The 110524-nt window shown below is 45.0% G+C and overlaps 2 protein-coding genes across 5 annotated transcripts; both read left to right on the top strand.

The window, feature by feature from the left end:
* The first annotated feature begins 21342 nt into the window (after nucleotides 1-21342).
* Nucleotides 21343-26392, top strand: LOC117367727 (olfactory receptor 6N1-like). Its single transcript, XM_033960589.1, has 2 exons — nucleotides 21343-22251; nucleotides 25837-26392. The coding sequence occupies exons 1-2, from the start codon at nucleotides 21343-21345 to the stop codon at nucleotides 25942-25944; spliced, it is 1017 nt and encodes a 338-aa protein (XP_033816480.1). The 3' UTR covers nucleotides 25945-26392.
* A 5012-nt stretch (nucleotides 26393-31404) lies between these two features.
* Nucleotides 31405-109624, top strand: LOC117367726 (zinc finger protein 90-like). 4 transcript variants are annotated; one of them, XM_033960586.1, is made up of 14 exons: nucleotides 31405-31614; nucleotides 51354-51480; nucleotides 62663-62776; nucleotides 68375-68488; nucleotides 74771-74872; nucleotides 75993-76103; nucleotides 81936-82046; nucleotides 84117-84200; nucleotides 85305-85418; nucleotides 88052-88165; nucleotides 92307-92915; nucleotides 97196-97303; nucleotides 104945-105058; nucleotides 108381-109624. In XM_033960586.1, the coding sequence occupies exons 1-14, from the start codon at nucleotides 31603-31605 to the stop codon at nucleotides 108956-108958; spliced, it is 2412 nt and encodes an 803-aa protein (XP_033816477.1). In that variant the 5' UTR covers nucleotides 31405-31602; the 3' UTR covers nucleotides 108959-109624. The 4 variants fall into 4 exon arrangements, with proteins under 4 accessions (XP_033816477.1, XP_033816476.1, XP_033816478.1 ...); XM_033960585.1 differs by having other exon boundaries at nucleotides 108378-109624; XM_033960587.1 differs by lacking the exon at nucleotides 68375-68488 and having other exon boundaries at nucleotides 108378-109624.
* The last annotated feature ends 900 nt before the right edge of the window (nucleotides 109625-110524 follow it).

Genomic DNA, 110524 nt, shown 5'->3' with positions numbered 1-110524 from the left:
CAAATTGAACAGTGGCAAATTGCCTGGACTGGATGGTATATATCCCAGAGTGCTGATAGAATTGAAAAATGAACATGCAGAGCTATTGTTAATAATTATGACTAAAATATTTTCAATAAATGTTCTTGTGTGGTAATTACACGATTAATCACTATTAAACATTTTAACCAAAACGCAACCCTTGTCTAAAGTACAGTTTTAATAACTAACCCTACCATAATCTAAGAGTTATCTGAAGAGTGGAAGGTGTAGGTATACCCTCATTACAGAACTCCAAATAAAGCAGTTAGTTCCACACTGTCCTGCAAAATACTTTACCACCATATTTTTATTTCTTATAGGATGATAGATAGTAGTGCTGCCCGATTCACGATTCGAATCGGTTCACTGATTCACTTTGGGTAAATCGATTCGAATCAGTTCAAAACAAAAAAAAAATCAGCTTCCTGATTCACCTGACTCTCCCCCTCACCCCCCTCACCCCACTTTCGCTGATGGAGAAAAGCAGGCCCATTTCAAAATTATTTTACAGTCACAAAATTCCATCCACACCAAGGTTCTTCAAAATCCCCCTTAAAGGTAAATCATCAATAAAAACAAGAGAAAAAAGAAGCCGATATGGTTCTCCAACCTAGTGGCTGAGAAAATAAAGGCGAAAGAGTTGGCGTTCATGAAATATAAAAAAAACCCAAGAAGAGGAGAGCAGAAAGGACTACAGGGTGAAACTGAAAGAAGCCAAGAGAGAGATACGTTTGGCGAAGGCACAGGCGGAAGAACAAATGGCTAAAAATGTAAAAAAGGGAGATAAAATTTTTTTTCAGATATATTAGTGAAAGGAGGAAGATAAAAAATGGAATTGCTAGGCTAAAAGATGCTGGGAACAAATATGTGGAGAGTGATGAGGAGAAAGCAAATGTGCTAAACAAATACTCCTGTTCTGTGTTCACAGAAGAAAATCCTGGAGAAGGACCGAGATTGTCTGGCAAAGTTACACGAGAAAATGGAGTAGATTCTGCGCCGTTCACGGAGGAGGGTGTTTATGAGCAACTTGAAAAACTGAAGGTGGACAAAGCGATGGGACCAGACGGGATCCATCCCAGGATACTAAGGGAGCTCAGAGAGGTTCTGGCGAGTCCTATTAAAGACTTGTTCAACAAATCTCTGGAGACGGGAGTGATTCCTGGGGATTGGAGGAGAGCGGATGTGGTCCCTATCCATAAAAGTGGTCACAGGGATGAAGCAGGAAACTACAGGCCGGTGAGCCTCACTTCAGTTGTTGGAAAAATAATGGAAGTGTTGCTAAAAGAAAGGATAGTGTACTTCCTTGAATCTAATGGGTTACAGGATCCGAGGCAACATGGCTTTACAAAAGGTAAATCGTGCCAAACGAACCTGATTGAATTTTTTGATTGGGTGACCAGAGAGCTGGATCGAGGACATATGCTAGATGTAATTTACTTGGATTTCAGCAAAACCTTTGATACAGTTCCTCATAGGAGGCTGTTGAACAAACTTGAAGGGCTGAAGTTAGGACCCAAAGTGGTGAACTGGGTCAGAAACTGGCTGTCGGACAGACGCCAGAGGGTGGTGGTTAATGGAAGTCGCTCAAAGGAAGGAAAGGTGACTAGTGGAGTCCCTCAGGGTTCGGTGCTGGGGCCAATCCTGTTCAATATGTATGTGAGTGACATTGCTGAAGGGTTAGAAGGAAAAGTGTGCCTTTTTGCAGATGATACCAAGATTTGTAATAGAGTAGACACCGAAGAGGGAGTGGAAAACATGAAAAAGGATCTGTAAAAGTTAGAGGAATGGTCTAATGCCTGGCAACTAAAATTCAATGCAAAGAAATGCAGAGTAATGCATTTGGGGATTAATAATAGGAAGGAACCGTATATGCTGGGAGGAGAGAAGCTGATATGCACGGACGGGGAGAGGGACCTTGGGGTGATAGTGTCCGAAGATCTAAAGGCGAAAAAACAGTGTGACAAGGCAGTGGCTGCTGCCAGAAGGATGCTGGGCTGTATAAAGAGAGGCGTAGTCAGTAGAAGGAAGAAGGTGTTGATGCCCCTGTACAGGTCATTGGTGAGGCCCCACTTGGAGTATTGTGTTCAGTTTTGGAGACTGTATCTGGCGAAAGACGTAAGAAGACTTGAGGCGGTCCAGAGGAGGGCGACGAAAATGATAGGAGGCTTGCGCCAGAAGACGTATGAGGAGAGACTGGAAGCCCTGAATATGTATACCCTAGAGGAAAGGAGAGACAGGGGAGATATGATTCAGACGTTCAAATACTTGAAGGGTATTAACGTAGAACAAAATCTTTTCCAGAGAAAGGAAAATGGTAAAACCAGAGGACATAATTTGAGGTTGAGGGGTGGTAGATTCAGGGGCAATGTTAGGAAATTCTACTTTACGGAGAGGGTGGTGGATGCCTGGAATGCGCTCCCGAGAGAGGTGGTGGAGAGTAAAACTGTGACTGAGTTCAAAGAAGCGTGGGATGAACACAGAAGATTTGAATCAGAAAATATTATTAAATATTGAACTAGGCCAGTTACTGGGCAGACTTGCATGGTCTGTGTCTGTGCATGGCCGTTTGGTGGAGGATGGGCAGGGGAGGGCTTCAATGGCTGGGAGGGTGTAGATGGGCTGGAGTAAGTCTTAACAGAGATTTTGGCAGTTGGAACCCAAGCACAGTACCGGGTAAAGCTTTGGATTCTTGCCCAGAAATAGCTAAGAAGAAAAAATTAAAAAAAAAAAAAAAAATTTAAATTGAATCAGGTTGGGCAGACTGGATGGACCATTCGGGTCTTTATCTGCCGTCATCTACTATGTTACTATGTTACTATGAGAGGAAAAAAAAAAAGGCAGCAGAGTTCGCCGGCAGACATTCAGTTTCTCAAGTCATCTTTTTTTAAAACAGAAGGTGGTGTTTTATTGGGGGTGGGGAATCGTCCCTCCAGCAGCAAAACCCCCTCGTGATGCTAAGAAGTGAGAGGAACGTGCAGAGCGGGTGAGCAGCCGGCGTTACTATCCCTTTAAGAAAGTTTTTGCAGCTCCTGTGACCGCTGCAGCCACCGCTTCACTCCGTCTCCTTCTCCCTCAATCCATCGGGTCCCTCCGGGGGTGGGGGTGGGGTTCAGGGAAACTGAGGTCCGCACACCGGCGAGCCGCTAGGAGAAACGGAACAGAATCCAGGGGTGAGGAGGAGGTGGGAGGGACCGTTGCACGTGAGCTCCCACCTCCTCCTCCCCAACCCCTTCCCAGGTCACCGCCAGTCAATAAAGGGATGCTGCGCCTTGGAGGCCAAGCGCGTGCGGCGGGGCCGTGGCAGGAGCCGTTGGAATTGTCAGTTTGCAGTTGGGCGGGAGGCCATTCTCGCACTCCATCCACCGTGCGCACAGGCTGCCTCTGCCCTCAGGGACGCTCAGCAGTGATGACTTCTCCCTCGGCGCCGGGTCTGGCAGTGGCGCTCTCTCCTCAGCACGGCTGCACCTTGCGGCGAATTGGTTGGGGAAATGCCAGAGGTTTGACGGAGTGAAGCCTGCCCGGCTCGTTCCCTGTCATCCAGCCGCTGGGCCCGTGCCTCAGCCCGGCTGCTGGATAGCCCTCGCAGGACAGGTGGCGCGGGGTGGGGGTGGGGAGGGGCAGTGTGTGTGTAACATTTTCATTGTTTCAAGGAGAAAAGATAACGCACACATGCACACAAAATTAGTGCAGTGAGAGCCAATGACGAGCCCCCCCCTCCCCGGCTACTGCAAATCGCTTTCACTAGCAATGGACTTGTGCCACATTCACTTTCACATTGCCTTAAGAGAGAGGTGTGAAACGCCCCTGTCTTCACTTTCCTGTCACTGCTTTGGGGAATTGCGGGTTTATGGTCTTTTAATCTACTCTGGTATATGTGCATCGCATTATATGCCTACAAGGGTTCAAGGTGACTTACAGTAAGAAAAGGAAAACAGTTTAGTACATTATGGACTACCTAAGATAAACATTACAATACAAGGATGTACTAGAGGTGAATTAAGACATTTGGGATTTCTCCAGGTAGAGACTGCCATATCTGCTTTTGCTGCCTGCAGTTTCTCCTTCTTCCCGTGTCTCAAAGCACGTTTCCCTAATCTTTATGTCTACTAAATGCATGGTGGAGGGAAGGAAGGGGGGGGGGGGTTCAAAGAGATGTGCATATGCCGGACTTTGGGGAGGAAGAAATGGGTCTGAAAATAGAAGAGAAGGAGAGAAATGATGGACAATGGGATTTAGGGAGGGAAAGAACAGAAAGGGAGAGAAGTTGGACACAAGGGATGGTGTGGAGGGGGGATAGAGATACTGGATAGGAGGGTAGTTGGGAAAAGAAAGAGAGAGATGGTGGACCCTGGGGTGGTGGGGAAGGAGGGAGAGATGCTGGATGAAAGGGTAGTTGAGAAAAGGTGGATCTGTGGAGGGAGATGAAAAAAAGGAAAGATGCCAGACCTCCAGGGGAGGGAAGGGAAGGACTGAGATAGAAGACTGATGGTTAGCATGGAGAAAGAAGAAAAGAAGGAGACACCGGCAAGCAAGTTATCAGAAGACAACCAGAGCCTGGGACCAACAAAATCTGAATAATGACCAGACAACAAGAGGTAGAAAAACTAATTTTATTTTCTGATTACAATATGTCAGATTTGAAACATATATCCTGCTAGAGCTGGTGTTAGACTGCAAACGTGAGCTAGGATTTAACAGAGAGAGGAAAAGTCTTTTTTGTTGGTTTATTTTGTTTACACCACAGCGCCAGTGTGGTTAGGAGAAGGCAAAGGGGGTGAAGAGGCTATAAAATATACCCACCAGGATATTTGAAAAAAAAAACACCCAATTGGGCAGGAAAATCGAATTGAATTGAATCGAAAAACCAATTCAATAGGCTGAATCGAATTGAATCAAATTTTTTTTCCTGAATCGGGCAGCACTAGTGGATAGAATATTCTAGAACAGGGGTAGGCAATTTCGGTCCTCAAGAGCCAAAGGCAGGTCAGGTTTTCAGGATATGCACAATGAATATGTATGAGATGGATTTGTATGCACTGCCTCCTTGAGATGCAAATCTATCTCATGCATATTTATTATGGATATCCTGAAAACCTGACCTGCCTGTGGCTCTTGAGGACCGAAATTGCCTACCCCTGCTCTAGAAAAAGGAGGAGGTATTTTCAAAAAATATTCAATATATAATGCTTGACTATCTCTTGCACTGTAATAGCCGGTATCTGTGGGAAATTAATAAGATGAAGGCTTCTTCTATGGATAATATTTTCAAAATTCTCACAGTTCACCTCCAAGTTACCATTACCCTTCATCAACAAAGTAGGCAAACTTCTCCATGGATTTGCAGCCAGTTTCCAACGCTTCAACTGAGTTCTGAGCTACAGTCAAGTGAGACTTTTGCAAATACAAACGCTGCTCAATTTTATTTCAGCCTGTTATGATCTGCAGTCATCTGTGTGGTTAATGATTGACCCAGCGCAACCATTGTCTTCCAAATCTCTTCAATCATGAAAACATCAGGTGTTACTGGAGAAAAGATAACAGAAGATACTCAGGGCTGGATTCATTAAGCCCACCGATCGTGTTTGCGATCATGTACCGATCCGATTTTCCTCCGACCCAATTCACTAACCTTGGTGCCGATCAACCTCTGATTAGATTCGATCCGCGCATGCAAATGAGGGGAAATGGCATGCAAATGTAGCGATTCACTAAACATTTTTAGGCACACTAAACTAGGCTGGCCAATCCAAAAACAAGCGACTGAAGAGGACCAGTCATTTGTGCAAAAACCCTGCTCTTGTCGCCCTGCTCTCTGTCCTGACTTTCCTGCTTTTGCCACCCTGACTCCTTGGTTTTAACCCGTGGGTTAAAGCGGGGCTGTACTAAGTTCCAGAACACGCCACAGTGCAGCCCCACTTTAAGCCTGCGGGTTAAAATCATGGCGAGTAGAAAAGTTTTTTTTAAAAATTGCACCGAGAGAAAAAAAAAGCACGGAGAGAAAGTGCATGCACAGACTATCTACAGGCAAAGAAGATGGTCTGCCTATGCGTCAGGATCGCTCTTCAGCGATCTGTGTGGTCGGTTTGGGGCGTGCCTCCGATTAGCCTAATTTGCATGTGGACGCATTGCGAATCGGGCGCCCGGCCACCTCACGGATCGGATTGCCCTCGGATCGGATCCGTGAGGTTAGTGAATCTAGGCCTTAATAGTGTAGTAAGTGTGTGTGTGTGTGTGGTGGTGGTGGTGGGGGGGGAGGGGGGTATTGGAGTTGGAAGGTGAGCAAAATATTTTGGTTCACACGAGCATTCGTTATCTGTTAAGAACATAAGAAACGCCTTCACCGGATCAGACCGAGGTCCAGCTGGTCCGGCGATCCGCACACGCGGAGGCCCGTTTAGGTGCTCCTTGTTGGAGACCCGGATTTCCCGTATCCCTCAATATGATCTGCAAGAAGGTGTCCATCCAACTTGCGTTTGAAACCCAGCACAGTGTTTTCTGCCACCACCTCCTCCGGGAGAGCATTCCAAGCGCCCGCCACTCTTTGTGTGAAACAGAACTTCCTGACATTTGTCCTGAACCTGCTGCCATTTAGTTTTAGGCTATGACCTCTTGTCCGCGTCACATCTGAAAATGTCAGTAATGCTGCTTCCTGGTCAATTTGATCAAATCCCTTTAATATTTTAAAAGTCTCTGTTAGATCCCCACGCAGTCTTCACTTTTCGAGGGTGAACAGTCCCAGTTTTCCGAGGCATTCCTTGTAGCTTAAATTCTCCATGCCTTTGACTAGTTTCGTGGCTCGCCTCTGCACCCTTTCCAACAGAATTTTATCCCTCTTAAGGTATGGAGACCAGTGTTGGACACAGTATTCCAAGTGTGGTCTGACCATTGTTCTGTAAAGTGGCATTATAACATCTTCCGACCTACTCGTGATCCCCTTCTTAATCATGCCTAACATCCTATTTGCTTTCTTCGCCGCCGCCGCGCATTGAGCCGATGGCTTTAGGGTTCTGTCTATCAGCACCCCCAAATCCCTTTCTTGTTCGCATTTGGCTAATGTCACCCCCGACATCTTGTATTCATGTTTCGTTATAGAGTAAGAAGCAGCATTCATTTATTTACCCTGGAAGAAGCCGTTGATTTCGGCAAAACGGGTCCCGTTGGGATTTTGGCTGCTTTCTACTATGAGTGCTGACTGGCTAAATAAGGCCGCATAACAAGATAAGTGATTGCTTTAAGAAACAATTACACAGTTCAGTGTATCACAAAATGTATGCCCCGGAAGATTCCAGGTGTGCCTTGAGATGCCAGCAAGGAGGAGAGGCGCTCGTGCCAGATGACTGCTTACAGGATGTGCCGCTCATGCTGAGGGGCATGTCCTGTAGTTAGTCAGACGGTGCCGGCGCCTCTCCTCCTCTCTGGTGCCGCAGCTCCTTCTCCCCGCCTCTGCTGCAGCACCTCTGCCCCCCCCCCCCCCCCCCACCGGTGGTAATAAGCGCAGACATCGACATCTGAAAACCTGGCTTTTCTCCAAAATGTAAAGCTATCTATTTAAAATGTAAAGCTAGCTATCCTCTTCATTACCTCTAATTTCTTATTATGTCCTTCCCTCACTGAATTTACCTGTAAACCGTGCTGAGCTCTATCTTCATGGAGATGATGCGGTATACAAACTTAAGGTTTAGTTTAGTTTCTCTTCCTCTTTTTTTTCTCTCTCTCTTTCTCTTCCTCTCTCTTTTTTTCTCTCTCTTTGTCTCTTTTTTTTTCTCTCCTTCTCTCTCTGTCTTTTTTTTCTCTCTCTCTCCTCTTTTTTCGCTCTCTCCCTCTTTTTTTTCCTCTCTCTCTCTCTCTTCCTCTCTTTTTTCTCTCTCTCTTCCTCGTTTTTCTCTCTCGCTCTTCTTTTTTTCTCTCTCTCTTTGTCTCTCCTCTCTTTTTCTCTTTTCTTTCTTCTCTGTTCTTTTCTTTTTCTCTCTCTATCTTCTCTCCTCTCTTTTTCTCTTTCTTCTCTGTCCTTTTCTTCTTTTTTTCTCTCTCTCCTCTCTTTTTCTCTTTTCTTTCTTCTCTGTTTTTTTCTCTCTTCGCCTCTCTTTTTCTATTTTTCTGACACTACTCGTTACGCCCACATACTCAAACTATCTTTCACCTCGTTAAAAGGCGTCATGTATGCAGGTAAATTAGGGAAATCCCCTTTCTTCAAATTCACTGAGCTTTGGAATAACTTCCCTGCCCCGCTGCGGAACCTAGGCTCATTCCAATTATTCCAAAAGCATCTGAAAACCTGGCTTTTCTCCAAAACGTAAAGCTATCTATTTAAAATGTAAAGCTAGCTATCCTCTTCATAACCTCTAATTTCTTATTATGTCCTTCCCTCATTTATTGAATTTACCTGTAATCCGTGCCGAGCTCTATCTTTATGGAGATGAAGCGGTATACAAACTTAAGGTTTAGTTTAGCCGCTGCACAGCGTCAACGAGCAGGCCTGCACCATCCCGCCTACGTGGGAACAGGAAATCACTGCAGAATGAAGACTTCCGGGGCAGGCCTGCTCGTTAACGCCACGCCGCGGCTGCCCGAAGATTTAAAATTACAGTGACCGGGCAAGGTAGGTGGGGTGTAGGGAGCTGGAGAGAGAGGTCATGCTGCAGGATTCTGCTGAGGCTAGGGCGGAGCTTTGAAGCATTCCGCTGCCTATGATGTAGAATACACGCTTGCATTCCAAATTTCCACTTAAGGGCTGTCTTGTAAATAGACATGTACCTTGCACACTGCACATTTGCAAGAAGGGTTTGCGCAGGGTTAAAGTCTGTTTTATGCCTATATGTTGTGCATGTGTATTTAATGCCTTGCTGGTATTTCATTAAAGAACGTAGGCCCTTAGCACACGTGGTTACAGAATTTCCCTTTGAGTGTGCTGGATACGCACTGAGGATCCTTAATTTCCAAAAGGTGAGAGATCGGCAAGTGAACCTGGCAATACATTGGAGCATTCTTGGCACTGTCCTGGTTTGGCAGTGAATTTTGAGAGTGCCTGAATATATGACAAAGGCTGAGTATGAAATGTTAGGCCTCACAGTAATTACGCAGGTCCCCCATGTGGTCAGGTTATCTCACGGACTGAGGTGGTACAGCCAACCAGCAGCTAGGTTAAGGGCTGAGGGGACTGGAAGAAAACTCTCAACTCTTTCCTCCTCACCTAAGAATGTATGCTCTTGACAGGAAGTATTTCTCTCTTCTTTGTAAAACTTTGTAAATTTTCTCTACAGACTATCATAAACCTTGTTTATGCTAGAGATCAATTAAAGATGCCAAGGGGGGCCACAGAGCAGTTGAATTATCTCTCGGCTTAAATCACTGGGATTCTTTAGAGGGATCTGGAAACCTCAAAGGATTCTAGGACAGGTTTGTATAAAACAGTTATAGAACAGCCTGATGCTGACACGGCAAAGGAGGTTTCTGTGAATTTCTAGTTATCCATTCTAAATTTAGTCGTCTCTAACACTAGGATGTGCTCAAAATATTTGTCATTAATGCTGTGTTTCCAAAAATCTGTGAGTTCCATCACATCATATTCTGGAAACTAAAGACACCATGAACAATCTGGAATTTGTGCCTACAAGGTGAGTTAATCAAATTTTTTGTCTTACCTTGATATGTTGGGTATTGTTTTTACACATTATTCATTGTTTTTAAGGCTTGAAGTCAAAAGGTAGCTACGACATTATCTTAAGAGGCAGATGTTCAAAGGATTTCTGCTCCTACACTGGCCTCCTTCAAAATTTACTAGGGCTGAGTTTGTAAATCTTTACTCAAAATGTCACTAAGCCTGACATTTCCGAGCATAAAAAGCGGGTGGCAACAGTGGTGGGTTTAGGGTGCAAAAAAAACCAGAGCTCAGCACTGATTTTCATCCCTAGGCTCATAAATCTATGCAAATGAATGCCAGTCCTAAGTCCCCCCCCCCTTTTACTAAACCGCGATAGCAGTTATTAGAACAGAGAGCCACACTGAAAGCTCTGCGCTGCTCCCAACACTCATAGGACTCTGAGACCTCTCTCTATTGTAGTTCTTGCAACAATTTAGCCTTCCTCAATAAGACTCTGAGACTTCTCCCTATTGTAGTTCTTGCAACAACGTAGCCTTCCTCAATAAGACTCTGAGACTTCTCCATATTGCAGTTCTTGCAACAATGTATGCTGAGACCTCTCCCTATTCTTGTAACAATGTAGACTTCCTCAATAGGACTCTGAGACTTCTCCCTATTGTAGTTCTTGCAACAATTTAGCCTTCCTCAATAGGACTCTGAGACCTCTCCCTATTATAGTTCTTGCAACAATGAATGCTGAGACCTCTCCCTATTGTTCTTGCAACAATGTAACCTTCCTCAATATGACTCTGAGACTTCTCCCTATTGTAGTTCTTGCAACAATTTAGCCTTCCTCAATAGGACTCTGAGACCTCTCCCTATTATAGTTCTTGCAACAATGAATGCTGAGACCTCTCCCTATTGTTCTTGCAACAATGTAACCTTCCTCAATATGACTCTGAGACTTCTCCCTATTGTAGTTCTTGCAACAATGAATGCTGAGACCTCTCCCTATTGTTCTTGCAACAATGTAACCTTCCTCAATAGGACTCTGAGACTTCTCCCTATTGTAGTTCTTCCAACAATGTAGCCTTCCTTGATAGGACTCTGAGACTTCTCCCTATTGTAGTTCTTGCAACAATGTAGCCTTCCTCAATAAGACTTTGAGATCTCTCCCTATTGTAGTTGTTGAAACAAAGGAGTCTTCCTCAATAGGACTCTGAGACCTCTCCCTATTGTAGTTCTTGAAACAAAGGAGCGTTCCTCGATAGGACTCTGAAACCTCATCCTGTTGTAGTTCTTGAAACAATTTAGCCTTCCTCAATAGGACTCTGAGACTTCTCCCTATTGTAGTTCTTGCAACAATGTAGCCTTCCTCAATAGGACTGAGGCTTCTTTCTATTGTAGTTCTTGCAACAATTTAGCCTTCCTCAATAAGATTCAGAGACTTCTCCCTATTGTATTCTTGCAACAATGTAGCCTTCCTTAATAGAACTCTGAGACATCTCCCTATTGTATTCTTGCAAAAACGTAGTCTTCCTCAATAAGACTCTGAGACCTCTCCCTATTGTAGTTCTTGAAACAAAAGAGCGTTCCTCGATAGGACTCTGAAACCTCATCCTGTTGTAGTTCTTGAAACAATTTAGCCTTCCTCAATAGGACTCTGAGACTTCTCCCTATTGTAGTTCTTGCAACAATGTAGCCTTCCTCAATAGGACTGAGGCTTCTTTCTATTGTAGTTCTTGCAACAATTTAGCCTTCCTCAATAAGATTCTGAGACTTCTCCCTATTGTATTCTTGCAACAATGTAGCCTTCCTTAATAGAACTCTGAGACATCTCCCTATTGTATTCTTGCAAAAACGTAGTCTTCCTCAATAAGACTCTGAGACTTCTCCCTATTGTAGTTCTTGCAACAATGTAGCCTTCCTCAATAGGACTCTGAGACCTCTCCCTATTGTTCTTGTAACAATGTAACCTTCCTCAATAGGGCTCTGAGACTTCTCCCTATTGTAGTTCTTGCAACAATTTAGCCTTCCTCAATAAGACTTTGAGATTTCTCCCTATTGTAGTTCTTGCAACAATGTAGCCTTCCTTAATAGAACTCTGAGACTTCTCTCTATTGTATTCTTGCAAAAACGTAGTCTTCCTCAAAAAGACTCTGAGACTTCTCCGTATTGTAGTTCTTGCAACAATGTAGCCTTCCTCAATAGGACTCTAAGACCTCTCCCTATTGTTCTTGTAACAATGTAACCTTCCTCAATAGGGCTCTGAGACTTCTCCCTATTGTAGTTCTTGCAACAATGTAGCCTTCCTCAATAGGACTCTGAGACCTCTCCCTATTGTTCTTGTAGCAATGTAACCTTCCTCAATAGGGATCTGAGACTTCTCCCTATTGTAGTTCTTGCAACAATGTAGCCTTCCTGAACAGGACTCTAAGACTTCTCCCTATTGTAGGTCTTGCAACAATTTAACCTTCCTCAATAAGACTTTGAGACTTCTCCCTATTGTAGTTCTTGCAACAAGTTCAAGTTTCAAGTTTTATTAGTGTTTGATAAATCGCTTATTGAGTATCTAAACGATGTACAATTCAAATAAAATAGAAAGACAAATACAATGACTTTAAATAAAAACATACTTGGTTAACATACATGAGACGTGAGGATTGGGGGGGAAAGTTACAATATGTTTGTAGAAGAAAAAATACATTAAAGGGAAAATAACTCAAGGAGGGGGAAAAAAAATTGTAGGATGTCAAGTCTAGGGACAAAAAATTCTAAGTCTGGGGGTCATATATTAAAAGCATCCTTGAAAAGATAAGTTTTTAAAGTTCTTTTAAAAGAAATGAGATCCTTTATGTCTCTTATGTACTGGGGCATAGAGTTCCACAAAAGAGGGGCAATAATTGAAAACATGTCTTGTCTTCTGGTTCCAATTATTTTCAGGGATGGAACTGTTAATAGATTGTTTGAAGCTGATCGGAGGGTCCGTGAAACGTTGTATGGAATGAGCATTCTAGTAGTGAACTGGGGTTCATTATAGGTCATAGATTTGAAGACTAGCAGTAATATTTTGAACGAAATTCGATAGATAATAGGAAGCAATGAGAGAGTCTATCAGCAGAGGGGTGACGTGGTCAAATTTTTTTTGCATTATAAATTAGTTTGATTGCGGTATTTTGGATAATTTGTAACCTCCTTTTTTCTTTTTGTGGTATGTTAAAAAAAAAGGGAATTGCAGTAGTCGATTTTGGAAATGATCAACGAGTGAATCAATATGTTGATGGATTTAGGCGTAAAGAACTTGATATAGAACGTATCATACGTAATTTTTAAAAAACATGATTTAACTGTATTTCCTATGTTTTCATGAAATGAAAGCTTGTCGTCCACATAGCCTTCCTCAATAGGACTCTGAGACTTCTCCCTATTGTAGTTCTTGCAACAATGTAGCCTTCCTCAATAAGACTCTGACACTTCTTCCTATTGTATTCTTGCAACAATTTAGCCTTCCTTACTAGGACTCTGAGACTTCTACCAAGGCCACCGTGGCACAGGGCTTTTCCTGTCCTCGACAGTGGTTTTCCCACCCTCCTTCCCTTGGGTGGAGAGCAGACTCCTGGTTTGTAGGAGCACAGGGATGTCACAGCAGCGGTGGTCTTGAGCTACCCAACCTTGGGGCTCATTGGGAGATTAGCGGCTGGAGCGTAGCAAGTTCGAAAGTGGGTGCCAGGGGGGCTGGTAACCCATTCGAAGGGGCACGGAGGCACATGCCAACTGCCAGACTGTTTCTGGCATGGGCGGGCTCACGGGGCTTAAATCTGCTTATTGGGTACTGCTTGTGGTAGCTTGAGAGTCATGTTTAATGTTATGTTATTGTGCTTTTTTTCCCAATAAACAGAGCTGCGGCCTGATTTACCGTCAAAGAATGGCTTTGTGTTCATTGCGTTTACTTATGAAGAAGAATGGTATTTGGTGGGTGAGTTGAAATGATAGGGGGTGAGAAGGTGAGCAACTGGTTCAGGTCCAGATGTTTAGTACAATTATGTTCTGTTCTGTTAGTACTGTGAATGCTGTCCTAAATCTATACTATGCCATGTAATATCTTCTACGAATGCTGCAAATTCTTCTAAACTATGTCTGCCAAAAATGTCTTTCAATAATTTTGTCCTTTTATACCAGGGGTAGGGAACTCCGGTCCTCGAGAGCCGTATTCCAGTCGGGTTTTCAGGATTTCCCCAATGAAAATGCATTGAAAGCAGTGCATGCAAATAGATCTCATGCATATTCATTGGGGAAATCCTGAAAACCCGACCGGATTGCGGCCCTCGAGGAGGGACTTTGAGACCCCTGCCTTAGATCAGGGGTAGGGAACTCCGGTCCTCGAGAGCCGTATTCCAGTCGGGTTTTCAGGATTTCCCCAATGAATATGCATTGAAAGCAGTGCATGCAAATAGATCTCATGCATATTCATTGGGGAAATCCTGAAAACCCGACCGGATTGCGGCCCTCGAGGAGGGACTTTGAGACCCCTGCCTTAGATCAGGGGTAGGGAACTCCGGTCCTCGAGAGCCGTATTCCAGTAGGGTTTTCAGGATTTCCCCAATGAATATGCATTGAAAGCAGTGCATGCAAATAGATCTCATGCATATTCATTGGGGAAATCCTGAAAACCCGACCGGATTGCGGTCCTCGAGGAGGGACTTTGAGACCCCTGCCTTAGATCAGGGGTAGGGAACTCCGGTTCTCGAGAGCCGTATTCCAGTCGGGTTTTCAGGATTTCCCCAATGAAAATGCATTGAAAGCAGTGCATGCAAATAGATCTCATGCATATTCATTGGGGAAATCCTGAAAACCCGACCGGATTGCGGCCCTCGAGGAGGGACTTTGAGACCCCTGCCTTAGATCAGGGGTAGGGAACTCCGGTCCTCGAGAGCCGTATTCCAGCCGGGTTTTCAGGATTTCCCCAATGAAAATGCATTGAAAGCAGTGCATGCAAATAGATCTCATGCATATTCATTGGGGAAATCCTGAAAACCCGACCGGATTGCGACCCTCGAGGAGGGTCTTTGAGACCCCTGCCTTAGATCAGGGGTAGGGAACTCCGGTCCTCGAGAGCCGTATTCCAGTCGGGTTTTCAGGATTTCCACAATGAAAATGCATTGAAAGCAGTGCATGCAAATAGATCTCATGCATATTCATTGGGGAAATCCTGAAAACCTGACCGGATTGCGACCCTCGAGGAGGGACTTTGAGACCCCTGCCTTAGATCAGGGGTAGGGAACTCCGGTCCTCGAGAGCCGTATTCCAGTCGGGTTTTCAGGATTTCCCCAATGAATATGCATTGAAAGCAGTGCATGCAAATAGATCTCATGCATATTCATTGGGGAAATCCTGAAAACCTGACCGGATTGCGACCCTCGAGGAGGGACTTTGAGACCCCTGCCTTAGATCAGGGGTAGGGAACTCCGGTCCTCGAGAGCCGTATTCCAGTCGGGTTTTCAGGATTTCCCCAATGAATATGCATTGAAAGCAGTGCATGCAAATAGATCTCCTGCAGATTCATTGCGGAAATCCTAAAAACCCGACTGGAATACGGCTCTCGAGGACCGGAGTTCCCTACCCTTGTTCTATACTGTGAATGTACCTTTGTAACCCGTTCTGGGCTCCTTTGAGAGGACGGGCTAAATAAATGAATGAATAAATAAATAAATAAAATGTTATCAGATTTTCTTGGTCTCTGCATTAACATAAGAACGTAAGAATTGCCGCAACTGGGTCAGACCAGTGGTCTATCGTGCCCAGCAGTCCGTTCACACGGCGGCCCTCTGGTCAAAGACCAACGCTCTAACTGAGACTAGCCCTACCAGCATATGTCCTTGTTCAGCAGGAACTTGTGTAACTTTGATTTGAATCCCTGGAGGGTGTTTTCCCCTATAACAGCCTCCGGAAGAGCGTTCGAGTTTTCTACCACTCTCTGGTTGAAGAAGAACTTCCTTACATTCGTATGGAATCTATCCCCTTTCAACTTTAGAGAATTCCCTCTCGTTCTTCCTACCTTGGAGAGGGTGAACAACCTGTCCTTATCTACTAAGTCTATTCCCTTCAGTACCTTGAATGTTTCGATTATGTACCCTCTCAGTCTCCTCTGTTCGAGGGAGAAGAGGCTCAGTTTCTCTAATCTTTCGCTATACGGCAGCTCCTCCAACTCCTTAACCATCTTAGTCGCTCTTCTCTGGACCCTTTCAAGTAGTACTGTAGCCTTCTTCATGTACGGCGACCAGTGCTGTACGCAGTACTCCAGGTGAGGGCGCACAATGGCCCGCTACAGCGGCATGATAACCTTCTCCAATCTGTTCCTTGGCATTTGATATTCTGTATATCTTTCATCTATATTACACAGATTAGAAGCTCGACAATGAAACTTCTGTTACCAATGCTGATCTGGAGCTTTTCAATTTTACCACTCCGTGTTTCTAACATCAAGCATTATACCAGTCGGAATAGGAGTGTCAACAGTTAGTAGGTGAGAAGATGGTTAACTTGATATTATTAATAAGATTTTCTTTATAATAATTTTTGCTTTTATACGAGTGTCAGTTTTGTTCGTGGGCCCCACAATGTATGGTGGTAGGGGTTAAGTGCGAGGCGTACTGACAAACGCCGGTCCCAGATTCAGTTCCCTCACTGAAGATTCACCAGGAAGTAGAATCAAAAAGGCACAGCCAGAGGTGATTGCATAAAGAATATATTATAGAAATAGTCTTACAGAAAAGCAATATTCTGAAGCATTACAATGAAGCATTACAATTAAGCAGAGAGCAAAGCAGTTTCCCTGCCTTACAGAGTCCAGAAGGAAGCGTGAAGTTCCAGGGAAAGGCAGAGAGACAGAAAGGGGAATGGGGTGATGTTTCGTGTTCCATAGATAAAGAGAAGGATAGACAGAGAGATAGAGAGAGCTCAAGAGAGAACCAGAGTGCCAAGCCAAGAGCCAAGAGATAGCTAGATAGAAAGAGAGAGATGTGTGTTGCAGAGAGAAGGCTTTTATACCTTGGAATCTTATTCTGAATAGAAAACTATTGAGCTTCAATAGAAGTTAAATCTTCCCCTCCTTAGTAAACAGCCGAAGAATAGGCTATGGGCATATATGTATTTCCAGTCTATCTCTGACAATAGTTTCTGATTAAGTTATCTGTGCACCTGGACCCATTGTCCTAAGCACCCTCTTAATCAGACATTAACACTTTTTAGCTAGTCATGATTCAATCAGGGCTACTTAAAACCGTCTTCCTGCCCTCAGGGTCTATCTGCATTCCCATGCCAGAGTCAGATTGATATAATTTCCCATAGGCCTTCGCTGACATAAGTAATGCCAACTAAAAGTGCTGAATGGTAGCGATAGCTAGGCTGACAACGAGGGTAGTTTGAGAAGTTTGGTAAAAAAAAAAAGGTAAATTAAATAATATAGTCTCCATTGAAGGCTATACACTTAGGGCTCCTTTTACGAAGGCACATTAGGGCCTTAATGCATGGGACAGCGCGCGCTAAAATGCCATGCATGCTAGCCGCTACCGCCGCCAGTAGTTTTTTTGGCTAGCGCGCGTTATAGCACGCACTAATCCGTTGCGGGCGCTAAAAACGCTAGCGCGCCTTCGTAAAAGGAGCCCTTAGTCCAGCGAGTTTCCAGTTTTTTCATAAGCTATTTTTCCTGTTAGGTGCCTTCGACCCGTAATCGACTCCTAGCGATTTGATGAACATCATCAAGTTGTCGTGGCAGAATACAGAAGTAGATTGCCGGGCCTTTCTTCTGCGCAGTATAAATTCACCGTGGTTGCTGTTGTCGCATCAAACGCGATCCTTCGCCTCCGACGCTGCCCATCTGCTGCTGTCCAGATGGGTGGTGCATCGTTAGTCTGCCATCTCCGCTGAAACCTGTCCACCTTGGGATAGGGTTGTCAGAATTCATCTGTGAAAAAAAAAGAGGATGCCTGGCCCCGCCCCCGTTCTGCTCCCAGCCCCGCCTCATTCTACCTCCGGCTCCTCCCCCCCAGGCCCGCCCCCCCCACAAACCTCTCCAAGCTCGAGGGCCGCATTTGGAAGCCTTCGTGCGTGCGCGGATATTGACGCAACAACATCACACACATGTGCGCACCCATATGTCATCATGGTGATGGACGCTCATGCGCAGAGGTTTCCAGATGCAGCCTCCGAGCTCAGGATTTCCAAAACCTGGACAAACTGCCGGGTTTTGGAAATCCCTCCGGGTGCCCGGACAGTCCTCCAAAAAGAGAACACATCTGGGGTTTCCCGGACGTATGGTAACCCTACCTTGGGAGGTCCTGATAGTCGTGAAACTACCGTCGGCATAGCTTTCAGCTTCTCAGATGCTCGCAAGCCCCTGTGGCATGACATGCCCATGTACCTATGATACGAAAAAAATTGGAAACTTGATAGACTATGGGCTCCTTTTACTATGCTGTGATAGCGGTTTTAGCGCGTGCTTAGTGAACGCTAAATTGCTGCGTGCCCTAGACTCTAACGCCAGCACCGAGCTGGCCTTAGTTCTATCCACGTAGTGTGGGTTTAGCGTGCGCGGCCTTTCTACACTTGCTATAAACGCTGTCGCGGCTTAGTAAAAGGAGCCCTAAGTGTATAGCCCTCGACGGAAACTACGTTACCTTGCTTTTTTTTTTTTTAACCAAACTTTTCAAACCACCCTCGTATGTTTCATGTTATTTTATTTGCTATTATTGTATTTTTACCTATGTCCCGTCAGGTTGAATCTAATATAATAAAAGCCTAAGTGCGCATGCACACTCTTACCAGCGTGTTCCCGTTTTCCGTGCGCTGTAGGTCCCCATAGGTAGGAATGCGCATGCGCACTTCCACGCATATCTCTCTCTCTCTCAAGGCGGATGTCGGCTTCAGGTGGCGCGGAGGCTGTCGGCCGCAGCTGCTCTTGGCGTCTGCAGGCAGCTGCGGTTGTCGGCATCTGCAGGCCGCCGCGGCTGTCGGCAGAGGGCAGATGCGAGGTAAGGGGTGCTGCTGGACAGTGGAAGAGACGGGGGGAGAAAAAGGAAGGGAGGCCTACTGCTGGACGGGGGAACAGAAAAAAGGTGATGATGGACGGGGGGGGGAAGAAAAAGGAAGGGAGGCCTACTGCTGGACAGGGGGACAGGAAAGAGGTGCTGCTGGACAGGGGGGAGATAAAAAAAAGGGAGAAGGGCTGCTGCTGGCTAAGGGGAGCAGTGAAGGGGGTGGTGGTGGACACAGGGAAGGTAAAAGGAAGGGAGAATGGGTGGACAGCCTAGGAAAAAGAAAGACAGAAATACAGAAAGCGGCTAAGGAGAGAGAGAGAGAAATAAAGACAGACACACACACATATATTCTAGCACCCGTTAATGTAACGGGCTACAAGACTAGTTGTACATATTAGGATGGAATCTGCCTAGGAATTAGACAGAATGTAAATAATTGAATCAATAGATGGATTCTGTTAGGGTCACGACCTAAATTTTTCCGGCACTGCCACGTTAATATGTTCACATAGAGGTCAATATTCAGACCTAGCAGATAACTACATACCACGTTTCTATTTAACTTGGGCTGTGGCTTTTAAAATGCGTTATAACTGCTACTATTACTATTTATAATTTCTATAGCGCTGAAAGGCATACGCAGTGCTGTACATTTAACATTCAGTAGACAGTCCTTGTTGAGAAGAGCTTATGATCTAATTTGGACAGACAGACAGAACATCTCAGGGTTGGGGAGTTTCTAGCAGAAGGAATGATATGATGGGTAGAGGTAACCGACGGTGAGTGGGAGTTAAGAATTGAAAGCAGCTTCAAAAAAGTGGGCTTTCAGCTTGGATTTGAATACTACACAGGTAACTTCCTTTTCATCGATAGAAAATTAACCCTACACAAGCGTACCACATTTTCATTTCCTTCAGTTAAAGGTTGTGGGGCTCATAAGAGAAAAACGTCTAAAAACCGGCCTAAGTCAGCACTTGGACGAACATTGTCAAAATACGTCCAAGTGCTGATAATAAAAACGGTCACTTCCTTTTCATCGATAGAAAATTAACCCTACACAAGCTTACCACATTTTCATTTCCTTCAGTTAAAGGTTGTGGGGCTCATAAGAGAAAAACGTCTAAAAACCGGCCTAAGTCGGCACTTGGACGAACATTGTCAAAATACGTCCAAGTGCTGATAATAAAAACGGATTTTGGACGTATTTCTAAATGGCCCAAGCCTTCATAGTGCCGTTGAACCACCATAGCTGGCATTTCAGGAGGAATGTCGAGGGCAGGAGTTAGGCGGGACGTGGGCAGGCTTAGACTTAGTCCTACTGCATGTATAACCAAAAGTTATACAGCACAGGATCGACCGAACTTGGACGTTGTGACTTAAACCATTTAAAACATGGTCTAAGTCACAAAAACTCTACTAAAGTGACCAGACCTCCACACACTACCCCAGTGATCACTGACCCCCCCCCCATAAAAATATTAATTACAACTTGAAAATTGTGCCTCCAGAACATCATCACCTGGCAGCCTGGCATTGGAAAGCCTAGTCGTACTGCACAGAGGCGTCTTAAGTCGTTTTGGGGGGTGGGTTAGGGACCCATGGAGAGGAGGACCCATGCCCATAAGCCCCTGTACTCACTGCATTGATATTGAAACATGTGCACTCCCCTATACACCCCCAAAACTCTTTTGTACTGGCATATAAGTGGCTCCTGCAGCCATAAGGGCTATTGGGGTGGTAGATAAGTGGGTCTAGGGGATTCTGTAGGTGGTTTGGGGGGCTCACCATGAACTATAAGGGAGCTGTAGTGAGATGAAGACATGGTACCCTTTTTGCCAAGTTCACAGCAGTGCCTATTTAGGTACCATGTCTGGTTGTCTAGTCCATCACTTTGTAGACCCCTACCACATCCAAAAGGTCTGTTTCTAGGTGTTTTTGCCTTGGACAAAAAGTTGGACGAAAATGTGGTATAAAGATGGACGATTTAGCAGCTTGGACGATCAGATCAGCAGGACGTAAGACGATTTTCAAAACAGAAAATAATTTGGACGTATTTTTCGAAAATGTGTCCTAAGCTGTTTTTTACTTTGGACGACTTGCAAGTTGGACGAAAATGGACTTAGACGTTCCTTTTGATTATGCCCCTCCTTGTCTATGTGCTTTTCCCAAATAATTTTAGCCTACCAGGTTGTGTTATGGGAAAGGAATTTTGGTAAACTAATACAAGATTTTAGTTCTTATCAGGTTTTTAGAAAGGCATTGAAGACTTATTTGTTTGATAAATTTGATAAATTAGTTTATAATTTGTTATGCTTGTAAAACTTTCTTATATTTGAATTGAAAGGTACAGTGGTATATAAGTGTATTTTTATGTCATGTTATGTTCCTAAGGAAGGACTATCCTTTCATCCTCACTTTTTTCTGCTTGTGCATTTACGGCGTGGAGTACGACTTTCCTGTATCCTTTTGGTTATTAACCAGATAGTACCATAGAAATCTGCCTGGAAGGTCATTGGCACTAGCTGGTTAATGATTTTGTGCTCCTACTTGGTTAACGAGCGATGAATATCGACTCGTATTTTTATAGACAGTTTGACTGCATTCAGCATCAACAGAACATATACGTGCACCAGTATCAGAGACTCTATAGAGTACTTTCCTTGTATGTGACAATTCTTAACTGATATACTTTGTCATTCCAGTTAAATGGGAACTAGTAACAACAGCACAGTGACGGAATTTATTATCGCAGGATTCCCTGGTATTCATCACATCCGACATTTTCTCTTCGTACTCCTGCTTCTTACATACCTTCTCATCATCACTGGAAATGTGGTTGTCTTCCTGATCATCCGGCTCCAGCCTCGCCTCCACGTCCCCATGTACTTTTTCATCAGCATTCTGTCCTTTCTGGAACTCTGGTACACAGCAGTCACCATCCCCAAAATGCTTTCCAACTTGCTAGACGTAACGAGAAGCATTTCCTTCAAGGGCTGTCTTCTGCAGGTCTATTTCTTACATTCCTTGGGAATCACTGAAGCATTATTGCTCACATCAATGGCTTATGACCGATACCTGGCCATCTGCACACCTTTACATTACCCTACCATTATGACGTTCCAGTTTGGCCTCAAGTTAACAATATCCTGTTGGCTCTGTGGCTTCCTCTACCCTGTGCCCGAGATTATTCTGATTTCCCAATTGCCCTTTTGTGGGCCAAACATAATTGAACACATTTTCTGTGACTTGTCGCCCGTGATAAGCCTGGCCTGCACTGATACATCAACAAGTGTTATTCTTGACTTTGCTTTAAGCGCTTGTGTGATCTCAGGGCCTGTTTCACTCATAGTGCTCTCCTATGTTAGAATCATCCGGGTTGTGTTGAACATTCCATCCGCAGAGGGACGGAGAAAAGCCTTTTCCACCTGTGCCACTCACCTCATTGTAGTGGTGATGTTCTTCGGCAGTGTTGGCTTCATGTACATCCGGCTAACCAAGACATATTCTTTGAACTATGATAAGTCGCTGGCTGTGGTATATTCTGTCTTAACACCCCTATGCAATCCTGTGATCTACAGTCTGAGAAACAAGGAGATCAAAGATGCCATATGGAAGATACTGATAAGAAGAAAGACCATTTCCAATAAGGATAAAGTTTGCAATGTTCTTTCTCAATGAATCCAGTAAAGAAAACCAAGTAATGAATCTAGAAACTCTCGTAAACAGCATTAAACCGGCATGGTAACATGTCTATTGGTTTTAACGACTAGCATAGAAAATTAATTATATGAATAACATTTCAAGCCCCCTTTTCCCAGCATGCATATTTATTGAGCTTATTAAAATATATTCAAATGTTAAGGGCCCAAAATTGTTAGGGGGCCCGCTGAAGGAGGGCAAAGAGAGAGCCTTTTTTTTTTTTTTCAAACGGCGATGGGCGGTATCGGTATCGGCCCCTCCACCTGCGACACAACTCAAGATCGGCAATGGGCCCCACCCCAAGCACTCAAGATTGGCAACGGGCCTCCTTCTCCCCCGGCATCAACAGTACTTCAGATCGGCAACATGGTGCTCAGCCCAAAGCTTCCCCTCTGACACAGTTTCCCAGGCAATTTGAGTCAGAGGGAAGCTTTGGACTGAGCATGGCGTTGCTGATCTGAAGTGCTGTTGATGTCGGGGGGGGGGGGAGAAGGAGGCCCGTTGTTGATCTTGAGTGCTGGGGAGGGGGGGGCCGTTGCCGATCTTGAGTGTCATCGCGGGGGGGGGGGGGCGTTGCCGATCTTGTTGCCAAAATCGGAAAGAAAGGAGAGATTGAGAGAAGGGGGCAGATAGAAATGGGGAGAAGGGAGAGCAAATGCTGAATGGAAGTGGAGAAAGAGAACACATACTGGATGGAAGGAGGGATAAAGAAAAAGGACATATGCTGGATGGGGGAAGAAGATAGAGTTAGTGAGATAGTGGAGGGGTGAAGGAAAGGGGTGGCATGCTGTGGGTAGACACAGTGAAAAGAGGGAAACTGAGGACTCCATAGTAAGAAATAATTTAATTTAGACGGAGGCAGAAAATAAAGAAGGGAAACATGTTATACGGAAACATGTTATACGCATTGAAATATATGACATTGCGTAAAAATCAAATTCTATTAAACTTGAAACTTGAAGATGATGGATGCCAGACCAAATGGGGGGGGGGGTCAAGAGGAGAGATGGCAGGGGGAGACAGACAGTTTCTGGAAGGGGCAGACAGTGGATGGAAGAAAGAGAATGACAAGAAGATGAGGAAAGCAGAAACCACATGACAAAGGTAGAAAACAATTCTATTTTTTTGGAAAATCTGGGATAGGCTGAATTTTAACTTCTAGTGCCAAGTTTATAGGTTTGTGCGAATGAATTCAGAACAGATGGAACACTATAAAAAATTTAATGAGACTCGGGGGCCATTGTCGACATTTGTAAAAAATGATCACTAGTATAAGCCTTTAATTTCTAAAAGGAAGTTCTGACAATGTATTCTTAATACTAAGGTCAATAATTTCCTGAGAGTGGGCCCCCCCCTCCCTCCTAGGCTTGATTGTAGATCTGTCAGCTCTTTTCACCTGCAGTTAATATGACTTCTGGTAAGTCATCTTGACCTAGATTTATGTGGTTTGGTTTTCTTCTTGTGACCCAAGCACTTTTTTGGAAAGTCCCAGAATATCTAATGCTGTCACAGTCAGCAGGTGTTTGCTAGCTTCTAGGGCAAAGATGAAGTCCTCTTACAAAAGTATTATTTGTGCTGACAGAAAAATATGCACTTTTTGCACAGTTTATAGACCTTATGGTAGGTTTGATTAAGCAGCAGAATGCCCTTCCTGAGGGTCTCCTAAGGATCTTTTTCTCAGCGGCAAAAGGGCTGTGGCGAGACTAACACCTAGAGGTCTTAGAAGCTGTTTTGCTGCTGGAGCCAGTAGAGGCAAGCATAGACAGGATTCACTTCTGCACCAATCACCTACTGGAGCACCATGGAACTTAAGACACGCGGGGGGGGGGGGGGAGGGCAGTCCAGCAGGCCAATGCCCAGAACTGTAAGTAACAGCGCCGGAAAATACAACTGGGACGGTGCTGAGAAACATCTTCCCAATTCTCAATGCTAATAATATGCAAATCATATGTGCGTTGTTAGCACTGAGAATCGGGAAGTTAAGGGGGGGAGGAAGGTGGGTAGTGCACGTGCACAAGAATTTCGAAGTAAGAGCAACTCTTGTGTACACGCTCGGTGACGGAAACCTTTGTGAGCAAGGCAGCGGCCCAAAGCTCCCAAAACCCAGGCCAGCAGGGAAGAAGTGATCAGATAAATTCTCTTGATATCCACTTCTCATTAGAACCTGGGTTTTTATTCTCTCTCTCTCACCTCCCGCGGGGTCTGATCACTGGAGGTTATCTATAGCACTGGTTACTTATTCCCCTCCCTCTGTGCAAATGACAGGAGAGGAGAAAAAAGCAACATGGAGTGTAGGAAGTGTTGCTAAATTTGGGGACGGGGGGAAGGGCAAGATGAAAGATGAAAAACTCCTCTCCTGAGCTTTGTTGCCTGCACTAACACGCTTCCACGAACAGTGAGCGCGATTTGCGGCCGCCCATCCTGACCATACTTCCGAGAGCAGCAGCAAATTTGTGGCTCATCCTGCCGAAGGCCTGACAAAAGCCTAGAAATCCTATCCTAGCGCCAGCTCTGAGCTGGCATTAGTTTCCTTCAGTAAGGGCCGAATTTCTGAGCATTGGGAAGGAATAGCTACCACGTTTGCATCTATTTGCACTGACCTTAAGCGTCCACGCTGTTCCCTGCACTGGTGCGCTCTGAACATGTGTGCAGTCTAACACTGGTGCTAGTCTGGAGCTGTTTGCTTCAAGGGAGGGTTACCCCAGACATTTCCTCTTTTTAGAGGACTGTCCGGCTGCCCGGATGGATTTTCCAAAACCCGGCAGTTTTGTCCGGGTTTTGGAAAGCTTCGAGCTTCAGCCGCGTCTGGAGGGCCTCCAAGCATGCACAGATGACATCAAACGCATCCACGCGTGCTGGGAGTTCCTTCAGATGCGACCCAGAGGTCGTTGAAGAAGAGACGAGGCTTTATGGGAGGGGGGGGGTGTTTGTGGGTGGAACAGGGCGGATTACCAGCAGACCATGAGAGCAACAATGAAGAATAAAGTGAACCATATCTCTGAAGCATGCAGTGATGACGGGGCTATTAAAGGTGTTGACAGAATTAAGAGCTTGAGAATCCCCAAAAAGTGGAGCTAAAAGGCAAGACCTATGTACAACGGATCTAAACAATAGACATTATAATGCAGGAGGGGCTGTGCAAAGGACAGAAACGATAAGAGGATCAAGGCAAAAACCAAAAGGTGACTGGGTCAGTGATGAGTAAATGGTAAACCGAAAATTGGAAGCCAATGGAACAAATCTAAAAAAGCGAACAGAAATCCGAACTAACAAAATATCCGGCTATTGAGAAATTAGATCGAAGTATTGAAATACCTGGTTTAAAGTGTGAAAAACACTTAAAAAAAAAAAAAGAAAGAAAGAAGTGTCAATCTGGAATTAAAAATGCAAATAAAAGCCATATGTTATTACCTGAGTGGTGCGGGTAAAACGTTCTCCAAACTCATGTACCAATTATTTCCATTATTTATTCAGTACGTTTCACTATTTTAGAACAAATGTTATCTGAGATTCTATATGTTGTTTATCTCATATTTTATATGTTGTTCATTGAAAGGAAAGGATAGGTTTTCTGTCTCTGTCTATGAAAGGACACATTTTAATGGATAAGTTTTCTGTCTCTGTCCATGCTGGAAGTAATCAAATGTAGAATGTTGGGTGTTTACTCTCTTAATGGTTTGGGAAGAGGTCATTTAATTTATGTTAACGAAGTTAACTCTCAGACAATGAAGACTCGACCCCCCACTACTATGTACCGTTGAGATAGATAAAGGAAGCTTTTTACACCTTTTAGCTTTAAACAATGAAGTACATATCCTGCTCCTTTTTGATTACTTCTTTGAAGCCTATGTATCCTGTCACTAGATATGGTCTGTACTTACGTCATCTGCTAATACCACTGAAGATATATAATGAATGCAGACTAATAAAAAAACAGGCTATCCCTTTAGAACTCTGTCTGTGTATCTTTCTTTCTAAGGGGAATTGCCTCCGGACGTCTGAAATAGATGACAGAATGTTTTGCAGGACGATTTCGGGACCAAGAAACGGATCCTGTTCGTTTCATTCATCTGTGTTGTATATGTTCTTTTAGTGTCCCCTGAGGAAGGCGTTGTCTGCACACCGAAACCAGGATCCTTGTTGGGACCATTCATTTGAATAAAGACTGTTTAATTGGCTGAAAGGACGCCTCCCTTGCCTTTCTGTTGTACCGTGTTTCCCTGAAAATAAGTCAGTATCTTATGTTAATTTTAGGCCCAAAAAACATACTAGGTCTTATTTGCGGGGTATGTACTAGAGGTTTGCACGGGAACGGGGATTGTGGGAATCCCGCGGGTCCCGTGGGAATCCCCCCCTAACCCACGGGACTCCCACGGGCACCCCCCTCTGGCCCATGGGACTCCAACGGGGACCCCCCTCTAGCCAACGGGACTCCCACGGGGATGGAAGGCTTTGGAAGTAGGGTTCGTCCATATAATATAATGAACATCAGCCTTAGTAAAAGAGGGGGTTTATAAGTTAATTACCTGAACAGAAAACAAAAAAAGGGTTCCACCAAAGAGATTCCACAAGCAAAACAGCAGCGCAAACATAAAAGAAACAGTGGAATTGATGATCCTGTCAGAAGTAATTGCTGTTTTTTATGGGGACGGGCGGGGATGGAGGTAATTCCTTGCGGGAATGGGTGGGGATGGAGAGGATCCTGACGGGGACGGAGAGGATCCTGGCGGGGAGGGGTGGGGATGGAGAGGATTTCTGTCCCCACGCAACTCTCTAGTATATACATGATCATCTTCCCCTTCCTCTCCTTCACCCCAATTCTTCCTCTTTCCTTTCTCTCCCCCACATGTGCAACATCTTTTCTCCCCTCCCTCATGCAGCAGGACCCTTGCCCAGCTTCTATCCTTCCCTCCCATCCCTCGTGCAGCAGGACCCTTGCCCAGCTTCTATCCTTCCCTCCCTCCCATCCCTTATGCAGCAGGACCCTTGCCCAGCTTCCCTTCCCTCCCTCCCATCCCTTGTGCAGCAGTACCCTTGCCCAGCTTCCCTTCCCTCCCATCCCTTGTGCAGCAGAACCCTTAAGCAAGCGAGCACCCCCACCCACCGCTGAACCCCCATCCTTTCATCCTTCCATCCGAATCCAAGTGAGCCCTACATACCTCCCTAAGCAGCGTCAGGCTGGCAGGACTCTAAACAGACTGCTTTGCCCTTGTCCGCCCGTGAATTCACTCTGCTGCATTACTTGATGGGGATTCGGCTGCGCAGCAGGAGCTCGGGGGGGAGGGGGCTGTGCTCGCTTAAGGGTTCTCCTGCACAAGGGATGGGAGAGAGGGAAGGGAAACTGCCAGCGAATCCCGGGACTAGGGCTTATTTTCGGGGTAGGTCTTAATTTCGGGGAAACACGGTACTATTGATTATTTCTATACATTTTCCACCAGCTTTGGTATAACATAGCTTCTTATTTTAAAAGTTTGAGGGTTTTTATGTAACCCAGCATACTAAGCCAGAGCTGCCAAGTTGCCCATTCCAGGAAGGAGACTTTTTTGTGCCCCGGCCCCCACCGGATAGGACTGGCATTGCTGATATACAAAGGCAGTTTGAAAATGCGGGTAAAATGTCAAGTTAAATATATTTTTTAAAAAAATTGACAAAACCCATTTTTCCGACGGGATGGAAAAAACTGGACGCTCGCTGGAGTACGTGTACAATACAACTGCTTGTATCCCGGCAGTTTGCTACATGGAATCGATGCGGCTCCCAGCAAGAGGACTTTACATCAATGACTCACGGTTTCAAGCAGTGTGCCGCAAACTTTCTCGAGCCACGGCGCACTAAACGCAGTGGCCTTGGTTCGAGGCATCTGGAAGTGCACGGATGTCGCTGTGATGATGTCACGCGCATGCGCGAAGGCCCTTCAGACGGGTCCCAAGAAGCCAGTGTGTTTGTGTGTGTGCCAGCAGGGAACAGGGCCGGAGGGAAAGAGAGGCGTGTCCTGTGGGTAGTCAGCCGGTGCTGGTGCCTCTCCTCCACCCCAGTGTGCCACAGCACGCCTGAAATCTCAGGCGGCACACAGTTTGCCATACACTGGTTTAGAGATAAGCAAATTTAACATCGATGGCTCAGGTTAGCAGGGGTAGGGAACTCTGGTCCTTGAGAGCCGTATTCCAGTCGGGTTTTCAGGATTTCCCCAATGAATATGCATGAGATCTATTTGCATGCACTGCTTTCAATGCATATTCATTGGGGAAATCCTGAAAACCCGATTGGAATACTGCTCTCGAGGACCGGAGCTCCCTACCCAAGTTTCCAAGTTTATTATATAATTTGATTAATCGCCTATTCCAAATTCTAGGCGATGTACAATTTCTTAAATAATCAAATATGGGGAACAAATCGCACATACATAAATCTAAGCAAATTAAAATAACGAATACAAACATTCCTATACAAAGTTTAAATCAATCAAATTAAGTAACCTATACATACGATATCAACACAAAAGGGAAAATTATTAATGGATTACAATCAGTGTTTAATTCAATATATTTAAGGTAAAAACATTAGGAGGGGAAACAAATATAGTTTGTAATGAAGTATTAGATAAAGAGAGACAAAAACATTATATTATTCACTAAAAGCATCTTTAAAAAGGAAACTCTTAAGTTTGGTCTTGAATTTGTCCAAATTCTTTTCTCTTCTTATATATAATGGGAGGTCATTCCAGGACTGAGGAGCGGTTATTGAAAAAATAGTGTGACGCCTCGTATTAATAACTTTTAATGAAGGAATGGCCAGTAAGTGTTGGTCTTGTGATCTCAAAAGTCTTGAGGTAGAGTAAGGAATTAAATCTCTAAAAATAAAGGCAGAGGTTTTAAATAATAAGGATTTAAAAGTAAGCAAGCATAGTTTAAATTAAAATACGATGTGCAACGGGGAGCCAATGTGCCTTTTTAAGTAATGGAGAGACGTGATCAAATTGTTTGGCTTTGTAGATCATTTTAATAGAGGCGTTCTGGATAATTTGACGACGTCTGATTTCTTTTTCTGGCAGACCTTTAAACAAGGCGTTACAATAATCGATTTTAGAGATTACTAGAGATTACACAGACATGGAATTCACTCCCGCTATATTTAACAGAGGAGAAGTATCTGGAAAAATTTAAGAGCCAACTTAACAGCTTTCTTTTTAAAGATGCGTTCAATACCTAATTGAAATGTTAATCGCTCTTTCATCATTTGCTCTTTTATGTATTTTTATCTCTAAACACTTATTTGTCCTCCCATTCCTATTTTGTTTCACCTTTAGTTGTTGATTCTTTCCTATCTAAAATTGTATTTCTTCCCCTCCTGTCCTATTGTATGCTTGTTTTGTTTTAATTAGTTTGTTTTGGTGATTTTACTCCCTTGTTAACGTTATTATCTATTTTATGTACATTTTAGAAATGTATTTTATTATCTGTACATCGCTTAGTATTTGGAATAGGCGATTAATCAAATAACAAATAAACTTGAATGAATTAAGATATTCAAAGACTTTGCTGCATAAGAATTTGGCCACAGAACGAATTTGGCGAAGTTAGGACAGCCAAGGAAGGTGGAGACTTATGTTGAGAAATATAACTGGTTTGTTTGGGGTTTTTTTTTAATTTTTTTAAAGTATTTGTTTAACTTGCTTTTTTTAACCCAACTTTCCAAACAAATAAAGTACCCCACTGCCTCGTTGCCCCCCTTTGAGCAGATCCGCCCGGGGCTTGCAAAGGGAGCTCGTGCACAGCTCACCCAGTGGCGGAAGTCTGGTGCATGCTGGGGGGACAGGCTGTTTAAGGTGGCACTGAAGAGATCAGGGCAAACCCCACTTTATGTGTTTGGAAAGTTGGGTTAAAAAAAGCAAGTTAAACAAATACTTTAAAACAAAAACCCCCAAACAAACCAGTTATATTTCTCAACATAAGTCTCCACCTTCCTTGGCTGTCCTAACTTCGCCAAATTCGTTCTGTGGCCAAATTCTTATGCAGCAAAGTCTTTGAATATCTTAATTCATTCAAGTTTATTTGTTATTTGATTAATCGCCTATTCCAAATACTAAGCGATGTACAGATAATAAAATAAATTTCTAAAATGTACATAAAATAGATAATAACGTTAACAAGGGAGTAAAATCACCAAAACTATTTGGAGTAGGCGATTAATCAAATAACAAATAAACTTGAATGAATTAAGATATTCAAAGACTTTGCTGCATAGGAATTTGGCGAAGTTAGGACAGCCAAGGAAGGTGGAGACTTATGTTGAGAAATATAACTGGTTTGTTTGGGGTTTTTTTTGTTTTTTTTTAAAGTATTTGTTTAACTTGCTTTTTTTAACCCAACTTTCCAAACACATAAAGTACCCCACTGCCTCGTTGCCCCCCTTTGAGCAGATCCGCCCGGGGCTTGCAAAGGGAGCTCGTGCACAGCTCACCCAGTGGCGGAAGTCTGGTGCATGCTGGGGGGACAGGCTGTTTAAGGTGGCACTGAAGAGATCAGGGCGAACCCCACCTTATGTGTTTGGAAAGTTGGGTTAAAAAAAGCAAGTTAAACAAATACTTTAAAACAAAAAACCCCCAAACAAACCAGTTATATTTCTCAACATAAGTCTCCACCTTCCTTGGCTGTCCTAACTTCGCCAAATTCGTTCTGTGGCCAAATTCTTATGCAGTTTGTTATTTGATTAATCGCCTATTCCAAATACTAAGCGATGTACAGATAATAAAATAAATTTCTAAAATGTACATAAAATAGATAATAACGTTAACAAGGGAGTAAAATCACCAAAACTATTTGGAATAGGCGATTAATCAAATAACAAATAAACTTGAATGAATTAAGATATTCAAAGACTTTGCTGCATAGGAATTTGGCGAAGTTAGGACAGCCAAGGAAGGTGGAGACTTATGTTGAGAAATATAACTGGTTTGTTTGGGGTTTTTTTTGTTTTTTTTTAAAGTATTTGTTTAACTTGCTTTTTTTAACCCAACTTTCCAAACACATAAAGTGGGGTTTGCCCTGATCTCTTCAGTGCCACCTTAAACAGCCTGTCCCCCAGCATGCACCAGACTTCCGCCACTGGGTGAGCTGTGCACGAGCTCCCTTTGCAAGCCCCGGGCGGATCTGCTCAAAGGGGGGCAGCGAGGCAGATAGGAGCCCGGATCCTCCGGGACCAGCATTTGCAAGCCCGGATCCCTCCTCCTCCTTCGGCTGCGACGGTTTCCGAAAGGGGGGGAAAAAAATGGCTGCCCCGGTAAGCAAACTCTTGGCTGCTCCTTTTCCAGCCGGAGATTAAAAAACAAAGAGCAGTTTTTTGGGGGGTTTTTTTTCGCACCCTGCAGCTCCCAAGGTCCACTCCTGAAACCGCGGTACTGAGACGTACCTAGGGGCTGCCGCCGAACTCGTTTGGCATCAGAGCCGGCTGTACGCTCAGGTGCCGATGCTCGGCGCTGGCGCCAGCGGTAACGCGTGGTTTGGTCTTTGGGGGTTTTGCGCGCCCCGTTATTCTGCGCACAGAGCTTAAACGTATATTGGATCAACCAAGGAAGATATATTGAGAAAGAGAAAGGGGAACAGAAAGAAGCTGGGTCGGATTGGGGGGAGGGAACAGATCGGAAGTTGGATGGGACTTAAGGGGAACAGAAAGAAGCTGGGTCAGATTGGGGGGAGGGAACAGAGAAGAAGTTGGATGGGACTTAAGGGGAACAGAAAGAAGCTGGGTCGGATTGGGGGGGGGAGGGAACAGATCGGAAGCTGGATGGAACTTAAGGGGAACAGAAAGAAGCTGGGTCGGATTGGGGGGAGGGATCAGAGCAGAAGTTGGATGGGACTTAAGGGGAACAGAAAGAAGCTGGGTCGGATTGCAGGGAGGGAACTAGAGAGTTGCGCGGGGACAGAAATCCCACCCGTCCCCACCAAAGTCCCACCCGTCCCCACGAGGACTCCCACCCGTCCCCACCCGTCCCCGCGAGGAATCCCTCCGTCCCCACCCGTCCCCGCGAGGAATCCCCTCCGTCCCCACCCGTCCCCGCGAGGAATCCCCTACGTCCCCGCCTGTCCCTATAAACTACAGAAATAGTTATTTCATTTAATTATGCTACTGAATTAAAGGCTCTGGTAGAAACCCATTTAAAAATAAGCAAAAAGACTTTATTAATTTGGAAATATTAATTGGGAAGAATACATACTTTGTAAACGGGTTTCTACCAGAGCCTCTAATGTTTATAAATTTTTATCAACACAACTAATATACTACTTTATCCTTAAGCAAAAAAAAAAAATAATAATAATTTTTTTCCTACCTTTATTGCCTGGTTTCTGCTTTCTTCATGTTCTCATTCAATTCCTTCCATCCACTGCCTCTCTTCTCTCTGTGTCTTCCATTTGCTCTGTTACTGTGCCTCTCCCTTTCTCCCCCTCCCAAATTGGTCTGGCACCCATCTTTTTCACTCCGCTCCCCCCATAGTCTGGCACCTCTGTCTTCTTCCCTGCCAGCGTCTTCTCCCCATTCCCTCTTCCCCATTTCCTTTCAGTGTCCTTCTCCCCCACCATCTTTCCCATGTCCTGTCAGGCAGCATCCTTCTCCCCTCTCTGCCTTCCCCATTTCCTTTCAGCGGCCTTCTCCCCCCTCTGTCTTCCCCATGTCCTTTCAGCGGCCTTCTCCACCCCTGTTTTCCCCATGTCCTTTCAGTGGCATTCTCCACCCCTTTGTCTTCCCCAGTGCTTTCAGGGTCCTTCCCCCCCCTTCCTCCCGTTTACCCCATGTCCTTTCAGCGTTCTTTTCCACCCCTTTGTCTTCCCCAGTGCTTTCAGCGGCCTTCTCCCCCCTTAAGCGTCTTTTCTTCTCCACTCCACCTTTCCTCCCTCCCTGCCTCCACCTTTGTGGCGCTTTTGCACCCGACCGACAACAGAACAGGCCCGGTCGGACAAATCTCCCTGTCCTGTAGCCGCGAATCTAAATTACCTTCTTACAGCAGCTGGAGTAGTGAAGCTGCTGTAAGAGGTAATTTAGATTCGCGGCTACAGGGCAGGGAGATTTGTCGGCCGGGCCTGTTGTCGGTCGATCGGGGGACCTGACCGGCTGTGCACATTCTCCGGGGCGGACCGCCCCATCCCCCCTCATTCGTACGCCATTGCCTTCTTCCTACCTGCCCTGTCGCACACAGCAGACCGGAAGTCTTCCTGATGTCAGCGCTGACGTCGGAGGAAGGGAGGGCTTTGCTTAAGCCCTCCCTCCGACGTCAGCGCTGACATCGGGAAGATTTCCGTTCGGATGTGTGCTGCGACAGGGCAGGTAAGGAGAAGGAGACTACCCTCGCGGCTCGACCAACCCCGCTGCGATCCAACCCCGCAGGAACCCCGCGACCCTCGGAGGCGTCCCCACGGGATCCCCGCGACCCTAGGGGGCGTCCCCACGGGATCCCCGTGACCCAAAGGGGGAACCCGCGGGATCCCCGCGGGTCCCGCGGGATTCCCGTCATCCCCGTTCCCGTGCAGCTCTCTAGAGGGAACAGATCGGAAGCTGGATGGAATTTAAGGGGAACAGAAAGAAGCTGGGTCGGATTGCGGGGAGGGAACAGATTGGAAGCTGGATGGAACTTAAGGGGAACAGAAAGAAGCTGGGTCGGATTGGGGGTAGGGAACAGAGCAGAAGTTGGATGGGACTAAAGGGGAACAGAAAGAAGCTGGATCAGATTGGGGGGAGGGAGCAGAGCAGAAGCTGGATGGGACTTAAGGGGAACAGAAAGAAGTTAGATCAGATTGGGGGAGGGAACAGATCGGAAGCTGGATGGGAATGCCTCAGCATTCTGTCAAAAGGTGCTAACAATTTCCCTTACTTTAGAATGGCTACGTGGCATGTAAGGGGGAGAGAGGGAATGAGGAATGATTCATAATTGATTCATAATTCCTTCACAGGGCCTCATAATATCAGTGTGCTGATAAGGCCTTGTATCAGAACTGCGTTCATTCATTTGCCCTTACTTTACTATTTTTAAGGGCTTTATGGAGGTAAGGCAAATCTGCTCGGGATAATTTGCAATATGACCATGACATGGCCTTATGCATAAAGCAAACAAAGAAGGCAGGCATTGAATAAAACAATAGAGAGCAAGTAAGAGACCTGTTCCAATGAGTAGATACTGCAAAATGACTGGAACCACTGGCCAGCTGGTAACCCAGACCATAGAGCATGCCACGACTGTGGTAAGTTATCTTGTTCTTATGTAATGCTAACCCAGGTACACCAAGTAAAGAAATTGCCAATGAGACAATTTCAGCTTTTGAGAGAAAGTTAACATTACTGTCACACTGGTCAGTTAAGGCATAACTATCAGAGGGAATAGAGACAGAGCGTCTTTCTTTAGTAATCCTGGGATTAATCAATTACTTTTTATTTACCAAGGCTGCCACCAATCTACTCAGGCAGCATTGGGTATTGTGTGTTAAATGAGCAGGAACATCCTGCAGGCAGGACAAGGTGAGCAATAATATATGAAATATTTACAAAATGCGGACTGTTCCATAAAGCTAGTCCACTGTTAATGCAATTTCTAGTACAATTTTGTACCCTAGCACATGACAGAGTTTTATGATTTGCTACTATGGGGGTAGGAATGGTCATGGCATCCCAGGGTAATTTTCGGGCTACTTTTCCCCATGATGGTTTATCCCAGGACAAGCAAGCAGCATATTCTCTACATGTGGGTGATGTCATCCATGGAGCCCCGACGCGGACAGCTTTTCAAGCAAACTTGATTGAAGATCTCAAGTTTGCTAGTGCTGCACCACGCATGCGTGCCTTCCTGCTCCACTAGAGGGCGCATCCCCTCCTTGTGGTCTTCAGTTCTTAGTTTTCCGCGGAGCCAGAAAGCCCTGTCTCTCTTCTCTGAGTTCTAAGTGCCTTTCTAGCACCTCGGCTTCTTTATTTTGTTCGGGAGTCGCTGTGCAGTTTGTTGATTGATCGTGTATTTTCTTTGTACAAAAAAAAAATAAAAAATTGAATTTTTGTTGTGTTCCTGCTGGTTTTCCACTGGCAAGCCCTTCTTGGGCTTTGGCCCTGCTGCTAGGCCTCGTTTGGCTGCGGCTGTGTTTTCTTCTTCCCCTGGCCTCTCACTGGGTTCACCTCGTGAGAACAGAATGGCTGGGCCCCTTTTTCCTTCATTGGAATCGAGCTGACGTAGCCTCGATCCCCTGTGGCGTCCCGTCTGCTGTGCCTCGTGGGTTCCATCCTTGGGTAAGTCTCTTCTTTCTTTCTAGGTGCGTTACCTCGGTAATGTCGCCGGCTGAGTCTTAGGCATTCCAGGCATCGAGTACAGTCGTGCCAGCCTCTACGAGACCTTCGAAGCATGCCGCCTTTCATGGGAATACTCATTCTCGAGGTTGCCCTCTATGGAGCGCACCTTCATTACCAGTTTCATTGGTACGGTGCCATCTTCTGAACCCTCGATGGACTTCGGCTGAGCAACGTTGCCTGGGGCTTTGTGCCTTGATGTCGCCTGGGGCTTGGTGCCTCGCCGTTGACCGGGGCTTGGGGCCTTGTGCCTCGACATAGAAACATAGAAGATGATGGCAGATAAGGACCATAGCCCATCAGGTCTGCCCACTCTACTGACCCAGACTGTGGTTCTGGCTCAATTGATGAAACCTCTGTTTGAACCCATTGATAAGACTCAACTCAAGTATCTCACTTGGAAAGTAGTGTTCCTGGTTGCTCTCACATCTGCCTGCAGAGTCAGTGAGCTGCAAGCTCTGGTTACGGATCCGCCTTTTACTGTATTCCATCATGACAAGGTGGTCCTTCGTATTCATCCTAAGTTCTTGCCTAAGGTGGTTTCGGATTTCCACCTCAACCAGTCCATTGTTCTTCCGGTGTTTTTTCCGAAGCCCATTCGCATCCTGGTTAGGTGGCGCTTCACACACTTGACTGTAAGAGGGCATTGGCCTTTTACCTGCGACGCACCGAGTCTCATCGGACCGTGCCTCAACTTTTCACTCTTTTGATCCTAATCGGTTGGGCCATCCTGTTTCCAAGCGCACCTTGTCCAACTGGTTGACTGCTTATATTTCCTTTTGCTACGCTCAGGCTGGTCTCTCGCTGCAAGGTCGGGTCACGGGACATAGAGTCCAAGCTATGGTGGCGTCTATCGCTTTCCTCAGGTCCACGCCTATTGAGGAGATCTGCAAGGCTGCCACTTGGTCTTCGGTTCATACCTTCACCTCTCACTACTGTCTGGACGCCTTTTCCAGGCGCGACGGCCAGTTTGGCCAGTCGGTTTTGCGTAATCTGTTTTCCTAATTTGCCAACTTTCCCTCCGTCCCTTTTTTGGTAAGCTTGGAGGTCACCCACATGTAGAGAATATGCTGCCTGCTTGTCCTGGGATAAAGCACAGTTATTTACCATAACAGGTGTTATCCAGGAACAGCAGGCAGATATTCTCGCAACCCTCCCACCTCCCCGGGTTGGCTTCTTTGCTAGCTATCTGAACTGAAGACCATGAGGAGGGGATGCGCCCTCTAGTGGAGCAGGAAGGCACGCATGCGTGCTGCAACACTAGCAAACTTGAGATCTTCAATCAAGTTTGCTTGAAAAGCTGTCCGCGTCCGGGCTCTGTGGATGACGTCACCCACATGTAGAGAATATCTGCCTGCTGTCCCTGGATAACACCTGTTACAGTAACTAACTGTGCTATATGATACTTCATCTTCAGTCATAAAATTGGTTGGTTGGGAAATCTTTCCTATTCCCCTTAGCGCTAACGTAACCATTTCCATATAGTGCCTCTGGAAGATAAGAACATAAGCAGTGCCTCTGCTGGGTCAGACCAGAGGTCCATCATGACCAGCAGTCCGCTCACGCAGTGGCCCATCAGGTCCAGGACCTGTATAGTAATCCTCTATCCATACCCTTCTATCCCCTTTTCCTTCAGGAAATTGTTTAATCCCTTCAGAATCTAAAGTGTTGGTGGTAATGTTTTATTTTTGTATGCACATTTCAAATATAATGACACACCCACAATTCACACACCTAATCAAACACATTCTCACACACACAGTCTGGAGCTCCAAACACGTCACAAGCATATCTATCACATATTCAATAATTACAAATAAGGTGCATATATTATAATCAAAAATGTGAGTTCCTATATCTTCCTAAGCCAGACTGAGAGGTCTGGCATTAATTAGCTTTCCCTAGCAGATATATGAGGCATATCAAAAAATTCCTAAATGTCCCTAAAATAAGAGAACCTCAAGATTACTTTCCCTATACCCAGAAGTGCCGGGCATAGGAACCTAGAATTAAATGCATTAAGATGAAGAAGAAATGCCCAGTGCAAACGCTAAAAAGCCCCAATATATGCATATTATATACAGTTAACGCATGTGAAGGTGATACAAGCAATGAATACACACAAGACAGATTTTGTCGTCTTTGAGTGTGGTGCAAGGGCTGAGTTCTCAAATTAAATTTAAATTGTTAAAAGAACTTGTGATGTGTCAGTAAATAATCAAAAATGTAAATCACTGCTACATGTGGGACAGGCCTATTACCTACGACAGGTGTTACAGTACATAAAATTAGGGGATAAACAAATAGTTCTTTTCCGAGAACAATGCATGAGACAATAAAGAAAATATAACAGCTAACAAAATATCATAATGGGCCTATTAGATTACGCAATAAAGCATAATTATAATTCAGAAGTACAATTCAAAGAAGGTAAATTAAGGTATAATGGCAATAAATGTAGAGGATCCTCTGAAGATCTGCAGTGCTACTATAAATAGCTTGCATGGTGTAGGTGTATTTTTTGGCAGAAGGGTATTAAACCCTAGTGTTTCTAAACCATAGTACAGGTTTGTTAAATAAAAAAAGGAAAAGCACAACAGTTGCACACTTCAGCGAAAAATGTGAAAATCCAGATAAATTACATAACTAATATTAACCCCTAAATGAAACCTCTGGACAATAAGGCATCATAGAACATATGAAAACAAGAGACAATATAAAAACGATAAAAATGTAAAGGAAGGTGTGGACAGGCTGGTAACTCGTGCAAACTCTTCTGACAGTAGATTCACAACAGTTTCTCTGCTTCTCAAATTCTCAACCATAGGAATGAACACGATCAAAATCAGTAGTTAACCACAGTTAGTATCTTGATGTCTTGTTAAGCTTTAAAAGTAAGTGTATATCCTTTAGATTGGAGTCACAAAATGTCAGAGAAATATGACTGTCCATAGATTTCATGTATGCAGTCTGGATAGGTCCCCTGTCTGCCTGTTGCAAGCTGCAGTCCTCAGTTTCTATCATCTACAATATAATCAGAGACAAAATCACATAAATACAATTCCCAAATGACCAAAAGACAAGGGGCATTCATCTTCCAGGGATACTGTAAAATGGAGTCATAGTGATTCTAGGTAGTTAATGATCTTGTCCTATGCCTTAAGTAGTTCTGAGGAGGGCCAGCTTGGTTTACCTGGACAGGTACGGGTGAGCAAACATGAAATAATAAAAAAAATTCAGCTATTACACTTTCTCACATTGCACCAGGATTTACTAGTTAGAAAAACCTGTTGATAGATAGGGCCTAATCCAAGAGCAAGTGAGAATGTGGATTAGTAGCTATAAATGAAAATTGGATAAGCTGGAATGTAATAATCAAAAATACAAAAGTAAAAGACAGGAATTTTAAGTTAACATATTGATTTGACACATGTCTCATGTGCTTGAGGGTACAGGGCTGGCTAAGACATTTGGTGATTGATAACCTTACCCCAGATGGAAAAGGACTTCTTTGTTTTGAAGAGTGACCAGCCTGAACTAGGTCAATCCTCAGGGAAATGTAGGCAGACAGGAGTTGGCTTTTGACCTGGTATCCACATACCAGGGGGCCCTAAGTTTGCCATGGGAAAGACAGATCGAAACCATATGTGTATCACTGTATATTTTATTTTGATTTTCATATATCTGAAATCCTGAAGAGATCCTGATAAGGTTACAGCTGGTGTTTGACCTCTGACCTTGAGGAACTTTTTTCTACTCATAGAATTGATGGGAGGGGGAGATAACTGCTCCGTCCATCTTTTTTTCTATGTTCAGTCTTAGTGAGACAGAGATATTCTCAGTATAGAAAGGACACACTGAGTTTTAACAGGAAAGGTTTTAAAAGCTGTATAGCCTTTGTGAGTATATTACAATATCTGTCTATGTCAGGGGTCTGCAACCTTTAAGACATAAAGAGCCACTTGGACCCGTTTTCGAAAAGAAAAAAAAACTTGGAGCCGCAAAACCATTATAAAACAAATCTAACACTGCATATATTGTTTCTTATCTTAATGCTATATACAGGATCACTAAATTGAAAATAAAATCATTTTTCCTACCTTTGCTATTTGGTGATTTCATGAGTCTCTGGTTGCACTTTCTTCTTCTGACTGTGCATCCAATCTTTCTTCCTTTCTTTCAGCCTCCTGTATGTTTCCTCTCCTCCAGACCTCATTCTCTCCCCCAACTTTTTCTTTCTGTCTCCCTGTTCCCCCTTCTTTCTGTCTCCGTGCCCTCCCCCAAGCCACTCGGTTTGCTGCCACCGCAATCGGGAAACAGCCCCCAAGCCACCGCCGTCCCAAGCTTTCCCTGCAGAAATGTTGCGCTGACCAGCATTCCGCTCCCTGACGTCAATTCTGACGTAGGAGAGGAAGTTCCGGGCCAACAAGGCATTTCTCCTCATTCCATCCAGCCTGAGCCCCATCTCTCCTTGATCCAGCATTTCCCTTCTGTGTCTGTCAGAATTACCATTCCACCTATTTTCCAGCATCACCTTCTTTGTGTCCATCTCACCTATATCCCTATCTCACCACTTTTTCAGAATCTTCATTTGTCTCTGTCCTTATCTTTACGCCATGTTCACCATTTGCCCTTTCAATGTCTTTATCTCCCCCCCCCCCCCCCACTTTTTCAGCATTACTTCTATGTCTCTATTTCACCTCCTCTTCATGTCCCCTCTGTATCTCTATCCTTATTCAGTAGGTCCTGCTTACTCTTTCTCTTCTTTGTGTCACTATCTTCATTTTCAGCTTTCCCCCCTTTTCCTTTGTTACTGCACCCTGTAGCTAGAATCTTTCCACCCTCCCTCCACTCCGGCCCAGCCCAGTATGAAAGATTTCCTTTTGTTTCCCTCCCCTCTCTCTTTCTCTCTCTCTTCTCCTCCCTCACCCACGAGTCCTGCATCTGGCCCTCTCCCTTCTACCTGCACCTGGCAACACCCCCCTGCTCCGCGGCTCTCTTCAGCAACTCGTCAGCAGCAGTGATCAAGACAAGCTGCCGACATCGAGGCCTTCCCTCTACGAGTCCCGCCTTTGTGGAAAAAGGAAGTTGAAACAAGCGGGACTCGCAGAGGGTAGGCCCCGACGTCAGAAGCTGCTGCTGAGTTGCCGAAGAGAGCCGCGGAGCAGGGGATGTGGCCGGAAGTAGGTAGAAGGGAGAGGGAGATAGGAAGGCTGTAGATCTCCGGAGCATGACACCGACCCCGGCCAGGATGATTTCTCTTTCAGGCACCTTACAAGTCCAGCGTCGCGGCGGGAAATAGCCATGCTGAGCAGTGAGCTCAGCACTACACAGATGAAAGCCTTGCTTGCTGATTGGTCCGGCGGCACGGCGGGGCGGGGCCGCCGGACCAATCAGCAAGCAAGGCTTTCATCTGTGTATGTGCTGAGCTCACTGCTCAGCATGGCTATTTCCCGCCGCGACCCTGGACTTGTAAGGTGCATACCTGCGTGACACACTACCGGAGCCGCAGCAAAGGTGGAAAAGAGCCGCATGCGGCTCTGGAGCCGCAGGTTGCCGACCCCCGGTCTATGTATTTCTTCTTTTTATAAAATATGTAAGCATAATGTGAGAATGTAACTTTTTAGATATAAGAATGTAATTTTAGGACACGCCTATATGAAGCTAGCCTTATATGGAAACAAATAATGTGGACCAATTAGATTGCAGATGGATTGTAACGAAGGAATGTCGTCATTTAGGATATATATGGATGTGTAACTGGTAAAACGTTGGAATTTATTATGAGCAAGGCCAGCTTTTGGCTTCTGTAATAATTCTCATGATGCAAATGATAATCAATTGATAATTAATTGATAATTCTTATGATCTAATATTTATAACCAATAAATAATAAGATTTTGGATTTTATTAAAATATTTTGCATCATTATTTTTGTCATTTCATTTTACAACCCTAGAAGTACGCTTGTGTGCAATTATCCTGATCAGTAGTACAACTGGCACATATTGCTGTCTGATACTCAGACTCCAATGGCATAACGTTTTATATAAGAAGCCAACATTTTTCTTTATGAATCAGTAATTCGTTCTTCCATCAAATTACCAAAATACAATTAATATCCAAATTTTAATTTGTGCCTACTCAATGAGGAGTCTATTAATTCTTGTAACAACATGATTCAAAAATAACTTACCGTATCTGTAGTTATCTCGGAAGGCATTCCAAATCTGGGGACAGTTCATTCAATGACATTGTAATCACTTACCCACTTTTTTCTGTAATAAACTTTTCATTCACAATTAAAGACGTGAAATACCACAATTATTAAATTGCAATTTCATTAGTATCGAAAGGAGAAAAGTAAACATTCCATTTACATGAAGGTTCCTATCCTAAAGAGCTTATCTGTCAAAAAGTTCAACCTAACACTGTACTCAGTGTTAGCCCTGCAATGCAGTTAATAATTGGCTTAACCAGAGTGAGCAAAAGCTATGGAAGGCTACATCCTTCATATCTAATCTTGGACAAAGCTAGATAACATCAAAGTTATCAGTATTAAAGAATTGCAAACAAAAGACCTGTGGAGAGAAGCCTGTTACAGACTTGATAAGAAGTGCAAAGGTCGTGTAGTTTGGGAAGAAAATGACCCCAACTACAGTGACAGTGTGAACCTAGAAATTTAACAGTGACTCCAATTTAGGAAGGATAATTAACACCCCATATCTTAGTCACCAGTATTTCAACTGATTTACAAAAATATAATTTATTGTTGTTGTTATTTGCTGAACCAAATTTATGAAATAAGGGGCTGTAAAGATAAGAGGTTAAAATCCTTATCCTCTCTCTAGAGCTTTTGACCAACTCCTTCTTCGCTAATTTCTCTTCAGACCCATTTATCAGTCACACAAAACAAAAACACACATTCAGGCAGGCAGACAGTCCTGTCTTTAAATCCTCTGTTCCACTAAGCTAATTCCTGCACTTACAATGTCTCGCTGTTTCTGAGTGACCTTGGTTAGCTCAATGATATTCCTTCTTACATTGTGGACAAATACTAGGTGGTCGCCCTCTGTTCAATATGGGCCTTTTGGAGTGGAACTTTTTTGTACTGCAACTGCTAAAATGCCCATTGCTTCCTGTAACCTGTTTATAAATTCTATATAAGGCTCGGTGGCTCCCTGTTTGATGCTTGCATAACTTTTAACTGGTATTCCAGAGGCTAACTGATCTGGGGTATAAAGCCCTCCAGACTGTAAAGCTCTTTGTTGAGCCTCCCTTTGATATTCACTATCCCACATAACATATTGACCCATAGTTGATACCATGCGCATAATGTCTTTCCAATCTTGTGGTATTAAGGTATGCGCCCCAACCATGGTTTCAAATAACCTGGCTGTGAAATTACTTCTTAAACCTGTCTCTGAAATAGATTTACGAATTTCTCGCAATATTGCAAAGGATAATGGTTGATAAGTAGCTATCTGTCCTGGACCATTAGGATCTGGGGCATATGTGACTGGGTAGGCTTGAAAGTGTAGTTACTTACCTATAACGTAGGTTCTCCGTGGACAGCAGGATAGTCAGCCACATATGGGTGTTGTCCCAACAGCTCCCAATTTGCGGATAAGCTCTCCAATAGCTCAGAGAGATTTTTTTTTTTTTTCTCTGAGCACGTGCAGTGCCCGGGCCCCACTGGGCATGCCCGAGCCCTACCTATTTCCCCCTGCTTCCCCCTAATCCCCAGGATGTTCCTAGCTGTGGCCGGGTCGGCCGTATGGGGAGGCAGTTGGGTTGTGTGGCTGACTATCCTGCTGTCCACGGAGAACCTACATTACAGGTAAGTAACTACAATTTCTCCTAGGACAAGCAGGATGACTGGGTGACTCCCTAGCCGAGGGATGTACCGACTGGACCTGCGCCTTAGCGCTCTGTGCATCCCTCGCCTGGCTGTGGAGGCCGAGCAGGGCAGGGTAATCAGGCGAAGCAGGTGAAGTGGAAACAAGGTTTTTGATAAAGTGCTGTGTTAACTGAGCAATAATACTCACAGAACAGTGAGACTGGTCAATAACAATCAATGAACAGTGAGAAACCAACTGGTCAACAGTGACAATTCGTACTTGCATGTGACAATTCATACTTGCATATTCAACATTCAGTCTAGACAGGTAGTGCTGGAAGACCTAGTTAATCAATATTTATAACACCCTACTTGATCAGTGTTTGTCAAGGCTGTGCTAGTGGTTGCTGTAGTGGTTGCTGTCCCTCCCAGGAGGAAGGGCTGCTTGCAAGACTGTTCGGCCAAATGCATTTGGAGCGTGAAATGCTATGTCGAGGCAGTAGTGCTTGGTGAAGGTGTGCATGGAGGACCAAGTGGCTGCATCGCAGATGTCCCCTATTGATGTGTGGTGCAGATGAGCCGGAGTGGTGGCTATGGCTCTGAGCTGGTGGGCGTGGGCTCCCACCTGCGGTTCACGTTGCGCTCTTCTATAGGTGAAGGGGATGCAAAGGGATATCCAGCACGAGAGCCTGCATTTGGTGGCCGGCAGTCCTGGTCTATTTTGGTCGTAGGAGACGAACAGTTAAGGCTTGTCTGGTCTGTTGCATAGTTAGGGCCCGCACACAGTCCAGAAGGTGTCACTGAGGTGGCTGTATGCCTCCCTGTGGGGGGATGTAGAGTGCAGGATAGTAGACTGGTTGATGTGGCATTCTGAAGCCACCTTCGGCAAGAATCGGGAGTGGGTTCTGAGTACCACCCTGTTTTCATGGAGGAGTGTGTCAGGGGGTGATGGACCAGGGCCTGGATCTCGCCGATACATCTGGCCTTGAATGGAGTTGGCGAACTCCCATATGCGGCAAGCTTCCTTGCAAAGCGAGGCTGACCCTGTCCCTCCCTGCTTGTTGACGTAGTACATGGCCAACTTGTTTTCTGTTTGGGTGAGGACTGCCCTACCTGTCACCCATTGTTTGAAGGTTTTGAGGGCATTCCCTATGGCCCTGAGCTCCAGTAGGTTGATATGGAGTGAGGACGCCTGGGCAGACCATGTGTCCCCTGTGCGAAGATGGAGAAGGTGTGTCCCCCATCCATGTTTTTAGGCATCCATGGTGACCATAGCTGGTGCGGTGGTGGTCTGGTTTCCCTTTCGTTAAGTTATCTCGGGCCATTCGCCAGTGAAGCGTCTTGTGTATGGGTTGGCGAATGGGTATCTGGGTGGTCAGAGGTTGGGTATGCTGGTCCCAGTGATGTCTGAGATGCCCTTGCAGGGATCTCATGTGTAGTCTGGTGTGCTGGACAACAAAGACTGCAGCCGCCATGTGGTCCATGAGACGCAGGAGGGAGCGTGCTGACGATGAACTGCTGGCAGAGATGCACTGGGCCAGGGATGTCATGGCGTCGATCTGGCAGTCTGGTAGAAAGGCCTTGGTCTGTGTGGTGTCGATGACTGCCCCGATGAACAATATCCCCTGGGTGGGTATCAGGTGGGATTTTTTGTAGTTGATGAGGAACCCTAATTCTTGGAGGAGGGTTATGGTGGTTGTCAGGGCCACTATTAGCCAGTCATCGAGATAAGATAGGACGCACACCTCCTGAAGGTGAGGATGTGCCACGGCCACACACTTTGTGAACACTCTTGGAGCTGTTGAGAGTCCAAAGGGTAGGACCTTGAACTGGAAGTGTCTGTCTTGGCTTTAAAAGTGACGATGCCTCCTGTGGGCTGGGTGCATGGATACGTGAGTGTATGCATCCTGTAAGTCCAGGGATTCTAGCCAATACTCGGGCTGTAACAGGAGCAAGACTGTACCCAGAGAGTGCATCTGGAATCGTTCCTTGAGTATGCACCTGTTGAGCTTGCAATGATCCAGGATCAAGCGTTTGTCCTTATCCATGGGGATGCGGGGGTTCCTGGAGTAAAAACCCCTTGGTGATCTCCTCTGTTCGGCACCGCCTCTATTGATTCTGCCCGAAGTAGGTCCTCTCCTTGCTGCAGGAAAATTGGATCGTCAGATGAAGGGTGCCCCGCCCACTCGGGGGGGGGGGGGTGGCGGGAGTGGAGACGAATTCTGAATCCCTGCTTGATGATGCTGAGGACCCACTGGTCGATGGTGATCCTGGGCCAAGCCTTTGCAGACAATCTGATCCTTCTTCCCCTGGCCCCTGCTGGGCTGGAGGGTGGTCAAGGTTGTGTTTTTGTTTTGGGGAGAGGGCTGCCCTTGGCTGTCCCTGCCCCTCGGGCGGCGCTTTTTTGCATAGCAGTTATGTTACTGTTGCGAGCGCTGGGGCACGGACTGCTGCCAGTGTGGTGTTCTGGGGTATCACTTGGGGGCGGTGAAAGACATGCGAGGATGGTTCCTCTGGTGTCTTCATGGGTGTGCCCAGCGTTCTAAGGTTGGTGAAGTCATCTTTAGTGCCGTTGACTGTCTCCATAACCTTGTCCCCGAACAGGTTACCCTCTGTGCATGGTGCATTTGCTAGAGACTCTCATGAAGGAGTGCCAAGGCACAAGACTAGGCTAAGCTCTGGGCAGGGATGGCTGTTCCCCCCCCAGTGCGGCTGGATGTTTCAAAGAATTCAAAGGCCGTCTTGGAGGTGCGATTGCTGCATTCCTCTAAATTATGGAGGAGGAACGAAAGAGACTCCTGGACCGGCTTGGTGGTGAGCTGGAGTCCCTGTTTTATTTTATTTATTTATTTTATCTCTATGGCCTCCTGATAAAGCAGCATCTGGAACTGGAGCGCAGCAATTCGTGTGCTCAGTATTGTGCCCTCGAAGGTCTTTTTCCCTGTGGAATCCAGGGTTTTTCAGATGGGGCGTTGGAGGAGGGGGGGTCGTGCTGTCTGTTTCTCTTGAGCGCCAAGGCTACCGCAATGCCCTTGTATGGCTGTTGCGGGCCGTCGAACCCCAGGGCCGGAAAGATCTGGTACTTCACTTCCAGTCTCCTTGATGTTGGTTGCCCTGAGGAGGGAGTCTGCCAAATCTTGTCTCTACAGTCCAGGAGGTTCTTGTGGACTGGAATCGCCACCGCCTGCCTGAAGTAGTTCAGGCATTGTAGTAATCTGTCTTGGGTACTGGTGGTCCACCCACATGGATCTTGAGAAAGGCTGTGAGTTTCTGGAGGAACTTGGGGTAAGTCCTCGTTTGTGTGTGTGTGTGGGGGGGTTATACTTATTTATTTATTTTTGTGGGTGGTGACTCGGGATGTGGCTGGAGGTTGGTATGTTGCTTGTTTCTCTGTTGCTTGGGTGCATGGCATGCCGCTGGAACGCGCCATGTTGTTGTGTTTGGCTCCCTCTAAAGGGGGGCATTGGGGGGAGTGTTGCCCGCTGAGATAGGAGTTGGGTCAGCAGGAGGATTAACTGTTGCTGCTGGTCCATTCTTGGTGGTTCACAGGTTCATGTGCTGCTCCACTTGACTGGTTGGGTGGCTCCATGTACCCCACTGACATTCTCTGTCCTTCTTGAGAGGTGGGGTGAGCCTGCAGAAAGGGGGCAGGATGCTCCCCTTCATCTGTGCCAATGACCCTGGCTGCGTTTCCCGCTGTGCCTGGAGGCAGATGAAGAGGAGTGGTGATGATGCCTCCTGTGTGGCTTCTCCTGCTGTACTGCCTATTGTATATTAAACTGTACAGCGCTGCATATGCCTTTCAGCGCTATAGAAATAATAAATAGTAGCAGAGTCCCTCATGCTGGCTGTGAGCTGTGGAAAAGCACTCTGCCTAGGTTTCTGAAGTGCAGTGAACAGCTCTTTTGGCTGAGGGGTTTCAAACCCCCACCTTTGGGGAGGCGTGGTCTGACATGCTGCATCACTGATGACATCAGCACCACACTCTGAGAAGAGTTCCCCGGGACTGCCCCTGTTGCCGGGGAGGAAGGAAAAACCAATTGGTTGCCAGTGGTTTCCATCATGGCAGGAGGAGGGACACTTCTGGGATTGCTTACCAAGTGCCCTGCCCATGTCTGAGCTACGAGCTTAATGTGAAAGGCAGACTCCTCGTGCTGCAAAGGTTCTTCCCCACATGAGGGGGGAGGTGGGAGAGGTCTGCACTGCAGACTTTGCAGGTCCCCAAGAGGGAAAGAAGCATCTAGTTTCTTTTTCTTTTTCAGAATGGGAGGAGGGAGAGAGATTATCAGAAGTTTCCCAGAGCAGGCAGATAAGGCACTTACCTTGATGGCTGATGCAGGGAGTCAGGGCAGAGCCAGGGCATCCTGAAGGCTCCTTACCCCTGCCAATTTTACATACCCCATTGCTGCCTTACGATCAGGCTGTGCAGGCTGATTCTTAGGCTTCACTCCTTTCCATGGAGTTTCTCAGCTCCCTCTTCCTCAACTGGAGTGCTCATGAAAACAGGTGGGCACAGTTCCAGGAGGGCTGGCTTATGTGCGTGCGGATACAAGCAGGTACAAGTGTAAGCAGGGCTGGTTCGGCTTACGTGCGTGCGGATACAAGCAGGCACGATGTAAGCAGGGGTCAGCTTGCGTGCTCACGAAGACATGTGCGCACAATGCAAGCAACACGGAACCTTGTACGCTGGATTCAAACCGTGGACGCACAATTCTTGAAGGTCCAGTGCATTCATACTTCTCCTGCATCCCAGTCATTTCTTTTGATGATTCAGGCATCTTCAAGGTGATGAGTAGAAAAGTTGTAATGGAGAGCTGTAGAAAAACCGACCGATGGGAACAGGCGGAAACTAAAGACTGGGGATTAGGGGGAAGCAGGGGGAAATGGGTAGGGCTTGGGCATGCCCAGTGGGGCCCGGGCACTGCATGTGCTCAGAGAAAAAAAAAAAAAATCTCTCTGAGCTATTGGAGAGCTTATCCGCAAATTGGGAGCTGTTGAGACAACACCCACATGTGGCTGACTCATCCTGCTTGTCCTAGGAGAATTAAATCTTTCATGTCCTCTGTTGCTAATTGCCCTTCCTCTCTGGCTTTTTTAAAATCATTGTTTGAAACACATGTAAAAGGTGCGCTAATGTTTCTTCTTTTTTTGCACTTAAAGGAGCTGGAGGTAACTGTGCTGGAGGCATGATTTTTGGATATGTGTTCTGACTGGAATAGTCAGGGGGGAACGGTTAATAAGATGTTGCCACCTTGGAGGACGCCTCTGTTCCTACCTTCTCCAAGGAAAACTTGCACTGATGCCATAAAAGTAATATGGCTGCCGATGCCCTAGGCTCAGCATGCAATACTTTCCCGACTCTAATCCAATCTTCAAATTTCAGGGATCCCTTTTCTGGATATCGGGAGCAGTGCTCTCCTATCTCTTGTACTAAACATTTTAACTGTGAATCAGAGGCCTCTATATCTGTATGTCTCAGAATATAATTCACATGAGCACGCTGCAAATCTGACAGGGAATTTCCCATACTTACTCGAGGGGATTCCGGAGGATGAGGTGCACCTAGTTTTATCGTCAGATGGAGCAAGCAGGGCGAAGGGTCCCTGTTCAGGTGCACTTGTAGGGATGTGAATACTGCAAACACACACACACACACACACAGGATACGAGTCGGGAAGGAGGCGCTGCCAGTGGCTAGCTCAGAGTCCCTTTTATTATGCTTCTGTGCCAATGACATCATAGTAACTCCCTCGATTACATGTCTAATGATTGGTAGATAACAAAGTTACATGCTTTTACGTTGGTGGATACAAAGGTACATGCCTTTACAGCGTGGACACCTTCAGACCCTGCACGTGTGCAAGGCTGGTCAGCTGATATATTCTATGCTTGTTTCTGCACATAGGCAAGGGCCTGATTAGCACGTGGACAGAACCTGAGTCTTTGCACCTAAGCAATGCCTGTCAGCTGATGTCCTTTCCAAATAAGGGCAGCTCAAACAAGATAAGGGTTAATAGGTGACAGGGGTCTTGTGACCAGAGGGGGGAATGCCTCAGCAATTTGTCACAAGGTGCTAACATTTTCCCTTGCTTTAGAATGGCTACGTGGCATGTAAGGGGGAGCGAGGGGATGATGAATGATTCATAATTCCTTCACAGGGCCTCATAATATCAGTGTGCTGATATGGCCTTGTTTCAGAACTGCGTCCCTTCACTAGAGATATAGAGAAGGAAGGATAATGAGGGTTATAGATTTCATATACCACATTTCTCCTATTTATTTCCCCTTTTCTATTTTATCCTAACCAATTACGTTATTTTTTCCCATTTTTATGAACATAAGAATAGCCTTACTGGTCCATCTAGCTCAGTAACCCCGTTCTCACGGTGGCCAATCCAGGTCACTAGTACCTGTCAAAACCCAAAGACTAGCAACATTCCATGCTACCAATCCAGGGCAAGTAGAAGCTTCCCCCATGTCTTTCTCAATATCAGACTATGGACTTTTCCTCCAGGAACATGTCCAAATCTTTCTTAAAACCAGCTTTGCTATCCGCTCTTACCACATACAACCTCTGGCAAAGCGTTCCAGAGCTTAACTATTCTCCGAATGAAAAAGAATTTCCTCCTATTGGTTTTAAAAGTACAGTCAAACCGCGGTTTGCGAGTGTTTTGCAAGATGAGCAAAGCATTCCCACAAATCGTGCCTCGCAAACCGAGTGTTGACTCGATTTGCGAGTGCCCCCTGAGATCTGGCATCCCCCCACCCGCTCGTTTGGCCCCCTCCGCAATCCGGCATCCCCTGCCGAGCGCCCAAATACCATCCCTTACCCCGATTTGTCATCGGCATCAGCACCAATGCACAAGACATGCTGGTGCCTGAAGATCCTCAAGGCCCAGCCCAGCCAAGCGGGAGGATCAAGTTTCAAGTTTTATTGTGTTTAATTTACTGACCATCAACATGTATCTGGCCGATTTACATGTCCTGTGCGTTGGTGCCAGTGCCAAATAGGGGTAAGGGATGGTGTTTGGGTGGGTGTGGGATGCCGGATCGCGGGGGGAGAGGGGGGTGCTAAGCGAGTGGGTGGGCAGTGCCAGTTCTCGGGGGGGGGGCATTTGCTGGAGGGGGTGGGGGTGATGCCGGTTCTCGGGGGGGGGAGAAGGTGGAGCAGCGCCAGTGGCCTCGAGGGTGGGGGAGTAAGGTGAAGCTGCAACGGTGGCCTTGGGGGGGGGGGAGGAACGAATCAAGCAAGTTTCCATTCATTCCTATAGGAAAACTCAGTTTGGTTTACGAGCATGCTTCTGGAACGAATTATGCTCATAAACCAAGGTTCCACTGTATTTCCCTGTAACTTCATCGAGTGGCCCCTAGTCTTTGTAGTTTTTGATGGAATGAAAAATCGATCCACTTGCACCCGTTCTACTCCAGTCAGGATTTTGTCAACTTCAACCATATTTCCTCTCAGCCGTCTCTTCCAAGCAGGGCTGAGGTGGTCTTAATTTAGTATTTTGGAAGCGATGAAGGCTAGAGTGGACTTCGACAGTAATTCCAGTAGTTGGGACATAGGACCAGCGCAGGGCAAAGTTCTACAATCTAAACTCCAAAATTGGCAGAGAGAGACAGAGCTAAAGTACACCTGTCTTTAATCTTGAGGAAGTGGATCCTGTGCAGAGTCCCAGATTCATCTCTGGACATCTCGTTGGGTAGACTGGAAGGACCAGGCAAGTCATTATCTGCTGACATTTACAAGTACTAGTTTACTATGACATGGGATACCCCTAGCCAGGCAGATTTCCAGAATATCGGCATCTTGAAAACCAAGACTGGCTTACGAAACACTGAAATTTGTTTGCTGTTCCAGGTATCAGTCGCATTCAGTGACGTCGCTGCTTATTTCTTGGAAACGGAGTGGGACATCCTGGGAGAGTGGCAGAAGGAGCTGTACGAGAAGGTCATCCAGGAGATTCATGACCTCCTCATGTCACGAGGTAAGTTTCTCTGCCACCCTTAGCCCCTTTGTATTGCATTGATAGATCGCTGTATTCCAAAAGCCCTGTCAGGAACATAAAATGCTGTAAAATGCAGACATCTGGGGGAGAGTGTGGCACAGTGGTTAAAGCTACAGCCTCAGCACCCTGAGGTTGTGGATTCAAACCCACGCTGCTCCTTGTGACCCTGGGCAAGTCATTTAATCCCCCCATTGCCCCAGGTACGTTAGATAGATTGTGAGCCCGCCAGGACAGAGAGGGAAAACTGCTTGAGTACCCAAATAAATTCATGTAAACTTGTAGGGATGAGGCTGCACACATGAATCAAGTTGGGCGGAGACGCTCCCTTTGGAAAGTCCCGAGCCCTTTTATTGTGTTTCTTTGCTGATTATATCAAGGTAACTCCCTTGTTTACATATCTAATGATTCTAAAGGTTACAATCTCATGTGAAATCTGTGTACATTCTATAGGTTACAATGACATGCATTTACAGCGTGATCATCTTCAAACTCAGCACGTGACAGATGCCTGTCTGCTGTTGTATTTTTCCATATAAAGACTACATAAGAACATAAGCAATGCCTCTGCTGGGTCAGACCTGAGGTCCATCGTGCCCAACAGGTCCAGGACCTGTGCAGTGATCCTCTATCTATACCCCTAGCTTTAGTTTAGATTTAGCCACGGTTTCATCAAGCAGCTACAAGGTGCAAGGTGGCCCGGCCTAGCAAAAGTCCCGAGGCTGCCTGATTAAACTCCGGCTAAAGCTAAACTAAAGCTAGTGGATGTTGGACAGGGGGAGCAGGGAAGGGAGATGGGGTACTGCTGGACAGGGGGAGGTAAAAGGAAGAGAGAAGAGGTGCTACTGGACAGGGGTAGGTAAAAGGAAGGGAGAAGAGGTGCTACTGGACAGGGGGAGCAGGGAAGGGAGAAGGGGTACTGCTGGATAGGGGGGAGGTAAAAGGAAGGAAGAAGAGGTGCTGCTGGACCTTGCAGAATTGGAAGGAAAGGAAAGGTGCTACACACTGGAGGTGAGGGTGAGATGGTGCATGGGGAGAGAGCATGTTGTGTTAGGGGGTGAGAAAGGGATGCCACTGAGGGAAGAGAGAGAAAGTGTGCAGGAGGCAGAAAGTGTTGGACGTGGAGAGGGTGAGATGGATGGGGAGGGCAGAAAGGAGGGAAGGAGAAATGTATCTTGTGACCAGAGGGAGGGAATGATTCAGCATTCTGACACAAGGTTTAGTAATGTTAGTGTGCCAACATTTTCTTGCTTTAGAATGGCTTCACCACATAAACTGTTCTGAGCTCCCCTGGGAGAACTGTATAGTCAAGTGAATAAATAAAGAGTGTAAAAAGTTTCAGCCTCTGATAACCAGAGCTGGTATTGTGACATCATAATGCCTCATGTCGCCAATAAGAGCCAACCTCATCAGTGATGTCACAATGGATGGATTGCCCTACACTTGGATCACTTTCACTACATTTTGATATCTAGAGTAGCACAGTGGTTAAAGCTACAGCCTCGTCACCCAGAGGTTGTGGGCCAGTCACTTAATTCCCCCATTGCCCCAGGTACATTACATAGATTGTGAGCCCACCGGGACAGATGGGGAAAATGCTTGCGTACCCGAATAAATTCATATAAACCATTCTGAGCTCCCTTGGGAGAACGGTATAGAAAAAATGAATAAACAAATAAATCTGGTAACGTGACCAGTGAAATAGCGCGGGGCGGTGGCACCCCTCTCCTGCCCTCCTCCCTGCTATGCTCGCACGCCCCTTCTCCGTGCCTTTTTAACTTTGGCGCGAGCAACCACCAACTTGTTGCTTCGGCGCGCTCTCTGACGTCACTTCCTAGGCCGTCAGTGAGAGAGAGCGCCGAAGCTGACGCGGGCAGCAAGTTGGTGGCTGCTTGTGCCGAAGTTTAAAAAAAGTATGGGGTGAAGAAGGGGAGTGGACAGAAGGAGGGGTGCTGGTGACTTGAGCAAGATGATGCCCGGGGCAGACCGACCCTCCCCCCTTACTACGCCACTGAACGTGACTAGTGGACAGGCCTGGGCCCATGATCAATACAGCCACACAGGGGCTAAAGGGACATTTAGTCAAAGAAAGGGACATTAGATGTACAAAGTCACTTATAAGCAAAAGATTGACCCTTAATACCACAGAAAATGCAAATTCAGCGAAAACAAAAACTGGAGATGGTAATGTTCAAGATGCAGGCTTTATTTAAGAATATACAATCACATAAAATATATAATTTCCTTGTCATCAACAGCAAATGAATCCAGAGGCTCGCGGGATTATGTCCATCAACCAGCAGGGGGAGATAGAGAGCACTGAATTGACTTTGGGTATATCTTGGATGCACATCCTTTTGGCCAATCAGTATACTCTATCTCCAGCAGGTTGAGAATGAGTTTCTCACAGCTCCTGGAGTCTGCAGTGGATTTCAGCCAGGCTTGGCTACAGCTACCAGCACCAGTTTCCTAGATCTGAAAAAAATGGCTGCTGTCATTCTGGTTCCTGGTTTCGGCTCCTGAGGACAGAAGGCTATTTGCTCCTGTTGCTGCGGCTTCAGTAGAGCCTAGGGGTGTTGGCCATATTGAGCCAACTTTAGGGGCAACACCTGGGCCCACCCAGGTCCCTTCCCCACCCTCCCAGTCAGTGGAGAGAAGAAGAAGAAGCTGATGTGGTCGGAGGGTCTTTTCCCATAAGAAGAAAAGCCCGACCATGGGTGCCGGCACAGTTCCCTGTGCGCTGCAGCACTAATGCTTCTCCCTTTGCCTTCCGGTAGTGCAGGAGCACGTGAGTACTTGGCTTAGGCCTCAGTAGAGACTCATGTTCCTGTGGCTTAAGCCTCAGATGAGAAATGTTCCTGGGACTTTAGGCCTCAGTTGAGAAATGCTGCTGCGCATGTTCCTGGTGAAGTAAAAAGCTGCTTACTTTACCTCACTGGGGATTCGTCATGAAGAAAAAAAAATAAAACCCACAAGATTACATTGTATATTCCAAAGCAAATAACTTTTTATTCTAGTAATTAGTATTATAGCAACATTTGTCAAATCAGAAATAAATCGGTTTGGACATATACAACTGAGAGGAAAAAACCTCATACAAACAGTGCCAGCATATTTCTGTAAGTATGGCGCAGGTTCTCTAAAGAAAACTCTGCCAAAGCATTGGGGTTTTATACAGAAGGTGCCATAGTCTTAGACAATTCCCCTGGCTGTGAATATGTATCGCACTATTGGAGAGACCAACTGCCTATCTAACCCTCTCCTAGTCCACATCTCCATTTTTCCCTGGGGGGCCCTGGACAGGCATAGCTTCTGGAACTTTCTTCTTTTTGAAGTTTCCATTCTTCACACGGGTACATCAGTATCAGTGCCTCAGCGCATTAGCCTGGCATCACTTTATCAGTTCCCAGATGGAGTGTTCTGCTGACTTGCATTTTCTTTTAGCACTGTCAAATAGCTCATGGTCTTTCCAGCATTGGTTGGTGTCCTTGAGAAACTTCACAGCAAGAAATCTACGCACTCACATGGCACACATTAGCATCTCAGCATCTGAACTGAAACCAGTTTGTACAAGCCCGTGACTTTAGCACCTCCAGTAAAATGCAGGAATAGGTCTTGCAACATGTAAAAGTCTCCCATAGGCTCCTGTCATTTATCTCACTGGGGTTTTAGGCCTCAGTTGAGAAATGTTCCTGGGGTTTTAGGCCTCGGATGTGGAAATTTCGGTGCCTTAGGCGTCAGTTAAAAAAAAAAAAAAAAGATTCTGGTGGCTTAAGCCTAGGATGGGATATGGCCCTATGGCGTAGACCTCAGTGGAGGTTGATTTCTGGGGCTGGCCTCAGTTGAGAGCTCTTCCTGTGGCCTCAGAGGTTAAGATCTTCCTGTGGCTTTAGGCCTCAGATGGGAAATGCTCCTGTTGCTTGGCCCTCAGTTCAGCAATTTTCTTGGGGGCTCAAGCCGCAGGGGAAGGCTGATTCCTGGGAGCTCAGGCCGCAGGGGAAGGCCAATTTCTGAGGGGAAGGCTGATTCCTGAGGAGTAGGCCTCGTTTGAGCTGCGGGATATGAGCTGCACGGTGCTTACCTTTTGGGGGGGGGGGGCATCACCTGCCGACCCTAGTTGCTGCTAAACGGGTGGTGGGTTGGCCTTAGCTGGGGAGCCATTTCATTTGTGGCCTGGTGTACCTTGTTTGGTCACAGTCAGATGGCAGTTAAGCTATGGCTAGGCTGATTGCAGGCTAGTTGATAGCTCTTGCTATTTATCTTAGTTATTTTTTCCACTCCTTCTGGGTTTATTCATGTGGAGGAATGGACTGGCGGTTGAATAAGCTACCCCAGTGTCTGAGGCTATTACTGTTTCTTCTTGGGACAGGCACTTGTCACTTTATGGCCGGGTACAGAGTAGTGTCCGGTTACAAGGGGATTCCTTGCCTCCTCTGGCATTATTCTTGACTGGGGTCAACAGTGTGGCCTCCTGTGTCCTAGGGACTTGATACTGGAGAGGGCTTCAGTCAGATGGGGAATCTTCATTTGTCACGAGTCCAGGCTGGCTACCTTAGAACCTTCCAAGGGAAGTAGGTCTGGTATACGACGAGGCTCATGGGGTTTGCCATTAGCCAAGGACCGTTGCCAGACATGTTGGTTGCATTCCATAGGAGGTTATTTGAAGCCTGGTGATGGCATTAGCAGGCTGCTTTGCACTCATACTATTAATGGAGGGACACTAGCTGGGGTTTTCCGTAGCATGGTGCTCTTAGGCAAGGATTCCCGTCGTCCCCGTTCCCGTGCAGTTCTCTACTGTGGATCCAACATGGTCCGTGTTTCGATAATGCTGTCTTCCTCAGTATTGTTTTCAGTTTTTAATCCACGTGTTCTCATATCAGGACTTTTAGGGACCCCTGAGGAAGACAGCATTGTTGAAACATGGACCGTGTTGGGGGCCATATATAGTTCCTGATATATGATATATTTTATGTGGATTATCAAATTGTATATTCTTAAATAAAGCCTGCAACTTGAACATCATCATCGCCACAGGGTTTTTGTTTTCGCTGGATTTGCCAAGTCACTTATACTCAAACTCTCTCTCCTGTGGCTTACTTCTATAGGCCCATGGCACACACTTGGTCACCCCTCCACCAGGCAACCCAGCCATCTTGTAGCTTCCTGGAATTCACAGGTACTACAGACCTGCTTGCCACACCCTGATGTCTACCTGTCTGGCATGGGCAGCAAATAGCAGGGTGACGGAGACCTTTTAATGGACATTCAAAGTTATTTGTGTCTTAAAAGCAAACAAAATAAAAAAAAAAATCATATAAGGATAATGAACAAAAGATCAGGAAATAGAGAGAGAGAGGGAAAAAAAGGGAATAATAATATTCAGTTTGCAGGATAAGCAAGAACTTAGGGAAATTTAGTGTAAAAAATATTTGTAGAGGTAAAGGTTTAAAAGTTTTAAGAGTTTTTCCTTCTCTGTTCAGTAAGACAAGTCTCACTTTCCCGCCTAAAGCCTGGTCTTCTGTGGTTCTTTGTTTAAACTAGTAAGCTCAGGAAATTGTTAACAGATGGCTTTTAGTTTTGGTAGATGTAAGGAAAATTATGATTTGAGTATGAGAAATATGAATATATGTGAAATATGTAGTATAACTGCCTTGGATCCAAGGATGAAGTGTGTGGATGTGTGTAGTATTTGAACATGAAATGTTTTACAAACTTTATACTTTAAGATTTAAACCTTGAGAAATCCAGAGAAGGCACAACATATGGAGATTGACCTAGCTGACCTTTCTGTGAAATGTGGGAGGGGGGTTGGACTATTCCTCTCCTGAGTATTGTAACTTTATTTAATTTTATAATACTGTATTAGATTTTAGGAAAAACGATCCTTATTTTCTCTTCACAATAATTAAGCATAAGTAGATATTCAAGTAAAACAAAGCAGATATGGGGGAAGGGGTAAAACGCAGATCTTAACTGCACGACCTTAAAAATTTGAGGTCAGTGCCACTTTTAGCATAGTTTATGGCTCTGACAGACCTTTGACACTTTAGCTCTGATGGATCCTAATGCTTTTCCCTCCGTATGCTGAGACTAAAAGTGGCACAGACCTCAGGGCAAAGGTTTTGCCACTTTTAGTTTCAGCATAGGGAGGGAAAAGCATTAGGATCTGTCAGAGCCATAACCTAGGCTGAGACGAGTGGGTTTGAATGAGATTAAATGCAAAAATGCATCATAAAAGCAACAATAATCATTCTTCATTTCATTCCCTTGTATTTGAAGACTTGTTTTTGTTCTCAGCCGTATGCTTTAAGTCAGTGTTCTTCAACCTTTTTACACCTATGGACCATTGGAAATAAAAGAATTATTTTGTGGACCTGCAAACCACTAAGACTAAAACTTAAAAAAAACCATTTCTGTCCCGTCTTCGCGAGCTCGGTCCCCGCAAACCATTTGATCCCATCCGCACAAGCTTCAGTTATGATTTTATATTGAACGTATTTTATTAACGTATAAAAAGAAACAATATTCTGTACAATTGTCATTTTATAAATACAAATATACAGAGCAAGGACCAACAAAACCTCTGTCTCCCCTCCCTTTCACACATATCCCCTCTACTATCAAGAAAATTGAACAAGCCAAGTTATTACAAAATGCTACACAGAAATATCATGCTAACAATACTGCAGTCACACATGACAGGAATAGAGTTAGGGGAGTTCCCCCTGGTCAGAGAGAGCCCTAAGCCAGCTGGAAGCTAAAGAAGCACTGCCTGGGCTTTGCAGTCCCCAGTTATGTCTCTAGCAGGATATATATTTCAAATCTGATATATTCCAATGGCAAAATAGAAATAAAATCAAACTGCTCTACTCTTTCCCCCCCCCCCCAAAAAAAGGACCAGAAATCTTTTTGTAAAACACCCTCTTTAACTCTTTTGTAATGTGCCTTGAACCGCAAGGTAATGGCAGAATAGAAATCCTTAATATAATGTAATGTAAAATTATTTTTTCTACCTTTTGTTGTCTCTGGTTTCTGCTTTTATCTTCTTTTCACTCTCTTCCTTCCAGCATCTGCCCCTTCCATCCACTGTCTGCCCTCTACCCCTTCCATATGGTATCTGCCTTCTTTCTATGCCCCTCTCCCCTTTCCATCCAGCCTGTGCCCCCTCTCTCCTTTTTACATGATTCATTCCAGCTTCACTGCTCTCTTCATTTTTATCTCTCCCACACCAGATCTAGCATCTTTGTCACTCTCTCATTTCTCTGCTGACCCCCTTCCCATCATCAATCTCTCTACTTTCTCATTCCTGTCTCTCCCCTTCCCCTCATCTGATCTCTCCATTCCACCCTTCCCCCTTCCCCTCCTCTAATCTCCCTGCCAGCTGTTTCCTTCCTTTTTTCCTTCTCCCTTCCCGCCTCCCTCTATCCAACAGTAATTCTTCCCATCCCTTTCCTTCCTCCCCTCCCAGCAGCATCTCTTCTTCTACCTCCCTCCAGGTCCAGTAGCAGCTCTCCCTTTATCCAGCAGTTTCCCAGCCTCCACTCCTCCCCTTCCCTCCCTCTAGCTCTCAGTACTTGCCTGCAACAGCGATTCACTTAGGCAGCCTTGGTTCCTTTGCAGCCTCTGAGGAAAGAGGAAGTTGCCAAGTGAATCACTGTGCTGGCAAGTACGAGAGCTGCTGGGAGGGGGGACAGACACTGTCGAAGGCTCCCCATGATCTCGCTCACCCCTGCTCCCAAATTCCTGTGTGCCCTGCACATTCGCGAACCTCCCAGCCGTCACAAACAGTGTTGCAACGCATGTCCTGCCGCCCAAGACGAGCCGGAGGCCCCTACCCGCCGCGTAGCCAAGAGTGAGCGGCCCACCGACAGGACTGCTCAGGGCTAGCGCCGCACCACTCGTTCACCCGTGCACGATGTCAACAACCCGGCAGCAGCCAGCGAACATGGCATGACCCCGTTGCCACATGGGCTCAATCCGCTGCACCCAGACGCTTCCTCTCAACCGCCAGGTGCCTGCATGTATCCCGCAAGTGGGTGGACTCTCGCCGCACAAGCAAGCCGTTGCGGAGGGAAGGACCAGATGCTGCCGATGGCCCCAATCCACATGCCGGCCCTGCGCACCGCCTGGAGCCCGAGGCTGGGTGGAACAGCAGTCGGGGAGCCCAAGACTGGTGCCGCACTGCTATACACCCGGCAGGAAATTTAAGCGTGTTGATCTCGCTGGCCCTGCGCAGAGCGGCAGGAATTTTCTGCGGACCGGTGGTTGAAGAACACTGCTTTAAGGTCAGGGAGATAAAATCTTGCTCACATTTTAAAAGTGCTTAGACTTAACTAGAGGAAAACAATGATTTCAAAAGTGCAAAGAATTCAGATGAAAGTCTGAAGGCGCCGCTCAGCTACTAGTGTGCGGAGAGAGGGGCTTTGTAGTCGGTCGTGTTTTCTCTCACCAGCCTGAAACTTCAGAAACAGATCTGCAGATTCGCAGACCAAGTTACTGGCAGTCACAGAGACAAATCTGCAAGTCCTAGGGCAAAAACCCGGCTGCATGCGGTGTATTCTGAGGGTCAGAAGCCCACTTCCCGCAGGGAGGAACTGCATTTCAAAATGGTTGGGATGCTAAGCATGGCAGTAAATTGCTCCTTTCTGGACACTAGTGCTGTCTGATTCAGGAAAAAAAAATTTTGATTTGATTCGATTCAGCCTATTGAATTAGTTTTTCGATTCGATTCAATTTTCCTGCCCAATTGGGTGTTTTTTTTCAAACATCCTGGTGGGTTTATTTTATAGCTTCTTCACCCCCTTTGGCTTTTCCTAACACTGGCGCTGTGGTGTAAACAAAATAAACAAACAAAAATGACTTTTCCTCTCTCTGTTAAATACTAGCTCCACGTTTGCGGTCTAACACCAGCTCTGGCAGGATACACTTTTCAAATCTGACATATTGTAATCACAAAACAGAAAATAAAATAATTTTTTCTACCTTTTTGTTGTCGGGTCATTATTCAAATCTTGTCGGTCCCAGGCTCAGGTTGTCTTCTGATAACTTGCTTGCCAGGGTCTCCTTCTTTCTCTATGCTAACCATCCATCTGCCATTTCTGTTTTCCCCTTCCATTTCCCTTCCCTCCCCCGGAGGTCTGGCATCTTTCCTTTTTTTTGTCTCCATGCACAGATCCACCTTTTCACAACTACCCTTTCATCCAGCATCTCTCCCTCCTTCCCCACCATCCCAGGGTCCATCATCTCTCCCTTTCTTTTCCCAACTACCCTCCTATCCAGTATCTCTATCCCCCTTCCACACCATCCCTTGTGTCCAACTTCTCTCCCTTTCTGTTCCTTCCCTCCCTAAATCTCATTGTCCATCATCTCTCTCCCTCTCCTCTATATTTTAGACCCATTATTTCTTCCCCTCCAAATTCCGGCATATGCATGTCTCTTTGAACCCCCCCTTCCCTCCCTCCCTCCCTCCATGTACTTCTACACCAGGGCCCCCCTCCCCTGAAGGTCTGTCCCCCCTGAAGGCCTGTGCCACCATCCCTAAAGGCGTGTCCCCCCTTTGAAGGCCTGTCTTCCTCCCTTGAAGGCCTGCATCCCACCCCTGAAGACCTGCCGGCCTGTCCCCCCCCTGAAGGCCTGCCTGCCTGCCCCACCCCGAAGGACTGCTTACACCCGCCTGGAAGGCCTGCATGTTCCCCCTGGCCTCCGGCTTCCCGCTGGCCTCCCCGAACCGTTTACCTTTGAAGACCAGTCTGCAAACAAGATCACGGTTATAGCGTCGTTCCAAACTGCTTCGGAGCTGTTTCCTGACATCAGAGGAGGGACAGGACCGCTGCAGAGGAAACAGCTCTGAAGCAGTTTGGAATGATGCTATAACTGCGATCTTGTTTGCAGGCTGGTCTTCAAAGGTAAACGGTGCGGGGAGGCCAGGGGGAAATCCGGACGTCAGGGGAGAGAAATCGGATGCCGGGGGGAGGAAGCTGGACAGCAGCACTTCCCGACTGACCCTCATCCTCTAAAGCAGCTGATTTGGGAAGCCGATTTTTTTGGGTTTTGAATCGATTCACCTGAAGTGAATCTGTGAATCGATTCGAATCGGGAAGCATTACTGGACACAGTGGAGAAGCCTCTGTGTTTGAGAGCTGGCACTTTGCAAAGTTTGTGCAAAACAGAGCCTCATCCATAAAGAGATCTGTGGTCTCTATGGCCTGACAGGAAAGGGGTAAAACGTGGACCTCATTTTACCCCTTCCCCAATCTGAGGTCCATGCCACTTTTAGTCTCAGCAAAGGTTATGGTTCTGACTGACCTCTATGACACTTTAGCTCTGATGGATCCTAATGCTTTTCCCTCCCTATGCTGAGACTAAAAATGGCACGGACCTCAGATTCTTAAGATCTGTGAGGTCCGCGTTTTACCCCTTCCCGCAGGAATGCAAGAAGTCTTTATAGATTAAATTGTGTTGTTTTAAGCATCTGAGATCTCAGGCTACTTGATCTAGTAGACCACGATTAAACAACTTCAAACAATACAAAACACAGCCCTAAGACTTATCTATTCATTGAAAAAATACGACCACATCACAGAAGCATACCACGACTCACACTGGCTCCCAATACAAACCATAGTACACTTCAAATTCCACTGCCTACTATTCAAAGCTATAAACGGAGACAGCCCTACCTACTGGAACAATCGACTTACTCAATCCACCTCAACCAGGCACAGGAGAACCCACTCAATATTCACACACCCGCCAACCAAAAATGTCAAACGAAGAAAAATGTATGCTAACCTACTGGCCACCAGAGCAGCGAAACTGGACTGACAACTCATCAGTCTGCTGACTTCGACCACAGACTACAAAACCTTCAAAAAAGAAACAAAACCCTACTCTTCAAAAAAATACATAAAACCAGTATAGCACAACCAAACATGTTCCAAACACCTTCTGCAATTACCAACTACTCCTTAGCAAATTAGAAAATGCTCAAACTATTCCTTAACTACTTCTTAATATCTTAACAATATGTACCTCTTATTTTCAAAACAATTCTTATGTAATCCGCCTTGAACCGCAAGGTAAAGGCGGAATAGAAATCGCTAATGTAATGTAATATACAAGAGAGCTACCCATTTAAAATATAACTTTCTGACTTTATTGACAGGTTATTCAATTGTTAATCCTGACGTTATATTCAAGATTAAAAAAAAAGATGAGAAATATTTCACTCGACACCGTGATTTGGAGGGGAACAAGGACGTCTGCGACCCTAGTGTTGGTAAGTAAATTTGATTTCATTAAAACGTATTGCGTGCGTTTTCATCCGGCGGGGCTCACAGCTCAAATTACAATTCAGAGACAAAAAACATCAAGTGGCCTAAATGTTGAAGAGATTTCAAATATTTTGCCATTTCAGATCCTTTAATCTGGATCGTTAATGACCTGGGCCTGGTTTTATAAACCAGTGTCTCTCAAAACTTTGTGCCGTGGCACAGCGGTGTGCCACGAGAGATTCCAAAATTTCACTTTAATAAGATGTCGATAGCAATTCTCACCGCTGTTGTGATTCTAAAATGTTTTAAGAGCATGGAAAAATGCATCTTTATTATCTTTTCAGTTTTGGTGGACCTCAGTTTGACTGGAAAATATAAGGCTGCCATAATGTAAAAAGAGGCAAAAAGGCCACGTTTAAAAGGTCACCTATACAAGAATATGTGGATAATGGTTGAGCGTTTGTTGAAACACTGATCATATATATATATGTATGTATTTGTATGGATGTTGATATGGTTTTCCATTCTCTGCGTGTGGGGATGGGGGTGGTTGGGTGGGTTTGGGGATAGTTTGTTTTATGCGATTTCATTAATATCCTACGCTTAACATAGAAACAGACGGCAGATAAGGGCCACGGCAAATCTGCCCACCCCAATAACCCTCCCCTACCTTTCTCTGTGAAGAGATCCCACTGACGATCCCATCTTGTCTTAAAATCAGGCACGCTACTGGCCTCGATTACCTGTAGTGGAAGATTATTCCAGCGATCAACCACCCTTTCGGTGAAGAAGTATTTCCTGGTGTCACCGTGTAGTTTCCCGCCCCTGATTTTCCACAGATGCCCTCTTGTTGCCCTGAGGCCTTTGAAAAAGAAGATATCCTCTTCCACCTCGATACGGCCCGTGAGATATTTGAACGTCTCGATCATGTCGCCTCTCTCTCTGCGTTCCTCGAGTGAGTATAGCTGCAATTTTTCAGCCGTTCCTCATACGGGAGATCCTTGAGTCCCAAGACCATCCGGGTGGCCATTCGCTGGACTGACTCAAGTCTCAGCACATCTTTACGGTAATGCGGCCTCCAGAATTGTATACAGTATTCTAGTTGGAGTCTCACCATGGATCTATACAATGGCATAATGACTTTGGGCTTACGGCTGACGAAACTCCTATGTATACAACCTATGATTTGTCTAGCCTTAGATGAAGCTTTCTCCACTTGCTTGGCAGTCTTCATGTCCTCACTGATAATCACCCTAAGTCACGTTCTGCTACAGTCCTCGCTAGGATCTCACCATTAAGGGTGTAAGTCTTGCATGGATTTTGGCTGCCAAGGTGCATGACTTTACATTTTTCGGTATTGAAACATAGTTGCCAGGTCCTGGACCAGCGCTCCAGTAGGAGTAGGTCGTGCACCATACTGTCGGGCATTGAGTTTCCGTCCGGCACTGTGCTTTTGTCTGTTGTGTTCTTGCCTACTACGTTGCATAGTTTGGCGTCATCGGCAAATAGCACTATTTTACCTCGAAGCCCCTCGGCCAAGTCCCTTATGAAGATGTTGAATAGGATCGGGCCCAAGACCGAGCCCTGCGGTTTCGGAGGGGGTGCCGTTCACCACCACCCTCTGAAGCCTACCTCCAAGCCAGTCCCCATCCCATGCCGTCAATGTGTCTCCCAATCCTATAGAGCTCATCTTGCTCAACAACCTGCGGTGTGGTACGCTATCGAATACTTTGCTGAAGTCCAAGTATATGATGTCCAGGGTCTCCCCAACATCCAGCTTCCCCGTCACCCAGTCAAAGAAGCTGATTAGGTTGGATTGGCAGGACCTCCCCTTGGTAAATCCATGTGGGAGGTCCTGCCAATCCAACCTAATCAGCTAATCGAGACTACGACGGGAACTCCCCAAAGCCATTTCCTATTGGCAATCTACATGGGGCAGGAGTGTAGGAAGATCGCTCCTGCCCCGAAAGCCTGCTAGACCACTAGGTAAGGCCGAGATGCCGGGGGAAGGCTAAACTGTGGAGTTTTTTTTCTTTTTTTTCCCCCTCCCCAAAAAATCGCGAATAAGTGAAATTGCGATTGCCGAAACCGCGAATGGGGAGGGGGAAGTGTATATCATTTTAAATCCTGGTTCAATCTTCAATCCTTTCAATATTGGATTTTTGTAATGTTATTTATCTGGGATCATATAAAATAACTACTAGCCGACTAAAATTCATAGAAAATACAGCTATTCATTTGATTTTTAATCTGAAAAAACACAATCATATCAGTGTATATTATCAAAAGCTTCACTGGCTACCATTTGAGGCTAGAGTGCTATTTAAATTTGGATGCATTTGTTTTTAAAGTTTTATTTGGCTTAGCACCGACTTACCTTATTTCTCATTTAGTTTTTTTATTTCTAAGAAAAATATTCGTAGATCTGGTTGGTTTTATTTCCCTTCAGAGGATTAATGAATTCGCGTCTAAATCTTCTTGTTTCTCCATTTCTTACTTACTATCAATTTCGAAAAGATCTTAAAACCCACTTATTTAAACATTATTACATTATTGATTTTTATATTATCATGTATCATCGCCTAGAATTTTGAATCATCGCCTAGAATTTTGAATAGGCGATAAATCAAACTATTTAATTTAATAGTTATAATGTACTTTTTAATCTTTTTATTTTTAATCTTTTTATCTATACTTATTTTAGTTTATATTGTGTTTTCCTTATACATTAGTTTTAATGCTTGTATTAGTTATTTATAATTTTATAATGTTATTATATTGTATGCTGAGTACCTATTGTGTAAACCGCTATGAACTGCTGGTTAGGCGGTATATAAAAATTATTATTATTATAATAATAAGCCAGAGCTAAAAAGGTTTGAGAGATACTGCTATAAACAGTGCGGAAATTGGTAGGTACAGTTGGAAATGGCACCTACTACATGTCAATCAAACATACGCGCCATTTATACGGTAGAATTGCACCTAGCGGCGCCTAACTCGACTTTGCACTGGTAAGCGTCATAATTAGTGCTGCCCAATTCAAGGAAACAATTTTTGATTTGATTTGGCCTATTGAATCGATTTTTCATAAGAACGGCACTCCAACCTGACAGCGCACAACGAGTAACAAGGTGCTGATCGCTACAAATGCCTTTTGTCCTCCTCACGTCAACAGTCCAATTACAGACATTCCCTCTCCCTCTGTAGCCATTGACCTAAACTCATAGATCTGGCCTCGATGTGTAGGCCTCGGTGTGTAGGCAGATTGATAGTCTTAAGAGCGATAAATCCCCGGGACCAGATGGCATCCATCCGAGGGTCATCAAGGAACTGAAAGGGACCATAGCTGAACTGCTTCAACTAATAGCCAATCTGTCGATCAAACCGGGAAAGATTCCGGAAGCCTGGAAGGTGCAAATGTTACACTGACCGGTGTTGTTTATCAGTTCATCTTTATCTAATTATAAAGATGAATCGATAAACACCGGTTCTTAAGTTCAGATGAGGACAGTCACCACATAGGCTCTTGTGTTGAGAGTTTAAGTGTGATATACCGAGGAACTTCGGTGGAACAAATAACTATATAAGAATTTATTATTTAAAAATTTATTATTACTTATGATTACAAGACATGATGTAAACCCAATCAGGATTAAATACCATGGCTATCACCGCTACTGACCAAATATCCTTAATGCAAACCTAATACCCCCTGCCATTTGACGTATGTACCCAATGCTTTTACCTTATACTGTAAATGTCCTCTGTCCTCTCGCCTCCCAGTGGTATTCTGTGTGCGTACGATTAACCACGTACCTCTAAAACGCTATGATTGTGTTGTTTCTACCCACAATATAGAATGAACTTCTTCCCCTGCACCCCAAACACTGTGAATGTACTACTATAAACCGTTCTGAGCTCCTGGATAGGATGGGACATAAAACTTAAATAAATAAACACAAGAATAGCCTTACTGGGTCAGACCAATGGTCCATCAAGCCCATCAGCCCGTTCTTTCAGTGGCCAATCCAGGTCCCTAGTACCTGGCCAAAACCCAAGGAGTAGCAATATTCCATTCTACTGATCCAGGGCAATTGGGCATCTTTTTTATTTTATTTTTTTTTTTCCAAACGTCCTGACAGGTTTATTTTGTAGCCTCTTCACCCACCCCACCTCCCTTTGCCCTCTCCAATCCCACCCTGGTGCTCTGGTGTAAACAAAATAAACAAAAAAGACTTTTACTCTCTCTGTTGGGTCCTAGCTCATGCTAGCTGCCTAACGCCAGCTCTGGCAGGATACACATTTCAAATCTGACATATTGTAATCACAAAGTAGAAAAAAAATTATTTCTACCTTTTGTTGTCTGGTCATTTTATTATTCAAATCATGTTGGTCCCAGGCTCTGGTTTCTGTTTGTCTTCTGTTAACTCGCTCACCAGGGTCTCCTGTCTGTTTGATGTTTTCTTCTTTCTCTGTGCTCACCATCCATCTTTGAACCTTCCCTTCTATTGCCATATCCAACATTTCTTTCTCATTGTCTACCATCTTTCTCTCTCCCTGCCTTGTGCCCTGGATCAAATCTCTCTATTCCCCTCCATGCAGCATCTCTCCCTTCCTCCCCTCCATTATCATGTCCAACATTTCTTTTCCCATGCACCTTCTCTTCCTGCCCTCCATCCCATGTCCAACATTTCTCCCTCTCTCTGTTCTATGCATGTCTCCCTCCCCTTCACCGTATGTAGGATTTCTCTCTGACCCCTTTCTACCTCTTTGTTTCATCTCTCTCTTCCTCTCCTCCTCCCCAACAATTCTTCCTCTCTCTCCCCCTATGTGCAGCAGCTTTCCTCCCCTCCTACCACCCATGCTGTGCAGCAACTTTCCATTCCTCCCTCCCATCCTCCTGTGCAGCAGCACCGACCCGACCCGACCCACCGTGAGATCTGACATACATCCGGGCCTCCCACAGCAGTGGTGGCGATGGCCAGTCTTGAAGAACAGCGCTGTGAACAGGCTGACTATGGCCTGCCCCGCCAGGGCTTCCCTCTGCCACTAAATCGGTGAGTCCGATTTTTTTTTTTTTTTTTTTTCAGACAATGAATTGATTTGAATCAATTCATCAAAGTGAATCGGTGAATCGATTCAAATTGGCGAATCGGGCAGCACTAGGCATAATGTTATGCGCTGGTATGTTAGGCCAGGGTTTTCCTGAGCTAATTTACTGGCGCCTAACATGGATGCCTACCGATGCCTAGTCATTCCACGGCCAAATTCTGCTCCTAACCACACCCACTTTTTGGGCAGGTGTGGGTAGGTGGTGTTAGGCACCTTGGTGTAGGTGTCGAGTGCCGCACCGATGTCCACGCAGGACTTTTGTTTTTTAAAATGATTTTTAAATGGGCTTTTAATGGCATTTTCAATTTTCACGCCATTTAAGCCAATTTTTTTTTTTTTTTAAATGAAGTTCCATGTGGAAATTGGCTAGGCGGTACTTATAGAATCAGGGCCCAAATGTTTAAAGTTTTAAATCCATTTCCAAATATATTAATAGTTGGCCCTGTGTGAATCCTTATAGAAATACGGTATTTATTTTGTTGTACTAGACCTTCCGGTTGTGACGTCTGTGTTCTCGTTGAGCGTGATCCAAAAGGAAGATCTCGCCGTCACAGATCGACCTAAGTCCAAGACGACAGAACGGATTCACCCTCCTGGTGCAAGTAAGTGTACAATTCCACCGGGAAAACTTTATTGCCGTTAACCGAGAAGCCTTTTTTTTTTTTTTTTTAATACCGTATTTGCCGGCGTATAAGACGACTTTTCAGTACCTTAAAATCCTCCCCAAAGTCGGGGGTCGTCTTATACGCCGGGTACTGTTTACATGCCCTTACTTTACATTAGAGAGCTGCACGGGGACGCCCCTAGGGTCGCGGGGATCCCGTGGGGATGCCCCCTAGGGTCGCGGGGATCCCATGGGGACGCCTCCGAGGGTTGCGGGGCTCCTGCGGGGCTGGATGCTCAGTCTTCTGGATGTACGCGGCTCTTCTTCTCCCTACCTTCTCTGCTTGCAGCACAGAGCCGAACGGAAGTCTTCCCGACGTCAGCGCTGACGTCGGAGGGGAGGGAGGGCTTAAACAAAGCTTAAACAAAGCCCTCCCTCCCTCCGACGTCAGCGCTGACGTCGGGAAGACTTCCGTTCGGCTCTGTGCTGCAGGCAGGGCAGATGAGAAGGAGAGTAGCCTCGCGGTACCAAGAGAGAGGGGCGGCCGCCCCGCCCCGGTTGCAGCACAGCCGGCCAGGTTCCCTTACTTTTGTGGCACTTCCCCGACCGACCGATAACAGCCCGGGTCGGACAATCCTCCCTGCCCTGTAGCTGCGAATCTAAATTACCTTCTTACAGTAGCTGTAAGAAGGTAATTTAGATTCGCGGTTAAGGGCAGGGAGGTTTGTTGGACCGGGGCTGATGTCGGTCGGTCGGGGAAGTGCCACAAAAGTAAGGGGACCTGGCCGGCTGTGCTGCACCCGGGGCGGTAGAGAAGGTGTGCGGAAGAAGGGGTAGTCTTATACGGCGAGTATATAACAAAACTCTATATTTTAACTAAAAGTTGGGGGGTCGTCTTATACGCCCAGTCGTCTTATACGCCGGCAAATACGGTATATAAATTTTTATTGAAAAGTTTTCAATATATTGTACAATAGTAGCAAACCGCAAGAAACAAGTAACATCAGATACAAGTACCATACAGGTAAGGCAGTAGTAAAAGCAAGAATACCACAACCCAAAATCAAAAACAATACCATCCAACCACATCTAATCTTCTCCATCCCTACCCCACCTCAAGCCCATGTTCCCCATCCCAAATTACCTCATAGACCCCCCCTTCCCCATTCACTTAGCAGACAACAGAACATCCAATACAAGGAGATCCCCTAGAGCAGTGATTCCCAACCCTGTCCTGGAGGAACACCAGGCCAATCGGGTTTTCAGGATAGCCCTAATGAATATGCATGAGAGAGATTTGCATATGATGGAAGTGATAGGCATGCAAATTTGCTTCATGCATATTCATTAGGGCTAGCCTGAAAACCCAATTGGCCTGGTGTTCCTCCAGGACAGGGTTGGGAACCACTGCCCTAGAGTGTAGTTAACCGAGAAGCCTTATGGGACAGGGAAGCACGTTCACCTTTCACACCTTTGTGAAACAGTCTCTGTCTTGCTGTGGTGACTCACAGTGCAGTCTTTTTTTTTTTTTTTTTTTTTTGCTTCCTAGTGAGACTGGAATGGATTTTAAATGACTAGGATTGGATCAGTCCAGACACCCACCTTGCTTTCCGGCCAGATGGAAGGGGGTCTTTCTTTTTTTCTTTTTTTTTTAAATCATCTTTCTTAGAGTACTTCTCTCTCGTTTGTAAGGATGGAGGGTTTCTGGTGTAAATGGTGTCAGGTCAAAAGCGTGCCGGGACAAAGGCGCGCCCAGACAATCGAGTGCAGCGCGGAGGTGCGCGCCGCTCAAAATGACTGTTTTTAGGGCTCCGACGGGGGGGCGTGGGGGGAACCCCCCCACTTTACTTAATAGACATCGCGCCGCGTTGTGGGGGGTTGTAACCCCCCACATTTTACTGAAAACTTAACTTTTTCCCTGTTTTTAGGGAAAAAGTTAAGTTTACAGTAAAATGTGAAGGGTTACAAACCCCCCATAACGCCGGCGCGATGTCTATTAAGTAAAGTGGGGGGGTTCCCCAACAACCCCCCCCCCCCCCGTCGGAGCCCCTAAAAACTGTAATTTTCTTCAGCGCGCGCCTCCGTCTTGTGCTCAGTTGTCGGCGCGCGCCTTTGTCTTTCGCGCCGTTGTCTATGAACCGGCGTAAATAGATTCCTTTTTGAGGCTCGTATTCATGCTCTTGGGCTCAGCTTTGATACCAAGATATCGGAGTGCTGCTCCCTGCATGCTGCCTGATATGGGGCAGAGCTGATGGCTCTATTTGCGGGTTGGAGCTACAGCCTCGGCACCCTGGGGTTGTGGGTTCAAACCCCGTGCTGCTCCTTGTGACCCTGGGCAAGTCACTCAGTCCTCCATAGCCTCAGGTACGTTAGATGGATTGTGAGCCCACCGGGACAGGGAGGGAAACATACTTGAGTACCTGATTGTAAAACCGCTTAGATAATCTTGATAGGCGGTATATAAAAAAAACCCACCTAATATAATAATAAACATTCTAGAGCAGTGTGGGATAAGCGTCTGTTAGTGCTATAGAAATAATAAATTGTTGTTGCTGTTCTCATAAGAACATGACGTAAGAATTGCCATACTGGGAAAGACCAAAACTCCACCAAGCCCAGCATCCTGGGTCCAACAGTGGCCCACCCAGGCCCCAAGTTCCAGGCAGAAACCCAAAGAGTAGCAAAATTCCAAAGCTGAGATTGTGATGTCATAGTGCCTCATTTCACCGATGCCTAAGAGCCAACCTCCAACAGCGATGTCACAGTGGCTTAATTATCCTATACTTGGATCACGTGAGAACATAAGAGCTGCCATACTGGAACAGACCAAAGGTCCATCAAGCTCTGTATCCTTTTTCCAACATTGGCCAACCCAAGTCACGAGTACCTAGCAAGATCCCAAGTAGAAAAACAGATTTTATGGCTGCCTATCCTAGGAATGAGCAGTGAACGTCTCTTTTAGGAAATTATCCAAACCTTTTTTAAACCCCGCTAAGCTAACTGATTTCACCACACTCTCTGGCAACAAATTCCAGAGTTTAATTGCACATTGTGTGACGAAATATTTTCGCCGGTGTGTTTTTAAGTCTACTACTTAGTAGCTTCATCGCATGTCCTCTAGTCCTAGTATTCTTTGAAAGAGTGAACAAGTGATTCACATGACACGGGGAAAAATGTGTCACCGTCTCTGCCCTGTCCCCATGAACTTGGTCCCCGCCCCGTCCCAGCAAATCGTCTGATCCCATCCACACAAGCCTCGAATAGTTATGATTTTATATTGAATGTATTTTATTAATGTATAAAAAGAAACAATATTCTGTACAATTTGTCATTTTATAAATACAAATCAATATAGAATATATAAAGCAGGATATAAATCTATAAACTATAAAGTTTCTAGTGGCCTCTGATCCTAAAGGCAAATTTTTTTTTTTTTTTTTTTTTAGTTCAATCAGTTTTATTAGCATTTTGTCATAGAAATACAAGCATAGACCTCATATACATAAGGAGTTTTCACAGATTGTAAGTACAGGCGGTCCATGACATGACATCAAAAACATAAGAAGTTGCATCCACTGGGTCAGACCAGAGGTCCATCGTGCCCAGCGGTCCGCTCCCGCGGCGGCCCATCAGGTTCACGTCCTGTGAAGTGGTTTCTAACTATTCCTGTAACCTACCTCCACTTCTATCTGTACCCCTCAATCCCCTTTTCTTTTAGGAACCTATCTAGACCCTCCTTGAACCCCTGTAGCGTGCTCTGGCCTATCACAGCCTCCGGAAGCGCGTTCCATGTGTCCACCACCCTCTGAGTAAAGAAGAACTTCCTAGCATTTGTTCTAAACCTGTCCTTTTTCAATTTCTCCGAGTGCCCCCTTGTACTTGTGGCTCCCCACAGCCTGAAGAATTTGTCCCTGTCTACCTTCTCGATGCCCTTCATGATTTTGAAGGTTTCTATCATGTCTCCTCTAAGTCTCCGCTTTTCCAGGGGGAATAGCCCCAGCATTTCCAATCTGTCAGCGTATGAGAAGTTTTCCATACCTTTTATCAGTTTTGTCGCTCTTTTCTGGACTCCCTCAAGTACCGCCATGTCCTTTTTGAGGTACGGCGACAGAAAAAAAGAATAATAACATAACCTAACGAACAAGTTTATCAGCCGTGTGTACAGGTCCAAAGTAAACACGCAAGTATAAGAGGATATAGTAACATTAAAAGGTGTCGCATAAAGTTATAAGATGGTTCATACAGTCAGATATGTCAGCATGATGATACAGTAAGGCAATTCTTGTATTCATAAGTCTAATTCTCTGTCTCTTTCTACACTGCTTAATAACTAATAATCTTTGCTCTCTTTATTTCTTACAAATGCCATAAACAAGAAGTTCTAACAGGGACTATCAAGGCTGTACTTTTCTTATCGGATCACAGAAGAATGAAACTGTAAACTCTATTCGCATGACTTAAAATTTCACAATGAAGCAAAACTCTTCTTTCACAAATCTTTTCATAGTGTATATTTTCTGGGGGGCCCTCTTCACCTAGATCAGGGGTAGGGAACTCCGGTCCTCGAGAGCCGTATTCCAGTCGGGTTTTCAGGATTTCCCTCAATGAATATTCATTGAAAGCAGTGCATGCACATAGATCTTCTGCATATTCATTGGGGAAATTCTGAAAACCCGACTGGAATACGGCTCTCGAGGACCGGAGTTCCCTACCCCTGACCTAGACTCTATTGGGGCAGTATAACAAACATCCGCCCCCCCTCCCACGCTTTTACTAAACTGCGATAACGGTTATTAGTGCATGGGGCTGCTCTGAATGCTCCGCGCTGCTCTCAACGCTCATAGAGTTCCTGGAATGGAGAATGGAGAACTATGTTACTTGTTACACTTCTATGACCCCAGTTTTGAAACAACTACGTTGGCTGCCAATTATGTGGAGAGTGCAAGATAAAATGCTGATGACAGTACATCGAAGATTATATGTTCAGGCAACAGGTATTGTCTGTTTACAAGCCAAAAAGAAGCTTAAGGTGCAATTGGTGCTGGATACTGTACACTATAGAGCAGGAAAAACAATTATTTACAATGTCCAATGTGACACGGACAAGAGGTCATGGACTGAAGCTCAGGGGGGACGTCCAGGACAAGTATCAGGAAGTTCTGCTTCACGCAACGACTAGTGGACACCTGGAATGCTCTCCCAGAGAAGGTTATTGCGGAATCCACCGTTCTAGGATTTAAAAGCAAACTAGACGCACATCTCCTTACGAGAGGCATAGAGGGGTATGGGTGACTAAAATTACGCCAGGTGTACACCTGGCTGGGCCTCCGCGTGTGCGGATCACCGGACTTGATGGACCGAAGGTCTGATCCGGAGATGGCAGTTCTTATGTTCTAACGCAGTGTATCGCAAACTGTGTGCCGTAGTGAGATTTTTTGGTGTGCCGCCAAGGAATGACGTGTAGCGAGTCTGTCACTTCCGGCGCCTCTCTTCCTCTCTACCCCCCTCCACCCCCGGCGTATCTCCGTTCTGTCAGCATGAGAGCTCAGGGCCTCCCCTGCACGGGCCTCCACGCACGCTCGGAGGCCCTTGCAGGGCTGGGGTTGGAGCATGGCAGGTCCACATGCCCTCTTCTTTGTGTGCCTTGAGAAACATTGCTCCATTAGTGTGCCGGAGCTTAAAAAAAGTTTGCGTGACGCTGCTGTAACAAATCACTCTGCATTTTCGGTGGCGGCAATAGCTTTATGGATCAAGTTGCCAAATAACGTACGGCTGTGTAAGAACACTGAACAATTTTGCAGACATCTTAAGACTCTCTTATTCATGCGAGCTTTTTTTACGTTAAACTAATTGATCAAAGAAGAAATGTTATAAAATTATAGAACGATTTTTTTAACTGGGGGGTGTTTTACCTTTTAAATTATTGTGTTTTGCATAGAAATGGGGAACGTAGATATGAATGTTGTTCGTGAGAATTGGATTACATCCCTGTGTTAGTACTTTATGTATGTTTATTTTGTAACCTGCCTAGGGATAGGTGGAATATACATTTTTAAATAAAAGAAATAATACGTTATCTGCTAAGTTTACTTTTTGACTGTGCCTTAAGCTGTCAGGTTGAATCTAAGCATGGATTTCAGATGATGATCAGTTCCGTAGCGCCGCTGTTTTCTTAGCCCTATACTGGTGTCGGTGTCTGTGAAAGAATAATTTCCTAGACGTAATTATAGGCATTAATGTAGTGTTTTCAATATGCTGAAATCATCCGTTTCCTTCCTAGGCTGTTCCAGCATCGCACCTGACATTTTGATCCGAATTCGGCGAGAAGATTCCAGTGATGAGCACCAGAAAAATAAAGACATTGGAAACATGCCCATCGCAGGTACATTTGAGTAGCCGTATGGAGCAGGTGATTTGTCTTGGATTAAAGGTAATGATATAACATCCCTGATAGTGAAGAGGTGACAATGCCCCTAGGTGGCTGTATTCCATTAGTAAGGGTTTGTATTTATTTCCGTTTTGTTTAGCTCTTGTGTATGGTTTTCATACATTTAGAACTACGAAAGGAAACAAATGGGGGGGGGGGGAAAAGTTTAAAAAGGTGAACTTGTAAAACAGTGGATGTAATGTTCAGCCGGACTTATCCGAGAAAGAGCAGGTCTGATTTTTAACAGCTGTTTTCAAGATATCGCCGAAATCTCCTGCTGACTCTCTTCAACAGTAGCTGGAGTAATAGCGTTGAGGTGGTCTGTTGCCATATCCCGTGCCAGTACCTGGATAATTCTCACAAGTTGAGATAGCGAAATAGCTATTTTGCTGTCCAATCCTATTTGGCACTGAATATCCATGTTTGGCCGGATAGCTTCCTGTGGCTGCCTTAAACCCGGCTGTTCAATGCCGGTACCTGGGTATCAACTAGCACTGTATATCCAGGTATAAATTTAAACACCCAAAGCGTTCGCGGTAGTATTTAAACATTGTCTCGGTTTAGTTAAGCTCTGTTTATGTAAGCTCTGGAACGCATTGCCAGAGGTTGTGGTGAAAGAGGAGAGTGTAGCTGGTTTTAAGAAAGGTTTGGACAAATTCCTGGAGGAAAAGCCCATTGTCTGTTATTGAGAAAGACATGGGGGGAAGCCACTCCTTTGGGATTCTAGAATCTTGTTGGGGGTCCGGAATCTTGCTATTCTTTGAGATTCTGTATGGAATTTTGCTACGCCTTGGGTTTTGGCCAGGTACTAGGGACCTGGATTGGCCACCATGAGAATGGGCTGCTGAGCTTGAAGGACCATTGGTCTGACCCAGTATGGCTATTCTTATGTGTACTTTTCCTAATTATTCTTATGGTTCATTTTTATACCAGGACTTCTAAGGGCCTTTTGTGCTGCATCCAGGGACATTTTGAGGCTGTCAGATTTCACTCAATTATGAGCACGTTATTGTTTTTTTTGTTTTCTTTTCTTGTTAGTCTGAAGCCATTTTCTCTCTTTTTTTTTTTCTGATAGATTGCTCCAGTTACAGATCTGAGCCTTCTGTACGAACCCTGGAAATGGAAGAGCTACCGGTCAGCTCCAATCTATCAGAGACAGAAGAGGAGATTACTGCGACCTCTACAGGTGAGTAATGAGTTAAATCCTTAATTCAGAACAATGACATGTGGTCAGGGCCTTCAGGGGATTCACTCCACTCCCTAAAGACCTTGAGGAAATTCAGATCAGTACTGTTGGGGCCTTCAGGGGATTCGGAGAATCCCCAGACCAAGAACCCTGCTTTTATTTTTTTTAACTTTTTGTTTGATGCAGTTTGATTGGTTGAGCAGGCTGCCTACTCAACAAATCGAACTGCATCAAGCAAAAAGTTTTCCAGCCTATATTGAGATAAACCTATATTGAGATAAACCCGCTCTGCCCAAGTCCCTTAGCGGTTTTTGCAGCTGAGCTCTGTGAGAGAGCCAGCGACGGACTCTGGGGAACTTGGGCAGAGCAAGTTCTTTCTTCATTGGCTTAATATAGGTTTCAGACATCGCCTGTATCGGACCCCTGAGGAAGGCTGTCAATTAGCCAAAACACTGGTCCTGCTGCCAAAGGGAGTCACAACTATAAAAATTTTAGGTGTTCTCATAGATAATAAGTTAACATTTCGACCTCAAATAAGCGCCTTAGTTAAAAACTGTTTCTATAAACTGAGAATGATCCGATCATTAGCCCCTCTTCTTGACATTAGTTCCCTCAATATTCTGATACATTCACTCGTCATATCAAAATTAGATTATTGTAACTCACTTTTAAAAGGAATATATCATAAAGACTTAAAACGTTTGCAGTTGATTCAAAATACTGCTATTAAGATAATTTCAGGAGCAAAGAAGTATGATCATGTAACCCCTCTCCTTCAAAATGCCCACTGGTTGCCAGTCTCACAAAGAGTAACATATAAAATTGCCCTTTTAACATTCGGAACTCTGCAGTCAAATGCCCCAGCCTTCATAGACAGATTACTGATTCCATATGACCCACCAAGATCCCTAAGGTCCATATCTCAATTTAACCTCAACATTCCTTCCCTAAAAAATATTGGCACACGCCGTACCTCAATTTTTTCAGTTACAGCCCCTACAATCTGGAACGCTCTTCCACTATATTTAAAAATGGAAAAAAACTTTAAAAAATTTAAAAGCAACTTAAAATGTTTCCTTTTTAACGACGCTTTTAACTGAAAAAAAAAAAAAAAAAAAAGAGGCTCATTTTAGAGATTAAATAAATAAATAATATTTGTTTTTAATTCACACCCATTCCCCTAATTCCTTTTGTGTTTACCTTAAATGTTCCTTACATTTACTTTACCAATTGTATTTCTTACCCCCTTTACCATTTGTGTTTATTGCCCATAATTACCTAGTACGTTCTGTCATCAGTTATGTCGATTATAGAAAGTTTGTTCTAAATGTTATATTTTCTTTTTTGCTGTAATGTTATTTTATATTCTGTACAACGCTTTGAAGAAACGAAAAAGCGTTTAATCAAAAATCGAATAAACTATAAACTATAAGACTTTACTGCTGATATTTTTTATACATCTTGCAAATAAATCTTTGATCGACAGTCTCGACACCCTGAGTTTGTGGGTTCAAACCTATTCTGCTCCTTGTGAGTTTGGGCAAGTCACTTAATCCCCCCCATAGGCCCAGGTACATTAGATAGATTATGAACCCACAGGACAGACAGAGAAAAATGCTTTAAGTACCTGAATAAATTCATGTAAACCCTTCTGAGCTCCCCTGGGAGAACAGGATAGAAAATTGATTTAAAAAAAATGCTATATGTGGGTAATTGTAACAATGGTGAAACTAAAGCAGATAGAATAGAATTACTGATCAATGCGATGGATGTGCTTGTTTTTTTTAGTGCAAATTAACTCAAAACGTGGCTTGATAGTCGACACGCAAACACACATTTCATCATCCACCATCTGCAGTCGTTCTCTCTTTTTTTTTTTTTTCAATTTAATTTCTGTCAGAGCTGAAAATCCAAGTTCACAAAAATGATCCAAATGGTAACAAAGCCTTAATTGCTTTATTGCTCAAGTTAGGCTAACTACTGCATAAAAAATAAAATTAAAATTTCTTGCCATTAGATTTCAAGGATCATACACATCAAAGAATGATTGTTTGAGCAGTTGTATCCTTATGCACACAGACACTCATAACATCGACAGAGTCTTGCTTATGCAACATACATGTCGTCTATTCTACTTATGAAGAGAAGGTTTTGTTTTTTTCCAAATGGCAAATTAAATTTTATATGCGATTTATAATTTTTATTCATTTTCAAATTTTACATAAAGTGTACAAAATATTGAAATACAATTAATGAATACACAATATCACTTTTATATCTAATACATATTATTCTAAATATATTTTTATCCCTTCTCCCTCCCCCCACCCTTCTAGTATTTTCCAATCATATATTACATATTGTATATCATATTATATCATATTGTGTAAAAGTTGTTTTCATTACCCTCCCCTTCATGTGTGTCACAAATAAGATATTGAAAAGAAGAAAAGAAGAAGAGAAATCCTACTAATTATTCATTACAATATTTTGTCAATGGCCCCCATATTTTTATATATTTAGTATATGTCCCTCTTTGTATTGCTATTGCTCTTTCCATTTTGAATATATGACATATTGTATTCCACCAAAATGTATAATTTAGGTTATTATAATTCTTCCAATTAAAATTAACTCTTTGGGGCACACCACTGTGCCTTGGCATACAGTTTGAGAGACACTGGTCTAATCCATAGTTTTCGGGCTCGCTGAGACACTCCCGATGCCGTTTAAGTCCAAGTTCAGCCCCATAGAGAGGGCCATTCTTGCTATTGAGATTGGGATATCCGAGCAACGCCGGGTGATCGGCTAGTTACATAATAAAACATATACATTGGTACCTCGGTTTACGAGTGCACCAGTTTGCGAGTATTTTGTAAGATGAGCAATATATAATACTGTAATCACAGCTATAATCTCTTGTTAATAATGTTACTTTCTTTAGTTTATTTTTAAATATTATTGTGAAGTGCTCAGACCAAGTAACCCAAAATATAGTGAAGTCACTACAATGAGGTTAACAAGGGGACCATCATCGCCTTCACCTGTCCCCTGCCCTCCCTAGATGCCCGATAACTTTATCAGATCAACTTGATGTACTTATCTGAATAGGGGGGTAGTTGGTTTCGTTAATTCTCATTGATGACTGTTTACTAGTAAAATTTGTGTGCTCCGTTAAAATCCTAGAAGTGTTCATTCATTCTTCCAATCCCGTCCCCCCCGACTCGAGTTTCACCTCTTCATCAGGGAGGGACACTAAGGAAAAATCAAACCAAGTTCAAAAATCACAGCTTAAACTTCTTGAAACATAGTGTAAAGACTCAAATTGAATTAAATTATACCTATAAGTTCTGAGTACAAAACATTCGCAAAATCGGGGCCTCGGAAACCGAGCTTGCCTCAATTTGCGAGCAGCGCCCCCCGCGATCTGGCATCCCCCGCTCGCGTCGTGCACCCCCCACGATCTGAAATCCCCCTGCACCCACCTGAACACGCTGCTTACCCCCATCTGGCCACCGGCACCAACGCACAGGACATGCCGGCACCCGAAGATCTGTGTCTTCTTCTTTGCTGGGCCTTGAGCATCTGCGCATGCTCAAGGCCTTCGAGTTCACGCTCAGCAAAGAAGAAGACGGAGATCTTCGGGCATGTCCTGGGCGTTGGTGCCAGTGGCCAGATGGGGGATTTCAGATTGCGGCGGGTGAGGGGGGGGTGCGACGCGAGCGGGGGAAATGCCGGATTTTGGGGGGGGGAGGGGGGCGGATCACGTGGGGGTGTCCTTCGGGGGGAGCAATTCTGGTTCTCACGGGGGGGGGGGTAGAGCAGCGCCGCTGGCCTCGGAGGGGGGGGGCGTGGGAACGTATCAAGCGAGTTTCCCTTAGTTCCTATGGGGAAACTCTCTTTGATATTTGAGTATTTTGGTTTACAAGCATACTTCTGGAACGAATTATGCTCGTAAACCAAGGTACCACTGTACTACTGCAACTTCTTCTATCTCCCCTGCCTCGCAGTCATGATGAAACAACTACAAACAGTACAAAACACAGCCTTGAGACTGATCTATTTGCTGAAGAAATATGACCATATCACCGCTGCATACCTCGACTCCCAATACAAGCAAGAATACTATTCAAATTCTACTGTCTACTATTTAAAGCCGTGAATGGAGACAGCCCAGCCTACTTGAACAACCGCCTTATCCGAACTACCACAACCAGGCAAAGGAGAACCCAGACACCATTCGTGCACCCCCCAATCAGAGGCGTCAAACGCAAAAAAAAATGTATGATGGCCTACTGGCCACGCAGGCAGCGAAACTAGATCGCCAACTATCCAATCTACTGACCACGACACCAGACTACAAAACTTTCAGAAAAGAAATAAAAACCCTGCTATTCAAGAAATCCATCAAAACAAACTTAACACCGCAGGAAGCTCTTCAGTCCGCCGAAGCAACCCGTTCAACTCTGTAACTCTTCTGAAATGTCCAGATAACCTCTTATGTAGTTCGCCTTGAACCGCAAGGTAATGACGGAATAAAAGTCTCTAATGTAATGTAATATATAGTACTCTGCATCTAAAGGCCGTGTCTGTATCTAAACGCTTCTAGAGAGGCCTCTGATCCTAAAGGCAAATCTTAATTCTCTGTCTCTTTCTACACTGCTTAATAACTAATAACCTTTGCTCTCTATATTTCTTACAAATGCCAAGGATTCATAAACAAGAAGCTCTAACAGGGACTATCAAGGCTGTACATTTCTTATCAGAGCATAGAGGAATGAAACTGTAAACATGGGTCTATAGCAAATTTCTATTCTAACATTTTACAGTGAAGCAAAACCCTGCTCTCGCAAATCTTTCATAGTGTATATTTTATGAGGGGGGAGGGGAACCTCTTCACTTTAGCCTCTATTGGGGCCTTTACTATCATTCCCAGGGGCGCGATTCTCTATATGATGCCGTCGTGTGCTTTGACATGCGATCAGCACTGTACAGAGAATCCGGGCCTAACTGCGAATATTCAGTTTTTCATGTCATCTCGCACTCAGTGTTCATATTTAAGCAGCTAGTACTACTGAGCTGGTGGCCAGTGCCATTTCTGGCCGGTTCAGTAGAAGCTAAATGTTAGCCGGTGTATGTTATTTTCGCTAAAGGCAAGTTCGACCACGTCTCCCCACTCCTGTCCAAACTTCACTGGCTCCCAGTTCACTCCAGAGTCCTCTTTAAATGTGCCTGTTTAGCCTTCAAGATCCTACATGGCATCCTCCCTCCCGTTATCCCACTCTTCTGGAACTCCTCTAACCCTAATTCCACTAGATCCTACCAAAAACTGAAACTATCATTCCCCTCTGCAAAAGGTATATCCCGCGTAGGAAAACTAGGAACATCCCTCCCCTTTAGAACCACAGAACTCTGGAACAACCTCACATCCCCACTCAGAGTTTCAAGTTCCCTCCAATCCTTCCGCAAACACCTGAAAACTTGGCTCTTTTCAAAAATCTAACACTTCCCGCTCTTTGGTTCTTTATCTTCCTAGCTCCTTTCCTATAACCCTTCATTGTAGCTCCTTTTCAACCTAACCCTGTAAACCGTGCCGAGCTCTACGCTTGTGGAGATGGCGCGGTATACAAACCTAAGGTTTAGTTTAGTTTAGTTTATAAGAAATACATTTTAGCCTTAAATTTATTAAGAGATTTTAAAACTTTTTCAGATCCCTGAAGATGGATCGTTGACAAATGTTTAGGCCTTTCGAAGCCATTTCCAAATGTTTTAATAGATGGTCCAGCGTGAGTCATTATAACGTTTGTTTTTGTTTTTTTTTTGCTGTAATAGGCCTTCCAATCGTAACGTCTGTGTTCTCGTTGAGCGAGATGACAAAGGAAGACCTCTGCATGGATCGTCCTATGGCAGGGACGACCGAACAGATTAACCCTCCGGTAGCAAGTAAGTATACAGTCCCACCTGGACAACTTTACGTTCTTGTTAACTGAGAAGTTCTGTGGGGCAGGGGGCTTGTTTACTTTTCACACCCCTTTTAAAATATCTGTCATAAGAACATAAGCTTTGCCATACTATGTCGGATTGAGTCCATCAAGCCCAGTGCCCTTTATGTAATAGTGACCTGTTCAGGCCACAAGTACCTGGCAGATAGTGGTAGAGCCTTGTGTTCCTCCTTCCCTGAGGAATAAAAGTCTGGTACATCCCACTGGTACGGAGTGTTATACCTGGACAAAAAGGAAGGTGACTTTTAGTCTTACCTGTTAATTTCCTTTTCTTGAATCCCACTAGACCTGTTCAGCTTTCTGCCCTGAAAGGCTGTGAATTAGGGATCTGATTGAACCCAATCCTGTGGTTCAGGAACCACAGATCGTTCTGTGCCATTCTGATTTCTTTGCTGAGTGAGTTAATTTATGGTTTCATTTGTTTTTGTTCAAACGTTGGGTTAAGCCTAAGAGTGGTTCTCATCTTTGATGAGGAACCATGAGCGTGGGACAAAGGGAGAACAGGGGCACAAACTTGGTACACAGAAAGAGGGAGGGAGGATGAACTTGAGACACAGAATAGAGGGAGGGAGGGGGCATGAACTTGGGACATAGAATGGAAGGATGGAGGGAGGCAGGGAAAGAGATTCTGAGGTGGGGAGGGAATAGAAATGGAGAATTGTTGGGCATAGGGAGGGAAAGAGAAAATTATTGGACATGGTTAATGGGCGAGGAGTGAGGTAGAGATCCATGGGGAAGAGAGAGATGAGAGGGAGAAATACTGGATGTGGTGGCAGAGAGGGAACAAACTATCTCTAGACTTCACTTCTTCTTAATACTGATCATTTCATTAGACATTGTTTTCTTTCGCTTCCTCTGTTGGTTGAGGGATATAACCTATGGTAATGACTAGTCTAGCAAAAATTTAAGGAAAAGAAATTAACAGGTAAGACCTGAATTTCTCCTCTTTTTTAAAAATAATAAAAAATCTAACCTTCCTCGATATTTCACTATGGCAGTGAGTATTATATTTTAAAATGTCAACTGCTATGGTTAAATGTCATCAGGATTTTCAGGAAAAGTGTCTAGATAACCACCAGACAACAAATTTGTTATGTGAGCTGTCCCCCTTTACAGTCTACAGACAAGGGACCCACCTTATACTTAACTGTCAGGGCAGTCTAGGGGAAGAAACAAAAATCCCACCGCTGGCCGATATTCAGCACCTCTTTCTTGGAATTCCTCAAACCCTAATACCACCAGATCCTCCCACAAACTAAAACTATCCTTCCCCTCGCTAAAAGACATTTCCCACACAGGAAAGCTAGGGACCTCCCTCCACTTCAAAATCACTGAGCTCTGGAACAACCTTACCTCCCCTCTTCGGAACTTGAGCTCCCTCCAAGTTTTCCGCAAACATCTGAAAACCTGGCTTTTCTCAAAAAATGTAAGTCTCCCTCCAACTTAGGAATCAAGGAAACTCTTATATCTTGGCATCCCAAGTCCTCTAAATTTTCTTCACACTTCTACCTCTAACCCTCTGTTTATTCCAAGTTTCCAAGTTTATTAAGTATTTTTGATTTATCGCCTATTCAAAATCCAAGGCGATGTACAAATAAAATAGTTGGTAACACACTTGCAATTATTAAATTAAACAAACAATTATCTAAAATACAAATAACACATATTACATTACATTTAAAGGTAATTTAAATAGTTTATAGTGAAACATAAGGAAAAATTATTTAATATGTGTTGTAGTTCCTTCCTATTTCTCCTACTGTAAACCGCGTTGAACTCTACGAACGTGGAGATGATGCAGTATACAAACCTAAGGATTAGATTAGATTAATACCCAGCTTATTTGGCTACATACGCGGGTCATGATGCGGATCAGCTTCAAGTGACAGTATCTAGTGTTGAATATCCAGGTATAAATTTGAACGCTGCAATCAGTATCGGAACTCAACGCTGACCACGATGTCATAAGTTTAAGTCAGTCTAAACGTATTTTTCTCTTGTTTTCTGACAGACTGCTCCGGTCACAGTCCTGAGTCTTCCGTACAGACCCTACAAGTGGGAGGTTTGCCTATCGGCAGCCCACGTGAAACAGAGAGTAAGTAACAAACAAAATCCTCCATCCATAAAAAAACAAAAACAAAACGGCGAGTATTTTAAACTGTTTCACTGGTGGGGAGCTCCTTGGAAATAGTTGTTTGAGACGCTTCTTGGCTATAACTATTTGAAATTCGCTCCCTTGGCTTCACCTACTTAGGTGTCCAAGAGGCTAATTTTACACAAACAAACACATATTGGAGGAAATTTATACTCGACTTTGCACCAAGAGTAGCAACATTCCAGAATCCCAAATAGTAGTAACATTCAGTGTTTCCGATCCAGGGCAAGCAGTGGCTTCCTCCAAGAACCTTACGATCTGCCTCTCAGCACCTTCTTTATGTCCCATCCTTAAAAATCGTCAGTGCACGCAGGGCAACCTTATTCGCCACAATAGCCCCTACAATATGGAATTCATTACCATCACATTTAAGGTCTGAGAAAAATCTTGATAAATTTAAAGGCGGTCTTAAAAGCTTCTTATTTAAAGATGCTTATGAATGTTAAATGATCTTAGGGTCCTTTCATGCCAAATGCTGTTTATTTATATTTAACTCTGACATGATCCCTCCCATTTCCTTTTGTTTTTAACCTTGGTTGTTCTCTTTTCTTTAAAAAGTGTATTTCTCCCTACTATCCCGTTGCTTCCATGTAAGTACTGTTGTGTCATTAATAAATCTGTTAATTGTCCCCCCTTTTTAATTTTTTAACTGTTAAACGCTTATATTGGCATTTTATCAAAAATTTTAATAAACTTGGAAACTTGGATATCTGTCTCGATAGCAGACTATGGACTTTCCCTCCAGGAACTTGTCCAAACCTTTCTTAAACCCAGCTATGCTAAGTGCTGTTAAACCACTTTGAATACTGACCCCCTTATTATCTGTCCTTTTGTCTAGCAGGGCACACAGGGCGAATCACAATTCAAATACATAAAACATCAAAATTAGCCCTAATATTAAGAAATATAAAAGATTTTGCCTGTTCAGATCTCTGAAGTTGGATCATGAACAACAAATGTTTGACGTTTCAAATCCATTTTCAAATAAATTAATAGTTGATTCTGCATGAATCCTTCTAAACATTATTTATTTCATTGCAATAGGCCTTCCGATCGTAACGTCTGTGTTCTCATTGAGCAAGACACGAGAGGAAAACCTCCTCTTCATGGATCATCCTATGTCAGAGACGACTGAACAGATCCACCCTCCTGTAGCAAGTAAGTGTACAATCCCACCCGGACAACTTTCTTTCCTTGTTAACTAAGAAGCTCTGTAACAGGAATTCTCAAATCTGATCCTCGAGGTTCACAACCCAGCCTGGTTTTCAGGATTGCCACAATGAATCTAAACTAAACTAAACTAAACCTTAAGTTTGTATACCGCGTCATCTCCACAGAAGTAGAGCTCGACACGGTTTACAGGAGTTGGTATAGAAAGGAACTGCAATGAAAAGTAGAACTGCAATGAAAAGTAGAAGGACTTAGAGAGAAAAGTTTAGAGGGATTCATATATCGATGAGGTCAACTTTCTTTCCTTGTTAACTAAGAAGCTCTGTAACAGGAATTCTCAAATCTGATCCTCGAGGTTCACAACCCAGCCTGGTTTTCAGGATTGCCACAATGAATCTAAACTAAACTAAACTAAACCTTAAGTTTGTATACCGCGTCATCTCCACAGAAGTAGAGCTCGACACGGTTTACAGGAGTTGGTATAGAAAGGAACTGCAAAGAAAAGTAGAACTGCAATGAAAAGTAGAAGGACTTAGAGAGAAAAGTTTAGAGGGACTTCATATATCGATGAGGTCATTGCATTTTAGAAAAAAGCCAAGTTTTCAAATGTTTCAGAAGAGTTGGAGGGAGATCAGGCTTCGAAGCGGGGTAGTAAAGCTGTTCCAGAGTTCGGTGATCCTGAAGAAGAGGGAAGTCCCTAATTTTCCTGCATGGGATATGCCTTATAATGAGGGGAAGGATAGTTTGAATTTTTGAGTGGATCTGGTGGTGTTGGGATTAGAGGAGTTCCAGGATAATGGAAAAAGGGGAGGCAGGATACCGTGTAGAGACTTGAAGGTTAGGCAGGCTAACCCTAAGGATTACTGGGAGCCAGTGAAGCTTAGACAGAAGTGGGGAGACGTGGTCAAATTTGAATATTCAGATGAGATCATACAAGTTGTCTGCCCCATATGCCATGCCTGATTCCAAGCAGGCAGAATCTCTGGGATATAATCTAATAAACAATTTATGAATCGCACTATACCAAGAATGTTCTAGGTGACTTACATCCAAAGAAGCTGTAAACTCTATGAGAATATACAAAGACAATTAATACTTAATACTATTATCATAAAATAGATATTGCACTATATCATATAAAAAGTTTTCAAATTTTTATGAAACCTTAAGTAATGAACGTCAGAAGATATTATGGGGCTCATAATCAAAACTTAAATACGTCTAAAAACCCGCCCAAGTCGGTACTTGGATGATCTAAAAGACAGGTCGTCCAAGTGCCGATAATCGAAACGGCTTTTTAGACATATCCAGGAACTGGATGCTGCTGTGTGCCCAGAGCTGAAAGGGGTGTTTCTGAAGGAGTGGTTAGGGTGGGATATGGGCCGGCCTAGACTTAGTCGTCCTGCAGGGATAATCGATTGTTTGACGAGACTGCCGAGACGAAAGTTATACGTTGTGAGTTAGACGATGTCAAAGCAAGTATAAGTGGCAAAAAGGTTTCCAAAGTGACCAGATAACCACTGCAGAGACAAAGTGAAGACCCCCCACACGCTCCCCCAGTGACCCCCCTCACATGCACACAAAGATCGAAATAAAAAAGTACATACCTGCCTCCGGAACAGCAGCATCTGGCATAGGAAAGCCTAGTAGAACTGCACAGAGGTGGTTTAAGTAGTCTGGGGAGTGGGCTAGTGAACCATAGATAGGAGGACTCTAACCCCACATAACCCTACTCTACTGCCATATAGGTGCCACCTGCAGCCATAAGGGCTATTGGGGTGGTAGACAGGTGGGTATAGTGGGGTTTGGGGGGCTCACCATGACCTGCAAGGGAATTCTGGTGAAATGTTTATCTGGCACCCTTTTTGTGAATTTCATAGCTGTGCCTTCTAATGTGCCCCACTACTCTGTCATCATGTCAGGATGACCAGTCCATTAAAGGGCTGGCCCCTCCCACATCCAAATGGTCTTGTTCTGGGCGTTTGGGACTGGGACAGAATTTTGGTTGAAAATGTGGTATAAAGATAGACATCCCATTTCTAGGTGGTTTGCCTTTTGAAAATAGGCATTTTCTTACTGTTGACTTTGGGCGTCTAGCACCATATGCCCCTCCGCGGTTTCATATTCTCCAGTTTACAACCCCCCTTTTCAATTTATCATTATATTTCACATTTTCATACTTATTAAGGTATGTTTCAATAATTTTATTAATTCCATGATGTGTTTCCATAATTTATTTGAGGCAGGCGTTTTTTTGCCGAAACACGACCCGTGTCGTGTCCTACAATAAAGGTTACTTGATTTGTCCCTAACCTGGCTGGCTCTTGATGCTCTTTGACGTACACCCTGCGTGATGAACTTTGGCCCTCTTCTAGACATAGCCATCCTTGGCAGGGGACCACGCACTAAGAACTGCAATCACGAGTCCCATATCAGGCCAGTGGATGTCGCCATTGCAGCTCTGCAGCATCCCCAGCCTTGGATGAATTTCGATTCCAAACTAGAAACACCAAATTAATGTTCAGAAGATTTTTGCCCATTTAAATCCCTGATGTTGGATCGTTAGCAATAAACGTTTGCAGCTTTGAATCCGTTTCCAAATATTTATTTCATTGTAATAGGCCTTCCGATTGTGACATCTGTGTTCTCGTTGAGTGTCAAACAAGGGACAAATCTCTATTTCGTGGCCCGTCCTATGCCAGAGAAAACGGAACAGATTCACCCTCCTGAATCAAGTAAGTATGCGGTTCCACCAGGACAACTTTACTTCCTTGTTAGCCGTCATGCTGTGGAGATGCAGGCTCGCTCGTTGAAACACGTTGAGTCCAGTATTGGTTTAGCCCAGGGATCTCAAAGTCCCTCCTTGAGGGCCGCAATCTAGTTGGGTTTTCAGGATTTCCCCTAATGAATATGCATTGAAAGCAGTGCGTGCACATAGATCTCATGCATATTCATTGGGGAAATCCTGAAAACCTGACCAGATTGCGGCCCTCAAGGAGAGACTTTGAGACCCCTGCCTTAGATCAGGGGTAGGGAACTCCGGTCCTCGAGAGCCGTATTCCAGTCGGGTTTTCAGGATTTCCCCAATGAAAATGCATTGAAAGCAGTGCATGCAAATAGATCTCATGCATATTCATTGGGGAAATCCTGAAAACCTGACCGGATTGCGGCCCTCGAGGAGGGACTTTGAGACCCCTGGTTTAGCCTATATAGGTTGCCAATAAAGTGTGGTTCATTTGAAGACCAGGCTCTCTCTGCTTTTGTCTTTTGGACTTACAGCACAGTCCTGGTTTGTTCATTTCTTCGTGAGACTGAAATGGATTTCAGATGAATAAAGATGGATCAATCTTATATAGTGATGCCTGCTTACAAGCGCGATGTAACGTACAACAATTATTAAAAAAGAAGGTAGAAATGCTACATTAACACAAGACAGAGCACAACTTTTTATCTATACATTGCATAAGCCTTGCGGTTCTATGTGGTTTACAAAAGAGGCAAAACTGACCAGTGTCGGCAAGCTACAGTAAGACTCGAGAAGGAGATTAGCAGTGGAATTACAAAAGTCATTGACAGTATGTATTTACTAACTGGTTGAAAGATTAGTGACAAGGGGCTGCCAACATAACTTGGCAACAGTGGTAAACTGTAAGGTTTAGAGATAGGCAGTAGAGAATGACACAAGGACATCCCGTCCCTGCGAGTTTTGCCACTGTCCCTGTCCCTTTCCTGTAAGCTCTGCCTTAATCGCACAAGCCTCAAACACTTAAGATTTTAAAGCAGGGTGCCCCGTGAAGTATTTTGTGCAGCCCGGCCCCGCTCAAGGACGATGTGGCGTTTTCCTCTGCTGCCCCCGAGTGTTTATCTTCTTGCCGGCTCCCTCCTACGTCAACTTGCTGCAGTGTTCGCTCAAAGCCGCGGGCAGCGGCTCCTATGTGCCTCCTGCGGCTGACCCAGAAGCGTTCCCTCTTAAATCGCGACATCAGATAGAAGGGTTCCAGATCAGCCGCGGGAGGCACATAGGAGCCGCTGCCCGCGGCTTTGAGCGAACACTTCAGCAAGATGGAGGAGGGAGCTGGCAAGAAGGTAAACACCCACGGCACAGAAGGGAGGGAGGAAGAAGGATGTGTTGGGACTTGAGAGCACAAACAGGACAAATGAAGGAAGGAAGAAAGGAGGGGCATGAACTTAGGACACAGAGGGAAAGAGGGAGGGGAGCATGAGCCATAAGATGGAGGGAGTGAGGGAAAGAGATGCTGAGGTGCGGGAGAGAATATAAAGGGAGAATTGGGTGTCTAAGAGAGGGAAATAGATGGTGCACATGGGGAGATGAAGAAAGAGGAGAACTGTTGTCAGAGAGAAGGGAGGATGGGAGAGAGAGAATTATTGGACATGGTGGTGGGAGAGAAGTGAGGTAGAGATGCATGCGTGCGGAGAGAAGTGGGCGAGGAAGCCTCCTGGACTTTTTTTTTAAAGTACAGAGGGGGAGGGTTTTAAATGAAATGCTAGATTGGGTGTGGGGGAAGAGCTTATGGGGTCAGAAACAGAGGACAGAGAGAGATGGTGGGCAGTGGTCTGAAGGGAGAGAAGTTGGACCTGGGGTGGTGTGGAGGAAGAGAAAGGGAAAAATGGTGGACCTGGGGAAGGGAGACAGGCAGGCAGAGGGAGAGATGGGATGGGGGGCAGTTGGGAAGAGAAAGGGAAAGAAGTTGGGTCTGTGGATGGAAGGGAGGGAGGGAGAAATGTTAGGCCTGTGGATGGAAGGCAGAGATGAAGCATCTCTCTTTTTTTCCCTTCATTTCATTGTTCAGCATCAAGGGGGGAGGGAGGAAGAAAAATAGAAAAGAGTGGGAGCAAAATGTTGGACCATGGGGATGGACCCATAGGAGGGCAGGAGGGAAGAGAGCTGGAATAAGAAGATGCTAGGAGATGGAAAGAAAGGAACAGGGAGTTATAGCCTGACCAGAGGAGAGAGGGAGGGGGATTCTGAAAGTGGTAAACCATGTGGATGAGGTCAAAAGGGAGATGACAAGATGAGTGAGAGAGCAGTGAGTACAGTGGTAGAAATGTGGTAATGAGGAGTAGATAGAAGGGATTAGGAGGCTGGGAAAGGAGTGAGATAGAAAAGAGCTAGGGACTAAGAGAAGATGGAGAATTGAGAGGTAGCTGAACATTTAAAAAGAAGAAGGGTGAGAAAGAAGGCAAAAAAGAAAAGAAAAAGTTAAGAAAGCTGAAAGGGAAAAATCAATATATTGGAGATAGGCATAAGAAGGAAATGGAATGAGAGAAGAGGAGAAAAAATGGACAGCAGACACTGGAAAGAGAATTAGTTGAAGAAAGACAAGAAGCAGAAAGAGAAACTGGGACCAAGATGGATGTCCAGACAACAAGGTAGAAAAAATTGTTTTATTTTGAATTTGTTAACTGGAATATGTTAGCTTTGGGATATGTGCATCACAATTATTTTTGTATTCAGTGGTGTAGTCATATACAGCTGATTTGGGGGAGGGACTGGAGCCCAAAATTAGTAGATGGGCACCAAAGTTTCTCCCTGCCCGAGTGCAAATTTATAAATACTTGAGCTAGTGGGGATTCCCAAGCCCTGCCAACTGAAGACATCTTCCTCCAGGCTGGCAATCTCCAAGCTTTGCAGCCAATGACAATATCCCCAAGCTGCCATTGCTTTCATGCATGCACAAAAGCCAAGGGGGGGAGGGGGGCAGGGAGGAGGGAAGGCAGCACCTCTGCAATATTGCTGCCAACTGCAGAACTTGGGAAGTTGGAGGGGGAGGAGATGGCCGTCAGTTGGTGAGGCTTGGGGATCCCTACTAGCTACAGCAGGGGAGATGTTCATTTTGAGGGAGCCTACGCTCAAAGTGGGAGGCCCAAAAAAGCAGTAATATTTACCCTGACTGAACCATGTGCGCTGCTGACAGCTGATTCAGCATCCTTGCTCTGATGAGGTTCACCTCTGAAGAGGCTCACCATAGCTGTCATAGAAGTAAATGAGAGAACCAGGAGCGCACATCCCTGCTCATCAGAGTGGGGATGCAGAAGCCTGTGGCTGCTCCCAATGTCAGCGGTGCACGTGGAGGATCACTCAGTCAGGGTAAGAATTACTGCTTTTTTGGGTTCCTCTTCAGTGTCCCTTTAACGAAGGTTTATTATTAGATATGTACATCTTCTATATTAGTGATTGCAAATTTGAGACTGGCTCAACCTTTTTTTTTGCTCATCAGCTAGTGTTAGTGCGGCCCCAGAAAATTTTTTTTCGTCCAATGAGGCCCAGGGAAGCCAAAAGGTTGGACACCCCTGCTTTAAAGTATTTGAGGCTTGTGCAGATGAGGACAGAGCTTGCAGGGATGGGGTAGGGACTCAGTAAAGTCTTTTCCAAGGTTTTGATCGGTGACCGTTATTAGAAAAAAGGGGCAACACTGCAGAGGTGGGAGGTAAGGATGGGATGCACAGACCCAGGAGAATGACCTGAGACATGGTCTTCCTTCCCTCTGGTTCTGTGCTCTTGCCCTTCCTCCGCTGGTCTGAAAGAAAATATCACATACTGCACGAGGGATCTTCAGAAAGTTTCCGCACTTTTATTTTAAACACTATTTAATAAATATCTCTGAAACAAATTACATCACTTTTCCACATAAACACCCTGCTTTGCGTCCTACTAACTTCTTAGTGCCGTCAGAAAAAAATGTTTTTGGTTGAGCGCGAAAATATGAAAGTGCAGAAGCTTTTCAAAGAACCCTTGTATATCAAACTGAGCTAAGCGAAGGCCTTTAAAGATTCTCATGGGGTTAAAATGCCCTGATATCCCTCCTCCTCCTTGCTTGTAATACTAACAGGCACATTCTCGTTTGTATCCAACAGAGAATGGCCCCAGGAGCAACGAGAAAATCCACCAAACGTACGATGTACAGCTGGAGAAACAGAAACAACAAAACCCCTCCAGAGTCGGCGCTGATCTTTCTACTGAATGCAAAGGTATTGGAGGAGCCGTGCTGGTGATGAGAGAGAGAATTCATGACGGACAGAAGCAGCCGTCGCCTACGAAACCCGTGCAAAATTCCATCCAAAGCCCGAAGCTTCTGCAACACCAGAGACTCCCTGAAAAAGAGAGACTATTTAAATGTCCTAAATGTTATAAACCATTTAACAAGAAATCAGACATGCAGGTGCACGTCAAACTTCACTGGCAAGAGAAAATGTTGGAATGCCCCGAATGTAAAAAATGTTTTGTTTACAAAAAGGACTTTGAGCAGCATCAAAATATTCACACAGGGGTGAGACCATTTAAATGTGCTAAATGTGATAAGCTTTTTGCCACCCCTCGCGGACTTAATAGGCATAAAATCATTCACACCAGAGAGAGAAAATTTTTGTGCGTTTTGTGTAAGAAAATGTGTGCGACCAAAGGAAGCCTCCAACTCCATATGAAGAGCCATAAGGGGAAGAGTCGTAAGGGGAATCTTTTTCAAGGTAATTTTTGCAAAAAATCTTTTAGCTACAAGGTAGCACTAGCTCAGCATAAAACCAGCCACTTGGCAGCGAGACGATTTAAAGGCTCCCCACCCCGTTTACTAAACGGCGAAAGCGGCTATTAGCGCAGGGAGCCGTGCTGAATGCTCCGCGCTGCTCCCAATGCTCATAGGAACTCTATAAGCGTCGGGAGCATTGTGGAGCATTCAGCACGGCCTCCTGCGCCAATAACCACTATCACCATTTAGTAAAAAAAGGGGAGGGGGTAGTTCCCTATTCCAGGTCCATCAAGCCTAGTACCCTGTTTCCATAGTGGCCAATTCAGGTCACAAGTACCTGGCACAACCCAAATAGCAGCAGCATTCCATGATACCGATCCAGGACAAGCGGTGGCTTTCCCCGTGTTTTTTCTCAATAACAAGACTATGGACTTTTCCTCCAGGAACTTGTCCAAACTTTTCTTAAAACCAGCCACGCTATCCGCTCGTACCGCATCTTCTGGCGACGCGTGCCAGAGCTTAACTATTCTCTTGAGTGAAAAAAAATATTCCCTCCGATTTTAAAAGTTATTTCCCTGTACCTTCGAGTGTCCCCTAGTCTTTGTAATTTTTGACGGAGTGAAAAATGGAATCCACTTGTACCCGTTCTACTCCACTGAGGATTTGGTAGACTTCAATCGTATCTCTCCTCAGCCGTCTCTTTTCCAAGCTGAAAAGTCCTAACCATTTTAGTTCCGTTCCCCCTTTACCATCTTAGTCGCTCTTCTTTGAACCTTTTCCGATTGCATGTACCTTTTTTTTGAGATGCGGCAACCGGAACTGAACCCAGTACTCAAGGTGAGGTTGCGCTTTGTTCTTTTCTTGTCTTTTCCTCTCTGATTGTTGACTTTTGTGCCTCCTAGTTGATCTTGATTACATCATATTTTTCTTCTGATATAATCATGAGTAGACATATTTCCAGTTGCCTCCTGGACTGTGGTTTCTGGGAGAAAATAATGGCATGATATTTGGCCTGCCCAGCTATCATCCAAAGCATGGCGCGGTCACAGGCACTTAAATATATTTGTATATTCAACAACACTGTCCATATAGTTACCACCATTTAATTAGCAACCCACTCACCACTTCACCAGCCTAACTTGTGCATATAAGTTACGGGACTGATTCTATAATCGGCCCCTAAATTGGCCAGTGCCTTAAAAAGAGCTAACCGCATGTCAGTCGCGCTTAGGCAATACTATCCTGTATACAGAGCCTCCCTGAGCCGCTATCCACAATACATGCCCCCCTACCCCCCCCCCCCCCGAGTCACTGATATCCATATACCTGTTGGTGCTGCTGCAGATCCACTGACTTCATGCACCCCCCCCTCCCAAGAGCCGCTGACTTCCATACACCCTTGGGTTGTGCCGCCGCCGATCGGCTGTATGTTGAACCGGGCGGGGCCTTGAGCATCGGTGCATGCTCAAGGACTGCCGTCTCCCGCCCCTTCCGAGATTCTCAAGGATAGACTATACAGTACAGGCTGAATCAGACTGAGGTTCACTGAGCCTGCCAATATCTTGTCTCCACCAGTGGCCTGTTTGGGCCATAAGTACTGGTAAAACTTGGGGAAGGGGAAATAGGGGGGTAGGAAACAGGGGGCTTACGGTGGTAGGGATTGTTTATCTTAACAGATATTGTTTAAGCTACTGTTATGTGAATGTGTGGGTTTTGCACAAAAAAATATTTAATGTTAAAAAATAATTGTGTTAAAACTTATGGCAAGGATGTCTGGTCTTTGTAGACTGGGTCACCAGGATCCCCCAAGTTTCTAACCTCGATTTATACTCGAGTCAACTTTTTTTTTTTTTTTTTTTCTCCTTTTTTGGGGGAACAAAGTCACTTCGGTTTATACCATGTTTCCCCGAAAATAAGACAGTGTCTTATTAATTTTAGACCCAAAAAAGGCACTAGATCTTATTTTCGGGGTATGCACATGATCATCTCTTCCTTCCTCTCCTTCACCCCAATTCTTCCTCTTTCCTTTCTCTCCCCCACATGTGCAGCATCTTTCCTCCCCTCTCTCCCATCCCTTGTGCAGCAGGGCCCTTGAGTGAGCACCGCCCCCCAGCACCCGCTGCGCAGCCGAATCCTCATCCTTCCCTCCTTCCCATCGGAACCCCGCCGCGAGCCTTACTTACCTCCCTAAGCAGCGTTGGGCCGGCAGCACTCGCTGCTTCGGCCTTGTCCGCCCATGAATTCACTCTGCCACGTTACTGATGATGTCATCAGTAACGCAGCAGTGAATTCATGAGCAGACAAGGCTGAATCAGCCTGTTAGCATGCTGCTGGCCCGACGCTGCTTAGGGAGGTGAGTAAGGCTCGCGGCGGGGTTCCGGTGGAAGGGAGGAAAGGATGGAAATTCGGCTGCGCGACGAGTGCTCGCTCAAAGGTTCTGCTGCACAAGGGATGGGAGGGAGGGAAGGGAACCTGCCAGAGAATCCCAGGACGAGGTCTTATATTAAGGCCTAACCCAAAAATCCTGCTAGGGCTTATTTTCGGGTTAGGTCTTATTTTTGGGGAAACACGGTATTTGTGTATATATGGTACATTGCAAAATGGCTGTCAAGCATACATTTTACGTTTTATAAATCTTTATTCATTTTCTTATGTTACAACAAGTGTTTTAAATAAATTCATTATATACTTGAATAATCACACTTGATTAACTTACAGATTAATATCAAATTTAAAATTTCTTTAGAAAATCAATATTTTATAAAGTTATAATATTATGTAAGAAATTTAAATTAATATAATTATTATTGAATATAATAATCTTCCCTCCCTCCCTCCCTCCCTATCAATACTGAATGAGAAATCTTTATTCATTTTCATATGTTACATCAACAATATAAATTCATACTAATATTTCAGAAAACTAAATTTATATAATTCTTAGTTAATATAATAATATCCCATCCCCTCCCCCCTCCCTTCTATTCAGTAATACATGAATAAAATTTTTAAATGCTATTCTTTCCATATTTCATATTATAAATCAAGTATTAATATATTATATAATATTTAGAGATATAATCCCTTTTTCTTCTAATCAAATTCTATACATGGGAAAATTAATCATTCTTTACAATATTCAGTTAATGGTCTCCATATTTTTTGAAATTTATCTATATGTCCTTTTTGTGTTGCTATAGTGAGCTTCATTTTGTATATATGACATACAGAATTCCACCAGAATGTATAATTTAATCTGTCATGTTTTTTCCAATTGAATGTGATTTGTTGTATTGCTATTATATACAGATTTGAATGTATTTGTCTAAATACAGTCCCAGATTTCTAGGAGATGAGAAGTTCTTTAAATAACGTTAGCTCTTTGCTAAACGATCCCTATATCACACAATCATTGTCTAAAATTCAGATGGGATATAGCCATCTAATCCAGAATTATACTTAGTCTGAGGCAATTTGATAGACTCAAAGTATGTTCCCATTAAAAAAAATAGTCTCAAAACCACCCATTAAAACAGCGGTCTCAAACACCCGGGCCGCATGCGGCTCCCCAGGGACTATTTTGCGGCCCACGATCTGTCCTCGCCTAAAGCAGGGGGTCCCCAATCTGCTTCCCTTCCCACTGCCCTTCCCCCAAGCCACCGCAATTGGGGAACAGGCCGGCGCCCGAGGTCTTAGCTCTCCCCCGCATATCTTCCCCAGCTCGGAGCCGACCAATTCTGGCCACCCGACGTGAATTCTAACGTCGGGGAGGAAGTCCCGGGCCAGCCAGTTTTGAGAAAGGAAAGATATTAAACTTTAAATGTGAGGGCCGCAGAAAAAAATAGTTATTGACAATTTTGCATAAGGTAAAACTCTTTATAGTTTATAAATCTTTCCTTTTAACTGTTAAAGGAAAGATTTATAAACTATAAAGAGTTTTACCTCATGCAAAGTTGTCATTTCTTTAATAAGACATGAACTATTTTTTCAGCGGCCCTCCAAGTACCTACAAATCCAAAATGTGGCCCCGCTAAGGGTTTGAGTTTGAGACCACTGCATTAAAACAACTAAGAGAGGGTTGCACACTGCTTCAACATAAGAACATGAGAATAGTCATACTAGGTCAGGCCAATCCAGGTCACAAGTACCTGTTGGAAAGCCAGATAACAGCTGCAAGGTTTCACAAATTATGAGAATGAGCTCCTTCAATTGTGGGCTGTTAGTTTCTTTTATTAAGTTGGTTTAAAGGTATTTTTCTCTCCTTTTTTTTTTTCATAACAGACAGTTCCAGTTCCTATCCTGACCCGTCCATACAGACTCTGGAAATGAAAGGGCCACCAGTCGGCGGCCCACCTGAGACTAATAAGGAGAATACTGTGACTTCCCTGAGTGAGTAATGAGCAAAATCCTTAAGGGGTGCTATGAAGCATTTGAAACCACGCACTTAGGAAGCACGGGTTAAAATTGTTTGAGGTTCGTTCATCCATTTCATCAGCAGGGGCCACTTGGAAGCAAATAGTTATTTCAGACACATCTTGTCCGTAAATATTTAGAATTCACTCCCTTGGCTTGATCGGTTCAGGTATCCAATAAAGGGAAATCTTACACAAATGAGAACATGATGGAGAAAATGTATTCTCACCTTCCACCGAGTCAAAGAACACGTCAACTGCATTATTTTCTCATGCAAGAACTCTCCGATATCTTTGTGTGGTCACTTGCCTCTCGATGTCAGCAGGATCTTTCAGAATGAAGCCAGAGCTACCTGCTTACGCTGTAGTCCCCAGACTGACTAATATTTATACTTTTTGAAACATGTTTTCATCCCAGTCCATAATAATCATTGGGGAAATGCTCTCACGCTTATTATAAATCCCAATTATACAACTGTGGCAGCAAAAGTGGTAAATTTATTTATTTAAAAATTTTCTATACCGCTTAAGAACTACCTTTATAAACTCAAATATAAGTCGATCCAAGTATAAGACAAGGTACCCTTTTTACCCCAAAAAAGAGGGAAAAAGGTTGACTTGAATATAAGCAGGGAGGGGGTTGATATTCTTGTGCCTTGCTCTACCTGGATCTGTGCCCTAGCCCTCTTCCCTCCCTCCCCTGCAAGCTCTGCAACCAGCCCCTTCCCTGCCAGACTTTGCACCCAGTCCCCTTCCCAACCTGCCTGGCTCTCCACCCTGTCCCCCCTCTCTGCCATGTACCCTGTCCCCCCCCCCTCCCTGCCGGGCTCTGCACCCTGTCCCCCCTTCTGTCACGATTTTCTGCAGGCCTCCACCAGGCCTGCCGTATGACCTGTTGGGCCAGGACAAGAGGGATCCCTCCCGTCTCCTCTCCTGGCCAACTCTTGACAATTTTTTTTTTACCTCCATCCCACCTTCCCCACCTCCCCCATGTACCTTTTCAAATCCCTGGTGGTCCAGCAGTGTACCAGGCAGGAGCAAGCTTTCTGTGCTCCTGCCCCGTGCTGATCCCTTCCTGAATGGTCGCCTCGAGTTCTCGTGGCCCAGTGGTGTACCTGAGCTTTCCATGCTCCAATGAAGTTGACCAAAACATGCCTTTACAGCTTTAACGATCTGTAATTTCATGGCTAAACCTGGATCCAAAACAACCACTAAAACTGTCATTCTTTAGCACTCTCCAGACCAGTAGAGGTTAACTTTACGAATGGGTATATATCTAATCATGACCAGCAGGTGGAGACTGAAAACAAAACTTTGGGACAGTATATCCTAGCCCCTCCTCTCTATTTCCCTCAGTCTTCTTTCAGTCTCCAGCAGGTGTGAGTGATCTGTGCCCATCTCCCTTGGTAGGGCTGTTGGAATTTGTTTAGGGGTTTATTGTCCCTGTTTTTGGCCGGACGGAGCTTGGTCGGGCCCTGTTTGGGGGTTCGTCCGACCTCGGGGGTGTCAAACCCGGCGGGTCACGAGCGGGGTCCCTCCCCCCACTTCCTCCACCTCCCCACATTTTTTTAGAGGAGCCTCAGCAGTAAGCCTTGCCCCCTAAGTCAAGCAAGGCATATTGCTTCGAGAGCCTGTGGAGTCTGTTCTGTAAAAAAAAAAAATCCTGAGGTAGTGCTGGTCTGAAGGGTTATTTCCCTTTAAGAAAACTGTATTTTACTGTATTTTTTCATGTAACCGGCACTTTTTTATAGCTAGGTCGCGTATGGAGCAATTGTGCCCTTCTCCGGGGGAGTAGGACACATTTGAGTCCAGCCGCGAGGCACTCGCGGCCGGCCTGAACTCGGCGGTTTGGGTCGGTGAGGTGGTGGAGCTCCGTCGGCAGCAGCTGCAGGCGCCCAGAGCTCCCCGCCGATGGTGCCTCGCGAGTCGGCAGGGAACGGTGGGGAAGCCCGGTCTTCTCCGTCCGCCCACGGAGGGATTCCCCAAACCGCCGACGGTCGGGTTTTAGAGGATTCCCTCTCAGCTGATTTTTTGACAGCTGATGCCGGCTTGCCTGCTTTAGCGGCTGAGACTATTCAGGTTTCTCAGCCGCTTCAGGCTATGGAGGGAGCTTTTTTGGCGGGAAATCCGCCATCTTCTCTGTCTGGCCCCTCCATTTTGTCTTCCACCTCAGGTGACCTTCCCCCTGTTTTGACTATGCAGGGGCAAGGTTCTGCTGGGTCCCCTGCTGTGGCAGGGAGTCCCTTGGGACCCTCGGGGGGTTTTTTCTCCTGAATTTTTCTTTTCTTTATGCAGAGCCTATTTTCAGGCGGCTGGGGGTCCCGGTTGCGCCCAGGGGGTTTCGGGGGGTGGGTTTTCCTCCGCGCTCCCTGCGGCTTTGCCTCTCTCGTCTGGCGTGACGTCCCCTCCGCCGCCTCCCTTGTCCAAGCGTCCGCGGGTGTCGTGGGACGAGAATTTGTGGTCGGAGGAACGGGTCGGTCTGGAGGAGGACCTGGACCCTTCTGAGGAGTTCCAGGACTCTCTGGAGGGGACGGAAGCTGGCGGCGGGTTGTCGGATTTCCCGTTCTCCAGTGACGAGGCGTCCGTGGTGCGCCTTTTTCAGAAAGATGAGCTGCCTGACCTTATTCAGCAGGTTTCTTCGGTTTTGCGTTTTGAGGACGCGCCGCCGGAGACTCCGCGTGTGGGGGACCCCCTGTTACGGGGGATCCGTTCCGTTTCCCGCTCTTTTCCTATGCATCAGGATATTCGGGATATTATTCTGGAGCAGTGGAAAACGCCGGAGACGCCGTTTCGGCTGGCGCGCAGCATGGCTCGCCTGTATCCCATTCCTGAAGGGGATCGGGCTACGTTAGCTTCGCCAGTCGTGGATGCGGTGGTCTCGGCAATTTCCAAGCGGCATACCGTGCCTGTTGAGGGCGGTTCTGCCTTGCGGGACTCTGAGGAGCGCAAATTGGAGAGCATCCTTAAGCAAAATTTTCAGGTCTCTGCCTTTGGGGTCCAGGCGGCTATTTGTGGGGGACTGGTCGCTCGCGCCGTGTTTCGGTGGGCGGAGCGGGTCTTGGATCGAGAGTCTGACGACTGGTCTCTGGTGGATCAGGAGGTAGCGAAGATTGAGATGGCGGCCTCATTCCTCTCAGATGCTCTATAGGACTTGGTGCGGATCTCGGCTAAGTCTATGGCTTTTGGCGTGGCCGCAAGGCGTGTGTTGTGGCTGCGCGCTTGGGCGGCGGATGCTGCGTCCAAAGCTAAGCTTACTAAATTTCCCTTTCGGGGGTCGTTTTTGTTTGGAGAGGACTTGGATAAGTTGATTCAGACTCTGTCGGACTCGAAAGTTCCCCGTCTGCCGGAGGACCGTGCCCTCCCGGCGTCTCGGGGGGGTGCGGCCCGGGGGCGTTTGCGGGATTTTCGCAAGTATCGCCCTGGGCGTGGGGCTGCTTCTTTCCAGTCTCCTGGATTTTCCCGGGGTCGGTTCTTCCAGCGCATGCAGCCCTTTCGGGGGGCCCGTCGGGGGGCAGGGAATCCCTCCGCCGGTTCCCCCGCTTCCCGTCCTGCACAATGACGCCTTGCTAAAAGAGAAGCTAAAAGAAAGTAAATTAGCAGGTAAGAACCTAATTTCTCCTTTCTCATAAGAGTAGAAAGGAACGGGTCAGGACACTGAAGTTTTAAGTTGAATATTGGCTTGGCTGGTTAAGTTCAAGCCACCAAACTTTGATCCAGGATCTGTAGGAGGTAGCCAGGCTGCACAAAGTACCATAGGTTTCTATGTTACTTTGTGTGTCTAGGTGCTTTAAAAATAAGCCCCATTATCTTGGGAATACTGGAGGAGGCTCTCTAGTTAGGAAATTATGCCAAGATTAGTGTTGAAGCAGCTTTATAAGAATGTGGGTATCGATTAATACAAACACAAGTCTATAAAACCAAATACAGTCAAACCTCAGTTTACAAATACTGTGGTTTGTGAGTGTTTTGCAAGACGAGCAAAACATTTTCGCAAATCGTGACTCGCAAACCGGCATCGCCCGCATACGCTGCCCCCCTCGTGAACCAGCATCCCTCACCCGCCCGCCCGCACTGAAGGCTTACCCCCAGTGTGGCACCGGCACGCAGCACCAACCCACAGGAGGTGCCGGTGCCCAAAGATCCTGCCTCTTCCCGGACTGGGCCTTGAGCATCTACGCATGCTCAAGGCCTTCTGGCTTCTGCCTCTCTCCGAGATTCTCGGAAAGAATGAGAGCTAGAAGGCCTTGAGCATGCGCAGATGCCCAAGGCCCAGTCCGGCAAACAGCATGATCTTCGGGCACCGGCACCTCCTGTGGGTTGGTGCTGCATGGCTGTGCCACATTGGGGGTAAGCCTTCATTTTGGGTGGGTGGGGGATGCCGGTCTGCTGGTGGGGGCGATGCTGGTTCGCGGGGGGGGGGGGTGTGGAAGTGCACCAGTGGCCTCGGGGGCGGGGGGGGTCTTTTGGGGATGTGGTGGGGTGGAGCAGCGTTGGTGGCCGGGGGGGTGTGAATCCAATCAAGCGAGTTTTTCCCTTACTTTCTATGGGGAAACTCGCTTTGATATACGAGTAATTTGGTTTACGAGCATGCTTCTGGAATGAATTATGCTCGTAAACCAAGGTTCCACTGTATGTGGGCTCAGCAGTTATAGAGCCGTTCCATCATCTAGAAATTGTAGAGAAATATTTTTTCCCACCGACTTGAGTTTGAGTTCTAGCGACTTGATGAGTTAAAGATCCGAAAAAGAAGTCAGTCAAGTGCTAGTCCAACGAGGTCCTAATCCCCTTAATAGTTGTCAACATGTCCAACCACCGAGTTACAGGTCGCCCTCTTCGCCTAGTTCCGTTGATCTTCTTAAACATGATGTCTTTCTCAGTGATCTCTCTCTTCTAACAGTGTGACCAAAATAAGATAGTTGCAACTTCATCATGTGGGCTTCGAGATTACTCATTACTAGTGTCAACTTATTCATCAGCTTATCAGTTGTACTCCATTGAAGGGTGTCTTGGAAAGGAAATGGATTGTTGGTCGGGAAACCAAGTATGTTAGGGGAAAAAATTTTTTTTTACAAGTATTTCATTGGATTCAACCTGAAACACTCTCTTATTGGTATTGGAGAAGTCAAAAGCATGTCCTAATGATCTTGGAACAATAAAACTACAAGTTCTCCAAGGAGAAAAAGCTCTTCCAAACTTAATGGAAAGGGGGCTGAAAGGAGAATAGATAACGCTCTGGCCATTTTGACTCAAGAAATCCCAACTGTTCCAGTTGGTGAGACCTGAATTGGTGAAGAGGGAGAAGTTGGAAGGGCAGGGGGGTAGAGTAGGGATGGGTTATATTAAAAGTGGAGTGGGGAATATAAAAACCAAACCTCCTACAATATTGAAGAAACAACAAAAGAGAATGTGAGAAGATGACGACGTGGAATGAAGAAAGGGAACAAAAATTAAAGATTGATTGGAAAGTTTGTATTTGCGGCATTTGTTAGTTGACTAAATTTTTTACTTTTTCCAAATCTGGAAAAAATGTGGTATTGTAATCATATGAGTAATAATCGTAACTATAAAAAAAAAAAAAAGATTCAAATATAAGCATGTATAAGACTGTCAAGATGCAGAGTTTGGGGTGAGAGTGCTGCTGTAGCTTGCACTGCTTGGGTACGTACCATGCGTCTGGACTGGTCTGGAGGGATGCTAAGAAAGGAGAAATTACACATTACCTGCTAATCTTCTTTCCTTTAGCTCCACCAGGCTAGTCCAGAGCCCACCTGAGGTAGGATGCATTAGAAGTCATTCAGAAGGTTAAAAAAAACAAACAAACCCATAGACACAGACTGATGGCACAAGAGTTGTTTTAACTTCTTTCGCACGACCCTTCTTTTTTTTTTAAATTTATTTATTTATTTATAAGATTTTCCATTTTAAATACAAGCATTACTTTTACACAATGCAACAGATCCAGTAATGATATTCAATGAAACTTATAAAGAAAAGTAATAATGTCTTTAATCCACAATTTAAAGATCAAGAAAAGAAATAAACTTCTAAATAATAGTAACAGATTAATTAATTACGGTCACGGCATTAGATTCCCGAATTACAGCCAGCTGGCAGGTCATACATCACTAGACATGGTTACCATTCTCTCTTTTGATCCAATAAATTCCAAAAGTTGTTTGGGCTCAAAGAAAAGAAAATTCTTATCTTGAAAAGATACATAACACTTTGCAGGAAATTTAACAAGAAATATAGCCCCCCAGAGCCAGGGTTCTTGACCTCAAGGACAAGAACTCCTTCCTACATCTCTGGGTCCTCTGAGCTAAATCTGGAAAACTCGAACATTAGAGCCCAAAATGATTTTATATGATGAAAATACATACGAAGAATAAATTCCCTATCACTCTCCAAGGCTAGAGTCAACAACATGGTAGTTCTATGGGTGACAACCTCAAGGGAGTTTTCCAGAAATGAAGACAAATTCATATCCACTACTTTATCCACTGGGGTTTCTATAGGTATGGATTCCCCTTGTGTTGTCTTTATATTCAAGTAGTAAGCTCTAACAATTGGAAGTAGATTTTCTGGTGGAATGGCTAAAGTCTCACGGAAATATTTCCTAGCCATCTCAACTGGTGAAATAATAGGACACTTTGGAAAATTCAAAAATCTTAAATTATTTTTCCTCAGTTGATTTTCAAAATTTTCCATCTTGCGGGAAACATAAGATCTCTCCTTAACCAATTCCACTTGTACCTTCTTTACTTCATTCAAATTATTGTCCTGTTTCTCCGACCTTTCATTCACATTAGTAAGAAGTACCCCTTGTTGTTCCACCTTGGAAAAAACAATTCCATAATCTGTTTTAATAGTAGATAAAGTCAATTTGAGATTGGAGTCCATGACTGATATGGCCTGCCATAGCGCCTCCATATCTATCTTGTCTGGTTTCTTCATCTCCCCAAAACTGATAATATTGCCTCCCGAGGCACCTCTCACCTCTTCTTCCAAAATGCAGGGAGATTCTTGATAGTTCCCATCTCCTCCTTCTACTGAAAGGCTTGGTAGGGATGTCCCTCCTATGCTGGAATCAAACTCTCCCTCTCGGGGCCGTCGGCTTCTAGGCATTCCCTGCACTTGTGCACTTCCGGGCTGGGGAGGAACCAGCCTCTGGTCAGGACTCAAAGTAGTCCGACTCTCTGCGCTGAGGTTCCCCGAAAGATCCGGGTTTCCTCCCGAAGTGATTCGGGACTCCTCACCCGTGCGAGCAAAGACGCTCGTTAATGTAGTCTGTATCAGCCGTTGAGGGGGTTCAACCGCCGGAGGGGCCAAGCGGGAAACTCCCATCCTCTTCCCCATATTGCCACCGGGGAAGAGACACCCAACGCGAATGCAGGTACAACGAGCAGCAGAGCTCGCTCAGGCATCCGCTCCCGACACCATCTTGATCTCCAACCCCGCACGACCCTTCTTGTGGCTAATTTGTTCCCTAATTCCTAGTTGTTAAGGGGTGTTATGTGTTTGTCTAGTTTGGTCTACTTTCTAGCTTTAGTACGTTTGATGCTGACTTAGCTGTGGGCTGTACAGGATACTTCTAAGAACATTTATTTTGTCTTAATAGGCCTTCCAATTGTGACATCTGTGTTCTCATTGAGCACCGCCCAAGAGGAAAATCTACATTTAATGAACCATCCTAAGTCAGAGAAAACAGAACAGGTTCACTGTCCTGAAACAAGTAAGTAAACAATTCCACTATGACAACTTTATTTCTTGTGAATTCTTGTTTACTTGTAAGACTGAAGTGACTTCAAATGAGTTGGACTGTATAAGTCTAGTACAGTACCTACTAAAGCTGTGTAAATATCGAATACTTATCAGAAAATTTGAAGTGAAGGTTTTGTGGTCTAGTCAGTTGCTAGTGTTAGCCTAATGGTACCATAATTATCAGACTTAGCTATTTTTCAACTCATTCGATGAATAGCAAGTTCTTGGTGCTCTACCTGGAGCAGCCATTTTGTGGACGACAATTTATATTTTCCATAACAGCCCCTCAAACCTGGAATGCTCTTCCAATTTTTATACGGAACGAACAAGATTTAGTAAAATTTAAATCATTATTAAAAACATTTCTTTTTAATGATGCTTTTAATTCCTGATTTAATGATGCTTTTAATTCCTGATTTAATGATGCTTTTAATTCCTGACTTTTTAGTTATTATTTTTCCTAATGTGTTTTCCTATGTTTAATCTTTTATATAACGATTGTATTTCACAACCCTATTTTTACCCAATGTAGTTTAATAAGTTTTAACCCCTGTAAGAATTGTAAATCCCTATGTTTGGTTTGTCTGTTTGTTTGCTCTCTTTTAACTAAATTTGGATTTGTACATCGCTTTGAATTAGAGAAAGCGATTAATCAAGAATAAATAAAAAACTTGAAACTTGAAACTTGAAACTTGGACGATGAAGTAGCCATTTTGGGCCGGATTCTATAAATCAACTGCTAGGCGCTGTTTATAGAATCACGCTTAGCAGTGCCTAAGTGGACTTAGGCGTTGCTAGGCTTTGCTAGACATCCTAGTCACTAGGCATCTTAGTCATAGCTTTTCGCTCACCTAATTTGGCGGCATCTATGTCGGATACCTAACGATGCCTAACTCAACCACCCCTATTCTTCGCCCATAACCACACCTACTGATTGAGATAGGTGTTGTTTGTCGTCCTTAAGTGTGGGAGGACATATCCACTTAGGCGTCCTAAGAGTTTGGCACCAAACTCTTAAGTCGTTTAATTAATTTTTTTTGATTGGCTGGTGCCCCTGTCAAGTCAGCACCTGGGATACGTAGCCCCTCCCACCTCCCTAACAGCCACTGAGCCTGGTGAGTAGATAGCCCGGTCACCAGCTATGTCACATGACATAGCCAGTGAATGCCAATATTTATTGGATGACTGTCTAAGTCCAGTGGCTAGATGGACCCACCACTGTGATTTAACCAACCAGATGACGAATATCAGCCTGCACTGAACCCGGAAATTGAATTCCAGTAGCTGGCTACAGCCCCAGCATTGAATTTTCGGGTTTGCTTCTGACCGCTGGAGGTAGCCAGGCTGAATTTCGGTCCTCTTTGCCACTGGTTAAAACTGGATTGCAGAGTTGTTCTAAACCAAGTCACGAAGGCCTAGCATGAGAAGCAATTCTTTGCCAATCTGTTGCGCGATCTCGTGTGCAACCCAGTGTGTGAAGTCTCTCGAGCTGGAGGGGGAGAAAATGATAAGCACAATAGTTTTGATGAAGATGGAACTTAGAAGCCACTTTAGGTAAAGATTTGGGATGAGTGTGGAGCAAAACCTTTTAGCGCAGAATTCCCCATTGCTGTCGCTACCTGCTTTAGGAAGAAACGATCTTCTGACTGGCCTTTCTTATGATGCACTCTGCCTCTGCAGAAACAGGATGTTGCGTTGGAAGGAAGGTGGTAGGGCAGGTATTGGGCTCGCTGCTGATGCAGATCGGCCCTTTTAAGGTACATGTGGGAGTTTTTAGCTCATAGATGTGCTGCTAGTGGGTGGGCATCAGCACTAAGTAATCTTCCCAGTGTGAAGGGGTAAGTAGTGGTGGATTGGGATAATTCTTCGTGGTTGTTTCATCATGGGATGCTTCAATATGGCTGCGATGAAACGGCCCTGATGAATCATCCTCTGCGATGAACCGTGCCCCAGTACCTTTCCTTCTCTCTGTCCCCCCCTCCTGCCGAAGCCTCTTCTCCTCTCCACGCCCCCCTCCCCCAGTGCCTCTCCTCCTTTCTGCCCCCTCCTGCTGATGCCTCTTCTCTCTGCACCCCCCCCCACTGGTGCCTCTTCTCCGCCCCCCCCCCCCCACTGGTGCCTCTCCTTCTCCACCCCCCTTTCCTGCTGATCTCTTCTCCTTTCCACCCCCCCCATACTTCTTCAAAAGTTCACTGGTGCATCTTCCACCCCCTCCTCGGTTGGCCTTGGCTTCCTTCTGATGTCACTTCCTAGTTGCGGGACCAGGATGTGATGTCAGAGGGAGATGAGGCTGGTGTGAGCAGGGAGGTTGAAGATGCTGCTCACACCAGCAAACTTTTCAATAGGTAAGCAGGCCGAGGGGGGTGGGGGACGGTACTATCTTGGGGGTGGGATATGGGGGTGCTCCCTGTAGGGGAATGTGCTCCTACTTTGTGGGTGGGTATGGGGGGGTGCATAACCACCCCACAAGAGGTTGGATGATTCATCGTAGTCGATTCAGCGATGAAATGGCTTTGATGAATCATCGTAGACCCAGTAGTGGAGCGCCTCTGGGCTCTGTACAGGGACTAGTGTTTAACATTCATCAATGAACTGGAAAGGGCAGTGATCAGATTTCCAGATGACACAAAACTTTTCAAAGTTCAAGGTGCCCACAAAACCACTCCTTGATTTTAAATGGTTACAAAATCAAAACTTATTGGAATATGTTTATAAATAAAATGACAGCAAATACAAGTCCCAAAAAGCACGGTTAGCAAGATCTTACACGATCGCTTGCACTTTCACCCTTATAAACTGCAATCGGTGCAGAAGTTACAACCTTCAGACAATGCAATGCATCAAAATGACTAGGTGTGCCTCAAGTGGGCCCCCGAAATCACCGGACATTACTTTTGTGATTATTTCTTTGGGGGTACGTGAACGATAAGAGTGTACGTACCTCTGCTACTCACAACTATGGATGTTCTGCAGGAACGCATCACTGAAGCTATAAACGCGATCACGCTGGATAGGCTTTGGAGAGTCTGGTCCAAGCTCGATTATCACATCGATGTTTGCCGAGTAACAGGTGGGGCGCACATCAAGTGTATGCCATATGAAACTTTGAGTTGATGAAACTGTAGCCTCAAAGCTGAAAAAATATTCCAATAAATTTTGGTTTTGTAACCATCTAAAATCAAGGAGTGTTTTGTGGGCACCCTGTATCCTGTTTGTATTTTTGTGTAGTTATATGATCTACCGTATTGCACTGAATCTGAGCCCAGCGCATTCTCGTTTTTTTTATCCAGCAGAGACCGAATCCAGGAGCAACGATGAAACGAACAGAACGTACAATGGACAGCAGGAAGAATGGAAGCAAAGAAACCCCTCCAGAGACCTCGCTGCTTCTTCTGTACACTGTGAAGTTGTTGAAGGAACAGCACCTGTGGTGAGAGAGAGAACCTATGAAAGAGAGAGGCAAGCTTCATGCGCCAAACCCAGTAAAGATTCCATCAATCGTCCAAAGGTTCAGCACCGTAAGAGACAGTTTAAATGTCCTGAATGTGGCAAAAGGTTTCATAGGAAAGGAAACCTGCAAAAGCACATCGGACTTCACAGCAGAAGGAAAACTTTTAAATGTACTGCATGCGAAAAATGTTTCAATTACAAATTGTTCTTCGAACGGCACCAACAAAGTCATGTAGGGGAGAGACCATTTGCATGTACTTTGTGTGAGAAAGCCTTTGTTGGAAAAAGAAGCCTCAAGGCACATATAAGTCTTCACAATGAAGTGAATGTGTTAAAAGATTTTATTTTAAATCCGTGCTCCTTCGATGTGAAAGAGGCCGTACAGGAGAGAAAGCATTTAAATGTTCTGAATGTGACATAAAGTTCACTCAAAGAATCCAGACTGGATTGAAACCATATACATGTCCGGAATGTGGCAAAAGCTTTAAATCCAAACCAGGCTTAGAAAAACATAGGATGGTTTGTACGGGAAATACAAAGTTTTATTTAGTTACAGTTATTTTATGTAATATGCCGCCATTTTTAACAAAAAAGTCAAATCAAAGCGGTTAACAATAGATAAAAAAAAGTCAATGGGAAATAATTAACATCAAAAAAATAAACACAACAGGGAAAATGTACGCTGTACAATTAACAATACTGGTCACAAAATGATAATCAAGGGCAGGAAAGGTTTACAGTATCAAGAGGTAAGAACAAGAGGGTAGGTTAAAAATGCGGAAAGAAGCAAGCAAAGGAACAACTAAACTGAAGTGTTAAGAACTAGGGTCAAACGCCAGTTTGAAATAATAGGCTTTCAAGCATGATTTAAATGATTTAAGAGATTTTTTTTCTGTGCACAGATATAACGGGAAGGAGTTCCAAAGCATTGGAGCCATTACAGAGAAACTAGAATCTCTAGGAACCTTACATGTATTTAAATCGGGACACATGGATTAAGGATGAAGTGGTTCACAGCTTGTAGAGGGAAAAAAAAAAAGCTAGAACAGACATCTGAGAATCTGTAAGAAAGAGCTGGCATGAAATTCCACAGAAAAGCACAAACTAGGTAGCATTCTCATTCACGGGAACGTTTGTAAGCGTGACGGCATGCTGTGCGATAAAAGCGATGGGATCTCGCCCCTAAGAAAATGATAAATCGATAAGGTTGTGATCCCCTAGTTTGTGTGCATGTGTGTGCCTGCTCTCCCTTTGCGCAGAGTTTGAAAACGCCAACACGATTTGGCGTGGCTTTGACTTTTTTATTTTTTAAATATATTTCTGTATTGCTTGGTAGACTGGTATAGTCCTTACGAATAGGTTATATACCTCACTGCTACCAACAGGTGGAGACTGAGAACAAACTTGTATATCAGGATAGCTTCTCCTTTTGCAATCCAGTCTTCCTCAGTCTCCATTAAAGCAGGTGGTAAGACTAATTCGGCTCCCCTCTTAGTCCTGTTGGAATTTTGTTTTGGACTCCTGGGTTCACCAAGGTGATGAAGGTCGAGGCGGCGGCGTTGTGCAAAGACGGCATTCTAGTTCATCCCTACCTGGACGACTGGTTGATTCGAGCGAAGTCATTACAGGAGAGCACCTGGGTCACGGCTCGGGTGGTGGAGTTTTTGCAGTCGCTGGGATGGGTAGTCAACCTTGCTAAGAGCCAGCTGTCTCCCTCTCAGCGCCTGGAGTATCTAGGCATGCTGTTCAACACCTCCTTGGGGAAGGCCTGGGTAAGCAAATTGCAATCTCAGATTCGCCTGCTAATGGCGTTCCGGTGTCCTCGGGCGCAGGATTTCCTCCTAGTCTTGGGGTCAATGGCGGCCTCCCTTGATGTAGTGAGATGGTTGCGGGCCCACATGCTTCGTCTTTAGTATGCTCTTCTTCGGAGGTGGTCACCTCAGAGGCACAGTCTGGATCACCCTATTCTGCTTCCGGATTTAGCTCG

This window comes from Geotrypetes seraphini, chromosome 10 (genome assembly GCF_902459505.1).
Source record: "Geotrypetes seraphini chromosome 10, aGeoSer1.1, whole genome shotgun sequence".
Taxonomy (NCBI): Eukaryota; Metazoa; Chordata; class Amphibia; order Gymnophiona; family Dermophiidae; genus Geotrypetes; species Geotrypetes seraphini.
The sequence above is the reverse complement of the archived record's forward strand: the minus strand, read 5'-3'. Positions and strand labels throughout refer to the sequence as shown.

Excerpts from the sequence above, each read along its gene's own strand:
- LOC117367727 (XM_033960589.1), top strand. The coding sequence starts at position 21,343 with ATGGGAACTAGTAACAACAGCACAGTGACGGAATTTATTATCGCAGGA. Across the intron at positions 22,252-25,836 it reads TCAAAGATGCCATATGGAAG|TATCTGAGATTCTATATGTT; the intron begins ATACTGATAAGA and ends TAGAACAAATGT.
- LOC117367726 (XM_033960585.1), top strand. Across the intron at positions 62,777-68,374 it reads CGTCTGCGACCCTAGTGTTG|ACCTTCCGGTTGTGACGTCT; the intron begins GTAAGTAAATTT and ends TTGTTGTACTAG. Across the intron at positions 68,489-74,770 it reads GATTCACCCTCCTGGTGCAA|GCTGTTCCAGCATCGCACCT; the intron begins GTAAGTGTACAA and ends TTTCCTTCCTAG.